Source organism: Saccostrea echinata, unplaced genomic scaffold (assembly GCF_033153115.1).
Source record: "Saccostrea echinata isolate AGI-Se365-2 ecotype Australia unplaced genomic scaffold, CSIRO_AGI_Sech_v1 ptg000009l, whole genome shotgun sequence".
NCBI lineage: Eukaryota > Metazoa > Mollusca > Bivalvia > Ostreida > Ostreidae > Saccostrea > Saccostrea echinata.
This window is the reverse complement of record NW_026889758.1, coordinates 32,827,019-32,971,197: the sequence shown is the minus strand read 5'-3', so window position 1 is coordinate 32,971,197 and position 144,179 is coordinate 32,827,019. Positions and strand designations below refer to the sequence as shown.

The 144,179-nt window shown below is 34.2% G+C and overlaps 2 protein-coding genes and 1 long non-coding RNA gene across 3 annotated transcripts; all 3 read left to right on the top strand.

The window, feature by feature from the left end:
* The first annotated feature begins 18,715 nt into the window (after nt 1–18,715).
* Nucleotides 18,716–22,906, top strand: LOC133183603 (uncharacterized). The gene is made up of 3 exons (XR_009720686.1): nt 18,716–18,879; nt 22,227–22,660; nt 22,821–22,906. It is a non-coding gene; the product is annotated as an uncharacterized LOC133183603 (long non-coding RNA).
* A 21,553-nt stretch (nt 22,907–44,459) lies between these two features.
* On the top strand, nt 44,460–99,663 carry LOC133182660 (hemicentin-1-like). Its single transcript, XM_061317514.1, has 14 exons — nt 44,460–44,545; nt 49,164–49,274; nt 61,682–61,990; nt 62,302–62,514; nt 68,435–68,524; nt 72,224–72,517; nt 84,934–85,066; nt 85,402–85,433; nt 89,031–89,324; nt 90,427–90,633; nt 96,364–96,456; nt 97,647–97,946; nt 98,297–98,438; nt 99,515–99,663. The coding sequence occupies exons 1-14, from the start codon at nt 44,482–44,484 to the stop codon at nt 99,570–99,572; spliced, it is 2,340 nt and encodes a 779-aa protein (XP_061173498.1). The 5' UTR covers nt 44,460–44,481; the 3' UTR covers nt 99,573–99,663.
* Nucleotides 99,664–108,238: 8,575 nt separating this feature from the next.
* LOC133182231 (protein lingerer-like) lies at nt 108,239–137,762 on the top strand. The gene is made up of 26 exons (XM_061316986.1): nt 108,239–108,346; nt 109,105–109,261; nt 110,545–110,625; nt 111,882–111,992; nt 112,252–112,538; nt 113,350–113,475; nt 116,660–116,757; nt 117,017–117,066; nt 117,834–117,931; nt 118,307–118,412; nt 118,547–118,936; nt 119,151–119,317; nt 119,479–119,665; nt 121,010–121,103; nt 121,248–122,311; nt 124,124–124,280; nt 124,493–124,590; nt 124,765–124,827; nt 125,246–125,336; nt 125,513–125,712; nt 127,368–127,455; nt 128,803–128,886; nt 129,542–129,600; nt 130,280–130,342; nt 130,671–130,841; nt 136,537–137,762. Exons 2-26 carry the CDS (start codon nt 109,145–109,147, stop codon nt 136,645–136,647), a joined length of 4,161 nt encoding a protein of 1,386 aa, XP_061172970.1. The 5' UTR covers nt 108,239–108,346; nt 109,105–109,144; the 3' UTR covers nt 136,648–137,762.
* Nucleotides 137,763–144,179: the final 6,417 nt, after the last annotated feature.

Sequence of the window (144,179 nt, the reverse complement as noted above, 5' to 3'; positions counted from 1 at the left end):
CTGCAAAGCGAGCCAAAAAAAACGGTCCATTAAGTATTTTTTTCTGCACCTGAAAACGATGCTGCAAATAAGCATAGAGAAATAAATAAAATTTTGAAGAAAGGAAAGTTTACAGAGCTTGGGCATCCCCCATATTCGCTAGATCTCAGCCATTGTGAGATCTTTTTCTTCCTAAAACGCATGAAAGCAATCAAAGGAAGATTTTACAATTTAAGGTATATCATGAAAAGTGCTATTTATCAGTGTCTTTAGGGCATCCCTTAAGATGAGTATGCTGAGGTTTTCTGGTCATCGGTACAAAGACTTGTGTAAATGCTAACAGGGAATGCTTTGAGGGATTGAAAGTATTAAGAATCTGCTTAACATGCTTTTCCTATTTTTAGATGACCTTTTGCATTATTTATTGAACGACCCTCGTATAAAAAAAAATCATAATCAATTTGTGAATTTATTTTTTAGGGTAAAGTTATTGTTTATGAAATTATGATAAACAAAGCTTTTTTGAGTAAAATTTTCTCTGCAAAAATTATTCTGTTATTAAAAAAATTAAGTGGTATTCGTGAGGTTCGAACCCCTTGCAATAAAAAATTCTGAGTATCATTTTCCTACGAGACTAACACTCTAACCACTACGCTACACAGCTATTGAAGAATTGTGGCATTTAAATCATGTTTGTGATATGACCCTTGACTTATTTCTCGAAAAGATGCGAATGTTGTATCATAAAAGTTTAGTTTTAAGGTATTGTGGGTCTTTGCTCCATGTTTTTGTTGACAAAAATATGTATATTTTTATGCAAACTTTGAGGATAAACTTTGAAAAATATGGAGCGAAGACCCACTCATATCGAAAAATTGTGTTATAATATGAGAAAATGATCCTTTTTGTCCTCTTTAGTGTGTGTGTGTGCTATTTCATAGGCAAATAATTTTAATCTTCGTGAGATTTTTGCAAATTGTGGAGATTTTTACATAAAGTACACTTTAATATTAATGAAATATCAAAGAAATTTTTGCTTTAATTGAGATTTAATTTTTCACATGATCTGAATTGTAGTTTTGTAAATATAGAGATAGTTCGCGAACTTCTGATCACTCCTCGTATAGTGCATATTAGAAAACGTGCACAGAAAAAAAATGTTTCGATCTTAGATTAAAAAAAAAATGGAAAGGGGATCGAGGGCCTACGTTCCAAAGTGTCAGTGATTAGAGATGCATGACGTAGTCTGAATTGTTCGCTCTTAATTATGTTTGAAATGACGAATAATCTTATTTTTCAAGATTGGCTGGGGTACTACATAGTTCAAGACAACTTCCTTTGTTTGATTAAAACATATAGTCCATGCACATGGTGAACTAGTGAAGGTACTTGCCTTGCTGAATTACGTAATCCATGACATGCCTATCAAACTGAAATTAAAGTGATGAGGACTAGTACATGTAGAAATTCATGTAAAGGAAAAGGATAAAGAACGTATCTTTACACGGAAGACAAAATATAAAAACTAAAACTCTATCTTTACATATCTAACATCCGTCCGGTAATGGAAGAAAATCAAGAGAAAAAAAAGGGGGTGGCAAAGGAGACGAATGATTATTTGTGATTTACTGGGCAACGATACAGAACAAGTTTTGCAAGGCACCTGGGAAGAGGGGTGTATGTGTTAATATCCCCAAAAAGATTCTTGTACAGTAGAAAAACTGCTAAATTAGTAGTCTTTCTATTCAAAACAATGCACAGTTAGATAATATCGCAGGCACGTAGTATCGTTTCTGAATGGGGGGGGGGGGGGGATTTGATAACTTTGACCAAAAAAAAAAATTCCAAAATTGTATTTCATGGAGGGAGGGGGATAGGTCAAACTTCTTTCACAACCAAATTTTAATCATACATAACCACATTACCCTACGAAAGCCGGATAGACTCATTTTTGACGAGACCAAAAAAAAAAAAATATTTAACTCGTTATAACGAGATAATTATCTCGTTATAACGAGTTAGTATCTCGTTATAACGAGTTACATAATTTTTTTTTTTTTGTCTTGTCAAAAATGAGCCTATCCGGCTTTCGTACATCGGGACTTTTGTCGCTGAAATCTAAAACACTGGCAGATTCTTGACAACATAATTGAAAGGTCACCAGGAAATGACCCTCAATGTTCCTTTGTGTAGCAGGCGCGGATCCAGGAATTTTTTCCAGGAGGGGGGGGGGGTCCCAGTCAAAAAAAAAAATCCAACCCAAAAACTCCTTGACAACCTACTTAAAAAAAACCTATATTCCCTTCCCAAACGTATTAAACCCAGAAAATTTCTTGACAAGCCAAAAACAAAATAAACAAAAAACAAAAACAAAAAAAAAACAAACAAAAAAAACACCCCCCCCCCCGTAAAATACATTTCTCAAACGTGAAAAATCCTATTTCGTGATTGTGATGATAGGATCCACGTTTTCTAGAGGGGGGGGGGGGTCCAAAGTCATATTTTTTTCCTTCAGTATATACTTTTAATAACTCTGCAAATTTCAGGGGGGGGGGTCCAGACCCCCGCGACCCCCCTCTCTAGATCCGCCGCGATTGTGTAGCGATCTTTGTGAGCGGTAAAAGGATCTGATTTCAATCAGATTTTGAAAGAAGATCTAAGAATCTGTCGAATCTTATAAAAAATTCATTTTCCCTACAGTTTTCGCAGATTACAATAAAACTTGGCATTCAAGCAGACTACGTCAAAGAACATTCCTTTTTAGTCTTTTTTTTTTTATCAATATTTGATTACGTCGAATGGTGTTGCCATGATCACTAAAATTTATTATTGTTTTTAAAGACTACGAAACATATTTGAGCAAGAGTAGATTTTCAGGCGCCATGTTTACTTCACTTTTGTCGTTATTTGTTCGTATTTTTAAATAATATGTTTAACCATAAATGCTGCAGAGATTAACTGTCTAAACAACATCGACATTTTTTTTTAAATTGAACAAATTTTATCGACAGTCAAAAGGATAAGACACGAGTTCTATAACTTAGGTGTAGTCTTCTTCTTCTACAGAAAATTTGATACAATTGCCAAAAGGGTTTTTAATTACTATTCTGAACTACAATGTTTCTTGATTAACATAAACTTGAATTCAAAATTAGCAAAATATAATATTTTTAAGGCTGAAAGAAAAATACAAACACATACATGATACCAGTAAGAATCACATACTAGTATACTTTACTCATCTGTATATTAAATAAATCTGGATATAGACCTTAAGGATGTATAACATACCCACCAAAATTCCTGTCGTTTAATTCTCATTGTTTTTCTATATTCTATACATGAATATATCTGTTTCATGTATGTGTATGCACATTTTGGACCAAATCGTTGAAAAAATACATTCTTCGAAAAACACGAGAAATAACTCGACAAAGGGAAGGGAAACATCTCCTACACTTTAGAGTTGTTCCTCTTTAATCGTGACTTGATGAAAATGGAATCGATAATTAAACATAGTTTTTATAAAAGACAAACAAAATTATATTTATCTGCATGATTATAAGAAAGACTAGTAATACGAACATGTTATATAGCTAGCAAATTTTAACTTGGAGAGCAGCTGTGTACCATAAAGATAAAAAAAGAAATATGCCGTGGTATGTTCACAAATTCAATTTATAGAATTACCGAAAGGACAAGGTATGGTAACGGTCGAATCTGGCCCGGCCCTTTTTTGATGTAAAAATCAGAACACAGTTATAATACTGATAGTTTGTAGTTAAGAACTTAAAATGTTGCTTGTTTTAAAACCAGCACTAATTTTGATTCAAAGCTTACACGGAGGCCACAAGATGGTGCCGTAGTAGGACATTTTCCCGAATTTCCTCAATTCTGGTGGAATTTCGTCAAAATTGAGATACTTTTCACTTCGGGAAACATAGAGCACAAGCTTGCCTTTCTGAGATTTTTATACACAAGATGCATCTGATGCTAGAGTATGAAATATATCAATTTGGTAGATAGGCAAGCTTGAGCTCTATATTTTCTGAAACAAAATGTGCTGTAAAATTGATGAAAATTTGCATAAAAATGAGAAAATTCGGAAATTGACATATTTTCTGACCTTCCTCTAACCTCTGTGTATCCCATAACTTAGAACCAATACTCATTTTGTAGCAGGGGTGACAACAGGTTTTTATTGATAAACTGTTGCATCATTCTAAAAGACACCCCAAACCAGGGGCCAAAAAGAGGTCTTAGCCTATCTTGTCCTTTAAGGGATAATCTTTCTTTTTTTTCATGTGTGTGTGTGTGTTGGAGGGGGAGGGGGTTAATGCAAGTAATCAAAGACCCCAATTCCATTTTCCTTTCAAATACATCGAGATCGCTTGTCATTTTGACGCTTAAACATTGACGTAAAATTTGACGTTATGTAAAATGCTGGACTGAAATCGCAAGGTTTATCTCCACCATTGTGTTGTACATCTTTAAATTAAAGTATTTAATGTATTTTTCAATTTAATTGATTAATAGATATGTTTAAAGTTATCAACCTGCATACAGTATGGAATTTTTTTGCATGGCAATGACATTTAAGTTTATTAGACCTTTACACTGCTTTCGTGGGAACACCCAATGCTAGATGTCTTGAATAAAACATACAGCATATGACAAAGACTAGACTGCATTATATTGCTGTAGTACCACTATGACAGTATACACTATTATCTACTGTTTTAGAAGGGACACTTTACAAATTATCAGGGGAAGGGTTGTCACCCGAGGGCGCAGAGGGTGACAACCCTACTCAGAGCTGATGTTGTGATGTCTTCCATAATAGTTTTTCCAACTTTGATAAAATAAAGTAAATAAATCTCGGGCAAACCTTGTGTTCTCCCGTATGTCTCAGTTGTCTTAAGGTACTTTGAAAATATGTTAAAAGACAAGGTTGATCATACCGTTGGGATTTATTGTTAACCGATTCCGCACGTGAATTAGATTTATTTTACCTCTACAGATTTTTCCTTATATAAAATTAGATCGTTAGATGTGAATGGACTCGTTTTACCGTGCGTTAGTCAAGTGAGCTAATTCCTGCTTCGTAAACTAATTCCCGGTTATTCTTAATCCTCTAGATTTTACTTTTGTATCGGTATAATATACAGTTATATTCCCTCAATAATAACGCCTGTGACCTTTTAAATTAGTTGTCAAGGGATATCTGTTGAGTTGTGCCGCCACCCCACCCACCAACCCCCCTAAAAAAAGGAAAATTGCTTCCTTGCGTAGGATCTACTGTTTTTACATAGCGTAAAGTGACTTTTATCTGGCGTTATATATTATACAGTTAAAGTGTATCATTTAGGGAGTTAGCAAGATTCCAGTTCCCAAAGGCCAGGACTATTTCCCGAGGCGAATCCAAGGGAAATAGTCCTGGTCGAGGGGAACTGGAATCTTGCTAACTCCCGCAATGATATACTTTTAACTGTTTTATTATACCGACACAAACGTAAAATGTAGAGGATTCAGATAGCCTGATTTCAAAGCAGGGATTAGCTTACTGAACTTACACACGGGGATTAGTCCATTCACATATCATATCAGTGTAAAAGTAAAATCTAGAGGATTACGGATAACCGGGAATTAGCTTTCGAAGCAGGGATTAGCTCACTGACTAACACACGGGGGTTAGTCCATTCTTAACGATTTCGAGGGAATTAGTCACATCTAACGATCTTATGTTATATAGGGAAAAAATCAGTAGAGGTATAATAAAGGCCTTTAAGCATTTTGCGCTGTGTGTGTCCTTTTTGTTGCTTTAGTATATATACATTTAACAACTCTGCAATTTCTGGGGGGGGGGGGGTTATCAAAATGACAATGAAAGCTCCGAAGAGAGAAAAAAATATGCACGAACTTGCCCCCCCCCCCTTCGAAATAGCTTTTGCGGGTTTTTGGAAAGGAGTTAACCTTGTTTTTTTCCCGCTTTGTTTTGTTTTTTGTTTTTTTTAATAACAAATTTCTGGATTGAATTTTTTTTAAGAAGTTAGCCCCCTCTGGAAAAATTCATGAGATCATTAATCTTAATTATATTTTAGTTTAGGTCACTGCTTACAAATGCTTTCTTTTTCCACGTTTATGTTATAAATAGAATATATAGGTTAGTGAACCTTGTTTTTCATTGGATGCACTCTGATCTTTGGTCACGTGTACATTTTGGTGGGAATTTTCTGCTGTTCTTTTGTTCATATTGCCGCCTTGAAAGTTGCCTGCTGAATGTGTGTGTGAGGTATGTCCGTTGAATCATTTGATGTGTTCTAAATAATACACGGATGTTTATTAATTCTTAACCCAGGTAAGTCGTCTCTATATGTATTTTATTCGATGTTAGAGCGCGTTTGACAGTTTTTTTTTATGTGGTTAGTTTGGTATACAGAGTTAACCAGTAATATTAATTAACACAAAACGTTTTTCACTGATTTTTCCTAGTTGAACAAATATACGCCCTGGATGATGTGGTGAAATGGGAAATACCCAGTGGACAGTCCTCAGTTTCAAGGTCTTCATTCGAATTGTTGTCTCTGGAGGAATGCTTCTCTGCATCCTAGTGTCTTCAACAAGTAACATTCCATGGAAGTGCAAGATAATTACAAAGTAATTAAAACGTTTGAACTATAGTAGTAATTCTGGAGCAGTTACCAGGTACGGCACAATCTCTTGATTTAGCTATATAGCTTGATTTAGCTATATAGCTTTATTAAGCTATTCAGAATAGCTTGATTTAGCTATTTCATCACAATTTTTTCTTAAATGTGTTATTTTCTCGGCATGCACAAAAAGTCGCACCTTGGTGCAGTGATAATATTCAACCTTAAACTCTTCTGAAAATAATGCATGTAAAAATCACTCATCAAATTGCGTCTCCTTAAGAGACTTTGTACTCAGAGTTCTAAAAGTTTTGGCGCTATATAAAGCAATTGATACAGTTACTTCTTCAATGAAATTATAAAGGAGGCCAATTAATTGATTGGTAATAATGCAGTACAATGAGAAGCAATCATACTTATCCATGCCTCAACGCACACGAGGTAGTGTACAGTTACTCAAACAATGGAATTTCATCTTTTGTTAAAAGTATTCAAATGCTGCAATGTTAGAACTATCTTTAATTTCGGTTGTTGTTTTGATAACCCATAGTACATATATGAATACTGAAATACCTGCGATTTTTTGTCTATTTCTTACAAAAAACATTTTTTTGAAAAACTGCACATAAATAGCTTTATCAAGCTATTTTGAATAGCTTAGTAAAACTATGTAGCTATTTCAAGCTATATAGCTAAATCAAGAGATTGTGCTGGACCTGGTTACTTACTGAAATATGAAGTCATCAAACAGTAATTGAGATAATAATACAACTGAACTCTGTTTAAGAGATCCATTACAATCATAAGATTTAGCTACATCAGGCTTGAATTTAGCTATATAGCTTTATTAAGCTATAGAAAAAGCTTCATTTAGCTATTTGAATGATCGAGTTTTTCCAAATTATACTTTTTGTAATGTATAAAAATTTGCAAGAATATGACTGCTATTTAATATTTTTAGTCAGGACTTTAAAAAAGCCCTGAACCAAAAGCAAAGATATTTTAAAACCATGTGTCTTTTAACACTTTAAGGAAAAGATGTAAATTTCCACTGAGTAGCTATTCACCTTTATGTAATGAGGCATGAATAAGTATGATCAATACTTAACATTGTTTATTCATCTTGTGAACCAAAAAAGGACACCTAATAATTTCATTAACCAACTCAATATAGCCCCCAAACTTATAGAACTTAGATTGCAAATGTTTTAAAGGTGTAGACAGGATGCAACAGAAGTACACCAAGAATATCTTATTTTCACATTACAATAACACCCAAGAGTGTTTTTTTTTTTAGCTCACCTGAGCTGAAATCTCAGGTAAGCTATTCTGATCACCAGTTGTCCGGTGTCTGTCCTATTAGTTCTATCTATCTGTCTGCTCTTCTGTCTGTAAACTTTTCACAATTCTGACTTTTTCTCTAGAACCACTGGGTCAGTTTAACCAAAGTTGACAGAAAACATTCTTGGGTAAAAGGGTTATAAATTGTTCAAATAAATGGCCAATCCCCCTTCCAAGGGGAGATAATTAAGGAAAATAGGATCATAGGAATACTATGGGAAAATCTTTAAAAATCTTCTTTTCCAGAACCACAAAGCCAAGAAAGATGAAACTTATATGGAAACATCCTCAGGTAGTGTAGATTGCAAGTTTGTTCAAATCATGACCCCTGGGGGTAGGATGGGACCACAATGGACAATCATAGTTTTACATAGGAATACATAGGAAAAATCTTTAAGGTTATTAACATAAATCCCGGCAATATTTACATTGAAGTAAATTGGAACAAAACAAAAATAATTATTTTTGACAAAATTGGTTGCCTAATTCAGGAATCTTTTTTTCTTGGTCAGTTGGAAGCACAGAAATTGAATGTGTCAACAGGTATAAATATCTAAGAATAGTACTAATTGCTCATCCAGCTTTAAGAAAGCCAAAGAAATATTATTTAAAAAAGCTTTGAACACCTCCTTCAATCTCCACAACTAGATATGAAATCATCAGATCCATCTATTAAAACTCAGCTACACCTATTTGACCATTAATCAAAGCAATATCACTATACAGTTGTGAATTTAAGTTTGGGGCATGTTATCTAAATGCAACCTTGAAAAAAATAAAGATGTTTATGATGTATATAAAGGTTAATTGTGATGTACAGAAATTAAAGCCGAACACTCTTCATAAAAAGAATCTGTCCGCCATATTCAATTGGACTCTCGCTATATCTGAGGGCCCCTATGTATAGAGCCACTCACTTGGTCACTGTTCAGTGTAATCTATGTTATACACCACTGTGTGCTTCTTCTAATGCAGGAGAGTAATATAAGATACCAAAGATATTTACAACAGTTGCACAGATAGATATTGATGAGAGCTTTTCAACTGCATCAACACTTTTTGACCTTGACCTTTCCTTTTACCTTGACCTCACTAATCTTAAATTAGTGTTAAGCTCAGGTTTAAACAAACCATTCAAGAGAGTGTAATCAAACTTCATATGCTAATACATACTGATGTAAGCTATTCATCTGCATCAACATTTTTTGACCTTGACCTTTTCTTTGACCTTGACCTCACTATTTTGCTCACCTCTATTTTTTGTACAGTTTTCTGATTAGGAATTTTCAAATTTATTGTAATTTTGACCTTATGACCTTGAAGTTTGACTTTTTTCCAAAAATTATATCATTGGCTATAACAGGGTGGCAATTGAATACAGAATTGCCAATTGGTTACCTGCAAGATGTTCCTGCAAAAGATGTTAGCATTATTCTGTTAATACTTGATCAGATACTATGTATATTTCATTTCAATAGACAAGATGTGATGCAAGTTTAGAGAAGGCCAATATATGTACTTTACTATAGTCGGCCATTGATTTCAGGTGGCCCCTAAGAAAGTTGTGATTGTATGTAACCTTTGAAATCACTTCCAAAAAGTACAGCCATTTTTATCCTCATGACCCTAAGGTTTGAAATACTTGTAAATTTTTTTTAAAGAAGATGGGCGATCAAGGAGAGCGAAATGCCTATAGTGCAACAAACATGGAGGTGAAAAATGACATCTCAATTATAACATTTTCTCTGAAATTTTATCAAAAATTAAAGTATACTTAATGTAAAATCTCCACAATTTGCAAAAATCTCACAAAGATTAAAATTATTTGCCCTTTAACATGTTTAAAAAGCACACACATCCTAAAGAGGACAAAAAGGATAATTTTCTCATACTATACCACAATTTTTCGATATGAATGGGTCTTCGCTCCATATTTTTGAATGTTTTTTGGAGCATGCAGATCTATTCCCAAGTAACTACAATCTCTATGGTGACTGAACTTGCAATTAGGAAGCAGGTTACCAGATTTGCTTCAGATGCTGGGTCTAACATACAAGACTTTGAACATTAGTTAAAAATTTTGGAGCAGGTCCATTCTTTAAATATTAATAAAAGGACATTGTATCCAAACTTGCAAGACTGAATATAGCTGATGCAATTCATAGGATACTCAATACAGGCTAGATCTGACCTACATTTCTAGATGAGTGACCAGGTTAAAGGTTTTGGAGTAGGTCCATTGCAAAATAACTATAAATAAACCCTACCTTAATCACACTTGTATGATGGATGCACTTACATTTGTAAGGAAGCACATTAACCAGACATGCATCAGATGCAGCTTCTGACTTATCTGGATGAACTGATCTACATTTTCCAGGTAACCAAAACAAAATGTTTTAGCAGGACCATTCCCAAGATACTATAAAACTTACAAAGACTTGCATGCGTGGATTTGCATCTATAGAATAACCCATGCACATATACCGGAACATTCTTGTAATTGGTGTGAGACTTTGATGGAAGTTAGATGACATTAATTGAGATGACATATTTAAATTGTTTATATTTAGAATTAGTTCATGAAATAATTGCATGCATGGTTTAAATATTTATAATTCAATCCTTGGCAGAAGTTGGGTTGGAGGTGGTTAGTATATATAGTGTTTATGGTGGTGAATAGTGGTGGTGGTGGTGAAATATGTTATATCATCAGTAAACCTAAATTCATACAAACACCTGTATTCTGTGAATGAAAAATTTAGTATGTCAACATCCATAAGTCAGTTCATAATTAAACTGAGTAAATCATCTACAACACACAATCAAATATTAGGCCTCTAATGAAGTATTGTTTATTTTCAGTTTCCTTCCTAACATTTGAAATCTTTTCTCCATTCTTTTTGCCGGGACCTCATCATTGGGAGTTGGTGGAATAAGGACTTGGAGGCGGCTGGGCATATTGGATTGGAACAGCATCCCAACAACGCTGGAATGGAGGTATTTCTTAGTCATTAAGAAATAGCAGAGGTATGATCATTTCATCATTATTTTGGCACCCCTACTTAGTACTAACATTTCCCTTCCCTCCCCCACTCTCAGCACATCTTTTGTACAGTAATAGTTTTTTGTTGTGTGTTGTTGTTTTTGATTTGTCTAATCTTCTCTATTTTCTCTTTGCCCGGACCTCATCGATGGAGATGGTGGAATAAGGACTTGGAGGCGGCTGGACATATTGGATTGGAACAGCATCCCAACAACGCTGGAATGGAGGTATTTCGTAGTCATTAGGAAATAGCAGAGGTATGATCATTTCATTATCATTTTGGCACCCCTACTAAGTACTAACATTTCCCTTTCCTCCCCCACTCTCAGCACATCTTTTGTAATAGTTTTTTTTTATTTGTTGTTTTGTGTTTGTCTAATCTTCTCTGTTTTCTCTTTGCCGGGACTTCATTGTTGGAGATGGTGGAATAAGGACTTGGAGGCGGCTGGGCATATTGGATTGGAACAGCATCCCAACAATGCTGGAATGGAGGTATTTCTTAGTCATTAAGAAATAACAGAGGTATGATTGTTTCATTATTATTTTGGCACCCCTACTAAGTACTAACATTTCTCTTCCCTCCCCACTCTCAGCACATCTTTTGTACAGTAAGAGATTTTTGTTGTGTGTTGTTGTTTTTGATTTGTCTAATCTTCTCTGTTTTCTCTTTGCCGGGACTTTATTGTTGGAGATGGTGGAATAAGGACTTGGAGGCGGCTGGGCATATTGGATTGGAACAGCATCCTAACAACGCTGGAATGGAGGTATTTCTTAGTCATTAAGAAATAACAGAGGTATGATCGTTTCATTATTATTTTGGCACCCCTACTAAGTACTAACATTTCCCTTCCCTCCCCACTCTCAGCACATCTTGTGTACAGTAAGAGTTTTTTGTTGTGTGTTGTTTTTGATTTGTCTAATCTTCTCTGTTTTCTCTTTGCCGGGACTTCATCGTTGGAGATGGTGGAATAAGGACTTGGAGGTGGCTGGGCATATTGGATTGGAACAGCATCCCAACAACGCTGGAATGGAGGTATTTCTTAGTCATTAAGAAATAGCAGAGGTATGATCGTTTCATTATTATTTTGGCACCCCTACTAAGTACTAACATTTCCCTTCCCTCCCCCACTCTCAGCACTTCTTTTGTACTGTAATAGTTTTTGTTGTGTGGTGTTGTTTTTGATTTGTCTAATCTTCTCTGTTTTCTCTTTGCCCGGACCTCATCGATGGAGATGGTGGAATAAGGACTTGGAGGCGGCTGGACATATTGGATTGGAACAGCATCCCAACAACGCTGGAATGGAGGTATTTCGTAGTCATTAGGAAATAGCAGAGGTATGATCATTTCATTATCATTTTGGCACCCCTACTAAGTACTAACATTTCCCTTCCCTCCCCCACTCTCAGCACATCTTTTGTACAGTAAGAGTTTTTTGTTGTGTGGTGTTGTTTTTGATTTGTCTAATATTCTCTGTTTTCTCTTTGCCGGGACTTCATCGTTGGAGATGGTGGAATAAGGACTTGGAGGTGGCTGGGCATATTGGATTGGAACAGCATCCCAACAACGCTGGAATGGAGGTATTTCTTAGTCATTAAGAAATAGCAGAGGTATGATCGTTTCATTATTATTTTGGCACCCCTACTAAGTACTAACATTTCCCTTCCCTCCCCCACTCTCAGCACTTCTTTTGTACTGTAATAGTTTTTGTTGTGTGGTGTTGTTTTTGATTTGTCTAATCTTCTCTGTTTTCTCTTTGCCCGGACCTCATCGATGGAGATGGTGGAATAAGGACTTGGAGGCGGCTGGACATATTGGATTGGAACAGCATCCCAACAACGCTGGAATGGAGGTATTTCGTAGTCATTAGGAAATAGCAGAGGTATGATCATTTCATTATCATTTTGGCACCCCTACTAAGTACTAACATTTCCCTTCCCTCCCCACTCTCAGCACATCTTTTGTACAGTAAGAGTTTTTTGTTGTGTGGTGTTGTTTTTGATTTGTCTAATATTCTCTGTTTTCTCTTTGCCGGGACTTCATCGTTGGAGATGGTGGAATAAGGACTTGGAGGTGGCTGGGCATATTGGATTGGAACAGCATCCCAACAACGCTGGAATGGAGGTATTTCTTAGTCATTAAGAAATAACAGAGGTATGATCATTTCATTATTATTTTGGCATCCCTACTAAGTACTAACATTTCCCTTTCCTCCCCCACTCTCAGCACATCTTTTGTAATAGTTTTTTTTTGATTAGTTGTTTTGTGTTTGTCTAATCTTCTCTGTTTTCTCTTTGCCGGGACTTCATCGTTGGAGATGGTGGAATAAGGACTTGGAGGCGGCTGGGCATATTGGATTGGAACAGCATCCCAACAACGCTGGAATGGAGGTATTTCTTAGTCATTAAGAAATAACAGAGGTATGATCGTTTCATTATTATTTTGGCACCCCTACTAAGTACTAACATTTCCCTTCCCTCCCCACTCTCAGCACATCTTTTGTACAGTAAGAGATTTTTGTTGTGTGTTGTTGTTTTTGATTTGTCTAATCTTCTCTGTTTTCTCTTTGCCGGGACTTCATTGTTGGAGATGGTGGAATAAGGACTTGGAGGCGGCTGGGCATATTGGATTGGAACAGCATCCCAACAATGCTGGAATGGAGGTATTTCTTAGTCATTAAGAAATAACAGAGGTATGATCGTTTCATTATTATTTTGGCACCCCTACTAAGTACTAACATTTCCCTTCCCTCCCCACTCTCAGCACATCTTTTGTACAGTAAGAGATTTTTGTTGTGTGTTGTTGTTTTTGATTTGTCTAATCTTCTCTGTTTTCTCTTTGCCGGGACCTCATCGTTGGAGATGGTGGAATAAGGACTTGGAGGTGGCTGGGCATATTGGATTGGAACAGCATCCCAACAACGCTGGAATGGAGGTATTTCTTAGTCATTAAGAAATAACAGAGGTATGATCATTTCATTATTATTTTGGCACCCCTACTAAGTACTAACATTTCCCTTTCCTCCCCCACTCTCAGCACATCTTTTGTACTGTAATAGTTTTTGTTGTGTGGTGTTGTTTTTGATTTGTCTAATCTTCTCTGTTTTCTCTTTGCCGGGACCTCATCGCTGGAGATGGTGAAATAAGGACTTGGAGGCGGCTGGGCATATTGGATTGGAACAGCATCCCAACAACGCTGGAATGGAGGTATTTCTTAGTCATTAAGAAATAACAGAGGTATGATCGTTTCATTATCATTTTGGCACCCCTACTAAGTACTAACATTTCCTTTCCCTCCCCACTCTCAGCACATCTTTTGTACAGTAAGAGTTTTTTGTTGTGTTGTTGTTTTTGATTTGTCTAATCTTCTCTGTTTTCTCTTTGCCGGGACTTCATCGTTGGAGATGGTGGAATAAGGACTTGGAGGCGGCTGGGCATATTGGATTGGAACAGCATCCCAACAACGCTGGAATGGAGGTATTTCTTAGTCATTAAGAAATAGCAGAGGTATGATCGTTTCATTATTATTTTGGCACCCCTACTAAGTACTAACATTTCCCTTTCCTCCCCCACTCTCAGCACATCTTTTGTAATAGTTTTTTTTTTGATTTGTTGTTTTTTGTTTGTCTAATCTTCTCTGTTTTCTCTTTGCCGGGACCTCATCGTTGGAGATGGTGGAATAAGGACTTGGAGGCGGCTGGGCATATTGGATTGGAACAGCATCCCAACAACGCTGGAATTGATGTTTTTGTTATGTTGTTTTGTTTTTATTATGTTAATGTTAGGTTGTTTTGTTATCTTAGTTATTTGTTATACTTCTTGCTTTGTTAGTGTTGTTAGTTGTAAGTTCTTTGTTTATTGTTAGATAATATTATTTATCTAATGTTTATTTTGTTAGTTTTGTTCATTATATTAGTTATTTGTTACATTAGGTTTTTTTTGTTAGACATTTGTTAATTCAAGTTTTGTTTGTACTTTGTTATGTTGATTTGGAAAGTAATTTAAATAATTTGTTATATTGCTGTAAGTATAATCTTTTCATTGTTGTTATAATTATTTTATTTGTTATTGTTATGAGTTTTAGTTATTTGTTATTGTTATGAGTGCTAGGTATTTGTTATTGGTATATCAGTATTAGGTATTTGTTATTGGTGTGTTGTTATGATTATGTTATTTGTTATTGAGTTTATGCTATTTGTTATTGTTATGAGTTTTAGTTATTTGTTATTGTTATGAGTTTTAGTTATTTGTTATTGTTATGAGTTTTAGTTATTTGTTATTGGTATGAGCTTTAGTTATTTGTTATTGTTATGAGTGTTAGCTATTTGTTATTGGTATATCAGTATTAGGTATTTGTTATTGGTGTTTCAATATTAGTTATTTGTTATTGATATGAGTTTTAGTTATTTGTATGAGTTTTAGTTATTGTTATATCAGTATAAGGTATTTGTTATTGGTATGTCAGTGTTAGGTATTTGTTATCGGTATGTCAGTATTAGGTATTTGTTATTGGTATGTCAGTATTAGTTATTTGTTATTGGTATGTATATTAGTATTAGTTATTTGTTGATGGTATCAGTATTAAGCATGTTTCTAATTTCTTTGTTGTATTTTGCATTGGTACCTACATTGGACATGTTGAATATAAGAGATTAGAATTGTTGAAACGTGTTTCAGTCAAAACTTCTGGCCCGATCGAGGGCCTAGCTAAATATCTAATTATATTTGTTCTTTTTACGACTTTATTTTATAGATGGGCAAAGCTTGAAAGTTGATGAGGAATAAGAAATATCCTTATAAGAGTGATAAGGTAAAATGTAATAGAAAATATTGAATTAATTAAAAATTCAGCTTACATTATGCATTATTGTTGGATTATTGGAAATGTTCTAGATGAAAGTAAAATAGTCCTAATTGACTTGATTCATCTTTCCAAAACAAAGAAAGTGATCCTTGATATTGTGTAGCTTTTCTCGGCAATGGCCAATGTGTAAGCTCTAGCTCTAGGTCAGAGACTAGAAGAGCTAGTGCATAAGAAGGTGTCCCTTGTCTGTCTGTCTAGCTGTCTGTCTATTTGTAAATAATTTTTCAAAAAAGCTACCTCTCTTTCAGTTTTAATTGAAAAGACAACAGGACATGGTGGAAATAGAATATGCATGTCTGATGGACAATCAATCTCCAAGATGTGGAAACAGCAGCTGCACTTAACAGAACTTGGTGAAACAACTGGAGGAGCAAGTTTGATGGAAGTTGATTTTCCAAGATTTAGAAACAGCAGCTGCCTCAACAGGACATTGTGGAAACAACTGCAGGAGGCATGGCTGTTAGATGTTGATCTTCCAAGATGTGGAAACTGCAACTGTAGCCAACAGAACTTAATTGGTGGAAACAACTGGAGGAGACGTGCATGATGGATGTTGACTTTCCAAGATGTGGAAACAGCAGTGCGGCAACAGGAATTGGTGGAAACAACTAGAGGAGACAAGCCTGATGGATGTTAACCCCCCCCCCCCCCCCCACAAGACATTTCACAGTAGATAACTGGCACTAATCAGGTATGTGACATAATCATGATCCAAGATCATCTTGTTAATAAAAATTAAGTTTCAAATTACAGTGGCTTCAATACAGAATAAATCAACACAGCTACAAACAAAGTGTTATATAAAATTGAATGATACTCAGTTCTATAGTAATTTTAAGAGCCATTTTGTTTCCAAGCTTAACAGTCTATTAAAATATACAGCCATATTTCATACACTGGTATCAGATACATCTCATGTTTGGAAATCTCAGAGATTTGACGAATTTTCATCAGAATTTAGGAATTTTCTAATTTTTCACATTCTTGTAGCCTCCAGTCACACTTTAAATCAATACAAAACAAGCATCACTTACAATTAGGGATTTCCAAATATTTATTTCCTTTAGTCGATTATTCGATTGCATTATTCGAACGATAGTCGAATATTCGGAATATTTCCTGGAAATAAAATTTTATTTCAAACTTCACTAATACATTGCGTATTTGTAACTCAAAACCCCTTTTACTTAAATCAGTTTAAAAAGTAACATCAAAATTAATGCAACGTAACGAGTGGATAGCAAGATTATATGAAATAAATTTAGACACCTAATTCTCCAAAATGTATAATTTTCCCGTCAATCGAATTCATAAATCCGTCTGTAAAGTCAGTTTATATTTTAGTAAGCCTTATTTAAAAATTGTCAGCAGATATTTTTAAAGCTTATTATGAAATAAATTGAGAGGGGGGTGGGGGGTAATCTCACACTATCCACACATCAGGTGCTCGTGATATTGTTATTTAAACAGTTAGATACTGTTTGTTCAATTATTGATTGCCCCTGCTATCAAGTCCTTAAAATGTAATCGAATTGTTTTAATATAATTATTAAAGTGTTAAAACATGTCATGGCTATCGTGTGTTCTGTAGATTTGAGCAATCCTAAAATAACAAAATATAATTGGTACACTGTATAAGATGAAGCCCAATTAATAATTTTACAAACAAAGCCCAATAATTTGCTGTGTAATTTATTGCAAAAACAACACAGACAATAACTGACATATAATTCTTGCGCCAGTGAAGCACTAACAATTACTGTACTTTCTATACGTACATGGAAAGGTAATCGTTTTTTCTTGAGGAAAATTATCTTATCGACTGCCTCGGAGGAAACACGGTTTCTCAATTCCATCTCGTTATCACTCTTTAACTGCATTTACTTAATAATAATAATACTCGAATGTCATTTCATTATTCGATTGTCGGTCCATTCGACTGATAGTCGAATAGTCGACTATTCGTTGACATCCCTACTTACAATTATTAATTGCAAATTTTAACTGCATTTTGATTTTTATATCAAACAAGGGCCATATGTTGTTCTTTATGTCTCTCATACCATCTTTTCATAAAAAATGTTTTCCCAACCAAAAAAAAAAAAAGATACACATCTTTAGTATTTTGTGTCCCAGTCTATTTTAAGCTCGATCCATAGCACTGCACGTGATCAGAGATCTCCTTTTTTGAGACAGCAGACCTGTAATACAGAATGATAAACTTTTTCCCCCTTATGTTGATTTTTTGTTAATATATGTCAGTATTCAGAACCCCTTTTTGCCCCTTCCAGGATAAGAGATTGAAAAAGGCACTTAAAGAACTATCTGGCAGCTTGAAAGGAGCCCTGGAAGCATGGAAGATATTTTCTACAGGATAATGGATATTGACTCTGAAAAAAGTGCAGATGCAGACAACAAGACATGGTGGAAACAACTGTAGGAGGCAAAACTGATGGGCAATGATCTTCCAAGATGTGGAAACAGCAGCCACACCCAAGAGGACTTGGTGGAAACAACTGCAGGAGGCAAGGCCGATGAGGAAAATTGATGGATGTTGAGGCAAACCTGATGGACAACGATCTTCCAAGATGTGGAAACGATAGCTGCTCCCAACAGGCCCCAAGACCATAAACTGAGAAAATTTCAAACTTAAATAACTTTTGAAATAATTTTGATTATGAAACAAAAATTTCCACCATATGTTTGAATTTAAATGCGATACAAAACTGTTAACGTTTAAGCAATACATTAGATAAAACTCAAGATATTGAAAATAAAAATTTTGACTCAAGTCCGTTCTCAGTTTATGGTCTTGGGGCAAGGACTTGCTGGAAACAACTGGACGAGCAATGAGCTGATGGATGTTGATCGTCCAAGATGTGGAAACAGCAGCTGGAACCAACAGGACTTGGTGGAAACAACTGGAGGAGACATGCCTGATGGATATGTTACCCCCCCCCCCCTTTCAAGACATTTCACAGTAGATAACGGACACTGATCAGGTATGTGACATAATCATGATCCAAGATTATCTTATTAATAAAAAGTTCCAAATTACAATGCCTACAATTCAGAATAAATTAACATATCTTAGCTACAAATAAAGTGTTATATAATTGATTTGAAATTTCCTGCATTTGACATGATATCATAGTGTCTGTACAGATGTTTAGTGATAAACTAAGTTAGTCTTTGTTTTTCACTAAAAAATAGCTCAAGTACTGATATTAACCACTGACATATGGCAGGTGGCTTAATTTTGCTATTACACATGCATCAGTATTTAATTCAAATTAGCTTCGCCAAGCATTCATACGGAGCGAATGCCAAATAATTTGATAGGCAGATAATTTGAATTACACTAATTCACATTAAATTCCTTAATTCGCAGTAACTTGCATTTAATTCGAATTAAACCATCTGTGTGAACAGGGCATAAATTGTGTAGCTTCTGTCAGACATGTAAGGAAACAATTATTTCATGTGGGATTCCCACAGTGGGAATGCCAGAAGGTCCAGGAACATATAGATAGTTGTACCAATTTCTGTGTAATCAGGTCGAGACTACACTATCTTTTATGGAAGGTATTTTTCATCACGTGATAATATTTTCATCAAACCCATTCTCCAATCAATTGAATGAGTTGCAAAGCATGATGGTCTACTATGTGTTTACTATTAAACAGCTACATGTGGTTTTTGTCGTTATAGTGCATAATATTTACTTGGTCACTGGAAAAACTGTACAACTTCTTTTTCATTTTATATGGCTGAAATTGAAAGACAATGTTCCATGCTCACATTGAATATGTATTGGATGATTAAACTAGTTACCTCAAATACTGTCTAAACTCTTTGACATATGCATACATTATATAGGTTTTAAAGATAATAAAAACAAAAATTGCACACTGGTGTATTGATGTTTAGATCTAAGAAAAATATCCTAAATACAAGATATTACTGGTGACATGCATGAATAGATATATGTAGATACACAAAAGCATTCAATGACGGAAAAATATGCTTCTCTTGTTTGTCAACAAAAAGCATCTAGATTTGTTCATTACGCTTAATACTCTTATGAAAATCAAAAAGAAATCATTTTTAGCTCACCTGAGCCGAAGGCTCAAGTGAGCTTTTCTGATCACATTTTGTCTGTAGTCCGTCTGTCCGTCTGTCCGTCTGTCTGTCCGTCTGTAAACTTTTCACATTTTCGACTTCTTCTCAAGAACCACTGGGCCAATTTCAACCAAACTTGCCACAAAGTATCCTTGGGTAAAGGGGATTCAAGTTTGTTCAAATGAAGGGCCACGCCCTCTTCCAAGGGGAGATAATTAAGAATTTGTGAAAAATTAATGGCATCATTAAAAAATCTTCTTCTCAAGAACCACTGTGCTTGAAAACATGAAACTTATGTGGAAGCATCCTCAGGTAGGGTAGATTCAAGTTTGTTCAAATCATGACCCCCGGGGGTAGGGTGGGGCCACAATGGGCGATCAAAGTTTTACATAGGAAATATACAGGAAAAATCTTTAAAAATCTTCTTCTCAAGAACAGCAAAGCCATACTTGGTCATATTTATATGGTAGCATCCTCATATAGTGTACATTCAAGTTTGTTCAAATCATGACCCCCGGGGGTCGGGTGGGGCCACAATGGGCGATCAAAGTTTTACATAGGAATATATAGGAAAAATCTTCAAAAATCTTCTTCTCAAGAACAGCAAAGCCATGATTGGTCATATTTATATGGAAGCATCCTCAGGTAGTGTAGATTCAAGTTTGTTCAAATCATGACCCCCGGTGGTAGGGTGGGGCCACAATGGGCGATCAAAGTTTTACATAGGAATATATAGGAAAAATCTTTAAAAATCTTCTTCTCAAGAACAGCAAAGCCATAATTGGTCATATTTACATGGAAGCATCCTCAGGTAGTGTAGATTCAAATTTGTTCAAATCATGACCCCCGGGGGTCGGGTGGGGCCACAATGGGCGATCAAAGTTTTGCATAGGAATATATAGGAAAAATCTTTAAAAATCTTCTTCTCAAGAACAACAAAGCCATCATTGGTCATATTTATATGGTAGCATCCTCAGGTAGTGTAGATTCAAGTTTGTTCAACTCATGACCCCCGGGGGTCGGGTGGGACCACAATGGGCGATCAAAGTTTTACATAGGAATATATAGGAAAAATCTTTAAAAATCTTCTTCTCAAGAACAGCAAAGCCATGATTGCTCATATTTACATGGAAGCATCCTCAGGTAGTGTACATTCAAATTTATTCAACTCATGACCCCCGGGGGTCGGGTGGGGCCACAATGGGCGATCAAAGTTTTACATAGGAACACATAGTAAAAATCTTCTTCTCAAGAACAGCAAAGCCATGATTGGTCATATTTATATGGTAGCATCCTCAGATAGTGTACATTCAAATTTTTTCAACTCATGACCCCCGGGGGTCGGGTGGGGCCACAATGGGCGATCAAAGTTTTACATAGGAACACATAGTAAAAATTCTAAAAAAAAAAAAACAATTTGTTAAGAATAGCAAAGCCATGATTGGTCATATTTATATGGTAGCATCCTCAGATAGTGTACATACAAATGTGTTCGAATCATGACCCCCGGGGGTCAGGTGGGGCCACAATGGGCCATCAAAGTTTTACATTGGAACACATAGTAAAAATCTTTAAAAAAAACTAATTGTTAAGAATAGCAAAGCCATGATTGGTCATATTTATATGGAAGCATTCTTAGATAGTGTACATTCAAGTTTGTTCAAACATGACCCCTGTGGGTCGGGTGGGGCCACAATGGGTGATCAAAGTTTTACATAGGAATACATAGGTTAAATCTTTAAAAATCTTCTACTCAAGAACAGCAAAGCCATGATTGGTCATATTTAAATGGAAGCATCCTCAGATAATGTAGATTCAAATTTGTTCAATTCCTGACCCCCCCCCCCCCCCAACCACTTTTATATTTAAACTTTTCAACCTTTCAAGATTGAAGTGATTTCTGCTTTTTCCTAGCCATAGTGCTCAGGTGAGCGATATGGCCCCTGGGCCTCTTGTTAGTCGCAAATGAGCACCATTTTTAAAATAGCATTGGAATATATGCTCATAATACTATTACAAAGAAAAAAGGCTTTGAAGTTTAAGCATCCTGTAAAAGTACTTAATAAGTAAGTCATCTGAACTAAAGATACTTGATATGTATGAAAGAAGAAGAAATCCCACATTCAAAACCATTTTCATTTTAGTGTTATCTTTGAAAGAAAAAGAATTATTTGATATGTGCATACCCTGACATTGGGAATTACCTTACTTTTACTTCCATTTTCAGATGTTTTAGCGAACATGTGCATTTTGCTGGAAAAAGAATCTGACATGCCATGTGGATTTTGAGATTTTAACCAGTTAGAGAAAATTTGATGAGCTTTCATTTGAGGGGTGTCCCATCCTTCAATGAAAATAAGGGGAGAAGCTGTGTGAGAAAACATTAACATTGTTACCTATGGGAAATTCATTAGTGGACTGTACCCAGACTGATGGATGTTGACCCTCTAAAATGTGGAAATGAGCTTCTACACCAGACAGGAATTGGTGGAAAAACCAGGAAAGGGCAAGACTGATGGATTTATTTGACCCTTCAAGATGTGGAAATGAACAGCAACAGTCAGACAGGAATTGGTGGAAGCAACTAGAAAAGATGGGACTGATGGATGATGACCTTCCCAACAGCAAGACTTATCCCTGTGGAGAACTGTCACTGATCAGGTATGTGACATAATCAATGATCCAACATCTTTTTTTGAAAAAGTACAGCAAAAAGATATCATCTTAGAGCTATATAATATTTCACTTAGACATGTTTGTTCCTTTATTAATTTCTGTTTATACTTACATAGATGCTGAAGTATTAACTTCTATTTTATAGTGTGCTTTAATGACTTAGTAGTACCCTGTAGAAGACTTAGATAAAGTCATGTGGATGTGCTTGACATTATGAATGATAAGGAGCCCTCAGGTATGGAAATAAGTCACCCAAGTATGCCATTCAGTATGACTCTGTTCTTCATTTTACCTCATTGATCCATATGGTCAATTACCTTTTTTTTCTCATTCATTGACAGAAAATAAAAGTATTGAAGAGGCATATCCTTGTGATCGCATGTGGAGAAAGACAAAGATAGATGACCATGTAGAATTAGCCAGATTTGCACACACAAGCACATCCAGTTTACAATGTTATTATCCAAAACAATTTTTTTGAGACATTTGTTTTGGAAATGGGTGTCTGAGTTGTAAGAGGGTATGGGGTCGCCCACTCAGACACGTGGGTTTTCTCCGGGTGCTCCGGCTTCCTCCCACACTGACCCCATTCTTTTTCTCTATGCCAATGTAAATATCTTTTATTATCTATTGTTTTGCTCTATTGATGTTATTTTATGTAGTTTGTTATATTTTATTTTATAAAATGTTTAGATGAAGTAGTTGAAAGCTAGTTGTAAGTAGACCTTGTCGATACCCTGGGGCATTACTGGTTGGAACTTCGTGGATCCTTGGCCGCTACGGTTGCCAGGCTGGCCTGGGGAGGAGGGGTTGAAAACGCAACTAGTTGTAGGCTGCTTTGTCTTTAATAATCTGTTTTCATTTTATCTAAAATCATATATGTTGCAGATATAATGATTGTTAAATATTAAATTAGTATTCCTGGAATGTACAAATTCTGTCAGCTACTGTAACAGTAATAATTTGTATAGTCAATTCTGATTATTAGCTTATTGTGAAATTGAATGCATTATATACTGACTAAATCTTCAGTAAAAGTAATTGATTATAAATTTTGATGTGAAATTATGATTTGTATTTAAAAATGTAAAGTAATGGGATTTGAACATGTTAAATTGTGATCTGTTAATGTTAAATTGTGATTTTTGAATGTCAAATTGTACGTGATTTGTTTATGTAAAATAGTGATTTGTGAATGTTTGTGAATTTAAGGACATACGCAACGTACCTTACCTACTGATAATTTTTCAAGATATTCTTAATTTAAGATTATAGTGCCATCAGATGTTCGTCGACAAAAAATCAGCATGCATTACCAGGGGTTTTGAAAAGATATCAATTGATGAAAATTCTTGTATAATTCAAAGAAAAATACACAAAAATTACTAAACACATATTCTAGATGTTTTGTTTATCCAGACTTGTTTAGAAGAAGTGTACAACAGCATATATAGACATACAAATGTAGCACACAATTCCTTTACGTATTGGAACTCTTCAACTCAAAGGAAAAAGACAATAAAGTTCAAACTACGTTGCGTATGTCCTTAATGTCTGATTTCATTGTGCAAAAAAAGAAAACAAAACAAACAAACAAAAAAAAAAGCCAGGAAAAAAAACAAGAAAAGACAAAAAAAAAAAAAAGAAAAGAAAGAAAAAACATAGTAACAAAAAAAAAACAAAACAAAAAAAACAAAACAAAAAAAACAAAACAAAAAAAAAAGAAAGAAAAAAAAAAGAAAAACAGATTTGAAAGAAAAAAATATATATAAAGGAGCAAAACAGAAAGGCACAAAACTTTTAATGCTGCCTGCTTGAATTAACATATTTGCATGTTTTTTCAAGCAGAAGGTTCCAAGCCCTTAAAAGCAGAGGAGAAGTTTTGGTATAATATGTATACTGACATTACTGAATGTATGCAAAAGAAGATGGGCAAACATGACAAGTGAAATGCCTATAGTGCAACAAACATGACCTTATAACAAAATTTTCTTTGATATTTCATCTAACATAGTATACTTTATGCAAAATCTCTCCAATTTGCAAAAATCCCACAAAGATTGAAATTATTTGCTTATAAAATAGCATACAAACACTAAAGAAGGCAGGATCATTATCTCATACTTGCATGGATGATACATCTAAGAATGCACACTACTGGACTGGCTTTTAGATGCTGAAACTGACCTAAATTTTCTGGTTAAGTAACACGATTAAAGTTTTTGGGGCAGGTTCACTCCAAGGTAACTATTTACCCGACCTGGACCAAACTTGCATGTATGATACATCTAAGGATGCACACTGTTGGACTTGCTTCGGATGCTGATTCTGGCTTATGAAGCAAATGGGTTTTTGGAGCGGATTCATTCTAAAGTGTTTATTTGCCCAATACTAAACAACTTTGCATTAAAGATACATTTATTGATGCACACCACCAGAGTTGCTTTAGATGAAGATTTGACCAACATTTTCCAGATCAGAGTGAGCAGGTAAAAGTTTTTGAAACACTTCTCAATGACCAAGAAACTATAAGGCCTATCTGAACTTAACTTGCATGGATTATAAACTACCAGAGTTGCTTTAGATGCAGGATTTGACCTACATTTTCCAGATGAGTGACCAGGTTAAAGTTCATTCCAGTCTTACTTCAACCCCTACCTAGACCAAACGAACACTCTCATACTTGTTTCAGATGCTGGATTTGACTGGATAAGTGACTAGTTTTAAGCTTTTAGTCAAGTCCATTCCCAAGTAACTGCATGCCCTACCTGGACCTAAATTGCATAAATTTTGCACCTAGTAATGAACACTAATATATTATTAGTTTAGTGTGGGACTTTTCTTTACTTAAAGACAACATTAGTTGAGGTGAGCTCTGTATCTCTTTTTTTCTATGTTTAAAAATTGTTTTCATATTTTTATGCCAATGCTATCAATATGGTCAGGCATAAAGTGTTTTTATGTCTGTCCTTCCTTTCGTCCCTCTGTTAGTCAAACTTTGTGTTTAGTACAGTTTCAAAGAAACTGTTCAAAATATTTTTATCAAATTTAATATCCTGATACATATTGATTACAGCTTTTCAACTGCATCAACATTTTTTACTTTCCCTTGAGCCTTGACCTCACTTTTCTTAAATAAGTGTTGGGCTCAGTTTCAAATTACTGATTCTTGAATAATCCTTGTCCTCAAAGAAATTGTGCTACATACCCGAGGTATAGTTCCATTTGCCTGTTTTTTAGTTACAATGGAATTCACGATTCTCTTTATTAGTCCCCTACCAGTGAAACCGAAAGGGACTATAGGTTTCCTCCACGTCTCTCCGTCCATCTGTCTGTCTAGCTGTCTGTCAGTCCCTCATCTGTCTGTCAGTCTGTCCCATGCGCGGCCACTTGGTTTTCCACACTTTTTTTTTCTAAAGGCTTGCAGATACTGAGCTGATTTTTGGTACATGTATGTGAGTGTATCTTGATCAGTTACAGATCAAGTTTGGATTTTATTCCACTTCAAAGATTTTTGAGGGAAATACGACCATTTTAATTTTTAAGGGTTTTCTGCACTTTTTTTTAAATGCTTGCAGATATTGAGCTGATTTTTGGTATGTGGGTCTACCTTGATGAGTTATAGATCAAGTTTGCATTATGTTCCAATACAATGATTTTTCGATGGAATTACGGCATTTTCATTTTTAATGGGAACACTTGACGGTAGGGGACTATATAGCTAATAATTTATTCTCAGAATGCTTGTTATCTTTTGTATCAAGAATAAAATGCAAATAAAATGCAAAAAAGATAGATGATTTAAGGAAAATACACACAAGTCCCTTTTAATTTTTTTTTTAGAAAGTCATTGAAAAGATGGGAATTTAAAAACTATAGAAGTGTGGCACCAGGTGGATGCGAACCACAACTCTTAAAAAATGTACACGAGGTGTTAATAATCAGTGAGTATACCAGTCGAGCTATTCTGGCTATAGATTGGATTTATATAAATCAAGTTGTCAGAAAAACAGGTTTCTTTAATTTTTAGCTCACCTGAGCCAAAGGCTCAAGTGAGCTTTTCTGATCAAAATTTGTCCGTTGTCTGTCGTCGTTGTCGTTGGCGTTGTTGTTGTTGTAAACTTTTCACATTTTCATCTTCTTCTCAAGAACCACTGGGCCAAATTCAACCAAACTTGCCACAAAGCATCCTTGGGTAAAGGGGATTCAAGTTTGTTCAAATAAAGGGCCACATCCTCTTTCAAGGGGAGATAATTAGGAATTAGTGAAAAAATAATGGCATCATTTAAAAATCTTCTTCTCAAGAACCACTGGGCCAGGAAAGATGAAACTTATGTGGAAACATCCTCAGGTAGTGTAGATTCAAGTTTGTTCAAATCATGACCCCCGGGGGTAGGGTGGGGCCACAATGGGGGATCCAAGTTTTACATAGAAATATATAGGAAAATATCTTTAAAAATCTTCTTAAGAACAGTGAAGCCAAGATTGGTCATATTTATATGGAAGCTTCCTCAGGTAGTGTAGATTCAAGTTTGTTCAAATCATGACCCCCGGGGGTAGGGTGGGGCCACAATGAGGGATCCAAGTTTTACATAGAAATATATAGGAAAATATCTTTAAAAATCTTCTTCTTAAGAACAGCAAAGGCATGATTGGTCATATTTATATGGAAGCATCCTCGGGTAGTGTAGATTCAAGTTTGTTCAAATCATGACCCCCGGGGGTAGGGTGGGGCCACAATGGGGGATCCAAGTTTTACATAGATATATATAGGAAAATATCTTTAAAAATCTTCTTCTTAAGAACAGCAAAGGCATGATTGGTCAGATTTATATGGAAGCATCCTCAGTTAGTGTAGATTCAAGTTTGTTCAAATCATGACCCCCGGGGGTAGGGTGGGGCCACAATGGGGGATCCAAATTTTACATAGAAATATATAGGAAAATATCTTTAAAAATCTTCTTCTTAAGAACAGTGAAGCCAAGATTGGTCATATTTATATGGAAGCTTCCTCAGGTAGTGTAGATTCAAGTTTGTTCAAATCATGACCCCCGGGGGTAGGGTGGGGCCACAATGAGGGATCCAAGTTTTACATAGAAATATATAGGAAAATATCTTTAAAAATCTTCTTCTTAAGAACAGCAAAGCCATGATTGGTCATATTTATATGGAAGCATCCTCAGGTAGTGAAGATTCAAGTTTGTTCAAATCATGACCCCCGGGGGTAGGGTGGGGCCACAATGGGGGATCAAAGTTTTACATAGATATATATAGGAAAATATCTCTAAAAATCTTCTTCTTAAAAACAGTAAAGCCTTGATTGGTCATATTTATATGGAAGCATCCTCAGATAGTGAAGATTCAAATTTGTTCAAATCATAACCCCCGGGGATAGGGTGGGGACACAATGAGGGATCAAAGTTTTACAGAAATATATAGGAAAATTTCTCTAAAATCTTCTTCTTAAAAACAGTAAAGCCATGATTGGTCATATTTATATGGAAGCATCCTCAGGTAGTGTAGATTCAAGTTTGTTCAAATCATGACCCCCGTGGGTAGGGTGGGGCCACAATGGGGGATCCAAGTTTTAAATAGAAATATATAGGAAAATATCGCTAAAAAATCTTCTTCTTAAAAACAGTAAAGCCATGATTGGTCATATTTATATGGAAGCACCCTCAGATAGTGAAGATTCAAGTTGTTCAAATCATTACCCCGGGGATAGGTTGGAGCCACAATGGGGGATCAAAGTTTTACATAGAAATATATAGGAAAAAGTCTTTTTCTCAAGAACAGAAAAGCCATGATTAGACAAATTGATATAGAGGCATCTTTGGGTAGTGTAGAATGAAATTTGTTCAAATGAGGGCCCCCGGGGGTAGGGTGGGGCCACAATGGGGGATCAAATTTTTACAAATGAATATATGGAAAAAAAATCTGCTGCTCAAGAACAACAAAGCCATTTGTTATATTGATATGAAAGCATCATCAGGTAGTTTAAAATTCAACACCCCCCTCCTTGTAAACTTTTCAATACTGTACTGATTTTTGCTCTTTTTCCTAACCAATGTGCTCAGGTGAGCGATGTGGCCCATGGGCCTCTTGTTGTAGGTTTTATGTGAATTTCAACCCTAGGGCAGGGGTGTCCCTAAAAAAATTCTGTCTTAATCCTTAGATCACCTCCTATCAAAATATAATTTTATTCGGGGCAGGCCTGCCCTGAAGGACTTCTAGGTCAGAATTAATTCAACAAGAGGCCCATGGGCCACATCGCTCACCTGAGCACATTGGCTAGACACAAATCAGTTCAGTATTGAAAAGATTACCGGGGGGGGGGGGGGGGGGGGGGGGAATTTTAAACTACCTATTGATGCTTCCATGTCAATATAACAAATGGCTTTGTTGTACTTGAGAAGATTTTAAAATTTTTTTCCCATATATTCCTTTGTAAAAAATTGATCCCCCATTGTGCCTCCTCCCTATCCCAGAGGTCATCATTTGAACAAACTTGAATCTACACTACCCGAGGATTCTTCCACATCAATATGACTAAACATAACTTTTCTGTTATTTTTTCTATCTTTTCTTATATAAAACTTTCGATCCCCATTGGGCCCCACCCTACCCTGGGGGTTATCATTTGAACAAAAATTGAATTTACACTACCTGAGGATTCTTCCATATCAAAATGACTAAACATGATTTTCATTTCATGAGAAGAAGATATTTTCCAATATGTACCTATGTAAAATTTTTGATCCCCCATTGTGGCCCATCCCTATCCCCCGGGGTCATCATTTTAACAAACTTGAATCTACACTACCTGAGGATGCTTCCATATCAAAATGACTAATCATGGCTTTGCAGTTCTTCATCAGAAGATACCTTCCTGTATATATTTCTATTTCAAACATTGATTCTCCATTGTGGCCCCACCCTACCCCAGGGGGTCATGATTTAAACAAACTCAAATCTACACTACCTGAGGATATTTCCAGATAAATATGAGCAAGCAGGGCTTTTCTGTTCCTGAGTAGAAGATTTTTAAAGATTTTTCCTATATATTTCTATGTACAAATTTGATCCTCCATTGTGGCCCCGCCCTACCCCCGGGGGTCATGATTTGAACAAACTTGACTCTACACTACATGAGGATGCTTCCATATAAATATGACTCATCATGGCTTTGCTGTTCTTGAGAAGAAGATTTTTAAAGGTAAATTTTCCTATTCTATGTAAAACTTTGATCCTCCATTGTGGCCCCGCCCTATCCCCGGGGGTCATGATTTGGACAAACTTGAATCTACACTACCTGAAGATGCTTCCATATAAATATGACCAATTAGGGCCTTGCTGTTCTTGAGAAGAAGATTTTTAAAGGTTTTTCTTATATATTTCTATGTAAAACTTTGATCCTCCATTGTGGCCCCGCCCTACCCCCGGGGGTCATGATTTGGACAAATTTGAATCTACACTACCTGAGGATGCTTCCACATGAGTTTCATCTTCCCTGGCTTTGTGGTTCTTGAGAAAAAGATTTTTAAAAGATGCTATTAATTTTTCACTTATTCTTTATTATCTCCCCTTGAAAGAGGGTGTGGCCCTTCATTTGAACAAACTTGAATCCCCTTCACCCAAGGATACTTTGTGGCAAGTTTGGTTGAAATTGGCCCAGTGGTTCTTGAGAAGAAGTTGAAAATGTGAAAAGTTTACAGACGGACGGACAGACGGACGGACAGACGGACTACAGACAAAATGTGATCAGAAAAGCTCACTTGAGCCTTCGGCTCAGGTGAGCTAAAAACCATTGCTTTATGGGAGAAAATGCTGTTTCAGTCAGTGTTAGAGGTTAATTTAATATTAGTCCAAAGTATGTAAATTATTTGGTCTGATATATTAAAGTATATTCCCAGATGAGTCTTAATTACATGGAATAATTTGCTTTCAAGTATCTTTTATATATGGACATTTATAAACTTTGAAATTGACAGAAAGTTAGGTGGGTGAAATGAAACAAAGTAAAAACTAACAGATATACAAATAACGCATTTAAGTGGTGGGTCAACTTGTATATAGACAAGTTCATTTGGCGGAATTAGGGGTTACCACAAATGAAGGATTTTCTTATGTCTGGCTCGTAAGTTCTATGATTGATACAACGACCTTGTCAGCAAATACAATCTATCATTAATTAAGTCACATGCTGACTGACGTTTTTCATACTAATTGTTAGGCCATTATTTACACACTGAATTGTCGATGGATTTTTCCGTTATTTACTGATCATGACAAGGAGCACACGGCAGGTGAGACCAGTTGGCAGGGGATGCTCACTCCTCCATGGCAGCTGATCCCACCTCTGTTTTTGGAGGTCCGTGTTTGCTCTGCTCCCAATTTGTATTGTTTTAATGGACTTTGAGCTTGAATACTGTTTGTTATCTCCATATTTCAAAACTCTGGTTAATCTATCCTCAGTACTGGAGACGGATTAATTTGGGGTTACCTCAGCAGTACCTGAGGGACCAGCTTGATCTTTATGGGTACCAAAGGCAAGCTTTGGGGTCTACCCCTGGAGGTATTATCCTCATGTAGTTGTATACCGGGGGAGGCAGGTATAGAGTTAGGGCCCATGTCAGAACTTGAATTCATTTGTTGGTACCAAGATGTCTGTTCCCACCAAAGTCACACATGGGGGCGCTATCACGCCAGGTTCTTAGGGTAGTCATTCCAGAAGGCAGGTAGTGTTTCCCAGGGTTCTGCTGGGGGTATTTACATCTATGTATAAATAGATTGTGACAAACAATTGCCACTAAATGTAATTATTGTTTCATCAATAAATGTGATTAAAATCAATTGTTGTTAATATTCATTGCATCTGGGATTAATTGAATCAAATCCATAAATTGTACTAATTTCTGAATTGTAAAAACCATCTGAATTGTACATTATTAAGATAGTTAATTAATTGTAATATAGCTTCTTAGTCCTACAAACATTAATTGTTTTAAAAATCAAATAAAACATTTTGATTTTTTTTACCAAGGACAAAAATGATAAATTTATGTTGTGCTAATTTTCTATGCCAGTGTTTTCTCTGTCTAATTGCTGTCCAGCATTACCCCATTGTCAGAAAAATCAGTAGGATAACTCCAGACAGTATTTTCTAACCAATTTATCCATTGTTTTAAATGTTCATCATTTGTTCATCTTGAATTCTCATTTTCAATTACTTTATTAATTTTTCCCAAGTACCATGAGATTTGGTACTGAGCAAAGGGAGGACTGAATCAACATGAGGGAAAAGTTAACAACATACAAAATATGACATGTTTTACATGAGAAATGAACTCAATTTTATAACACCTCTGTTTCTTGTATTTTAATTAAGATAATGCTCTGGACAAGTATTTTTTTATGTAAAGAGATTTGTTGACCACAACTTTCATCTAGAAAATTATTGGTTTAATGTCACTGCAGACCCTCTACCCAAGGGCACTCTATGGATAAAGTATGAGCTTAACAGAGCTCAGGGGAGAGAAAATATGCTCTGGACAGGACAAGGATTTTACATAAATAGGTATTTTTTACCTTGACCTTTGCTTGAAAAAAATGGTTCAAGATCCCTGAACACTCTCAACTCATTGCTACTCTGTGGGTAAAGTGTGAGCCAGGTAAGGCCAAGGGGAGGGAAGACATACTCTGAAAAAGAATTTCTTATGCAAAGAGATTTTTTAAACCTTGACCTTCAGCTAGATTCATCTAAAAACAGTTTAAGGTCAATGTATACCCTCTACCCAAGGACACTATTCATGAAGTTAAGCCCAACTGAGCAAAGGGGAGAGAAAATTTGCACAAAACAAGGAATTTTTTTTTAACTTGACCTTTGCTTGGAAAATTGTTTCAAGGTCCCTTCCTGCTCACCCCTCTACCCATGAGTGAAGTTTGGGCCAGGCTAAGGGTCAACAGGAGAAAAAATATAGTACACCAGACAAAGATTTTTATAATCTGAAGATTTTTAAAAAAAGGGTGAAGCTGACCTCAAAGCAATGCCTACATAACAACTAAATTGTTCCTGACAAAAATGCAAGAATATACATAATTTTAAGAACCATCTCTAGAATTTTAATTTCATGGTACTTTTTTGCAGTTAGCTATAGAGTGATCTGTCCTTTGATGTGAAAACTGCAATTCTACAGTGTATGAAAAATATTTGTTTATTAATTTAAGTACTAGGGTTATTCTAAATTAAAATAGTTGGAAACTTTATTTGAATGTATTTTCCCCATTTAAGTAAACAAAAGTACAGCTGGTAATTTATATAAATTAAGAAAATTGTGTCTGTGAGACTTGTCATTAAATATGTCAATATATTGACAAAATAAACATTACAAAAATATTGCAAGGATTGAATTTGAATACCAAAGTCATTGCTTTCAATCATTTTTGAGGTATTTTGACCATTTCCAGTTTTAGGGGGAATGGATGATCTCCATGGGTCATGACCTACATATACTAATTACTGGTAAATGTGTCCTGACACAGAGATGCAAACAAGATAATATGTGGTTTGGGGTAAAGTTTTCAACTGTTTTTGAGATTATAATTTGGCCATTTTCAGTTTCTTGAAAAGGGGGGAGCCTGACCAGTTTGGGGTCGTGGTAGGGGCCCACGGCCACACCCCAAAAAATTGATTTATTAAATGACACAAAGGGGGGGGGGGGCTGGCCCCTTTTAAATCCACCAGTGTGTGTTTTTTTTTTGGGGGGGGGGGGGCATGACCTGTATTATGTTTCATAAGATTATATGGTTAAAGGACTTATCGCATGTTTCTAAATTATTTGAAATTAAAAGCGTAAAACGTTCCTTATGACCACATTTTATAAATTTTGTGTTTCTACTGCGGATAAACCGCGGTAATTAACCAATTATTGACTCAAATGAAAACCCCTGAATTAAAAATCTAAGTTAATTAGATAGCGATCACGTGACCCTGTGACGTCAAAGGCGACAATGGCTGATCAGCTCTTCACGTAAATCTTACTAAAATATACGCGATACAACCTGAATTTTCTGCGTACTGGACGACCAAATCACTGATTTTATCGATACGAAATTTAATATCCAACCTTATATTTTAGAATTGTCAGCAAGAAATAATCTGAAAAATCCGTTAACATTGTAAAAATAGCAGCGGCGAAAGCTTAAATATTTTGAGATATAAGACCATTTCCAGTTTCAGCATGTGGGAATGACCCCCAGGAGTCATGACTTATGCTCCATTTTATGTATCATAACACAAGATTATATATCTGGTTTAATAGGGATGTCATTTGAGATACATAGCCTACCTGTATTCAGTCTCCCATGCAGAGTTATCGTTCCTACCTCCCTCAGTATGACCCGATGATAGGGCATGGCTTTCTGTTTTCAGCTAGTCAGTCCATAAATCCATTTAAATCCATTCAAAACATAATACAAGTTCCTAATCAACACCAGAAAATAGCTTGCCAATATGAAATAATTCCATCATAAACACCACGTGCAAATCAAAGAGCATATGGTAAAACTGTAGTACCGCTGCCGTAATCCAGGAAGGGTGAAAAGTGTATCTTTGGGAGGTTGCAAAAACATCACCTAGAACATCATCCATCATGTTTTTTTTTTGGGGGGGGGGGGGGCAAAGTCTATCTCTCTCTCTCTATCTATCTATCTAAATATATATATATATATATATATATATATATATATATATATATATATATCTATATCTATATCTTTATCTATCTCTATATATATATATATATATATATATATATCTATATCTATACCGTTATTCTTTGTGGAGCTATAATAATGTTGAATTAAAACTGTTGGATAATACATATCACACAAAGATACTTTCGTAGCATGACAGACTAACAAATGCATGACAGACTGACAGACAGTTTGGTACCTCCATAGCATGACAGACTGACAAATGCATGACAGACTGACAGACAGTTTGGAGTGGTTTATAGACCTACAGGTCACCAATGTTGATGCAGTTAAAAATTGTGCCCTGGCAAAGAGAAAAGTACAATGAATTTGTAAATTTATGTGATAATGAACAGTTATTCACACATAATGACCAGAAAATACTGATGCATTTCAAATATTTTTTTAATGCATAAAATAAATATTAAAACATAATAAAATTAAAAAATGCACACAGTAAACTAAACTGAAAACATTGAAGAGTTTATCAAAAAGGAAACTGAATTCCTCATATCCAGGTAGATAAAGAGTAGAAGAATGTTCTTCCTGTTAAATGAACTGAAGAGATCAAGGAAATTTGATCAGCAATAAAAATAAATACTAAACGTCATTTAACTTGTGTTTCCTGGTCAGTCTGCTTTCTTGTCATAAAACTGGGCTTCCTGTTTTGGATGAGAGGAACTTCCAAAAAACAGAGATAACCGAGAAATAATCAATCTGACACACTTGAGAAATATAGTCACTGCTCCCACCAAAAATATAAGCATTGCTGCCACAATCATCATTGTTGAGAACAAGGTCAGTTCATAGCTCTGGGATGGCATTTTGATATCCTTGAGGAAAAATTCAGCAAAAACTGAGCTCTTGCAGTTTGACAAAAATATCTTTCTCTATGTTTGACAGCAGAAATGTATTCATTGCCGCTTTGGAAGCTGCTAATATTCCTTGACTTGATGTTTGAAACATGGACATTTTTCCTGTATATTCGTTGTGGCATAGGACATCTTCACTGCATTACTCTGGCCAAATCTCATTATGTTTAAGCTGTAACTAAAAATTAAAAGAAAAATTAAAATTAAAATATAAAATCTCTCCTTATTAAATGTTACTTACAAGTAAAAGCATTTCAATCAGAGGAAATTTAAAGAATTTCTAATTCAGTTCATCATTGTAAGGATTTACATGTAATTAATCAGATGAAATAAATGTCTAGGGATTTACGCTGAAAAGCTGTTTGGATATTCAAAAACTCTAGAAAGCTCTAATTTTTAATATTAGTTCCATACATTTTGATGAGTTTTATCATTGATTTGTTTGATATCATGTGCTAAGATTTAGAAATGCAGACAGACCAGGTCTTTCTATTTATAAACAAATAAAATCTCGGATTGACCTGCACTTTCTAATACAATTGTAATATATTGGGGAACTGGTTGTCATGATTTGAACAAAACTGAACCTAAACTACCTGAGGATTCTTCCATATCAATACATGTATTACTAATCATGGCTTTGCTGTTTTTGAGCAAAACAATTTTTAAGATTTTTTCCTATGTATTCCTATGTAAAACTCTGCATGATCACTTATTGTGAACCCAACCTACCCACCCTAAATTTGAACAAATTTGAATCTACACTACCTGAGGATGCTTCTATGATAATATGACTAATCATGGCTTTGCTGTTCTTTAGCATTGAGCAGAAGATTTTTTCAAGATAATTCCTATATATTCTTTTGTAAAAACCTTAACCCCTTTCCAAGAATTCTTTCATTACCATCATTTCATAATATAATGTTACAGGACCTCAGTTATTGTGAAGATGTAGTTCTTCCAGAGAACTTAAAAAGAAACAAAACACAAGTGCATCTACTCTACAATGCCTTTCGTTAAAAAATTGCACTGTTTAGATTCTGTTATGGAAATGCAAGTAACATACAAAGTCATGTGACACCACAGTCTTTTTGAAGAGGCAGATCAAAGTTAAAAGTGAAAGCTGCATATGTTTTTGATGGTACAACTGCATTCATCCCAGTGGTCATACCATAAAACATATCAACAATTTTCAGTTCTGATTTCAATCATATTCATACAGAGAACAAACAATACATTAAGATAATGTGTTAAGGTGTGACCATTAGGGCAAGTGCAGTTGTACCGTCAAAAACCTTCACACAGCTTACACTGAATATACATGTATGTTCATTTGCCCTAAAACGTGTTTCTCCTTGATGCCCTTTCCCTAGTTCTTGTTCCCACAGAGTCCATTTGCTCTAAAACTTGTTCGCCAAAGGTGCGTTTGCCCTCTTTTATATTGAATATGTTAGTCAGTTACCGGTAATATTCTTAATGTATTGATTTCATTTATTGATTTCATTGAATTTCATGATTTTTTTTTCTACCTGAATTATAAATTAATTCATTAAATTCACATATAAAGTATAGATTTTTTAAAAAATGCACACATGCATTAAATGAATAATTTTAATAGTCAGGATGATTTTTAACTGTCAATGTCTGATAAAATAAGTAACGTTATATTCAAATATAGGATTAAAAAGATTCTTCAAAGATAAAAACCCCTACTAAGCCCCCAAAATGGCCTATTAACGTCTCAATTTTTTAAATATTTTTTTTCAAAACATAAAGCAATGCCAAATCATAAAAACAAAGAAAGATCGAATGTGTTCTTTCATTTACAGTACTTAATAAACAAATTACGTCTTTAATAAACATTAAAAATTGGAAATACAGTTGAACTTCGGTATCTCGAACATGGATATGTCATAGTGATTTTAAAGTCCCAACTGCTTATTCTTAAGCATTTTACCCTGGATATCTCAAATCCTCGGTTATCTCGAAGTATTTTCTTGGTCCCTTTGAGTTCAAGATAACGAGGTTTGACTGTAGTAAATTTATTAATCAAAGGGTAATAAAAAATCTATACTTAATCTATAAACAACTAAAAAATAATAAGAATTTAGCAGAAATATTAATATATCTAATAGAGCTAACGGATATAGGGAGAAAGGGGTACAGGGCAAACGAAAATTATGGCAAACACACTTTGGGAAAACAAACTCATGCAAACAAGTACAAAAGGGTAGATGGACCCAATATTGCTTACACTTGTAACAGTGTAACTTTGGTCTTCCTCTTCAAACTTTAAACTGCACTAGACACATGCAGTCTAGACTGTGACGTCACATGAGTTGCATTTCCTTAAAAGAGTCTAAATAGGCCTATTGCAGTTTTTTAATGAAAGGCATTGTAGAGTAGATGCAATATTTTCTATTTCTTTTAAGCTCTCTGCAAAAACTAACTGGTGGCCTGTTATATTCACCATTGTAGAATGGAATGCTGGAAGTGAAGGAATTCTGGAAAGGTTTCAAACAAAAATATACAGATTTCAATTTGAATTCCTCTATTCTTACACATTAGTCTATTGAGTTCGCTTCACGAGCAGCGCTTCACTGAGTTGCACTTAATTGCTATCATCCTGAGCCCCCGTGGCTCCAGTCCACCTACACTACACGTTGGATTTATTGGTTACTAAGGTATGTGAGCTTTTAATAAAACCTTTTTCAACAGGTCCAGTCCAAAGACTATTTCTACCTACAATCTTTAAAACAGGCAGTGATTCATTTTGGTGTGCATCCTGCGTAAATTACGCACAAATTTTGCTCAGGACACATTATTTCAATAAATGTGCATCCCAATGGACGCAATAAATTTATAGAAGGACATGTACTATTTTAAATTATTTCGGTATAATCTGATTCAAAACTTGACCGATTGCATCATATCCACATGCTAAATGATATGCATGAACGATTTTAACAGGTATAAGGTTGCCAACAACAGGTCAGATTTCACAACTGCAGTTAAAAGCAATTATCAGAAAATATTTGAAAGTTAGATGGCATAGTTCGATTATCACTGATTAAGTCTATACCGTGGAACGTTTCTGAAGCGAATACTATACCTTTGTATTTAAGCTGTAACCTGTATCATTGTTTTTTTTTCTTTTCGTTTTTTCATTACATGATAAGAAGTATAAAATTTAATCATTTTTATTTCTGACTATTTGTCATTTCTTCTTAAACTTTTTTTTACTTCATTCTGCTTCTGTGCATTTTATAACTGATACAATGTGTGAGATCGTATGTACGATCTAAAAATAGAACCAACGTGCACAGTGGACAATATATTATTTTTACGACACAAAATCATGTACTCTTACTTGGACAATTAATAGTAAAAGTATAAATCACTCACAGCTACAATAAAACATTTGCACTTTCGTGCAATACCCTTTTTTTCACCAGAATTTCCTCTGTAACATCTAATATACGGTACCCTTGGATTTGGACGCATTGATTTTGGCACGGGACTCATTGTTGTCATTAAGAGGGGTCCTTTGGACCCATGATAACCATTTTCAAAATGAATCACTGAACAGGTCAGACTTGTTGTTTATCATGTTGTGCATTTGCACATCAAATTTCAGGGTGTTAATTTGAAAACTTTAAGAGCGTTGGGAATAAAGAGGAATTGCATGAAAAATCATTCAAAAAATGTTTTATGTAAGAATACATGAACGTAAATTGCAAAATTTGTATAGATTACAGATTTGTAAGACATTTTAGGCTTCTAACCAGGTAGCTTTGATCTATATCTCCCAGAAAATGAAACTGCATGGGTGTAGTTATTGATCAAAATTTGTTAATTTTGAAAGTAATCGTTTTTAACCAAAATTTTTGTCGTACTCATTGTCAGTGTGACTGTATCAAGAAATATGGTACTCACCATAATGCGCCGTTCGTCCGATTGGCCACAAAATGCAAATAAAGCAAAAAGTATAAGGTAAAAATAGTTACTTGGAGTAGGTTTAAATACCTAGCTATATATAGCTAGTAGGTAGCTATAACTAGGCCTAGCTACTTAGGTAGAAATAGTCTTTGTACTGGACATGTTCAATTTAAAAAAGTATATATGAAAAGAATTAGGTTTTGTAAAACTATAAAGTTTGCATATCTAATTTAACTAGAGTTAGACCACAGGGTCTTGCTCCTGATGTGTAAAAAATATTTATTAAAGCAATATGAGCTGCAACTTTGATGTCAGAAATTTTTGTTGCAAAATTGTAATTAACTATTTTAATGACAGAAAAAAGAACGTTTATAAACTTCTGTTGTTCATATTTGTGATGGAAGAACTATTCATACATTGTAAGCTTTGATAGAAGCAAAATTACATTATGGTCGCCCTGTACAATATTGATTTCTTATACAATATGATAATTATATTTGATTGTACAGAATCCTTTATTCTGAAACAATTTGATTCTTTATTTCTGTCTAATTGATCAAAAACGTTTAAATTATATACAAATTAACCATAATAACACATTTTAAGAGCAAAATAAAATTCTCAAAAATGCAGCTCATATTGCTTTAAAAAAAATATACGATATACTAAAACAACAAGTTCCCCAGACCCTTAACCTGTTGTTTTTTTATGTTTAACATCAACAAATCACACAGGGGCTTCTTCCTGGTGTGTAAAAAACGTACACCAGGGAAGTATAACATGTAGAATTCACGACCCGATGTTTTGCTTGTCCACTAAACTTTAGTGGACAAGCAAAACATCGGTTCTTTAGTCTAAGGAGCAAAATGAATGTAGAACTTCAACTACCTTTGGCTAACTAACTGCTCAACACAAACAGGAATAAATCATAGCTGTGTAATTGAGAAGGTACTTCATGTAGGATACAGTTAATCCGGATTGTACTTGAAGATGTGAAACGGAGCACTTTTTTGTGCAAAATAAAATAAAATATGCACCTTTTCATTGGGTGGCACTGTAGCTCTCTGGTCGTCTATGGGTTGTCCATTCCAGCGAGCTACAGATCTGCAGCTAGGCTTAATATTTAACAAAATGCAGATTTTCTTTTTAAAAAAATGTTTTATGTTTTAAATGAATTAAGATAAGATTCAGTTTAGCGCCTATGAGATAGATAAGAACTACAGTGGCGAGGTTTGTAAATAATTAAGCATTGAATAATTATGTTTTGAAAGATATAGTCTCATAACTGCAAGGTGTGTGCAAACAAATTAACGCGCGTTACTTAATTTGTTTGCACACACCGTTACAGTTATCATATGAGACTATGTCTTTCAATAAATAATGATTCATTGCTCATATTTACATTTTTTAACTCCTTGCCTTGACTGCAAAGGTGTTTTTTATTTCAATTTTTTTTTTGTGTATTATTTAGAGAACGAGATAGGTACTGTATCGTAGATACAAATTTGGGGTGGACGAGTGCGTAGCACGAGTCTCCACCTCAAATTTGTATCTACGATACAGAACCTGTCGAGTTCTCTAAATGACTTGTGACACGATCAATCAAAAAAAAAAAAGCTCCGCCCACTTCATACCTGTGCAGCATCCAAACTTCCGCCAGAGTTCGTTTGTTCTTTCTGTAGATGAGACTTCGACGGGGAGTATACATCCGCAGTATATGTATATTTTCACGGACAATAAGATTTAGTCAGATTAGTTTTGACAACAGGGTAGACGTAACAGACTCGAAGTCAGTCTTAATTGATAAGGTGGACGAATTAACCTTGTTGTAAATGGAGATTGATCCGAATTTATTTCAGGGGTCTTAAAATCTCAGTTAACTATATAGATACACATACAGGCGATACAGACAGTTTTTCGATGGACTTTGATGTAACGGATTTTTATTTTCTTATTGAAATGCGACATTAAAAACGAAGTGAAAGAGATGTGCGCCAGTCGTCAGCGATAATGATTTAAGATGAAATTAAAAAAAAATAATCCTGAAAAATAAACTTGATTGAGTTTACACGAGAAGAGTGGAAAATGGGGGGAGGGGGAGTGCGAATTTCACGTATGTATGCTGCATCCGCGAACCCATTGGCTTTACTATTTTGAAGGGGACACAAAAAGCAGGGAAAGCAAACAGGTTTTCAGGAATTTCTCCAACATAGGATATTTTCCATAATTGCGACTTTTCCTTTTCGTTTGGATCGAAATAACGTGTAGATTCTGTGTGGAATATTTTTTTTAAAAGTGATTGAGAAATTTTGACATTTTACATTCCTATGGAAATATTTCTTCAAATTTATAATAGGAAAAAAATCAGCATTTACTATTTGTACGTGCTTTTGATAAATTGAATCAGATTTATTTTTAGACCGTGCTGTATTTTAGATACAGAACAGTTGGCTAATACAAGACAGTATACAGAGGTAATACAGAACGGAAAGTAGCTCCGCCCACTGTATTTCCGTTCTATATTGCTAATACAGAACAGCAAACTTCAAAGAAAAACACCGCAATCGTGTCACAATTCAAAATTATGGTGTCCGGATAGGGCCATTTGCAAAAGCTCAACAGCGCGTTCAGAAAAACACGCCGTCGCGCTAACACACAACACGCCGTCACGCCAACACACAACATGCCGTCGCGCTAACACACAACTCGCCGTCGCGCTACCACAAAGTTGTGTTAGCGAGTTGTGCGACAGCGTGTTGAGTAAAGTTGCGTTAGCGCGACGGCGTGTTGTGTGACAGCGCGACGGCGTGTTGTGTAAAGTTGTGTTATCGCAACAGCGTGTTGTTTGAAAGCGTGTTAGCGCGACGGCGTGTTGTGTATAAGCGCGATGACGTGTTTTGTATAATTGTGTTAGCGCGATGGCGTATTGTGTGTTAGCGCGATGGCGTGTTTTTCTGAACGCGCTGTTGAGCTTTTGCAAATGGCCCTATCCCAACCAATGAGAATATTTCTTTCAAATTCATTGTTATGAAGTGGCTCCACAGGCTTGTAGCAACGGTTTCAAAAGGAGGGTGCAACCTTCCAAAACAAAACTGACTAGCAAAAAAAAAAAACAAAAAAAAAAAAAAAAAACAAATAAAAAACAGAAAAAAATCCTAAACTGTCGAAATAGTGGGGGGGGGGGGCTTCTAAAAAAAAATCCTTAACTGACCAAATTCTGGAATTTGCCAATGCTCCATCTTACAGCAACAAAAAGTTGGGGCCAAACAGCATCTAAACGAAACTTTCCTTAGCAAAATACACAGAAAAAAGTTGCCCTCGGGTTCTACAGGCCTGCTCAAAGCCATAGCACATCTTTTGTGATTGAAAGAAGATGGATCTTCAAAAAATTAATCTCTGATATTTTATTTGAGGTAACAAGTCACAAATCCTACAATATTGACACTTTTCAATTTGAAGATAAGTCACATTTGTTTACAAAACTCACCACTATAAATGCCGTTTTCCGATTGGCTCCCAGTCCTTGACAGGAACAAATAAAATAGTAGCGTATACCGGCCAATCGTAACTACTTTGCTATTTCCGTGAACTACAGTTATTTCTCTCTTGAAAAATGGCCGAGTGACGTACCAGCCCGACTTTCAAATGTTTGTGTAGAGGAACGAAACTTATGACAAACCTTAAAATTTTTTGGTTCAGAAAAACTTGAATTAAAAAAAATATATACACGAGTTTATAAAAAAAAAATATACGCGAGAAAAAAAAATCCGTATGATGATTTACTCAGGATTTACTCAGGAAAAGGCCTGAGAGGTCCTCTCTTAGTAGAATTAGAAGTGGAAGATATAATTTCACACCAAAAAACAAAAGTTGCAATGTTAATACTGGTGTGACTGAGGATGAAATTTATTGTTCTTGTAAACAGTGATACATAGTCTTAAATATTATTGTAAAATCTATTAGAAACTGATTTGAACATAGAAGTCAAGTACTTAAGACAACATTGTGTAAACAATATCTAATGATATTCAAATGGCCTTTGCCAATTATTGTACCTGTGTTTTGCCAATAAATTCAAATTTGATTCAATAGATTCAAATTTGTTCAAACCATGGTTCTCGGAGACAGGGTAGGGCCGCAGTAAAGGTTTAAAAAAAAAAGGAACGAACAAGAAAACAACAAAAAAGCCCTTGATGAACAGCATACAGGGCCAAGGTGATTCAGGGAAGCGTTGTGGCCCATGGACCTCTTGTTTGGTTTTACAGACATAAAAGAGGTCAGAATTTAAATTCACTAAATACAACATACTGAAAGCAAATCCCTTTGATATTGTGTATTAATTACTTGTAAAAAATGCATTAAAATAAAGCAGAAGGTGCAAAGGCATAGACAAATCACAATATTTCGTAAATGTTCCAACACCACCACCCCCTCTAACAACCAACCCACCCCGAAGTGGCGATTTAGCAAAAAGCAATTTAACAATCATATATTAATCTTAGTGCATCATTGCACAATACCATTTGCATTTAAGTAAACAGCACCAGCACTTAAATTCAAAGTACAGAACATGATAAGTTTGGAGGATTTGATATTTTTTGTAAGAACCCATAGTAGACCCGTAGAACGCAGCTAGGGAGGGGGGCTTTTTTCTGAGTACAGTGTATAAAATTTTGCTATAGTAAATTTTCATTTAGATGCTGCCCCCCCCCCCCCCATTTTTGTTGCTTTAAGGTCGAGCACTGGCAATATATTCCAGGATTTGAAAAAAAAAATGTACCAATAAGTAGGAAAAATGTACAATCACCCCCCCCCCCCCCAACACACACACAAAATAGGATTTTCGAATTTGGACAGTTAATTTTTGTTTTGTTTTTTGTTTTTGTTTTGTTTTGTTTTGCTTGTCAGATTTTTTGGGGAGTAGTCCCCCCCCCCCCAGTTTTGAAATTGTTGCTACGGACCTGCATAGCATATACACACTGTACGCACAGCGCTTGCTTAAAATGAGATAGATATTGTAAGTATATCGTTTCTGTAAACTTAATTGGTTCACTATCCACTACAGAAGTCAAATCATAAAAAGTTTAGTCACATACTTTAAAATGATGCATATTAAGTTTTGTACATGTCGATTATTCACTGTGTAAAAGGCGGAAACTGCTGTTCCGGTGTTTTCTTTATACCGGCAGTGGGCGATCAGGGATTTCTCCTTGGTTTATACTTTTATGGTGAATTATTATCATGCATTCTAAGAAGTTAGAAACTTTCTTGGTATTATTGTATATTTTTCATTACGGACATGCAGGTATGTTGGTCTGCTAATAGTAAATGTTGTTTAAGTCTATATATATTTTATATATCATAAACTATTTGTATTACTGTACCAAATACTTGTCATTTTGAATATCATCTCAATCATGTAAGCTATAGAAACTGAAATTTAATTAAAGTTCGGTTCTGTTTCAAAACTTTGATATTGTTTTCAGTCAAATTCGTCTTAAAGCATAAAGGATTTGGGATTAATATGTTCACTTCCGATTGCTTGGTTGTAAATGAATAAATGTAGTGATCATGTCCATATACAAATTAGTAAATAACATCACAAAATCTTCATTGGGGGGGGGGGGGAGGGGGGCAAAAGCAGGATGAGAAAGGATGAGAACTTATTTTGTCAAGTCAAAAATTGCCCTACATAAAAAAGAGCCGTATTTGAATAGATATTTGCCTATTTTAAATAGATAAAGTGGGTTTGATTCCGTGTAGTATCGAAATTCTTTACGAGAGTAAAGGAATAACTTGATGTAATCTTGAGGTAATATCAAGCCACGTAAACAAAATCTTTTGATTCTCATTCTATTTCGCTTAAAGCATGAGGTGGTTGGATGGATGTTATTTGTTGCTTATTAAAACATGTATATAATATTTTTATGTATGAAATTGCTCAAATTTTTATCATTGTTAATGCTAATTTGTGTAAAATAACCTTTTTTCAGCTTTGATCGCACACATTTCGTTCCTGCAATGTAAACGCTCGTACACATGTATATATTCGGATTTTTTTCATACTGATCCCCCTTTCTTTCCCTCTTTTTATTTTGGACAATTTTCCTTGTCCTTTTTAAAATCAAAATTAAGGGTGTAACATTTGAAGGTGGGAAGACGGGGAAGAAATGTTGTGATTTAATTTCAGTATCTTGAGCCGGAAATCTCTGGAGAGAAAATCGCTTCTTTGTGGCAAATATGTTTTAATCTCAAATTTAATTTTGAATTAAGTCCACAATAAACCATAACAATACACTTTATTATATCCGCATGCAGAGTGAGCCACACACTTGCGATACATGTATACGTGCTACATGAATGGTAAGTTCAAAGGTCTTCTGTTACGTTTCATGTGCTTAGCAAAACCCGTGACTTATAAGTAAGCTATATCTCGTGCATGTATTTTAAGTGACGTCTCTGTGCGTTAAAAAAAGAGAGAAAAATCCTGCGAAAATTAATATAAGCCTATAGGTTGAGGAAGATCAAGTAATACGAAGCTTGTACAGTGTATACGAAAAAATTACATTAGCCGGAATAGATAGCATACTCTTTCATCAAAATAACATTTAATTTCAATATTTGAAAAAAGAAATGTTGAATCTCGTTTATGCATTGTTGATTGAGTCGAAAATATTTATTATTTTCCTTTGTTTAGAAAATCATTTAAATGCATAAACTTAATACACCGAAGCTTAAATGATCTTCGCATTTATGATCATTCTTTAAATCTATGTCATTTTCTCTAATTTTTTTTCGAGGGGGGTGGGGGCGACCCCCTTTCCTGGGCTCTGCCCTTGACCGATAGGATCTGCGACCCCCCAACTGCATTTTTTTTTAAATTCTCGAAACCGTGAATGATTTCAAATGTTAGTATGTTGTTGTCCTAAGTATATAAAGATCTTGATTCAAAACCAAATAAAAAAGTTCAAGATTACTGGGCCATAGAATTGTTCAATGATTTGAGGGGCTCAGCTCTTGAACACTTGATTGCATCGGATTCAAGCTTATTTTGCGGTGTTTGTTTAATAATATAATATAATGGGATGGGTAACTGCAAAGGATAGAAGATGTTTTAAAGGTACATATAATCAGTTCACTACGAAAGCCTATTAGGATCAAACTACGGTAAAAAAAAAATTAAAAGGCGTTATAACGCCTTTTCAAAAGGCGTTATAACGCGAAAAAAGGCGTAATAACGCCTTTTGAAAAGGCGTTATAACGCGGAAAAAGGCGTAATAACGCAAATAAAGGCGTAATTACGCCTTTCCAAAAGGCGTTATAACGCGAAAAAGGCGTGATTACGCCTTTCCAAAAGGCGTTATTACGCCTTTCCAAAAGGCGTTATTACGGCTTTCTAAAAGGCGTTATAACGCCTTTCTAAAAGGCATTATTACGCCTTTCCAAAAGGCGTTATAACGCGAAAAAAGGCGTTATTACGCCTTTCCAAAAGGCGTTATTACGGCTTTCTAAAAGGCGTTATAACGCCTTTCTAAAAGGCATTATTACGCCTTTCCAAAAGGCGTTATAACGCGAAAAAAGGCGTTATTACGCCTTTCCAAAAGGCGTTATTACGCCTTTCCAAAAGGCGTTATTACGCCTTTCCAAAAGGCGTTATTACGCCTTTCCAAAAGGCGTTATTACGCCTTTCCAAAAGGCGTTATAACGCCTTTCCAAAAGGCGTTATTACGCCTTTCCAAAAGGCGTTATAACGCCTTTCTAAAAGGCATTATTACGCCTTTCTAAAAGGCGTTATTACGCCTTTTCAAAAGGTATTATTACGCCTTTCCAAAAGGTTTTATTACGCCTTTCCAAAAGGCGTTATTACGCCTTTTAAAAAGGCGTTATTACGCCTTTTTTTCAATACATGACTTACTTAGCCACCCTGGGGGCTGATTATAATTAGATTTCTAGGAAAAAAGATTTTTAAATGTGTAAAATATTTTCAGTGTTAAACCAACTTAGTCCTTCTCTGATGCCAGACGCTTCTACCAAGGTGTATGGATTTCAGAAATTTTGTTGAAGGCTAACTGCTCATTATATATCTATGCAAATACTTTGCCAGTTTTTTACCAAGAGGAGAGAAAAATATTTCAAATTTGACATGAATTTTTAATACGTGGCTAGCAAAACCCAAAGCTGGTTCTGCCTATATCCTGGATTTTCAAAAGTAGAGTGTTGACTTCTCTTAATATGCATGCAAAATGCAAACAACTGTCTGCGAGATGTGCAGGAATATAGAAAATACTATTATAATTTATAAAATAATTTATAATATTAAAACTATAATCTAAATATTGCATAAATAAAGATGGCTTTGGTTCAATCTTTCATATATTTACTATTTTAAAATAACGCCTTTCCATTTTTGGATACAACTCCTTTTCAAACAGGCCGGTAGTACGAATGTGAGTTGGGGGGGGGGGGGGGTCCCCACCCCACTTTTTGGGAGAATAGTCTTGCTATAGTTTAAATATAAAAAATCATTAATTGATTGCTTGGTCCCTTAACATTTTGTTGCAGTATGGTTAACCTCGGGCAAGTCATTGCATTTAAAAAAGTTTTACCGAAAAATTAGAAAAAGTTTCCCCTCAAGTTTAGGCAGTTTATTTTTTTCGGGGGGGGGGGGGGGGGTTCTTGTTTTTTTGTTTGCTTGTCAATTTTATGGGACCCCCCCCCCCCCCACACACACACACACCTGTCAAAGACATAATAATGGCCCTTCAAAAGGCATAATAACGCCTTTTTGAAATGCGTATTAATGCCTTTTAAAAAGGCGTAATAACGCCTTTTGGAAAGGCGTAATAACGCCTTTTGAAAAGGCGTAATAACGCCTTTTAGAAAGGCGTAATAACGCCTTTTGGAAAGGCGTAATAACGCCTTTTAGAAAGGCGTAATAACGCCTTATAGAAAGGCGTTATAACGCCTTTTGGAAAGGCGTAATAACGCCTTTTGGAAAGGCGTAATTACGCCTTTTTTCGCGTTATAACGCCTTTTATTTTTTTTTTAACTGTAGTTTGATCCTAATAGGCTTTCGTAGTTCACGGTACTCAAGATCATTTAATTAAAATCATTCAGGCGCGGATCCAGGATGTTTTTTTCCAGCCGAAGGGGGGGGGGGGGGGGGAGTGGGGTCCAACCCAGTCAAAGAAATATTTCCATCCAAAAATTTCTTGATTTGCAAAAAAAATAAAAAAGCCTACATTCCCTTCCCAAACGTATTAAACCCAGAAAATTTCTTGACAAGCAAAATAAAAGAACCCCCCACACACAAACAAACAGTGCTAAAATCCATTTCCCAAACGTGAAAAACACTATATTTCGTGGTGGTGACGGTGGGGTCCATGTTTTCTGGGGGAGGGGGTCCAAAGTCTTTTTTTTTTTGCTTCAGTATATACTTTTAATATCTCTGCAAATAACAGGGGGGGGGGTCCAGACCCCCTCCCCCTCTAGATCCGCGCATGTTATTAAAGAAACACAGGACAGGCTGGGTAACGATACGGTGTTTAAACAGCAATTAACATCTCGAAAACTTACCATTTAACCCTGCGATGTCAATTCGGAGAGGCTTGATTATCTCCAAATTAGTGAAAATGCTAACATTTCAGAAATGTTTATTTGTATTTTTAACTGAAATTTTCAAGAAATTGCGTGGAAATTTATACATATTTTTTTCGTCGACTATCCTGTCCATGAAATTAAGGACACTTTTATTACTTCGAGATTCAAAGTCGGGTTGAAACCAAGGTTACGAGAAATAATGAGCTGACATTATGAGAGACATTTTCCTTCTGTTTATTTAAAGACACCCTCCTTTCTTTGGCCTTAGCGTAAATAAAGTTTGTAACAATACTGGTTCCAATAACATTTTTTATGTTTCTCAGATACAACAGTATTGTCATCTCCAAGTTATTCGAAGCCACCAGTTACAAACGACCAAAATGAAGCAACAACTGAAAATTTGTCAAATGTAACTGTAACTCCAACGAATTCAGGTAAAATTATATATATATATATATATATATATATATATATATATATATATATATATATATATATATATATATATATATATATATATATATATATATATATATATCCAAAAAATGAAAAGAAATATCACAGTGTCCGGTAATTAATATGAAAATTAAAAATAACAAGGCAACAATGTTAGTAAAACGTAAGCGCTTTCATTACTTCTTCAGACGTTTTACAATTCAAAACCAATGGTTTTTACATTTGAAGGTTTCCAGCTTGAAGGTTCCCAGCTTGATATAGTTGATAACTTTAAATATTTAGGTATTACATTTCAGGCGCGGATCCACGATTTTTTCCAGGGGGGAGGGGTCCACACCAGTCCATAGACGTAAAATGCACTTCCCAAACGTGAAAAACACCTATTTCGTGGTGGTGATGGGGTCCACGTTTTCTTGGGGGGGGGGGGGGTTTCCAAATTAAGTCATTTTTTATTTGCTTCAGTATATACTTTTAATAACTCTGCAAATTCTAGGGGGGGGGGGGCACCCCTCTAGATCTGCATTTTGTAATAGTAATTCTTTCAATAAAATTCCAAAGAATTATATGACAAAGCCACCAAAGCTATAAAGCTATGTATAGTGTTATTGGTAAGTGTAGAAAACATAATTTAGCAATTGATTGTAGATTAGACATGTTTGACAAAATTGTCAAACCAATACTCCTATATAGATGCGAAATGTGGGGTTTTCATAAAATTAAACTAATAGAGAAATTACACTTAAAATTTTACAAACATATTCTGAGCTTGAAAACATCAGCACCAAACTTTATGGGGTATGGAGAACTTGTATGGAGAACTTGTAGACATCCTTAATAATTAATATCAACGTTAGTATGATTTCATTTTGGGGTAAACTCATTAATGCCCAGAGCTCTAAATTGTCTGGAGAACTTTTATGTGCATTGAAAATATATAAGAATCCTTGGTCTGGTTTTGTTCAGAAAATTTTAAATGAATGTTGATTGACTTATATGTGGTATGAAAATTCAAATTAATACATCTTGGCTAAAAAATAAGGTATATACCACTCTTTAGATCAGTTTAAGCAAACATGGTTTAGTGATGTACAAACTTCCCCTAAAGGTTTTAATTAAAATTTTTTTTAAAAAATCATTAATATTTGAAGACTATTTGTTGAATTTGCCTCCTAAACAATCCACGAAATATTGTTTATTTAGAACTGGGAATACAAAATTACCTATTGAGACTGGTAGATACTTTAACAACAGAGAAAATAGAATTTGTAAACTATGTAACTGCAATGAAATCGGGGATGAATTTCATTAATACTTATTTCTATCTATAAAGAACTCAAGACTTATGTATTTGTCAAAATATTTTCAATCGAATCCAAATGTTTTGAAATTTGAAATGTTTTTTAATGTAATAAATATTAATCAACTTAGCAAAATTTGTAAATTGGTAGATATTATAATTTCAGAGAGTTGCCTCTCTTGGTTGATATTACACTCTTTTAGCCTTTATTCTTCGTGTAAAATTTTCTGTTTATTATATTGTACATATCTTCTCTTCACTGTCTTGTCAGTTAGAATAAAGTTCATTCATAAAAAGCCCGCAGGTTCACAGGTGTTTGAAAAAGTACCCCCACCCCCGGCGTTCCGTACCCCTAGGGTTCCTCGATCGGCTCTTTTTTTATAACAAATTTTTCTATGACACATTCACAAAATATTACAATTGAAAAATTCAAAATATAGTCTGAATCCAACTTTTTTTTAAATAAAAAATTCACACTCTCCGAGACATACATTAATATGTTTTGTGTTCAGATGTATATTGCATTTTAAATAATGACTATGCACATGTTTACACATTAAGATGTATCTTAAATTAATCATATCAACATGTCTACATATGAAACTTATATAAATACCACCAACTAACTATAAGAATTACTCTTCATTGTATATTGTCTACTATAGTCTGTTACTTTATCTGTAATTTTATATGTTATATCGGTTTATGCCCATTTGGATCCTGACTTCGAAATAAATGCTATTCTATTCTATTCTAGCTGCAGAACTGAAGCGTTATGGTTTTATATTTTAGTCTTTGACCGTAACTGTTCTGCAGGCTGCAGCTAATCAGTTTTACTCCATTGAAAAGAGAACACTCGTTCTCTTTCAGTATCAGCACAGGAGTACGTTGGCGATTTTATCAATTATTTATTTGAAATTTTTTAAAAAATAAAATACTGTAACTTCCAAGACAACTAAATTTTTTCATAGACGTACATGAAGTAAGGTTAGCTTTTTGACCAGACCTATTTTATGTATAAAATGACTATATTAAGTCTTGTTTATTCTCATAGTCACTTATTTAACAATATCCCAGCTTCCTCTGGCCTATGTTAATGCCCGTCTTTATTTTTATTTTATCTAATTATGCTTTTTCATCATGTATATTATTTTTTTTAAATTTTTCTCTCACCATGTTTTAATTCAATAGTTTTAAATATTTACCACGTCGGCATACAGTCATGAACGATCATTCCCCTAGCGGACAAGATTAGAGTCAAGGGGAGATAACGCGTAAAATTATTACGTGTGCGCATGTGTCAATAAGAGGCCATTTCTCCCAAGGTTGATTAGAAAGTATTCGAAGAAGAACATACGATTTCTGCGGCTGTGAAGAAAGATGAACTCGAACAAAGTATTTGCTTTCTGTGCTGTATTGTCCACAGCGTTAATTGGTATCGTTCAAGGTAAGAAAATTCGGTCTGAAATGTTTTTTTCGTACCATCGAAAAATAGGGTCACATACGTAAAAAAGCACCATCTATAATCAGCTGATCAACAACAGTAGTGTACATTGACATTTGTGAAGCCGACGCACTAACAGCTTTTGTTATGACAATTATCATGTGCCCTCAAAGTATTTTGTATGCCATGCTGTATAAAGTGTTACTGCCCTGATTGCATATGAGGAATCCGAATGGAAAAACATTTTTGACCTGGTTTGATGTGGTGATCGACTGGTGTCACAAAATTCAATACAAATTTTGAAATATTCATCATGATACCACACTAGATCAAATAGACCAATATTATGATGGATCCATTACTTCTTCAGAAAAGATAGGTAACTGTTTTTGTGATCTCTCAAAATAAAGTTAACTACCAAGACAATGTTATATTGCATCACATAGATGTTGTAGATAGATCAATGTCAATTTCATGCATTGATCTATTTCACTGTCTGGACTACAACATGACTTAATAACCTTTCGGTATTACATGTATAATATAACAGCAAACATCCAAACATAGCTCTAGAGCATCCAAAATTAAAGTTAGAAATTCTTTTCCAGTTGAGTTGTGTTAAAAGGATAAACCTAACACAAATGTAAAAGACTTTCTGAATTACAGAGTTTTGAAGTTTATATTCTCATGTCTAGGATTAGAAGGATCAACTTTTTACAAGGTTAAGTTCACAAAGGTGTGAAATTTTTCACCTATGAACATTCTTCATGAAACTCTTGTAGTGCTTCATGAAGAATAATGCAAGGGTGAAAAGTTTCAAGACATATATCATCATTAACTTTAAAACTTAATTCTTTTTACTTTCCAATGATTCATGTATTTCATTAAAACCACAGAGAGATTGACAAAATGTGTAGGGTTTATTTCCTTCATTTAAGTGTAGTGCTACATTATTACAATATTACTCCTCAGTGGTCTTGAAATTTCTTTGAATAGAATTTTACAGTTAAACCACATTTCAGATAGCCTGGAAAACTACCTTTTTGATGCTAAAAGTGGTTTGTCTTGCTTTTGGTTGTCCCTTACCAACACTGTTAGTGAAAAATAAAATTACAAAACTGTAGTTTATCAGCTGTAATGTACAATCAAACCTCGTTATCTTGAACTCCATGGGACCGAGAAAAAACTTTGAGATATCCCAGGATATCGAGGGTAAAATACTTTAAAAAGATAAGGGGTTGGGACTTGAAAATCAGTTCGACATATACCCATGGTATTCGAGATATCAGTGTTTGAGATGCTGAACTTCAACTGTATTAACTATTTTTGTGTGAAGAATGGTTAACATTAGTGCTTACTGTTTTTAAAATAATGGAAATATATAAAAATATATACAGTTCAGGGCTGTAGGAAACTGGGATGGGGAAAGGGGGTAGGGAGATGTCTGAGGTGATCCCCAATAAATTATAATATTGCCAATATATACTAGCTGTGCGATGAAACAGTAGATAACCAATGCTAATTTACCAGCTGGGCCCCCTCAGTACTGAAGTCTGATGACCTTTTTCTGGTTGTCGAGGAATTTTTTGTAGTGCACCCTCAAACTGATATTGCTTCATGCGGGCCTACAGTATGACCAAAATACTTATTAATGTTAGATAACAAGTGCCTCAAAGCTACACTTAAACTAGCATAATTACTTGGTAAAGATTTACTATTGTTGGGAGTATAATTATTCTCAATAGTTCCTTAGGGTAAAGGCTTATCTGAAGTAATGTGCTACCATGTTTATATTAATTTATTCATGGTCATACAGATATCTTGAATTAAGGGACAACTTACAAAATGGAAATTTTATTGATATCAGTTCTTTCCTACTTTGGATACAAGATAAAATTATTTTCTAATGCACAATCATAAATCATTCAAATGAATTATGAGAAGTTATTCATTTTCACAAACTTGCAGGGCTCAACATTAAGGGACGTCCCACCGACAGACTAGTAAAAGTTTGGTCTGGGCTAGTTTATTTTGCATCAAGGTAGCCCAACTGGTTGTGTACAGTGTTTCCGTTAATGCATATTTCTGTGTAATTTACATATAAAAATACTTTTTACCCCCTAAAACATCACCCAAAGGGTCATCATAGTGCAGAAAAAATATGAAAACAAATTTTAAAAATCGAGTTGAATATTGTTGCCTTGATGGAACCAGTTTATTAATTTATTTTCAAACTCACTTTGAATAAACCGTTGCTTTAATTTCAAAGTGGCAGTGATTGGAATCAGCATTTCAATGTCAACAGTCATTAAATTTTTTGAACAATCTATCTAATTCTGAACAAAACCAGAAGTCTGAATAGAAAAATATCACATCTGACATCAGCATATTTATTTCAGCTTAGCTTTGTCAAAATGGCTAATGATGGTAATAAAAAGGTGAGCAAAGCTAAAATCAATGATAAACAGTTTTACAAAACGTTCAAACAACTTTCAGGTGTTCTCTTTTGATTGACGTGTATTCCATATGAAACCCAAATGGCGGAATCTGTAAAATGTGTGAATAAAAGAGTACAATTATATTTTACTTTCATTTTTTAAACTTCAAATTATGATATAAGAAAGCATAGCTAATATAAGAACTGAAAGCAAAACCAGACTGAATATATTTTGACCCTCAAAAATTCTCTTTGACTCACAAAAGTTTATTTCAAAAGGTCATAATGACCCTTAAATTGATTTTCAAAGTTAGTGGAAACAGTGGTGTAAAATATCTGTAAGTTAAAATGAAGCAAAACTATTATTTAGGAGGTGTGCTTTCTTTAATTTTGTTTTATTGATGAATGTGGTTTCACTTGAAATCATTTTTTGATCCCGTTGAAAAATAATTATGAAAAGGTTTGTTTTGGAAAACCTAACATGTTTTATTGTACCACAGAGTTTGCTGATTGTAAAACAAAAAAAAATTACTTTATTATTATCTATACATATCAATATTTCACCAATATTGAATTGTTAAGGCGAAACTCTTCCCAAAATTATCCTTCCTGCTAGGTCATTTTCTTTATGACAACTGTTCGACAGTGTATATTTTCACATAAACCAATTTCTGAAAGATGTTTTTCTCCTTAATTTGAAAAAATAAAAGAAATTTATTTGATAAAATAAATTCCCCCCCCCCCTCCCCATATAATAACCATTAATTTGTTTACATTGATGATGTTGTTATTTGCCTATGATTTTTTTCATGTCAATTATTTTAGCAATATTTATTGAGTCATTCAGTGAAGCTGATGTAAAGTCTAGCAAATTTTTCATTTACTAGTAGTCCAGCTCCAACTGGTCTAGTCCGTTTTAAAGTTAATGTTGAGCCTGAATCTAGATATTATTATGTGTTACTTTTTCATTAAAAAGGGAGACCTTTAGAATTTAAAAAAGGTAATGACAAAATTTAAAAAAAATAAAAAATAAAAAAATTCTTTTTCTTTAAAGTTTTCTGTTGTTTATAATGATAAAGCTTATCACTAAATGCCATATTTGCTTGCATTTGATGAAATTATAAGACTAGACCTTTGAGATTTTAAATACTTTTTACCTGGCTTGTGGTGTGACATACATTTTTCTTATGCTGACTTTTGAAATTTGCATCATCCATTTAAAAGCCATACTTCATCAAATCTCTTTAGTTAAATGAATGTGGATTTAATATTATGATTTTGAGTACTGGTACAGAGTAAGACACACCTTTAAAATCCTTTAATCTGTAAGGGCATTTACTGTCTCTGTAACTACTAGGAAATAGTTCATGCAAATCAGTATTGCCGCACTGTACATGTACAGTAAGGCCATTCCAAGTTTTTTCTATGTTTAGCGTCCACGTGCGCCTTGGTTTTTGACACCCCATTTCAGAAAAAACAAACAAAATCAGGAGTCCTAAAATTGATTATTTTGGTCAAAATCTCGGAAATTTGTCAAGTTCTTTAAATATTTTTCTCTAGTATGTCATATTATGTATATTTTTAGTGTGTAATACCTTGATTTTACAAATCAAGAGATATTTCTATGAGAAAAGTAGATTCATGAAATAAAATTCTTTGAATGATGTCATTTTTATTATTGTAAAGTCTGTGTTTTATTTTTTGCCTTGTGTGTTTTTTGGGAATAGGTAGGTAGGTTTTCGAAAGATAGGTGGATGCTAAACAGAGAAAAAACTTGGAATGGCCTAATATGTTTTCAATTTAACATTAAGGTCTGGTATACAATTGATTGCTTGAATGATCAATTTACTTTGTAAATATTTATCTGAAAATGAATGTCGTGGAAACTATTAAAATAAACATGTCAATGTTTAAGAGCCTTGTTATCTTTAGAATAAATAATTCTCTTATCTGTTTGACACTGTTTTGTTTAAATGGATATCAAAAATTATCTACATTCATTGACTTATCATATACATATAAGATTGTGCAAAAGAATTATGTCTCACTTAAAACTGAATGTTTTTAATACATAGTACCCCATAACTTTAATTTTTACCTCACTGGAGCCATTGATGGAAGGGTATTTGTCCCACATCTCTGTCCATCTGTTGTGTGTTTTCTATTGTGTGTAAACTTTTCGTATTTTTAATTTCTGCTCCAGAACTACTGGACCAGTTTCAACCAAACTTACCACAAAGCAACCTTGGGTGAAGGGGAAAAAGTCTGTTTAAATGCAGAGCCACACCTTTTCTTTAAGGTATTCCATCCCTAACAGCCTCAGATTCAATAAATTTGAATACATACCAGAGATGTATGGGTGGAATACTCAGTATATTTACTAGACATAATTCCCATTTATTACAATTAGCATGTAAGAATGGAACGTGTCCTAATTTATTACCTTGACTTGTTGAAGAGTTATCTCCCTCTTTTTATGCCCCGCCATGAATATGGCCGGGGCATATAGTGTTTGTCATGTCTGTCTTCCGTCCTTCTGTCCTTCCGTCACACTTTGAGTTTAGCTCTGTTCAAAGCTCAGTTTCAAAGAAACTATCCAAGATATTTTTATCAAACTTCATATGCTGTTAGATATTGATGAGAGCTATGTAACTGCATCAACATTTTTTGACTTTGACCTCTCCTTTGACCTTGACCTCACTTTTCTTAAATAAGTGTTTAGCTCAGTTTTAAAGATACCATTCAAGATAGTGTAATCAAACTTCATATGTTGAAACATACTGATGACCTGGACCTCACTTTTCTTAAATTAGTGTTTAGCTCAGTTTTAAAGATACCATTCAAGATAGTGTAATCAAACTTCATATGTTGATACATACTGATGTAAGCTATTCAACTGGATCAACATTTTATGACCTTGACCATCCTTTTGACCTTGACCTCACTTTTCTTAAATTAGTGTTTAACTCAGTTTTAATGAAACAATTCAAGATATTTTTAATAAACTTCACATGCTGATACATACTGATGAGAGCTATTCAACTGCATCAATATTTTTGACCATGATCTTTCCTTTGACTTTGACCTCACTTTTCTTAAATTAGTGTTTAGCTCAGTTTTAAAGATACCATTCAAGATAGTGTTATCAAACTTCATATGCTGATACATATTGATGAGAGCTATTCAACTGCATCAATATTTTTTGACCTTGACCTTTCCTTTGACCTTGACCTCACTTTTCTTAAATAAGTGTCAAACTTCATATGCTGATACATACTGATGAGAGCTATTCAACTGCATCAATATTTTTTTGACCTTGACCTTTCCTTTGACCTTGACCTTACTTTTCTTAAATTAATGTTTAGCTCAGTTTTAAAGAAACCATTCATAATATTTTTATCAAACTTCATATGCTAATACATACTGATGTATCCTTTTCAACTGCATCAACAATTTTTGACCTTGACCTTTCTTTTGACCTTGACCTCACTTTTCTTAAATTAGTGTTTAACTCAGTTTTAATGAAACAGTTCAAGATATTTTTAATAAACTTCACATGCTGATACATACTGATGAGAGCTATTCAACTGCATCAATATTTTTGACCTTGACCTTTCCTTTGACTTTGACCTGACTTTTCTTAAATTAGTGTTTAGCTCAGTTTTAAAGATACCATTCAAGATAGTGTTATCAAACTTCATATGCTGATACATACTGATGAGAGCTATTCAACTGCATCAATATTTTTTGACCTTGACCTTTCCTTTGACCTTGACCTCACTTTAAATTAGTGTCAAACTTCATATGCTGATACATACTGATGAGAGCTATTCAACTGCATCAATATTTTTGACCTTGACCTTACTTTTCTTAAATTAGTGTTTAGCTCAGTTTTAAAGAAACCATTCATAATATTTTTATCAAACTTCATATGCTAATACATACTGATGTATCCTTTTCAACTGCATCAACAATTTTTTACCTTGACCTTTCCTTTGACCTAGACCTCACTTTTCTTAAATTAGTGTCAAACTTCATATTCTGATTCATACTGATGAGAGCTATTCAACTGCATTAATATTTTTTCACCTTGACCTTTCCTTTGACCTTGACCTCACTTTTCTCAATTTGTGTTAAAATGTTGCATTACTAATATACCCTCGGCGTGGCATTCATGTCCTATGGACATATTTCTAGTTTTTTTAAGTAATATAAATCAATTTTAAAAAATCTATATGGTAAAAAAAATTGTTTTCAATTGTCATTCTATTTCTAATGATTTAATGCATCTTTCCACCACAGTATTTATTGATATTATTTGAAGTTTTATTTAAAAAAAAAATCGCTTGTCTCCATAGACTTCAATGCAATTTCTGTTTATTAATTACTGCTTAGTAAATTATGTTTTTGAAACTTTCTCTTGGTAAATCCTTTTCTACTGTAAAATGCTTTCAATTAATATCAGAGTATTATAAACGTGATGGATATTTAAGTATAGAGAATTAGGTCCTATTAGGGATGGAAAACCTTAATTGTGAAAATGTGATAGGTCATTAAATACTCTTCTTTGGACTAGGAGAGAAAAAACAAAACTTATGTTTAAGCTTCCTTGTTTAGATATATTCAAGCTTGTTTGAATTGTGATCCCTGAGAGGTAGGGTTGTTTTACAAGGGAATGTACAACTTATGAAAAAAATCGAAGAACAGCTAGGACATGATTAATCATAGTACAACTGTACAAATAATATGCAAGTACATGTATCATCATGTAGCGCAGGTTCTCGTTTGTTAAAATCATGGCCCCGTGGGGGAAGGATGGGACAATAATAGAGAATCAAAGTTTTACATAGGAATAAGCTTACAGGAAACCCACTTAAAAGAACAGTGATTTTCATTCCCTCTAGTTTTCAATCATATTATGAACTTATTAATAAAACTAACAAATCAATACATTTTCAACAGTGAAAAACTGTAATTTATTTGAATAAAATATATATTTTGTCATAATGTGAAAGAATGTCAAAGTGTGACAATATATAACTTGAGATTTTCCTTCCCTTCACTAAAAGTGTTGTAAAAAAGTACTCCCTGGCCTGTCAAAAGATATAGTAAATAAATCATCCTGAAAGAGACCAAAACTACTAAAGTTTCTCCAAATATGTTGTTAAAATCCATGTTTAATACCATGTTTACAATCTCACAATTACTAAGCTATGACTTCTCAACCGCTCATCTATGATGTCATGTAATTTGTTGATGTTGATGCAGTCTATGACACTATGTTCCAAAAAATAAAGGTAAAGGGAAAATGAAAAAAATATAATAAACAGAAAATGTAATATTTTGTAGTTGGATATGGAATTATTTCACTTGAGACAGGATTTTTTTTTTAATATTTTCACTTGTGCTTCACACACCTGAAAAAATATATATGAATAAAAAAAAATCCTCCACTTGTGAAATCAACTCCATATCCAACTTAAAGACTTTGAATATCCTCTATTTACAACTACATGTATAACATATCACAATAGTTCTTCCCTGGCACTTCAGTGACTTCACTATAAGTATGTTCTCCTGTAAATAGGTAAAAGCTTTAAAAATACTTTCTTTAAAAGGGCCTGGACACAGATTTGAATTTAATATTTTCTCAAATTTTCTGTATAATATCATGACTTATATGTTACAATAGCATTTCACATGGAAATATAATAAAAAACTTATTTTATCTGGAAATTATTGAAACTACGAATTTCAGGACGCGTTTGATTGACACATCCTTGCACTTTCACAAAGCAAACTTTATCCTTAATAATAAGAAAAGTAGAAACTGAAAAATATTAAAGCTATAATCCAGAAAATTCAGAGTAGAAACGTGAGAAAGCAAAACAATTCACCTGTATTGTCAGACCCTGCTTAGTGATGTGTGCAGAGTTTAACAAATTGAACACACTCAATGAGATATAATATTAAGAATAACGGAGCTCGTGCCCTGTGTACAAAAACAGTTAATGTCTTACACAGGAAAACAGAGAAAAAAGTCTCAAAATGAAGCTTGAAATTGAGATCTTTTCATGCAACAATTTTCATTTTATGCATCTCAATATGGCTCAAGGTTCTTTGATGTCTTAAAGAGTGTCTTGTAAAAAGTTGACATTTGTACCCCATAATTAAAAGAAAAAAAATAAATTCATTTTTAGACAAATCAAATTTCCTTTAATCTAGCATTAGTTACCAATGCTAATTAGCAGGATATGAAATTTACATGATATGTAATGTCTAGCAATGATAGCACAAGCTTTTTACACTATGTATTACATAACAATTGAAGTAAATAGAAGAACTAAAATACTGTATAAGTAAAAAAAGATGCAATCTTCCCCAAATGCCGGGATACCTATATTTTTGTTTATCCTAAAATATATTTTTTGATCAATTTTCATTAGAAAGTGCATAGCTGGTGTTTTTATTCGCATTTCCTGAAAATATATTTGAGATTTGATGATTTCCCCTATATTTAAGGAATCACTATCTAGTTAGTAGAGTATGCCAGGGCATCAACGATGGTTGGAAATGTGGGATAATTTGCATAACGGGCAAAGCCCGTTATGCATAAATTATCCCCCGTTTCCAACTATCGTTGATGTCCCTGGCATACTCTACTAACTAGTCAGTGATTCCTTATATTTCCATTTCATTGTGAAATAAAATTGTAAATTTAGATTTTAAAAATGTAGACTAATAGATTTAAATTACACGAGGCCTCGCATGTCAATTTCAATAGTCCCCGCCCACTGACATCAAACACAAAGACAGCCGCGCGAGAATTACATGCATATTAGGCCTTCTTAGCTCCTGACCTTTCGCTTGGTGAAATTAACATTCCGGTAGAATGATCAAGAAATCAACTCAACTAACTTTCAAAGAGTTATCACAGAGAAAACAAATAGAAATGGAAATGTAATATGATTAACTAAAATGATGAACTTTGAAGAAATGCCATGGGTAAATTCACGTTACTCTTTGAAATCAGAGACATATTTGTGAGCATTTTCAATTACTTAAAAGCCGATTTTCAGAACCTGATGATCGAACTACCTTAAACTTGTGTATTTTACTTACATATACAGAACTCAAGTTGTTATTTTCAAATTTTTTGATAAAAGTTTGTATTATCTGTCTTTAATAGCAGTATTCTTTTCTTCAGCTGCTGGTAATATTACCATTGGGAAAGGAGTATATGTGTTTGCTTCTGGTTCAAACCTCTCAATCACCTGTACTTACAAGCGTCAGACTACCTTCAGCAATGCCGATATACAAAAATTGGCATTTTATGACAACTTTAACAACAAATTTGATACTAACAGAGGATTCACACAGGACCCCAAGATGAAGGATATGTATACTATAACTGTAACCTTGATGAAAGAAAAAGTTTCTCGCTCAGATGCTGGAAAATATGTTTGTAAATATGAAGGTGTACCTGATATTCATACAGAAGTTGTGGTAGTACACTGTAAGTAGTTTGTTATTATTTTAACTAAAAGAGTTTGGATTATGACAGTGTATCACATAAGTGTCATGCAGATTTCTTTGATTTTGTTGCCATTGAAACTTAGGTTTGGGGTCAGAAACTATGAAAAAAATCATATAAGCTTGCTTTTTTGTGAGACGTTGGCATTGCGTGCAGAAACTCCACTCAATCCTTAGGGCTAAATCTTAAGAAATATAAATTCCATAGTTGTAGCAATAATTTTTTTTTGTGGTATATTCTACACTTATAATTATTACATTTTTTCTCGATAATTTCTTTTTATTGTTTTTCAGTTACTACAACCCCTGATGAGTACAACACCACTCTTGGCAATAAACAAAACAACAAATTGGAATGCAAGTACACAATAAGTCAAGAAAATGTTACTGGAACAAGTCAAACATTTCAAATAGAACAGAAGTGGAAAATGGGAGATAACCTTGCAACCAGTGTTTCTGATAGACACAAACTCAATGGAAGCAGCATACTCACAATTGAAAAAGCAGGTAAAAATACTTGTCATATTAACCAGTGACTGACAGATCTCTTTGCCCAATTCCAGGGATTTATCTAGATTTTAGATACCTGAACCAAAGGCTCAAGTGAGCTTTTCTGACCACATTTTGTCCAAGGTCCATCTGTCAACTTTTCACATTTTTGACTTCTTCTGAAGAACAACTTGGCCAATTTCAACCAAAATTGCCACTAAGTATCCTTTGGTAACCCTTCTTCCAAGGAGAGATAATTATAAATATGTGAAAATTTGAATGCATTTTGCTATCTGTTTTCGCCTGTCATTGTGTGGGTGTGCGTCATGCGTAAACTTTTCAGATTTTCAACTTCTTCTCAAGAAAAACTTGGCCAATTTCAACCAAACTTGCCACAAAGTATCCTTGGGTAAAGGTTATTCAAATTTGTTCAAATGAAGGGCCACACCTTCTTCCAAGGGGATATAATTAAGATTTAGTGAAAAATTAATGTCATCTTCTTAAAATCTTCTTCTCAAGAACCACTGGACCAGGTAAGATGAAACTTATATAGAAACATCCTCAGGTAATGTAGACTTAAAGGACTTATCACATGTTTCTAAATTATTTGAAATTAAAAGCGTAAAGCGTTCCTTATGACCATAGTTTATAAATTTTGTGTTTTTACTGCGGATAAACCGCGGTAATTAACCAATTACTGACTCAAATGAAAACCCCCTGAATTAAAAATCTAAGTTAATTAGATAGTGATCACGTGACCCTATGATGTCAAAGGCGACAATGGCTGATCAGCTCTTCACAATAATCTTACTAAAATATACACAAAACAACCTGAATTTTCTGCATTGTGGAGGACCAAATCACTGATTTTATCGATATGAAATTGGATATCCAACCTTATATCTTAGAATTGTCAGCAAGAAAAAATCTGAAAAATCTGTTAGCATTGTAAAAATAGCAGCGACGATATTGAAGGAGACGCGGCGAAGACAAAGAAACTCACCATCACAATACAATTTGATTTGACATCTTATCACATGTATTAACTTATTTGATTCACAAATTTAATGTTGTATAACTTTGTTATTCTTTGTTTTAGCATAACATTAATTTACTTATGTTTTGTAAAGGATGGCGGTCCTGAAAAATAATTTTCCGATCACGAAACATTGCTGTAATCAGAGCTGTACAGATTCTAAATGTTTTGAATAAAAAACAAAAATATCACAAAAGCTTTATACATTAGAACTAGTTAATGTTTCTATAGTAATTAAAAAGCACGCTAGGAATTTTTTTTTCAGAATTTTTCGTAATTAAGCTGCAATTGTCGTTGATAACTCCATAAATAGTGTGCATATTCTCATCTCTCTATCACTGAATTGTCGCCTATGATGTCAGAGCAGTATTTCACCAAAATCCGACTGAAATATGCATATTGCCGTATTTGAATTTCAACTCTCAATATCTCTTAAAATAGGCTTTCAACGACATTTTTAGTATTCAGTATTTTAATAAACAAGGTTGTAGATAATATTTTTCATAAAATTACAATTTTTGAAAGATCATGTGATAAGTCCTTTAAGTTTGTTAAAATCATAACCTCCAAAAGTAGGGTGGGGCCACAATGGATGATCAAAGTTTTACATAGGAATACTTAGGAAAAATCTTTAAAAATCTTCTTCTCCGGAACAAATGGGCCAGGAAAAATGAAACTTATGTTGAAACATCTTCAGGTAGTGTAGATTAAAGTTTGTTCAAATCATGACGCCCAGGGGTAGGATGGGGCCACAATGGATGATCAAAGTTTTGCATGGGAATATGTTGGAAAAATCTTCTCCAGGACCACTGGTCCAAGAATGAAACTTATGTGAAAACATCTTCAGGTAGTGTAGATTCAAGTTTGTTCAAATCATGACCCCAGGGGATAGGGCAGGGCCACAATGGAAGATCAAATTTTTACAAAGGAATACATAGGAAAAATCTTGAAAAAAAAAATCTTTTCTCAAGAACAAGAAAGCCATGATTGGTTATATTTACATGGAAGCATCCTCAGGTAGTATAGATTCAAATTTGTTCAAATCATGACTCTGGGATAGGGTGGGGCCACAATGGATGATCAAAGATTTATATATGAATACATATTAGGAAAAATCTTTATCAATCTTCTTCCTAAGAATAGCAAAGCCATGATTTGTCTTATTTATATGGAAGCATCCTTGGGTAATGTTAAATCAGATTTGTTCAAATCATGCCCCCCTGGGTTAGGGAGGGGACACAAAAGGTGATCAAAGTTTTAGGAATATATAGGAAAGATCATTTAAATAGAAATATGTCCATAGGACATGAATGCCCCACCGAGGGTATATTAGTAATGCAACATGAAAATTTATATTAGCTAGTGTATGAAATTTGATGAGAATATCTTGAATAGCTTCTTTAAAATTGAAATCTAAAAAGTTGGATATAGATGATAAATTCTCACCAAATTATGTGCATAAAACTAAGCAAAATGCAAATTTAAGAAAAGTGAGGTCAAGGTCACAGGAAAGTTCAAGGTCAAACATTTTTGATGCATTTGAATAGTTCTCACAAATACATATCAGCATATTAAGTTTGCGAAAAATATTTTGAATGGTTTATTTAAAACTGAGCTAATCACTAATTTAAAATAAATGAAGTTAAGGTCAGAGGAAAGGTCAAGGTCAAAAAATGTTGATGCAGTTAAAAAGGTTACATCAGTATGTATTAGCATATGAAGTTTGATAACAATATTATGAATGATTTTTATGGTATCGAGCTCTTGAGCTCGAATGCCATTTAGCGGGCGACCAAACTTTACGTGACCGAATGTGTCAGTCCATGCATCCCCAAAAGAAATAGCAATAACAATGCATCGATTTCTTTGAAAATTTTCACAATGAATAATAGCTTGAAATAAAATTGCATCAATTATATCTACAAATAATTCTGTTGCATATCAAAGATACTATTTTTCATTTAAAAAAAAAACTTTTTTTACTTCATTCAACAGAACAACTGGTCTGCTTCTGTGCATTCAGTGTGTATGATCATAGCTATGGTCTAAAAATAGAACTAAAGTGCACAGGTGACAATATATTATTTTCATGCCACAAAATCGTGTATTCTTACTTCCAGTTGATAGTAATAGTATAACCACTCACAGGTAGGCCTACAATAAAACAATTGCACTTTTGTGCAATACCCTTTTATATTTCACCAGAATTTCCTCTGTCATATTTAATATACAGTACATGTACCATTGGATTTGGACGCATTGGTTTTGACATGGGACTCATTGTTGTCCTGAACAGGGGTCCTTTGGACCCATGATAACCATTTTCAAAATGAATCACTGACTTAATAGGTAGTAAAATAACCACAATATTAAATTAACCAATTTTATCATAAAAACTGAAGTTATTACTGTATTTCACCATTTCTTCCATATCACATTTTACCGTATAGGCCTACCAGGCCCAATTATATCTCGATCGTAGTCGTAACAGAGCCGTCAGCGAGTTACGGTTGTTGTTTAGATGCACTAAAACAATGCTTAGACATTGACAATTAGAATAATATTCATATAAATTCATTACATCCTTGATAGTTCTTTAATTGACTGAAAAAAAAATGAGTTAGATATCCAGCATGAACATGTTCGACGGTGTCTAGTCAGTTCAAACCCTGCTCTATTCAGACCATGGCATAATGCCAAAGACTGTAATTTTGACATTTTGTTTACAACTTTACAATTTTTATTAGTCACTTATTTGACCTACTGCTATCTTCAAATTTAAAAAAAAATGTTTTGAATTTGTTTTTCATGTTCGATGCCATTGAAGCCTTTCAGGCTTTTAATTTTAAAACTGAGTTAAACACAAATTGAGAAAAGTGAGGTCAAGGTCAAAGGAAAGGTCAAGATCAAGAGATATTGATGCAGTTGAGTAGCTTACATCAGTGTGTGTCAGCATATGAAGTTTGGCACTAATTAAAGAAAAGTGGGGTCAAGGTCAAATGAAAGGTCAAGGTCAAAAAATGTTGATGCAGTTGAATAGCTCTCATTAGTATGTATCAGCACATGGAGTTTGATAACACTATATTGAATGGTTTCTTTAAAATTGAGCTAAACACTAATTTAAGAAAAGTGAGGTCAAGGTCAAAAAATATTGATGCAATTGAAAAGCTCTCATCAGTATGTATCAGCATATCAGCATATGAAGTTGATAAAAATATCTTGAATGATTTCATTAAAACTGAGCTAAACACTTATTTAAGAAAAGTGTGGTCAAGGACAAAGGAAAGGTGAAGGTCAAAAATGTTGATGCAGTTGAATAGCTTACATCAATATGTATCAACATATGAAGTTTGATTACACTATCTTGAATGGTATCTTTTAAACCAAGCTAAACACTAATTTAAGAAAAGTGAGGTCAAGTTCAAAGGAAAGGTCAAGGTAAAAAAATATTGATGCAGTTGCATAGCTTTCATCAATATCTATCAGCATATGAAGTTTGATAAAAATATCTTGGATAGTTTCTTTGAAACTGAACTTTGAACAGAGCTAAAGGCAAAGGGCAGTGGAAAGACAGACAGAGGGACAGAAGACGGACACTATATGGCCCGGCCATATTCATGGCGGGGCATAAAAATCTTCTTCTCAAGAACAACAAAGCCATGATTAGTCATTTTAATACAGAAGCTTCTTCAGGATCTAGTAGTGAAGATTGAAGATTGTTCAAATCATAGCTTCTGGGGTAGGGTGGAGCCATAATAGAAATTAAAACTTACAGGAAAAAAAATCAAAATGGGGAACAGATAAGAACTTAATTTATGAGTTGTTACTGAACACTAGACTAATTATTTCTTAAGGTTTCGTCAAAGTCAAAATTTTGATAAGAAATCATTTCTGAAAATGTATAAATACTTTTGAGAGATATACAACATCTGCACATCAAAATCTTTGTTATGAATTACAGATTTTAGATTAAATGATATAAGCTAGTATAAAAAATATATTTCTTTTAGAAAATACTGACCTTTAAAATTGTTCCATCTTTGTAAAAATTTCTCTCTCTCCTTAGTCCTTTTATGCTCTTTAAATGATAAAAAATGGGCAAAGAAAGGTATGAACTATGGCCTATTGGGTGATATAAACACATTCAAAAAGTATAAAAGGAACAATTTATAAAAAATATGATGTAAGGGTCATTGGTAAAGGGAAAGACAGAATGAAAGTAGAACCACTTATGTATAAAGTATGGAAGCCCAACATAGAAATTAACATATGTACTCTTGCATCAAAAGAGAGAATCATACCCCTAGACCAACAAGCTGCTTGACATCGTATATATTTACGTTCGATATTGTCAAAATTTTACACAACACATGGTGTCTAATTAAACCTTTACTAAACAGTTGTAATAGATATAATCGAATAGTAATGGCAGGTGCCTAGAGATTTTAGATATTTTAAAAATATTTTCATTTGTATGACAGAATCAAATATTTGATAATAGATATGAAATCTTGACTAAGAGTATTCAATGGATAATATTGGACAACCCTGAAATACATGTAGTTCTTTCACGTTTGCATAAATAATTCCAGAATGTATTATCTTCCCAAAATATTTCTTTTCCCTTTTAGACTGAGTTTATCCTAAATTGAGATTTATTGCAGAATGTACCAAATACTCCTGAATTTCTAGGAGACATGCTGCATGTACTCACCTAACTGTAAAATTTTGTCACATGAGACCTAGTACCAATTCTAGGTAGGGGCTTAAGTGGTCAGAGCCTGAGAAACTTGTGATACTCAAGTGACCATCAAGGCCCATGGATTTCTTGTTTGATAGATTGGAAACAATGTCATTTATGGCTGATTTCTTCATATATCATAAAAAATTGATTTGTTTCAGAGTGGAGTGATGTTGGCCCATACACCTGTGAAGTGAAATTAATTTGGGGAAGTTCTTCGGCGATCGTCTCTACAATTGTTCCACTGAAAGGTTAGTAGTTAAGAATTCTATGAGAATGGCCATAGTTTAAATTCTTATTAATTTACTACCTCTAGAGTTATATTGTCCAAAAGCCATGCACTTGTTATACTCTTTTTTTTCTGTTCAGTGTTGGTGAAAAATATAAATCTCTGTACTGTTTGTCACATGAGCACAAACATTGGTATCTGGTGATTAGGGGTACTGGTGTACACAAGAAAATTGTACCCTATCCTGGTATACCTGTGTATCACAATATATAATATTTAAGCAATGTATGATATTCTTTTTAATTTAACCTAATACATGAGATTTTCATTATTTATTTATGCTGTTTAATTGTGTTCAGAGCTTATTAAATGTTACGTTATGTATTTGTGAACTGAAGAAATAATCTTCACCTTATTTCTTACACACTGTGATAATATTTCAGAACAGACACACACAGATTATGTAGAAAATTGTGAAAATTGAAATTTCCAGTCATGAATGGTGATACAGTTCCAGTGTATCATGATATACCACAATTTGCTTTAGCCTTATCATTACACCCATACTGGTAATAGATGGTGGTCTACCACTACATAACATGGATAACAATTAGGAATGCACTAACTAGCATATAGAGAATATTCAATATTTTGTAGTTTGATATGGAATTTATTTCACAAGTGGGGCAGGATTTTTTGATATTTTCACAAGTGTGAAGCACAAGTGAAAATATAAAAAAAAATCCTGTCTCAGGAGTGAAATAAATACCATATCCAACTACAAAACATTGAATTTTCTGTTTACTACATTTTCTTTGATTTTCCCTTTGCCTCTGTCTTTTCTTAACACAGTGTCATAGGCTGTGACGTCATAGTTGAGCGGTTGAGACATCTTAGCAGTTGTGAGATTGAAAACATTGTAACATGGATTTTAGTAACATATTTGGGAAGAAATTGACAGTTTTAGTATCTATTAAGATGGTTTAGTTACTTTCTTTATCTTATGGCAGGCCAGAAATTATTTTTTACTTACCAGTACTTTGATATCCTTTCACACTGTGAGAGAATATCACTTTTATTCAATAAATAAATCACCGTATTTCACTGTTGAAAATGTAATAATTACTTATTAGGTCACCTGAGTCACTCAGGTGACCTATTGCTATCCGTTCTCGTCCGTCGGCGTGCGTCGTGCGGTGTGCGTCGTGTGTTAACATTTGAACATTTTTAGCTTCTTCTCTGAAACCACTGAACCAATTTCAACCAAATTTGGCATATAGCATTTATGGGTGAAGGGGAACAAAAATTGTGAATTCCATGGTCCCTGCCCCCCTGGGGCCTGAGGGGTGGGGCTAAAACCACCAAAAATAATGCAATCTTTAAAAATCTTCTTCTTTGCTCCTGGACATCAAGCAGTCAAACTGTTGGCATCATTGTAATAAGCATTGAGTCCTCTACCAAAATTGTGAAATTCATGGCCCCAGGGTCAGGGGTTCTGGTGCTAGGGTGGGGCTATATAGATAATATAGTGAAAGTGCATTAATTCTTTGAAAATCTTCTTCTCTGCTCCTGGGTATTAAATAAATTAACTAAGTATATAGTTATGATGAGCAAGAGTGCCTCTTTCTAAATTGTGAATTTCATGGCCCCTGGGTCAGGGGTTCTGGTGTTAGGGCGGGGCTCTATTGATTATATGGTGAAAATGTATTAATTCTTTGAAAATCTTCTTCTCTGCTCCTGGGTATTAAATAAAATAACTTAGTACATAGTTATGATGAGCAAGAGTGCCTCTTCCAAAATTGTGAATTTCATGGCCCCAGGGTCAGGGGTTCTGGTGTTACAACAGGGCTTTATTGATTATATAGTGAAAATGTTATTAATTCTTTGAAAATCTTCTTCTCTGCTCCTGGATATAAAATGAACTAAGTTAGTACATAGTTATGATGAGCAAGAGTGCCTCTTCTGAAATTATGAATTTCATGGCCCCAGGGTCAAGGGTTCTGGTGTTAGGGCGGGGCTCTATTGGTTATATAGTGAAAATGCATTAATTCTTTGAAAATCTTCTTCTCTGCTCCTGGGTATTAGATAAACTAACTTAGTATATAGTTATGATTAGCAAGAGTACCTCTTTCAAAATTTTGAATTTCATGGCCCCAGGGTCAGGGGTTCTGGTGTTAGGGCGGGGCTCTATTGATTATGTAGTAGAATTGCAATAATTTTCTCTGCTCCTGGGTATTAAGTACATAGTTATGAAGAACAAGAGTGCCTTTTTCAAAATTGTGAATTTCATGGCCCCAGGGTCAGGGGTTCTGGTGTTAGGGTGGGGCTCTTTTGATTATATAGTTAAAATGCATTAATTCTTTGAAAATCTTCTCTGCTCCTGGGCATTAAATAAAGTAACTTAGTACATAGTTATGATGAGCAAGAGTGCCTCTTCCAAAATTGTGAATTTCATGGCCCCTGGGTCAGGGGTTCTGGTGTTAGGGCAGGGCTCTATTGATTATATAGTAGAATTGCATTAATTCTTTGAAAATCTTTTTCTCTGCTCCTGAGTATTAAATAAACTAACTAAGAACATAGTTATGGTGAGCATGACTGCCTTTTCAGAAATTGTTTCATGGCCCTTGGGTCAGGGGTTCTGGTGTTAGGGATGGGCTCCATTGATTATATAGTAAAATTGCATTAATTCTTTGAAAATCTTCTCTGCTACTGGATATTAAATAAACTAAGTACATAGTTATGATGAGCATGGCTGCCTCAGAAATTATGAATTTAATGGCCTCTGGGTCAGGGGTTCTGGTGTTAGGGCGGGGCTCTATTGATTATATAGGGAATAGGCATGAATTCTTTCAAAATCTTCTGTGCGCCTGGGTATTTTTCAAACAAAGGAAGTGCATGGTTATGATAAGGAAGAATGCCTCATGGCCCTTGGGTCAGGGGTTCTGGTGAGGGGGAAAGAGCTCTATTGATTATATAAAGTGAAAATGCATAATTTCTTTTAAAATATTTTTTCTACTACTGGTGATAAAGTAAAGAAACAAGTGTATAGTTATAATGAGAAAGGGTGCTTCTTCCAGAATTGTGAGTTCGTGGCCAATGGGTCAGATGTTCTGGGTAAGGATAGGGCTTTATTTATTTAATAATATGGTGAAAATGCATTTCTATGAAAATCTTCTATGCTTCTGGGGATGTTCAAGGCAAACAGAGTAAAAGTTTTAATATGCAAGGGTATTTTTACCAGAATTTTGAACACCTGGACCATTTAGTCAAGTGTTCTAGTCCTGGCCAGGGCTCTATTAACTTGTATTCTGCTGAGCAAAGTTATTCCCCTTTGCCATTCACCTTTGATAATTAATCATTGTAAATAATGTATTTGAAAGCTTAATAGAATAAGAGAATTATGCAAGATAATTTATTGTATAATGAAAAAATATTTTCATAGATTTAATGACTTGGAAAGTCAGATAGGCAGGTAGATACTAGACCAATTATTTTGTTGATGCTAATCATACTATTTTTCTTGCTTTTGGGCAACAAAGCTTCATTTTTCAGTTTATGGATCCTCTAAATTGTTGTATTGTACTCAGGTGACCGGTAAGGCCCTTGGGCCTCTTGTATTGATTAGTCTGAGTAGACAAACAGGAGTGTTACAATATATCAAACAAAACATAATATGGGAAGCATTTTATTCATGATAATCAGTTAATAATTATATTTTTAGGAGAACCAAAAATTGGGAAAATGGATACCTCAAAGAATGTAGTTCAGGAAGATGATGTAGAACTAAAATGTCCGGTCACAGGCTTTCCCTACCCAACTATTACTTGGAAAAAAGATGGTCAGCCCCTCCCTCAAGACAGAAGAATCTCACTGGCTGCTGCAGATAATAAATATGAAAATGCCATTCTGTACATCAACAATCTAGAGTTTGAAGATAAGGGAGAATATACTTGTAATGCAACCAATGAGGTGAACCCATCTGGAGTAGGGGCTACAATCACACTACGGGTTAAAGGTAAAGAAAACTAAGTAAAATTCTCCTAGCATGAACATGGATATGGTAAATTTAACAGATCTGGACCATTTCCAAATATGGAAGTCAAGAATGATAACTGTGAATTGCAATAAATACACAAAATATACAAGGTGCTAATCTTTTTGACCAATCAGATAACGACATTTAGACAAACCCATGAGAAAGTAAATAAAACACATGATTTTAAAGTTTTTTGCTCAAGAAGAGTTTTTTAGAACAACTTTTTGTAAACTTTATGCACAGTTAGGATTAGGAATGATATAGTATATATGACTATTCTACCATGAACAAACATGACTTGAAAACTTACAATAAATTCTAAGTGGGATTAAGATTTTGTTACTACAAGATAGCAATCCCAAAAGTTTTACTTGTGTTTAGAAATTTGATATAAATACGGCAGATTTTCAGTTTTTAGAGCCTGACATGAAAATGTTTTCATATGGGAATATAACAGTCTTAATTATTTCCCGAGTGTTTATTACAAAATCGTCCATGCAGTTTCTGGTTTGCGAAGTAAGATATGGTGATAAAAAGTATTCATGTACATTCCCTTTTCTCCATGTTTTTAGCTCACCTGAGCCAAAGGCTCAAGTGAGCTTTTCTGATCACAATTTGTCTGTAGTCCATCTGTCCGTCTGTCTGTCCATCCGTCCGTCTGTCTGTAAACTTTTCACATTTTCGACTTCTTCTCAAGAACCACTGGCCCAATTTCAACCAAACTTGCCACAAAGTATCCTTGGGTGAAGGGGATTCAAGTTTGTTCAAATGAAGGGCCACGCCCTCTTTCAAGGGGAGATAATAAAGAATTAGTGAAAAATTAATAGCATCTTTTAAAAATCTTCTTCTCAAGAACCACAAAGCCAGGGAAGATAAAACTCATGTGGAAGCATCCTCAGGTAGCGTAGATTTAAGTTTGTTCAAATCATGACCCCCCGGGAGTAGGGCGGGGCCACAGTGGAGGATCAAAGTTTTACATAGAAATATATCGGAAAAACCTTTAAAAATCTTCTTCTCAAGAACAGCAAAGCCATAATGAGTCATATTTATATGGAAGCATCCTCAGGTAGTGTAGATTCAAGTTTGTCCAAATCATGACCCCGGGGGTAGGGTGGGGCCACAGTGGAGGATCAAAGTTTTACATAGAAATATACGGGAAAAACCTTTAAAAATCTTCTTCTCAAGAACAGCAAAGCCGTGATGAGTCATATTTATATAGAAGCATCCTCAGGTAGTGTAGATTCAAATTTATTCAAATCATGACCCCCTGGGGGTAGGGTGGGGCCACAGTGGAGGATCAAAGTTTTACATAGAAATATATAGAAAAAATCTTTAAAAATCTTCTTCTCAGGAACAGCAAAGCCGTGATGAGTCATATTTATATGGAAGCATCCTCAGGTAGTGTAGATTCAAATTTATTCAAATCATGACCCCCTGGGGGTAGGGTGGGGACACAGTGGAGGATCAAAGTTTTACATAGAAATGTATAGAAAAAATCTTTAAAAATCTTCTTTTCAGGAACAGCAAAGCCCTGATTGATCATATTTATGTGGAAGTATCCTCAGGTAGTGTAGATTCAAATTTGTTCAACTGTTGACCCCCTGATGTAGGGTGGGGCCACAATGGAGGATCAAAGTCTGAAATAGAAATATATAGGAAGATTTCTTCTGATGAAGAACTGCAAAGCCATGATTAGTCATTTTGATATGGAAGCATCCTAAGGTAGTGTAAATTCAGTTTTGTTCAAATGATGACCCCTGGGGTTGGTGTGGGGCCCAATAGGGGGATCGAAAGTTTTACATAAGAACATATAGAAAAAATATTTCTTCTCAAGAACAGAAAAGCTATGTTTAGTCATATTGATATGGAAGCATCCTCAGCTAGTGTAGATTCAAGTTTGTTCAAATGATGACCCCTGGGCTAGGGAGGAGCCACAATGGGGGATCAAATTTTTACAAAGGAATATATGGGAAAATTTTTAAAAAATCTTCTCAAGTACAACAAAGCCATTTATTATTTTGACATGGAAGCATTATCAGGTAGTTAAAAATTCAAGCCCCCCCCCCCCCCCCCCCCCCCCCCCCCCCGGGTAATCTTTTCAATACTGAACTGATTTGTGCTTTTGCCCAGCCAATGTGCTCAGGTGAGCGATGTGGCCCATGGACCTCTTGTTTACCTTTCCTTATGTTCATTTAATAAAGTGTATATAACATTGAATTCGGCGCTCATGAAATCCATGTTATTTTAAAACTATATCTTGTGTGCAGTAGATCTACATACATGGAAAATCTGACGGCTAAGCAAAATTATATTTACCAACATAGAGTATGTTCTGTTAATTGTTACATTGATTTTTTTTTCTTTTCCGAGATGAAAATGTCAAGTTTGTTCACAGTAAATATGTGGGGAATATCTTATTCTTCTAAACTTTTCATCTTTCTTCTAAAGATTTTTTGTCAAAAAATTTTTTTGAGGAAAACAAAAACAAAAGCACACGTTTATTTCTGTTACATTTGAAATATGTTTTGGGGTGTGTAAAAATGCCATCTGATTGGGCAGAAAAATATTTATGTGACACCAATATCAGCTGGAGGGCCAAAGGCCGAGGGCTGATATTGGTCGAGGGCCGATACAGAATGTGATGTGGAAAAGGGTATGTTTTATTATGTTTATTACATACTTGGTACATGTAATAAAATACAGCACACATCAACTTGAGAAAAATAAATATATATAATCATGCACTGATCACTTATCAAAAGAACGGTAATTTAAAATTAGCAGAATGTGAAAAAAAATAGATGTATTTTCACAAGTAATGTTTTTAGCTTGAGCTTTTCTGATCACCTGTTGTCCATCCGTCCATCTGTAACTTTTCATATTTTCAACTTCTTCTCAAGAAGCACTGGGGCAATTTTAACCAAACATGGTACAAAGCATCCTTGGGTGAAGGGAAGTTTAAATTCTTAAAATGAAGGGCCAAGCTCTTTTCAAAGGGGAGATAATCAAGAAATGATAAAAATTGGGTGAGGTCATTAAAAAATCTTCTTCTCAAGAACCACTGGGCCAGAAAAGCTGAAACTTATGTGGAAGCATCCTGGGGTAGTGTAAATTCTAAATTGTTCAAATCATGACCCCTGGGGGTAGGGCGGGGCCACAATTGGGAATCCAAGTTTTACACTGAAATATGTAGTAAAAATCTTTAATAATCTTCTTCTCAAGAACCACTGAGCCAGAAAAGCTGAAACTTATGTGGAAGCATCCTGGGGTAGTGTAGATTCTAAAATGTTCATGACCCAGAGGGTAGGGTGGGGCCACAATAGGGAATCCAAGTTTTACATTGAAATATGTAGTAAAAATCTTTAATAATCTTCTTCTCAAGAACCACTAGGTCAGAAAGGCTGAAACTTAAGTGGCAGCATCTTGGGGTAGTGTAGATTCTAAATTGTTCGAATCGTGACCCCCAGAGGTAGGGCAGGGCCACAATAAGTACTACAAGTGGGGAAATCAGGTGAAAAACAGCAAGGCCAAAGTTGCTCAGGTGAGCGTTATGTCCCATGGGCCTCTTGTTTAAAGGTTTCACTTAACAAGGGTGTGATATTAATCTGTATCAGCCCTGCAGATCCATATCAACCTTGCAGGATTTTTGGGCTGATACGGCTATTGTGACGTCAGGCATATCACATTTGCAAAAAACCTGTATTTATTACTAAGTATGTAATAAATATTTATAACAACTTTCAGTTATAGCTCTTGACTTCCATATTTGGAAATCGTCCAGACCTGTTTAAGGTATAGCAAAGTTTTTGATAATATCTGGCAACATTTTTAAGTATTCTTTTTCAAAGTATATATTCATAAATGAATGCGTAATTTCATTACATGTTATCATTTATGTATATTTTGTAATGCTGACATAATTCCTAGAAAATTGGAAACAATAGCTTTGAGTAAGCTGAAAGTAAAAAAAATCTTTATTCATCGGGAAGTGTATGGTCCTTTCAGCATTATATGAATTGAAAAATACTGTTTAAAAGACAAATCCAGTAAAAATTCTATGCTTACACACTTTTTAGTTTCATGTAGAAAATTTCACTTAAGATTAATAATTTCCAGGGCCTTTAATTTAGTACTTCAATTTATTAATGCTCACATTACAGTTGAAAGTTTTCACACCTATTTCACGATTGAAATCAAGCCAATCTCCTCTTAATAAACTGGCTCAGTTTCCATTTAATTACAGTCAAACTTGTTATCTCAAACTCGAAGGTACCAAGAAAAAACTTCAAGATATCCAAAAATTCGAGATATCCAGGGTAAAATACTTAAAGAATAAGTGGTTGGGACTTAAAATCACTTCAACATATCCATGATATTTGAGATATCAGTATTTGAAATAACCAGAGTTCAACTGTATATTGTTTGACGATATCATAGCCAAATTGTTCCTGTCATTTATTACATACAACACCCTCAGTGTATTTCAAAAACATCGTGGATGCCATTTTGTTGCAATATGAAACAGAAAGTAAAACAAAAGTCTTGATTGATGCTGGACATTTGGTCTGGATTAATAAGTAGTAACCATTGCACCGAGCGAATTTTTATTGGATTTGTCTGACAGCTGGAAGATCCTTTGGCAAACACTGATAGACACAGATTTGAAGTTTTGATCCCTCAAAATTTTTAGGTCACCTGAGTCACTCAGGTGACCTATTGCTATCCGTTCTCGTCCGTCGGCGTGCGTCGTGCGTTAACATTTGAACATTTTTAGCTTCTTCTCTGAAACCCCTTAACCAATTTCAACCAAATTTGGCATATAGCATCTATGGGTGAAGGGGAACAAAAATTGTGAATTTCATGGTCCCTGCCCCACTGGGGCCTGAGAGGTGGGGCTAAAACCACCAAAAATAATGCAATCTTTAAAAATCTTCTTCTTTACTCCTGGACATCAAGCAGTCAAACTGTTGGCATCATTGTAATAAGCATTGAGCCCTCTACCAAAATTGTGAAATTCATGGCCCCAGGGTCAGGGGTTCTGGCCCCAGGGTGGGGCTATATAGATCATATAGTGAAAGTGCATTATTTCTTTGAAAATCTTCTTCTCTGCTCCTGGGTATTAAATAAGGTAATTAAGTACATAGTTATGAAGAGCAAGAGTGCATCTTCCAAAATTGTGAAATTCATGGCCCCAGGGTCAGGGATCCTGGTGTTATGGCGGGGCTCTATAGATTATATAGTGAAAATGCATTTATTCTTTGAAAATCTTCTCCTCTGCTCCTGGGTATGAAATAAAGTAACTAAGTACATGGTTATGATGAGCAAGAGTGCCTCTTCTAAAATTGTGAAATTCATGGCCCCAGGGTCAGGGGTTCTGGCCCCAGGGTGGGGCTATATAGATCATATAGTGAAAGTGCATTATTTCTTTGAAAATCTTCTTCTCTGCTCCTGGGTATTAAATAAGGTAACTTAGTACATAGTTATGATGAGCAAGAGTGCCTCTTCCAAAATTGTGAAATTCATGGCCCCAGGGTCAGGGGTTCTGGTGTTAGGGTGGGGCTCTATTGATTATATAGTGAAAATGCATTAATTCTTTGAAAATCTTCTTCTCTGCTCCTGAGTATTAAGTAAAGTAACTAAGTACATAGTTATGATGAGCAAGAGTGCCTCTTTCAAAATTGTGAAATTCATGGCCCCAGGGTCAGGGGTTCTGGCCCCAGGTTGGGGCTCTATTGATTATAAAGTGAAAAAGCATTAATTCTTTGAAAATCTTCTTCTCTGCCCCTGGGTATTAAGTAAAGTAACTAAGTACATAGTTATGATGAGCAAGAGTGCCTCTTCCAAATTTGTGAATGTCATGGCCCCAGGGTCAGGGGTTCTGTTGTTAGGGCGGGGCTCTATCAACTATCTAGTGAAAATGCATTAATTCTTTGAAAATCTTCACTGCTCCTGGGTATTAAATTAAGTAACTAAGTACATAGTTATGATGAGCAAGAGAGCCTCTTCCCACATTGTGAATTTCATGGCCCCAGGGTCAGGGGTTCTGGTGTTAGGGCGGGGCTCTATCGACTATATAGTGAAAATGCATTAATTCTTTGAAAATCTTCTCCTCTGCTCCTGGGCATTAAGGTGATAAACTAAGTACATGGTTATGATGAGGAGGTGGGCCCCTTCCAGAATTGTGAAAGCCATGGCCCCTGGGTCAGGTTTTCTGGTGTTAGGGCAGGGCTCTATTGATTGTATAGTGAAAATGCATTAATTCTTTGAAAATCTTCTTCTCTGCTCCTGGGTATTATTTAAACAAACTAAGTGCATGGTTATGATGCATAAGGATGCCTTTTCAAAAATTGTGAATTTCATAGCCCCAGGGTCAGGGGTTCTGGTGTTAGGATGGGGCTCTATTGATTATATAGTGAAAATGCATTGATTCTTTGAAAATCTTCTTCTCTGCTACTGGAGATTATTTAAACAAACTAAGTGCATGGTTATGATGCATAAGAATGCCTTTTTTGAAAATTGTGAATTTCATGGCCCCAGGGTCAGGGGTTCCAGTGTTAGGGCGGGGCTCTATTGATTATATAGTGAAAATGCATTGATTCTATGAAAATCTTCTTCTTTGATACTGGAGATTATTTAAACAAGCTAAGTGCATGATTATGATAGGCAAGGATGCCTCTTCCAAAATTTTTAAATACATGGCCTCAGTTTTTGGGGTTCTTGAAGGGGGGGGGGGGGCTCTATTGATTATATAGTGAAAATGCATTAATTCTATTAATTAATCATTAACTAATCCTGTCTGCTCCTTAGTGTTGAGCTGATAAATAAATTGCTTAGCTATGATGAAGATGGGAGCTTCGAACAGAATTTTTAAATCTTGTGGTCCTAGGGTCAGGGGTTCTGGCATAACGAGGAAGGGGGGGGGGGGGGCTTTTGATAAAATAGTGGAAAAGTGTTAATTCTTTGAAGTCCATAGTTATGATGATGAGGGTAACTCTTCCAAATTTGTAAATTTCTTGACCTTTGGTCTTGGGTTCTGGTGTTAGGGTAAGGCTTTGTTGAATCTGTAGTGAAAATGCATTGTACCTGTGAAATTCTTCTCTGCTTCTGGGCATATCGAAAGCAAACTGAGTAAAAGTTTAAATGATATAAGTAAGCGTATTTCTACCAGATTTTTGAACATCTGGACAATTTGTCTAAGCATTCTGGTCCTGGACAGGGCTCTATTAATTTGTATTCTACTGAGAGAAGTTATTCCCCTTTTCCATTCACCTTTGATAATTAATCACTGTAAATAATGTATTTGAAAGATTAATAGAATAAGATAATTATGCAAGAATGTTTATCGTATAATTCAAAAAGTACTTTCTTAGTTTTAATAATCAGGCAGACCTGTAAGTAATAGATAAATAAAAATGAGACAAAAATAACTTATCTTATTAAAAGTTCTTCAAAGACCATAAGAGAGGTCAATGCTAAAGGTCTTAATATGGGTTTAAAACTAGTACAGAAGCACTAATAGTTTGTTAATAGTCTGCATGGTGATAATATTAAGTGGGGGATAGATTAGAACTTAAGTTATGAGTTGATACTGAATACTAGACTAATTATTTTGTTGATCCTGATCTTCCTACTTCTCTTGCTTTAGGGCAACAAAGCTTCATCTGTCAGTGTATTTAACTTCTAAATTGTTGTATTATACTCAGGTGACCGTTAAGGACCTTGGGCCTCTTGTTTTAGAGAATTTACTGAGTTACATGTTGCAAGAAGGGGTTTAGCAATACAGTGATATATATACATTTATGGTATCTCTCTATTATATAAACATACAGAGAGCAAATATCTTCATACCTGTATGAAGTTTTTCGAAGGACATAGGTCATTACATGACTTAATCACACAGCACAGTAATATCTATATAAAAGACTTACTGTGGAATCATTTTAATTCGTGGGGGTCAATGTTCGTGGACAAGCAAAATTTTACTTGTTCGAGGGGATGTAATTTCGTGGGTTACCAGTTTATACAGTTGATTCAATTAATCAATATGTTTACACAATAAACGTTCATGGGGATGTAATTTCGTGGGTAAGGGTAACCCACGAAATCCACGAACAATGATGATTCCACAGTACTCTACTTAGCAATATAGCATGGTTTTCATGTATAAAAATGTACAAAATACGCAAGTAAAATAATAATCATTTTAGTTACAATGTAAACGAGTATTTAATACAGTTCTTGATCGATTTTACATAGAGAATAGAATACTATGTGTTATAAGTTTCATGTCAGAGCTGCATAGTTTCAACGTTTACCCTTATTTTTCTTGTAGACCTCTGAATGCTATAATTTTTTTTCATCAAATTTTACTCGCAATAAAGAATCTGGGGGGATAAGACGAGCCATGTGCCCATGCCCATTTTTCGGCTATGCAAGAACATTTATTGGAAGAAATCTCTCAATTGTTCGAATTTACTCAAGCATTTTAATGTTTACCGTAGTTTTCAAAATGATATTTATATTCTAAACAAGCTAAACAGTTGACTTTCATTTACTGTCACAAATGTCTAACATGGGTAAGGACTTCTATTAATTATTCTATTAATTAATCTGCATATTGAGTGTTTACACTTATTGTGGAGATATTATAAAAATGTTAACATCGTATATAATGATAATGGTGATCTAGAAGCGCTTTTATTTAAAATAAATAAAACGGGAATAAAAGTATTCAAATATCTATTTTAATTTTTATCCGGCATTTTAAATAATTTACTGTAAATAAGTTCATTACTACATGTATATATTTTATTTCCAGTGAAAAATATGTTATTCCTATAGACATTTTTTATAAAGTAAAACAAAATTAACCCCCCCCCCCAAAAAAAAAAATAAGAGCATGACTCGAACACTTTCCTCAATAAACGTCCCTCTAAAGAGCTCATCGCTAACCACTAGACCACGGAGTCACACTAACATTTCCATTTAAATAGCATACAGTTCTCTATATTTAGCAAGCATTTTTGGACTTAGAATTTTTTAAGACCACGGTGAAAATTTAAGTAAGTTAACTTAATTTTTTATGTAGAGTGGGTCTTCATACCAAATTTTTGCATGTGTAAAAAGCAACATCTTTCCATTGCCTTTCATTAATCGTTCTCAAAAAAATGGTACGATGACCCACTCTATTTAAAAAATGTAGTTATATCATCCAATTTATGTCAGTTTCTGTGAAAATTGAGCGTGATGCCATTTTGTTGTGTTAATCAGAATCATTTTCGCTGTTACAGTATTCAGGTTTTGTCAAATTTATATGCAAATGGTATAAGCATTACATTAATTCAACAAAAAGTGAAATTTTTGTAAAATGAATTTATTGATTTTTTATCGATCGTTATGTAGGCATATGGCTCGGCTTATCCCCCCAGTTTCTTTGAAAATCTGTCAGAAAATATCTATGTAATGCAATCATGCCACAAACAGCTGACAAACACTTTTGAAGTTTGGTAGGCACACCTCCATCATCGAGATCGTTGTCTTGCATGTAACAATTTAAGCTGTCGCCAGTGTCTCCATGACAACATCATAATAAATATGCCTTACTGAAATCGTAGATTTTATATTTCTGATCAGATTTTAAACTTGATTTCAAGTTAACTGGTCCGGACAAGTGTCTCCATCCATCCCTTTCCGACCGAAATTCCTGCGAAATTTTTTATTATCAAACATCGGACGTGTTTCTTGTATTTTTTAAACATCGAATATGGGTTCTCATGAATATCGTACAAAAATTCCCAGACGCCAATATGCTCACTATAATTGATCACAAGTAGCCTTTCACAGAATATTCCTTTCAAAAAGAATCCTTTGCCAGGTGAATTTGAAGCGTAACCGCTTTTCAAGCCAATTTACACCTTACGTAATTTGTCAAAATCTACGACGAACAGTTAGTGCAATATTTATATTCGATTATATTCGATTGTCCGTCTCAAATGTATATATATATAAGTAATAAATAACAAGTTTAAAAACTTCACTGGGAAATGAAGTGGGTTGGTATGTGATCAAAGGCCTTTGGCCTTCACAGGATTTGATCACGTGACCAACCCACATCATTTCCCAGAGAAGTTTTTTAAACTTGTTATTTATTTCTTAAAGGTGCTTAGTCACAGATTTGAAGTTAATATTTTCTCAAATTTTCTGTATAATATCATGACTTATATATTGCAATAGCATTTCACACGAAAATATAATTAAAAACTTATTTTATCTGGAAATTATTGGAACTACGAATTCCTAGACGCGTTTGATTAACACATCCTTGCACTTTCACAAATTTTATCTTTATCCTTAACATTTAAGAAAAGAAGCGATTTTGTTGTGTATTAATGAAAAACATTACATCTATAATCCAGAAAACTCAGAGTAGAAATGTGCGAAAGCAAACCCCTCACTAATATCGTCAGCCCGTGCTCAGTGTTGTGTACAGAGTTTAACAAATTGAATACACCCATGAAACTGTTTTTGTAAACAGGGCACAAGCTCTGTTATTGTTAATGTTTACGATTCACCGGGTGTGTTCAAATGTTAAAGTCTGCACACACCACTGAGCACGGACTGACAATACTGTGAGTAGGTTTTGCTTTCGATCATTTCTACTCTGAATTTTCTGGATTATAGTTTTAATATTTATTATTAATACACAACAAAATTGCCACTTTCCTTAAGTATTAAGAATAAAATTAAAATTTGTGAAAGTGCAAGGATGTGTCAATCAAACGCGTTCAGAAATTTGAAGTTTCAATAACTATGAGATGAAATAAGATTTTTATTATATTTTAGTATGAAATGCTATAGCAACATATATGTCATGAAATTATACAGAAAATTTGAGAAAATATTAACTTCAAATCTGTGTCCAAGCACCTTTAAGTATTGTGATGCAGATGGGCTTGATATGATGTACATCAATACATAAAATGAAGTACCAATGTTTTTTGATACTTTTCGGAAGTCACTTAGGTGACCCATTGCTTATCTCTTTTCATCTGTCAATATGCTACATGCATCGTGCTTGAAGATTTGAACATTTTCAGTTTCTTCTCTTGAACCACTGAGCCAGTTTCAAACAAGTTTGGTATCTACAGGTGAAAGGGGAACAAAAATTAAAACCATTCAACATCATCCAGGGGTAGAAACTCCCTTAAATTACAACTTGCAAATAATTGCGAATACAACAAAAATGAACTCGCAATTTCAAAAGACAACTCTCAATTTTAAAATGAAACCTTTTTTAAAAAATGCCAATGCGGCCATCTGTCCATCTTTTAAAAATTTTTCGACAAGATCATTGGACATGGCACGTGGTCGTTCATTTAAATGTGACGGATATAAACAGTAACTAAAGAGAGAAAGATTAAAACTGGATTGAAACGGATATTTTTTTCCCAGGCGAAAATTTACATTGAAAAAAAAAACAACTTGCATTTTTTTGCAAGTAACAAAATTTTTAACTTGCAATTTGGAATTTCTAACTCACATTTTGCCAGTTGTATATAGTGAATTTCAAACCCTGTCATCTCATTATTTATCCATTACTTTGTCACTTATAATTAAACAATGTAAATAATGTAAATGATAGGTAAATTAAGTAAAAAAAATTATACAAGAATTTTTAATATACATGTATTATATGAATAGGACTTCTATGGTTTTTAAAAGTTAGGTAGACTTGTAAATAATTAATGAAAAAAGAAAATGAGACAAAAGTACCATATTGATATTTATTATGTACATTAGATTTAATTCAAAGACCTGGAGAGGCCATTATGGTGTGGGTATTGTTTGGGTGAACTCTGTGAATATTGTGTAATGTCATCTTGTTATGTTTAGTAATACTGAGAGATGGTAAATAGCACTGGCCTAAACTGGCAAATTTCTGAGTTGTTTCTGATTATCAGACTTACTATTTTGTTGATCCCTGATCGTTTTTCAGTTTCAGTTTATTTTGTGTTAATATATCCATGGATCCTTTAGTGTTGTATTATACTCAGAGCGCCAGGGATGTGAATCAATTTAGATCTATGTAATGCATCTATCGATGCATGCTTACCATCCATTCTTTGGATGATTTATAAGACCTTTAGTTTGTGGATGAATAACTTCCCAATCAAATTGTATCCTTGAACTGTATGTAGGGTTAATTTATGTTTTGATTTTATTTATGGGAGTACCTGTATAAAGTATAAATTATTACTAAATTTCATGTCATATAAAAAAAATCCTAATACTTCATTTAAAAAGTTGTCAGTTATTTTTGCCTTTCTCATAGAAATCATGATAGAAGATTTAGGAAATACAACAGATACAAAAATAGATATATTTCCATTTGACAGACAAGTTTGCAGCTTTGTGGCCATTCCTGGGAATTGTAGCAGAGGTCATTGTACTGTGCATCATTATCTTTATATATGAGAAAAAGCGAAGCCGTGAAATGGAGGATGAAGCTGATGGCGGTGATGATATTGCGTAAGTAACTTGACAGCAAAAACATTTAAGGTTGCTGCCGATAATTATGGTAAATGTACTGAAGTTTGTAAGCTTAGTTCATAAGGTGTTTTAAAAGAAAAACATAATATACCGTATACAGGGTTATTTTCAGCCCGTGTTGATTTCGCCCTTTCACATTTGCAAAGAATTTTGCTACGTTTTAAATTCGCCCACTTCAGATGAGGGCGAAAGGGGCAAAAATAAAATGGGGGCGAAAATTTGCCTGTATACAGTATAATTAAAAAAAATATAGATTAAAAAAAAAAGTTTATAAGCAATGAGTTGTTAAATCTGATTTTCAATTTGTCTTGTAGAAATGCTGATGACCACAAAGGAAAAGATGTCCGTCAGAGAAATGTCAGGACTTAAAACCCAGGAAAGATAAGCTGATCTCTACAAATGGAAACATTCTAATGTCACTACACAAGGCCTGCTGTGTATTGTCACTGCAGGCTAACATATATGAAGTTTAGAATATTGAATCAAATGCATGCATAATACCTGCATATTTGTCTTCAGGATATAAAAATGGGGCATTATAGGTCAAAGTTTTCTTTAGAAATTAAAGTACATATATTGGGGGGAAAATAATTGTACAAGATTTCCTGAAAATAATATATATTTGTAAATTACTATCAGATCCTTCAGTATGTATGATGCAATGCCTTAAGTAGTAAATTTAAGTGGTTGACTGTATTAACAATTTTACTCTATCAAAAATACAAATCTAGCCCCAGTGTCTAATGAAAGGGTTATGATAATTCAAAATTTTATGGCTTGTTGAGTGAATGTAATTATGATGAATTGTGAGAAAATGTAAGCTTTAATGAGGATGAGTGCAGTGGTGAAGTGATAGCTAAATACTGAGAAGCTGATGTGTACTAAACTGTCCTTCATTGTTTTAAGTATAGCTTTTAAATATGGGATGTTTGATTTTTGATGAAAGCTTTTTAAATATGAAAAGAGGAGGTTTTATTAGTTGTGTAATTAGCTGTTTGTTGATATTATTCAATTGTAAATTTCCTGAATTATCCTCCTAGTGTAACATAGTTCAGTGTAGCACCTGCTGTAGGTTGATGCTGGTCTTGTGATTTTAGTGGTGTGTGTGCTGTGTAGAACTTTCTGTTTAGTTTCTGAAGTCTTAAACTTTTGAATGTTATACTGCAATATTTGCATCCATGTAAAATGTACATTTGTTATAGAATTTTCACATATTCCAGAATTTCTGACTCTAAATATCTTAAAGCAACCAATTAATAATGGTTTAATTATTGAACGTATGATTTCTTTTTGAAAGTAATTGTATGTAAAATTATTTTTTTAAATAATTTCAGTGCACATTGTTATATTAGTCGAATTGATATTTGTGATATGTGTAGGTAGTTTAAGTCTTAATATACAGATGTATTTTAATACAATTAGTTACTATTCATGTAACATCCTTTTTCAATTAACTGTAATGTAAATACATGTATTGTGCGTAACTAATGGCATGATTTATGATTTTTGTGTTTATATTCCATTTTTCCACAGAAACCTGTTTTTATGTTTCTGTATTATTTTCATTTTTTTTTTTTCAAAAAGGAAAGTCCCTTCAAAGTACATATTTCAAAAAATACAAGTTAAAACAAAGAAAATAGTAAGAGGATTTGATAAAAATAGTTCCAGTGTTGAACAGGAAAGTTATTCTTTTGGTCTTTTTATCATATTGTATGGATGTCCCCTGTTTATTATGTTTGTATCTGATTATTTAATAAAATGATAAGAAAATTTCATTTGTCGTCTATATCATGTAGGCCACTAAGATTTTTATTGCCAAGGATATTTGTGTATATACGAGCATAACAATGGAATCTTGTTATTCTTTTTAAAAAAAAAAAACTTTCAAAATTATATGACAGTGATCTAGTGTACAGTACGGCTCACATATTAAGGGGGATGTATGGAGGGTATCTCTCTTACCTCTTTCTATCCCAGTAACTTCCTTAGTTCTTTTATCCTTCCTTGTATCTCCTTCTTACCCGATTACTCCTACCCCTTTTACCCATATATTGATATAATATTATAAGTAAAGTTTCTTTGCTTATTGTAATAATCTCCCTAATAAAGAATTACAGTGGGAGAACTTGCAATGAAATTGTCACGTCAGGCTCAAGTTTTCTAAAAAAAAAAAAAAAGATTATAGTTAAACTACTGGTTCTTATCTACAAAGGCACTCTAAGTCTTCTCCTTGGAATTTAGTGGCTGTCCTTGAATGTAATCCCCCAATCACTTATTAGCTCACCTGAGCTGAAGGCTCAAGTGAGCTTTTCTGATCAAAATTTGTCTGTTGTTAGTCGTTGTGGTTGTCAGCATTGTCATAAACTTCGTACAATTTCATCTTCATCTCCAAAAACCATTGGCCACCTTCAACCAAAATTGGCACAGAATATCCATGGGTAAAGGTGATTCAAGTGTGTTCAAACTTCTTACAAGGGGAGTTAGTCAAGAAATAGTAAAAATTGAGAGGGGTCATTTAATAATCTTCATAAGAACCACTGGGACAGAAAAAATGAAACTTATGTGAAAGCTTCCTGACATAGCGAAGATTCAAGTTTGTTCAAATCATGATGCCAGGGGGTAGGGTGGGGCCACTTTGGGTGATCAAAATTTTACATGATTTTAAATGGGGAAAGTATTTAAAAAAATCTTAAGAACAGCAAAGCCATGATCAGTCATATTTATATAAAAGCATCCACAGGTATTGTATATTCAAATTTGTTCAAATCATAACCCCCAGGGGTAGGGTCGGGCCACAAAGAGAAATTAAAATTTTACATTGGAATGCATAGGAAAAATCTTCTTCTCAGGAACGGCAAAGCTTAGCGATAAATAAGTTTATTTGGAGGCATCTTCAAGTAGCGTAGATTCAGATTTGTTCAGATCATGACCCCCTGGGGTAGAGTTGGGCTACAATGGGAGATCAAAATTTTTATAAAAGTATATTTAGGAAAAATCAATTTCTATACAACAGCAAAGCTATAATTAGTCGTATTCATTTGGAAGCACTTTGTGTAGTGCATACTCAATTTTGTTAAACTCATGACCCTGGAAGTAGGGTGGTGCCACAATGGGCAATCAAAGTTTTACATAGCAAAATATAGGAAAAAGAATCTGCTGTTGAAGAACAGGAAGTCCATAGTTATTCAGGTGAGTGTTGTGAACCATGGGCCTCTTGTTAAAATCAGAGTCTGACCCAGCTAGGTGACAATTGTTAAAACACTTTCAGGCCATCTCTAATACAATTGTTTGCCCTCTCCCAACTGACTGCATAACCTCCAGGAAAGGATTTTTTTTTTAAATTCAATCTGGAATTTTCTCATTGTGTCAAAAACTGTTTTGATTAATACCTTCAATTTTAAAAGATTTTGAAAATTCAGCATTGATATTGAAAATTTTTTGGGGGAAAAATTTTGCCACCTATCAACCAACCCAGGTTTTTTTTTTTAATCCTGAATCATTAGATGGCAAACAAAGCATTATGTTAAAGATGGCCTTACTAATATGTACTGTATGTTTGCCTTAATTAGAAATTGTAACTGATGTATAGTATATCAAAAGATGTATGTAACAGGCTGTATAGTATTCCTTCCTGTTTTTGATTGCACTTTCACAAAGATCTTCCTACATGTACTTATATATTGAGGCATGTGTTTTGTTGGTGCTGTTGCATCCAGTCAAGAGAGATCAATGAAATCCAACCAAAATGGACTGATATACTTGTTTAGTACAAGGAAGGAGACTCTTTGTTTATTGCCTGATATCGTTTAAGAGACAACTTACAATAATTTTAGACCTACTTCTAATATGATATCTTTTGAATTTCTCTGTTCATGAGGATACATGTATTATGCATTATTATATACTTTAAGGAATTATAAGGATTGATCTTTTTTTTTTAAAGGAGAGATTTTAATTCAGGGAGAAGGGATAAAATGGTTCAAAGAAAACTCATCATTTGAGATCTTTTGTTCATACAGCAATGGGCCAATTTCTGATGATATGTTGAAATTTTTTGATGTATCTGGCAATGAATTGGCTGAGGACAGAGGTTTCTCGAGGACTGTCCTCAGCTCCACTCAGAATCAGGTCAATATCTCTCTGGCCAAAGACAGGATTCAAACCGATGACATTGGTAGATACATCTGTAGATATGGAAATGGTCCATCTATATATGTCCATGTTGCTGTTGTCCAAGGTAAGCATCACAATGTCAAGAAATTGACTTGCTTGAAGATTTTTTACTCCAATTGAGACACAAAGATGTCCTTTTTTAGCTCACCTGAGCCAAAGGCTCGAGAGCTTTTCTGATCACATTTTGTCCGATGTCCATCTGTCTGTCTGTCTGTAAATGTTTCACATTTTCGACTTCTCAAGAACCACTTGACCAATTTCAACCAAACTTGCCACAAAGTATCTTTGGGTGAAGAGGATTCAAGTTTGTTCAAATAAAGGACCACGCCCTCTTCAAGGGGAGATAATTAGGAATTACTGAAAAATTAATGACATCTTTTAAAAAATCTTCTTCTCAAGAACCATTGGCCAGGAAAGATAAACTTATGTGGAAACATTTTCAGGTAGAGTAGATTCAAGTTTGTTCAAATCATGACCCCTGGGGGTAGGATGGGGCTACAATTGGTGATTAGAGTTTTTCATAGGAATTCTTTCAAAGTCTTCTCAAGAACAGCAAAGCCATGATTAGTCATATTTATATAGAATCATCCTAAGGTAGTATAGATTCAAGTTTGTTCAAATCATGACCCCTGAGGGTAAGGTCTTTTCTGAAGAACAGCTAAGCCATGTGTGGAAGCATCCTCAGGTAGTGTAGATTCAAGTTTGTTCAAATCATGACCCCAGGGGTAGGGTGGGGCCACAATGTGCGATCAAAGTTTTACATAGGAATACATAGGAAAAAATCTTTTTCTCAAGAACAAAAAAACCATGTTTAGTCATATTGATATAGAGGCATTCTCAGGTAGTGTAGATTCAAATTTGTTCAAACAAGGACCCCCCGGGGGGCCACAATGGGGGCTCAAATTTTTACAAACAAATATATAGGGAAAAATCTTCTGCTCAAGAACTGCAAAGCTATTTGTTAATTATTGAAATGGAAGCATCATCACGTAGTTTAAAATTCACCCCCCCCCCTCCATGTATACTTTTCAATACTGAACTGATTTTTTGCTTTTTTCCCTAGCCAATGTGCTCTGGTGAGCGATGTGGCCCATGGGCCTCTTGTTAAATTGAAAAATGCAATTTACAGAACTGAACCACTTTTTATGATGAAAGCTTTTTTTCAGTAAACACAACACCACAGATGTTCAACCAAACATTAGAACCCCAACAGGACTACACCATTTCCTGTGTGTTCCGTGCTGTACTAGACAATGAGACTAAAGATATGGTTGGGTCTTCAAAAGTGAATTGGTTTAAAAACAACATTGCAGCTGAACAAATTTCAACCAGGCACATTGCTAATAAAAGCATGCTGACCATTAAAAATGCAGGTGAGTTTTATAATCTTCAGTAACATATCCTTCAAAATGACATGTAACACAGTTGATAAAAGTTGTACTTTTTAGCTGACATAAGCTTAAGTTTCAGCTGAACTTTCCTATTTGTTCACTTGTCAGCTTTAACTTTTCCTATACTACTACTTTTTCACCACAACCAGTGGGCTATCTGGAGTCAAACCAGGTACAAACCACTATAAATGTACTTGAATAGTTTAGTGGCTTTGGTGTAGACAGTTATGTGCTAATTCTTGAATACCTTTAAAAAATCATAAATGCAATGCACAGCATGGACATCTGTAGCTCTGATTCATGCTTATGCCAACCACTTCATACCAAGTCATTGTGCGAAAATTTGAATAGTTAATTTATGTATATGTACAATATCTAAAAACAAATGTTTTTTTTCAAATTAAAGAATAGGTTTTTTCCTAGGAATAAGAAATCACTCTCAAAATTAAAGATTTATTATTAGCTCTTCTGAGCCAAAGCCCCAAAGAGCTAATGCTATGGCCATGTGTGCGGTGTGCGTAAACTTTTTAGAATATGGGCCATAACTCAAGTACCCCTTGGCCAATTATTGTCAAATTTGTCACAGGGATCCTTGGCCCAAGGGCTCCCCTTTATACTAAAACTAGGGTTGTGACCCTAAAACAAGGGGAGATAATTAGGTAAATAAAATCAAAAGTACTGGTTGCTAAAAAATCTTCTTCTCAAGAACACCAAACATACAAGGATGAGGATATGTTGAAGAATAAAAACTGTTCAAGGCATCACCTTGGGGCAAAGGGCGTGGTCTCAAGGTCACTTCAAAGTTGACCAAAAATTACATTTTATTAAAATGTTGATATTTTGCTTACTATAAGGACTAGGATCATCAAATCTTGTCAGTTGATGCATCTAAGGACCTCATATCATGTTGACTCAAAAGTAGGTCAGGGTGACCTACTTTGTAAATTTTGTGGCCATTCTTTTTCAAAATGATTTAGAAGCATATTTTGAACAATTTAAGGCTTATGATCATCAAACTTTGTCAGTTGATGCATCTTGGATCCACGGAGTCATCAACTAAAAAAAAGAGGTCACCTTGACCTACTTTTTGAATTTCATGGCTAATCTTTTTCAAAACATTTAAGGTCATTAATTTGAATACTGAGAGGTATAGAATCATTAAATCTTGTAAGATGATGCATCTTGGGGCCATAAAACATACTGATTAAAAAGTAGATCACAGTGACCTACTTTTTGAACTTGCAGGCACTCAATTTCAAAGCATTTTAGAGCCATATTTTGGACATTTTAAGGTCTATGCTCATATAACTTTGTAAGTTGATGCATCTTAGGTCCTCAAAAAACATCAACTGAAAATAAGTTCACTGTGACCTTCTTTTAAAAATTTATGGCTATATTTAAATATTTTTGGTACTATTTGGCGTAGAATAATCAAACTTTGTCAGTTGATATATCTTGGGTCCTCAGAGTAGGTCGACTGAAAAGTAGGTCACTGTGACCTACTTTTCATTTTATATGGCTATAATTAAATATTTTGGGTACTAATTGGCTTAGAATCATCAAATTTTGTCAGTTGATGCATCTTGGGTCTTCAGAGTAAGTCAACTGAAAAGTAGGTCACCGTGACCTACTTTTGAAGTTTTATTGCTTTTTAAAAATATTTTTAGGTACTGATTGGCCTAGAATCACCAAACTTTGTCAGTTGATGCATTTTAGGTCCGTAGAATTAGTTGACTGAAAAGTAGGTCACTGTGACCTATTTTTGAAATTTTATGGCTTTGTTTGAATATATCAGGTATTAATTGGCTTAGAATTATCAAACTTTGTCAGCTGATGCATCTTTGTTCCTCGGAGTATGTTGATTAAAATGTAGGTCACTCTGAATACTTTTGGAATTTTATGGATAGATTTAAATATTTTTGAGTACTAATTTGCGTAGAGTCATCAAATTTTGTTGGTTGATGAATCTTGGGTGCTTGGAGTACATCTACTGAAAAGTAGGTCACTGTGACCTGATTAAATATTTTGTCAGGTACTAATTGGCTAAGAATCATCAAACTTTGTCAGTTCAAAGTATGTCAACTGAAAAGTAGGTCACTGTGACCCACTTTTGAAATTTTATGGTTATAACTAAATATTTTAGGTATTAATTGGCTTAGAATTATCAAACTTTGTCAGTTGTTGCATCTTGGGTCCTTGGAGTACATCAACTGAAAAGTAGGTCAACATGACCTACTTTTGAAATTTTATGGCTTTATATAAATATTCCAGGTACTATTTGGCTTAGAATCATCAAACTTAATTAGTTGATGCATCTTTGGTCCTCAGAGAATGACAAGTGATAAGTAGGTCACCATGACCTACTCTCCAATACTAACTGGCTGAGAATCATATTGGGCTCTCAGAGTGTTTTTTTTCTAAAATGTAGGTCATTATGACCTACCTTTGGAATTCAGGGCTTTATCTAAATATACAGGATACTTAGAGGCTTCAAATAGAAGTGATAGGTTGTACAATTTATCAGAAGAGCGATTCAAGGCCCTTGGGCCTCTTGTTAATGTTCCACTACTTCATGATTTCCAGTTATCACAGACATAGTGCACCCAAAATACTATCCTAAATTTTCATTATGATATTATACAATTATTGACTGTTTAGAAGGGAGACATCACAAATGATCAGGTCTGAATAGGGTTGTCACCCTCAAGTGCAAGTAGCCTTTGGTGACTACCTTACTCAGACCTGATAATTTGTGATGTCTCCTTTCTAAACAATCTGTAATAGTTTTATTATCCTGAAAAATCTAAACTAAATAAAATAGAATTGAAAATATTAGTCAATCGCATGTGTTCTCGTACCCACTTCATAATATGTCAACAGACAACTTTGACAACTCCTTTAGAATTTATTTGTCACCATCAATTATATGAGTTATTTTGTTTACAACATTTAATTTTCATCTAAATTGAGACGACACAGTTGTCACTCTGCATGCTCACTTGGGCTATTTTATTGTCCTCTGAAGGGAGACAACACATTTGTCACCCTGCACATGAGGAAGACATCACAAATTGTCTCCCTGCACATGACATGCTGTAGACCAATCAGATTGACTGTATTATTCTGAAGAATAACAATACTAATTGTCAATGATGATGATAATATATTCAGTCCTTTTATATTAATCATTCACTAAATATAATATTTATATCAAAGGATATATCCTAAGAAGTTGTAAGGTGATGGTTAAAGATATAATTTAAGAAGGCAGGGGAGGCAACATTTGCATACAGTTCATGACTGGGTATGCATGTATAATGTTTGTCAGTAAAAAATGCATACTTGGGTTCTTAACCCCTGGTATAAATAACCACTTTTTTAGCTCACCTGAGCCGAAGAATCAAGTGAGCTTTTCTAATCAAAATTTGTGCGTCGTCATTGTTGTCGGTGTCATAAAATTTTAACAGTTTTATCGTCTTCTCTAAAACCACTGGGCCAATTTCAACTAAATTTGACACAGGGTATGCCTGGGTAAAGGGGATTAATTTTGTTTAGTGAAGGGCCACATCCTCTTCCAAGGGGAGATAATCAAGAAATAGTAAAAACTAGGTGGGGGCATAATTAAGAATTAGTAAAAATTTAATGGTACCTTTAAAATTCTTCTTCTCAAGAACCAGTGGGCCAGAAAAGATGAAACTTATATGAAAGCTTCTTGACATAGTGTGGATGTGAGTTTCTTCAAATCATGACCTCCAGGGGTAGGATGGGGCAATTATGGGTGAAAAAAGTACATGGGTATATACATTGTATAGGAAAAATCTTCTTCTTAAGAATGGCAAAGCCATGATCAGTCATTTTTATATGGAAGCATCCTCAGGTGTATAGATTCAAGTTTATTCAAATCATGACCCCACTGGGGACAGGGTGGGACCAAAATGGGTATCAAAGTATTACATAGGAAAACTAAGGAAAAATCTTTTAAAAATCCTTTTCCGAGAAATTCATGATTGGTCGTATTTTTATGGAAGCATCCTCAGGAAGTGTAGATTCAAGTTTGTTCAATCATGTTCTTCCTGGGATAGGGTGGGGCCACTTAGGGCAAACAAAGTTTTACATGGGTAAATACAGGAAAAACAGCAAAGCCTTGATCAGTCACATTTAATTAGAAACATCTTCAGGTAGTGTAGATTCAAGTTGTTCAGATCATGGCCTGCTGCGGTAAGGTGTAGGATGAGTCCACAATAGACAATCAAAGTTTTACATAGGAACACATACAAAAAACTTACAAAAATCTTTTTACCAGTAACAGCAAGGTCATGGTTAGTCATCATATGGAAGCATCCTCAGGTAGTCTAGACTCAAGTTTGTTCAATCATGATCCTCAGGGGTAAGGTGTAAGGTGGGTCCACAATGGGCAATAGGAATGCATACAAAAAATCTTTTCAAGAACAGGAAAGCCTTGGTTAGTCATATTTATATGGAAGCATCTTCAGGTGGTATAGATTCATATTTTTTCAAATCATGACCCCCAGGGGTAGGGTGAAGCTTCAACTAGCAGTCAAAGTTTTATGAATGTATAGGAAGAAGAATCTACTGATGAAGAACAAGAAGGACCATATGTACTCAGGTGAACATTGTGGCCCATGGGCCTGTTGTTACAATGTGTAGTAAAACATAGTTACAGCAAAGGCATGTGTAATGAATTGTAATGAATGAACACAGTGACCCTATTTTTTTATGCCCCCATAATCAAAGATTCGGGGGCATATAGTTTTTGCCCTGTCCATCCGTCTGTCTGTCTGTTTTATCTGCAAAAAACTCTGCCCATAACTTTTGATTGATTGGAGCTATGGCTTTCATATTTCATGTGTGTATTCCTTGTGACAAGACCTTTCTTTTGGTACCATCATATTTGACCTTGACCTTGGAGTTTGACCTACTTTTGAAAAACTTTAACCTTGGCCATAACTTTTGAACAGTTGGTGTTAGGTCTTTCATACTTCACATCTGGATTTTTTGTGTCAAGACCTTTCTTTAGATACCAACAACTTTGACCCTTTGACCTTGAACTTGGAGTTTGACCTACTTTTGAAAAACTTTAACCTTGGCCATAACTTTTGAACAGTTGGTGTTAGGGCTTTCATACTTCACATGTATATTCCTTGTGACAAGACCTTCCTTAGGATACCAACAATTTTGGCATTGACCTTGACCCTGTAGTTTGACCTAATTTTAAAAAATTTAAACCTTGGCCATAACATTTGAACATTTGGTTCTACGGCTTTCACATTTCATGATCATGTGTATAACTTGTGACAAGACCTTCCCTTGGGCACCATTTGACCTTGACGTTGCCATTTTACTTAATTTGAAAAAACTTTAACCTTCGCCATAATTTTTCACCAGTTTGTACTAAGGCTTTCATTTTTCACAGGTATATTTCTCGAGACAAGACCTTTCTTTGGGTACCAACATTTTTGATTTCTTGACCTGGAGTTTTACTTGCATTTGAGAAACTTTAACCTTCACCATAAGCTGCCATACTGGGGCATCAGTGTTTCACAAACACATCTTGTTTTTAAAATGTATTATGAACTTGTTGTATATAATGAATTAGGTTTATAAAGAATCAAAGTTGTTCATCCTTCATCCCTGGCACTTCATTTTAAGAGATTTTACTGTATTATAATAATAATAATCATTATTTTACAGTCTGGTCAGATATTGGACTCTATAGCTGTGATTATACAGTTTCTTGGGGTACAAATAGTACGTCTGTAATACATAGTACAGTGGCTTTTAAAGGTCAGTATTTACTAAATTTAGCCAAACTTTTTAGCTCACCTGAGCAAAAGGCTCTGGTAAGCTTTTTTTGATCAAAGGGTATATTGGTCTGTTGTGTCTTGTCTGTAAACTTTTCACATTTTCAAATTCTTCTTTTAGAACAACTTGGTCAATTTCAACCTAAATTGCAACAAAGCATCCTTAGGTGAAGGAAACATATAGGAAAAATCTTTTAAAATCTTATTCTCAAGAATCACTGGGTCAGAAAAAATGAAACTAATGTAAAAGCTTCATTACAAAGCGTAGATTCAAGTTTGTTCAAATCATGACCTCAAGGGCTAGGGTGGGGCCACATTAGGAATCAAAGTTTTACATGGGAATTAATATATACTGGGGAAAAAAAATCTTTGAAAGTCTTCTTCTCAAGAACAGCAAAGCCATGATTACTGTCATGTTGGTATGGAATCTTCAGATAGTGTAGATTCAAGTTAGTTCAAATCATGACCCCAAAGGGTCAAAAGATCAAAGTTTTACATAATAGCATACAGGAAAAAATCTTCAAAAATCTTTTTCTCATGAACAACAAAGCCATGTTTAGTCATACTGATATGGAAGTATCCTCAGGTAGTGTAAACTCAAGTTTGTTCAAATCATGACTTCCTTGGGTAGGGTGGGGCCACAACGGGGGGATCAAGGTTTACATAGGAATATGTAGGAAAAAATCTTCGAAAATTTTCTTTACAAGAAGAGCATAGCCATGTTTTGTCATATTGATATGGAAGCATTTTCAAGTATTGTAGATTCTAGTTTGTTCAAATCATGACCCCTGGGGGGAGGTTGGGACCACAACTCACTACTAGAGATTAATATATTTATGTATTGGGAAAAAATTCTCTAAAATATATTTCTCTAGAACAGCAAAGCCATGTTTAGTCACATTGATATGGAAGTATCTTGAGATAGTGTAGATTCAAGTTTGTTCAAATCATGACCCTGAGGGGTCGGGTGGGGCAGAAGTTTTATGCAGTTTTGAGAAGCTTTAATCTTTTCTGTAACCTTTATAATTCAAAAATCTAAGACACCAAAAGCAGTAGACCAAAATTCTTTGAGTTTATGTGTTCTATTTTTTATTATTTTGAACTTATTTATTTATCACTTTTTGCACAAAATTGGTTCTTGAAATTGTAAGTCCATAATTTAAACACTTACAGGAGAGGTGAGGATCAATGAGAGGAGTCTCCCGAAGTCGGTTAACCTGATCCAGGATGAGGACCTGGAACTGACTTGTCCAGTGTCCGGATATCCCTATCCAGATGTGACTTGGCAGATTGATGGGATGAATATTAGCCCTGATAACAGAAGAACTGTATCAACAGACCCCACTCGAAAGTATCAGAATGCTGTATTAAAGGTGTTTAAAGTGCAGTTTGAAGACCGGGGAAAATATACTTGCACAGGAAGTTCAGATTTAAATACAGTGACATCATCACTCATCACTGTTAGAGTAAAGGGTTGGTAAAGTATAAGAACTAAATTAAAAATATCCTCTCAGAAACATCATGTTTGTCTTATTAATGTAACTTAATATTTTGCATGCATATTAATTACTTTTAAAAGTGATTTTTAATGATAATTTAAACAGTACCCCTTGTTCTTTTTTTTCTCCTGTTGAGGGTTCCAGAATTACAGTCCACAGATGGTTTTATTAAAGACAGAACCATTCTAAAACCAATATATAGTTAAAAAAAGGAGAAGTGCATCAAATCTTTAAAAAATTAACTTCTACAGAGTATTTGAGTATTCCCTAAATGTATAATGAGTTATTACATGTACCTGCATGGCTTAATTTTTATTTCTACAGACAAATATGCAGCTGTGTGGCCTTTTATTGGAATAGTTGTGGAAGTCATTGTGTTGGGTCTTGTTATTTTCTTATGTGAGAAGAGGAGGAAACACAGAGAAGAACAGGCAGAGGCAAATGCTGAACTAGATAATATTGCATCGTAAGTAACAGGGATAAATTACACATTATGAGTACCTCATCCACCTTATGCTTGGACCTATGCATGTTTTTAATGCCCCTCTTCGAAGAAGGGAGGGCATATTGCTTTGCTGCTGTCTGTCGGTCTGTCTGTCTGTCGGTCCACCAACAGTTTCCATTCATTTTCTTTGCAGAGGTTGCATATACTGAAATGAAATTTGGTATACAGATTTATCATAAGAATACCTAGGTCAAGCTGTGTTTTGGGTATGATCGAGCAATTTTTGACAGAGTTATGCCCCTTGGACTTAGAAAATTTCCAGTTATTTGTTTTCCGTTCATAATCTCTGCAAAGGTTGAACATGAGAAAGGTGTTTTTGCTAAAGATGTGATGTAGAAGTCTATTTCTGGTTGATGCATCTCAGATAGTACTGGTAGATGACCCCTATTGATTTTAAGTTCAAAAGGTCAATTTCATTTCCATGTACACTGCCCATAATGTATACTGCCCATAATAAAGGCTTGTGCACCCTATATTTATGTATGTCAAATGGGGAGGGCATAAGTGTTTCAAAAATGTCTCTTGTTTAAATAATTTTTACATACCTTAAGGAATTAAGTAGTAAATTTCAAATTCAAATTTTCACAGCCCTTCAAAAGTTCTCAGCATTACTTGAATGGAGTCAATTGAATTTGCAATCAATAATTATCCACTTAAAAAAGATCACTAACATTAAATATCAATTAAACAGAGATTTAACATTTTGAAAAGTATTTATCCAGTTCCATATAACTGGGTATTTTCGTGACCAGCAAATTTAGCAATTTTATCCTAAAGGGGCATTTATTATAAGGATGGTTGATTTTAAGCACTAAAAATTAGGATAAACTCTTTTTATCTTCTTGGCCAACATTTGTGATTTAATAATTAACTACACATATTTTTAACATTGCCATAACTAATAATGACAAAATTAGATGGTCACTAAAAATTTCCATTATACAATATTTTTATAAAATAATTAACTGCAAGTCTACAGTGTAAAGCAGATTCACCTTGCTGCAAAGTTTAAACTTGAGTATTCTTCTACTTCACAGAAAACGAACTAGTGAGAAGAGACGTTCAGATGTCCGACAAAGAAGCACCACGCAGTAAACATCACTAACAGCTGTGATAGACTTCAGCAATAAACATCACAATCAAATGTCATGGAGACATCATAATCATAATCAGCTGTGATCAACTGTTATGGAACATTTAAAATCATAGTCAGCTATGTTTAACTGTCATCAAGCAATTAACATATCAAAATCATCTGTGATCAATTGTCATTAGCATCATAAATTTGGAGCCAGGATGTGGAGGGGTAGGGGTTGGGGTTGGGGGTTGAGGTCAGTGACACTCTGTTTACTGGGTCATAGGGATATGTTCTGTTGGAATATGGAATATGTCACCATTTTTTTGCTTCTAAATACATGATTATGTATGAATGAATATGCATGTATGGAATAAGATGCTACTACATGTAGTAATTGTTTAAACATGGAGAAAATGAAAAAAAGCAACACAATTTTTGTAACAATTGAATTGTTGAATTGGTTACCTAATGTAAATAAGTGTATAATTAGAAGATTTAGAATGTGTGAAAAAAAAAATATGGTAAATGATCAATGACTCTGCAGTATGCCCCTAGCCCAAATTTGTTGTAATAGTAAGGTGTCAGTCTATTTGTCTGTCTGTAAACAATTTTCAAAAACACTGGTCCTCCTAAGTTCTGGTCCAATTTCAATATGACTTGGTACACAAATACATTGTGCTATGGTACATAATTCTTATTTCAGTTTTTAATTTCGACAAACAATTTTGCCATGATTACTAAAAATAGAAATTTCTTTGAAATTCTTTCAAAATGCTACTAGGTACTCCCCACAGTTTCAAATGGTCCAGTTTCCATAAGATTTGATACACAAATATACTGTACGACGATTCATAATTCTGTGTACCGTTGTTTCTTATTTCGACTAAAGCATTGCCATTGTTGCTAAAAATAGAAATTTCTTTGAAATTCTTTCAAACCACTACTCCTCCTACAGTTTTGTTCATTAAGATTTCGAACACAAGTAGATTATGTGAGGACACAATTCTATATACATGTATAGGTTTTTGATTTTGACAAACAAAAAAATCATAGGTAAATGTAAAATTGATGCCAGTGATGTTTTAGTAACATTACTATCAAAAATTATTTATTAAATGTATTTTTCGTATCAGATATGACAACTTTTAAAAACAGCTAGGGTCAGGAATAGGAATTGCATGGTGTCAGTTTCCTACAAGGATAATTTCAAACTAAAAGCAATGTATATATTTTATTGTCCAACATAAAATTTGATACTGTATTTGTAATTCTTGAAAAAAATCAGACTTTGTTTAAGTGTTGAATTCATTAAACAAATTCAATAATTATAACAATTTTTTAACAATTATTATAAAAATGAATTTAATCTAACACATTACAGTCTTTTACTGCGGTATATTTTTAAACATATTTTTTTGAATTTCATTTTCACAAATTACACTGTTATAACAAATTTGCTAAATTGAAATTTTTAAATTGTCTTATTTGTTCTCATCAAATTTGCAATTACTGTATACAATGTTAATTTTACCCCATGTTATTTTTGCCCTTTCACACTTGCAAATAATTTTGCTCCGTTTTAAAGTCCCTCAGTCACGGTTCTGTTTAAGAAATGATACTGTATTCTAGTATGAATAAATAATTGCCCTGTCTTGTGTCTAGGGAGAAAGGGGCAAAAATAGAATGGAGGTGAAAATTTCCCTGTGTACAGAATCAGAAATTGGATATTAAAGAGCCATTCTCTATAATGACTTGAACTTTTATATAGGAACTGTGGCACACATAGTCTCAGAATTTCTCCAAACTCTTTATGATAATAGTCTTTGATACCGTAAACTCAAATCAGATAAAAATTGGTTGCTACATGCCAAGGTTACCATGACAACATGTCCTTAAGTTTGAAAAATGTCATTTTTTAACATGTTCTGAGTCCCATAGTTAATGTTTTCAGCAAAGCAAACAAGTGGCAATGATTGTTTCAGAAAGTCGAAGGCCTGATGTCTTAAATGCATGATAAACATATTTGGGAAATCAACTATTACATATGTTATTATGGAAACAAAGTATTCAAAAGTAATAATTTGGTTCATTCAATTTATAAAGTCATACACTTAAAAAAAAAACAACTAATAGGTTGAAATGCAACCAAATAATAGACAAAAGATCCTTAATGTAACATATACCAAGGAAGAAATATGATATTTCTCATTGGGTGGCAATGGTTGCCATGGTTTTAATACCACGAAGGGATTTCAAATTTACTCTCTGTATGTTTTAATCTGATCCTATTTTTTTAAAAAAGCACTTTTCTGTATACATGTAACTGGTGATCAATCTTTAAAGGCATGGTGTGGTCATACTTTTCACATTTCAAAAAATTCAAATTAAATTCTTCAAATAGATCATTGATATGGAAATAAGCAGAAAAAAATATGCATAAAAATTTGAAAAATATTCTGTTTCATTGGATATGTACCCTTGTATGTAGATTCCCAAAACTTATATGATTAATATTCATGAACAACTAACCCCACTTTCAATTTTGACTACCACCCAATCTCTAACTGGATGCAAGAAGATGGCACATAGGGTTTAATATTGATATAAAGTTAACAAAATCGAACATTTTCTCTTCTTGGTAACCATAGCAACAGTGTTGTATTTTTCATCAAACTTTATCAGTATATGATAGTCAACTTGAGTACTACCAGATAGGTACTATTCAATGTGAGTCAAATAATTTGTTTCTTGATTAAAAGATAAGTAAATTCCTAAAGCAGCAAAAAAATGTCACTTTAAACAAGGGGAACATTGTTGCCATGGTAACACTGCAAAGTAGCAATATATCCCAATTTTTCTTATTATGTCGGTGTTGCAAGGTCCTAAGAATGTATATTTGCCAGTCTTGAATTTTCATGTTTTTCCTCAAGATAGTAGCACTAATCCAATCTTATTATGCAACAGATTTTTCATGGTTACACTGTGTTACCATGGCAACCATGAAAGTTATTCTTAGAATAATATTGCCAATACCTAATTAATTTAGGTAAAATATTTTTATACCCCCCGCAAACGAAGTTTAGGGGGGGTATATTGGAATCAGCATGTCCGTCTGTCTGTAGACGAGATTTTGTCTGGACCATTTCTTGGAAACTGTTGGAAGGATTTGCCTGAAAATTTGTACACTTATTATTCGCCATATGAAGGTGTGCACCTGGTATTTTCATTATGATTGGATAATTTTTTTGCATTTTACAGGTGTTTTTTTTCATTTTTATTATGTGGTTTTGTCTGGATCTGTTCCCAGAAACTATTGCATAGATTTGTATGAAAATTTGTACACTTATTATTTACCATATGAAGATGTGCACCTGGTACTTTCAACATTATTTGATAATTTTTCTGCATTTTACAGGTGTTTTTTTTTTTTTTTTTTAATTTTTATTGACTTAGTCATTTCGGGTTCATGTCTAAGGTTTGAGACATAGAATCTAGAACATCTGTACAAAAATGTGAACTACAGCTTAAAACTTCTCATTAGAACTAAAAAAAAACACAAAGTATTAAAAACAGTTTTTCCATTACACAGCAGATAGTGTACCGGTAAGTCCATTTGTCCCTTGGGAGTAATGAGTGGACATGCATCCAGTTAAAGATTAATTAATGAGTTCAGTGTGGGAAGCTGTTAGGGCATCTCTGATCAAGCAGGTCTTATCTATATCTCCGGGGAATTGGGCAGAAAGAAATGAAGATCTCTGTTGTCTAAGTCTCTTAATTGTTATTTATGTCTGTCAAAATACATAGTTACTAAAACCAGCCTTTTATTTTTAAAATGAGTTTGATATAAAGGTATTAAAATCAATTTGATTTTGTATAATTAATTATGATATTTTTTTTTCAAAAATCAATTTGCAGAGTGTCATGTCTCACAAAGATGACAGATAGTTGCAAACTATTTTTCAATGTAATAAAAAACACTGTAATTATTAGTATTGATGTTTTATTAGGCTGCACCTTAGTTTCATTCATTAAATAAAGTGCCCCACCACAGCATGATACGCCCATCAAATATTGTTAAATTATCATAAACAGTTTAGATTCAATTGTTCGAATGACATCTTAGCGAGACAAGGCAGTCTGCAATTTGTTGTAAAGATATAAAAATTCAAATAAAAAATGTACAATAAATAATTAGTTTAAATTATATTATACAATATCATATAAGTTTTAATTATTATATACAATATCAAATTACTTTTAATTACATCAAATTTATCTTGAAAGTAAGACTAGCCAACAAGAACAATTCAATACAACATAAGCAATTAATTAAGAGACTGATTCCTTTTGCCCATTTCCCAAGAGATGTAGATAACACCTGCTTGATCAGAGATGCTCTACCAGTTATCTCCTCACACTAAACTCATTAATTTATCTCTAATTTGACATGCAATTTTCTGCTATCAAAATTTTCCTTTACCAGTGCCTGATCATTACACCCATGGGAGAGGTGGAATTTTTCTTGTTACAGATTGCTGTAAAGAACATAATGAAAGAAATTTGAAAACTAGTATTTTCTTGATTGAACACTTTTTTAATAAAGATACTGCAATACTCTGACATCTTTTGGGATTGCGTAATTTAAAAGTTAAAAGACATAGTTTTTTGATTCTAAGTCTAATGGTTTTCTAGTTATGATTTTTCCATATTTGGCCATAGCGTCTTTATTAAAGGTCAGAGCGACCTGGTTTTAATGTGCGACACACCTTCTACCCTAGATGTATCAGCTGACAAAGTTTGATAATTCTAGGCCTAATAGTATTAAAGTTATGAGTCGGACATGAAAAAGCTAACATGCGGACGGACGGACGGACATGAACGCTATAACATAATACGTCTTATACGTCTTAAGACAGACATATAAAAAAAATATAATGACTAATTAAATTTTCACTGTAAATGTTTAAGGAAATTGTGAACACCTCTCACATCTAGAAAACATTAGTGATTTGGTACTTTCTCTGAAAAACCCAGCGGGGGGTATTTGTCCCTTTTGGACAGTTCTAGTTATTGTTTTCTTTAGTTGTTGATTGAGTTTGATCATGCAACACCTATCATTATTGAATATGAATTTTATTCAAATTTAGTTTGACATAACAAATTTTAGAATCTGTCAAAATGAATTTACAAATTTGTTATAGAATAATATAAAATTCATAAATTTGTTTAAACAAATTCAGCAATTTGTTATATTAAATTCAAAAATATTTTTTGATAGGTCGTAAATGAGCTTCTGTAATACTCTCCCTCCCACCTAGCCAACTCCTGTGTCCTGCAGATATTTCAATGCAAACACATCAAGACAAAGCACTGCACAATAATAGGCGCTCTTCCTTTGGCAACATATAGGTAGTAAATCTCTTGGAATGGTTGAACAATTATGTTAGGAAGAGAGAGACCCTTTGGTATGGCTGGGCTACTGTGTTAAGGAGTAGTGACACTCTTCGTATGGTTTATTATTGATTAAGGAGGAATGACACCCATTTGTGCAGTTATGTTTGTTGCCAATTAATGAGGAATTAATGGCACCCTTGTTATGGTTTGGTAGGAGGAATGACATCCCTTAGTATGGTTAGGTATGTTGCAAGTTAGGAGAATTGACACTGATACCCATGGAAACGGTTAGGTCCATTGCCAAGGAGTAATGGCACCCCTTTGTATGGTCAGGTATGTTGCCAATTCATGAAGAGTAACCCTTTGTAGGTTAGGTGGTTTGCAAATTAAGGAGGAGTGGCACCTCTTGCAATGGTTTGGAATGTTGCAAATTAGGAAGATGTCCACTGAGTAAACAATTGGTACCGTAGGTTATTTGTGTTGCCAATAAAGGAGTAGTGACACCTCTTGTCATTGGTATGTTGCCAAATAATGAGGAGTGGTACCCCTTAATTGGTATGGTTTAGTATATTGGCAATTCAGGATAACCTTCGTATGGTTATATTTGTTGTGGCACTGGTACCCATCTTTATTGCTATGTGCATTGCCAATTAAGGAGGAGTAGCATCTCTTGTACAGATAATGTTGCCAATTAAGGAAGACTGGCAGTTCTTGAACAGATAGGTTATGATGTTGCCAATAAATGAGAACCGACACTGTTTGGTTTGTTGCCAATTAAGGAGGAGTGGTAACCCTTAGTATGGTAAATTTTTTTGCTAATTAAGGAGGAGAGACCCCCTTCCCCTTGGTAAAATGTGATTAAATGTGTCGCCAATGAAGGAGTGGCATCCTTGGTGGTTCGATATTTGCCAATTAAGGATGTGGTACCCCTTGGTATGGTTTGGTATTTTCCAATTAAGAAGGAGAGGCACCTCTTGGTATGGCAAGGTATTATGTCAGTAAAAGAGGATAAGCACCCTTGGCATAGTTATGTATGTTGCCAATTAAGAAGGAGTTACACAGGTACACATTGATATGGTTAGGTGTGTTCCTCATTAGAGAGGGGTTGGTGGCACCACTGTCCCATTGCTATCATAGGCGTCGGAACCAGGGGGCTAGGGGGGGGGGGGGCTTAGCCTCCCCCTTTTTTGCAAAGATAGACAATTTGTTATATATAATTTTATAATATTATATTATGTATAAATGGGAGGGGGGGTCACCAAACTTCTTATAATAACCAAAATAAGTAAATTTCTTTTTTTTTACCGTATGTAAATTAAATTCGATGGGGGTTTTACAAACCCCTACGATACGAATTAAGTATGTTTATGAAACATTATATCGTAAAGAGTTTTAATCTTTGTAATATATAGAGAATATTACATACTAAAATCCATATCATATGTCATATCAGCCCGAGTGGACCCATATCAGCCCGAGGGCTGATATGGGGCCCGAGGGCTGATATAACATATGAAATGGATTTCAGTATGTAGTATTCTATTTATCATATATTTAAAATACTTAATATGCGAGTTCACATAAAATCATTGAAGAATGTTTCGTGCATGTTTATGACCTTTTTCTTTAAAATCTAATAAAGCAAATTTTAGGTCTTTGAAAAAAATTAAGTTCACAGATGTTAGTAAAGAATTAATTTACATGTATATTTAAATAAAATCAAGTTAATTAACTTTTAAACTTTAAACAAACGTTACCTACGGTTTGATATGGATTTTTGCCCGCCGGTCCGATACGTGATGTGGATTTTCGGACCGATCCTTGATATGGGGTATTGTGACGTCACCCGTATCGCACAGTGCAGAATCGGTGTATTTACTACTAAGTATATGATAAATGTTGTTATTATATGCTAGTTTTGTAAACTGATGGGCTGTATTGCCCAAAGTTATATTCTGAATAAACTTGTAATGCAATAAATCTCTCTCTCTCTCTCTCTCTCTATATATATATATAAACAGCCATATTTTCCGCTGTCTGTAAAGGGTAATTATCAATCAGTGGCGTAGCTAGCAAAAAAATTTCTGTATTCAAAAAAGGCAAGGGGTCTGGGGGCATTGAGGTCTTGAGGCCCCCAGCGGGTCCAGGGCAGGGCCCTGGTGGGGCCCAGGGGGCGAAGCCATCGAAAGCTCATGGAATTTCAGGGTTCTAAATCAGAGAATTACTTTGATATATTTCATTTTATTCCACCTCAGTTCTACTAAATATTGACCAAAAAATGCTGAGTTTTGACAATACTTTTAGCTCCACAAAATCCCTTTCTTTAAAATTTTAAAATTTTGTGAAATACTGCAATTCATATCGTCCATTGAATATAATTGATATTTTCACAAGATTTTTTTTTCACAAGGTAAAAATAATCAGAAATACAAATTACCACATGGTAGCACCTGTTCTCTCTAATGTGATTACTGAGTTCTTTATATTTTTAAATGTACCTATATATTTTCATTCATCGCAATATTGCTTTGAAGTTTAATAAAGAGACGGTTATCATGGACTAAAGATAACCCGAGGAAAATGTTAAAAACAGAAAATTCAATGTTTTGGCAGTTGTTATAGAATTTATTTTACAAGTTAAGCAGACTTTTTTTTTATTATAATAAGTGCGAAATAAGCAGTATATGTGGATTTTAGATCGAATTATTGAATTTACAATATCATAAAAATCGTCCTTGAATGCTGAAGAGAAATACACTGCATCAAAGATCTTATAAAAAAGCTGATAATATTATGGTTAATACGTATGGATAAAATGAATCAGAATTTTTTTTTTATTATTATATAACCTATTTTATTTTGATCTATTATTAAACTTTCAATTTCTTTTTTTAATTTTAATTTTTTGTAATTCTATGTCTTTTTTTTAACTACACATATGTATGACAATTAATCACGTAATTCCTTATAAATATATAATTATGTTAAAACTTCTCTTTTTAAACAAATCTTGAGACGGTGAAAAATTCGCAAAACGCTATTTTTGATTTTTGTCATTTTCAGACAAGTGTAAGCTTGTTGCCCAGGAGTTATTTCCCCATAGTATTTATTAACATTCGGGAAAATTCGGAAAATAAACCGGAAGTGCAATTTCTTAACACCATTCCTATCAAATCTGGAAGGTAACTGACTATCCTGTTGAAGTGTTACTGTCTAATAAATTTTCACACTAAAATATACTTTTCAATTTTACACAGCATTTCTCACATACGGATTCTTATAAATGAGGCAAAAGGGAAATCCAATGTGACGTCATTTTCCGAAAATTTTATATATGGCGGCGCGAATTCTAGGTTTCATCACGTGACCCGATGCCATTGTGAGCGAAGAGACCCAGGTAATGAATGACGGAATTAGATGGGAAAATCACATGAATAATAACACTTTTAAGTAAACTGTAAAGCTGAATGTAAGAAACTAGAACCTTTGGGTGATGATTTTAATGGATCTTGTAGTTGTATATCTGTTTTTCAACCAGAATCGAAAGTTGAAGCGTAAATGAATATCGAGCATGGCGTCACATGTTCATATCCCTTGTTTTGTTATTCATTAAATGCGGGATGTGTCAGAACGTGTAGTATATTTAAAGTCGTATTTTTACATTTTTCGACGAATCTGACTTGTTGGCTTATTTTGAAGATACTAAAAGTGAATATAAGAGCCGTTGCCATCCTAGAATTAACTTCCCGTTCTTTTTCGTCTTGCAACAATTTGACAAATTTTATCATCTTAACTATTAGCTTAGTATCCTAGTATTCTGTCAAAATTGCTGTATACTCACTGCTGATGCTTCGAGATTAAAAGAAAATTTTATGAGCATGTTTCCTTCATAATATTTTTGTGTTAAAAAATTACTTACAGTGCCCTGTGTCATAGTTACAGAATGCAGTGTTGGCTTAATGTACACATTACTTTCATTTTCTTTCTTTTGAACTTTCACCATTCCCATGACATTATGATGATACTATACAAGAAAATCAATTTTCTTCAAGTTTGTAGTTTGTAGTGAATCTCGGAGAACTAAGTGGATCAGACAAGTATATAATGAACTATATAATTAAAATGCACACTTTGAAACATTGTTTTATGTTTCAGATATATCTATTGTATATAGAGTGTGTAAATAAAGTATAGCATGAGTACCACACTGAGCACGAGTCGTGCCAGCAACCGGCCAAATAAGGAGAAGCATTTCAAAACTGCAAAAGACACAACACAGTCAAGAGCAGAGGGACCATCAGATAAGGCCAAGGTTTGTTGACTTAATGGATGAAAATATTCCACCAACTTTATTATGTGTAAAATTTATTTCTTTACATCATCATGAAAATTTTAAATGGTACCAAGGATAAAGCAAGGGCATGGCTTAGGAGGGGGAGAATAATAAAGAAGTTTAAAACTTTTTCTCAATTTTTGCAGAAAGACAAGTTCCAAGTCATCTTTCAAATTTCATTTACAGTCATAAAAATTGAAGTAATCAAAGAGAAAAATTGAAATAATTATAAATAGTAATGTAACACATAAATAATCACTAATGTTTATTATTATATTACTGTAACTTTATCACTGAACACAAGAGTATTGTAATTAATTATTACTTTCTTGCAACTTATAACATCTGAATGCTCCGTACTACAGTAATTTGGAAGGGCTTGTGCCATGCCCCATAGTCGCATTGAAGTGAAAATTGGCACTGTAAATCAACCATTGGTGGCGCCAGGGTGCACAGTCAATTTTTAGCCATGTTTGTTGAAAATATTTTGCGTAGAACTTTTTTACTTGTTTCACTTTTGTTTAAAATGCAGCCAATTTAGTACAACAAATCTTATTGGTAAAAATCTGTCAAAAACTGCTTCATGTTATATGAAGCACTGAATAGGACAAAAAAGGTACATTACCTCACTCATTTACAATATTCGGTACAAATGTTGACATTATTGATCCAAAAATATGGGTAAATCGAATTGTATGCAGATTCCTTCAAATGTGTTGCACTTCATGGGTGAAAAATTGGATTTGGTTAATAAACAATCGTGTTTTCTTTGAAAATTTTTCATCATTTTGTTATTTCTTAAAATGGCACTTCAGAATACATAGATGGCCCATTCATTTTCAAAATGGCTCATTAGAAATTTTGACAGTTGTGCCATAGTCCCATTGACCTTCATGGCCTTCACAATCACTGATACTACATAAAAATGCCCTTTTTCTCATAAACTAAAAGATATCAGATAATATTATTTGATATAAAATTTCATAAAGTGTTTCATCAATTAATGTGTACAGGTTCAAGGAAGGAAATCATGTGTTGAACATGTGAGACTGCTGACTGCAAAAAGCAAAATAAAATTGTAAAAGATTGTAGGACTGAGGGGTTATGATTTCTTACAGCGTTGTTACATGACACCACATAACTACAGATTAGAACTTCTGAGGCCATGTTTATCTCATTTTTCAAAATACCTATTGTTCTGATAATTGTAACCTATATGTTTATTATTTAGGCTTATTGTTTTTTTAAATTTTTTTTACCAGGCCACTCCAGAACAAATGAGACTAGCACAGCTTACATCTGTGACAAAAGAGGATGAAGAATTTGAAAAGAAAGTCAATCAGGTAATTAATTTACCTTGGCAGACTTTGTCAGTTTAAGTCAATTCTATAATTAAACCATGCATAATCTGATCTGTTTGTAGAATTTTTATTATATACATAAGGGCTTTCAAAAAGATAAGAAACAGTTGGTACCTTTACAAAAAAGAAGGTACCTGTGGAAGTAATTTAAATTGAATGTGTTATAAGATTTTTCTCCAACAAATATTTTGGCTGGAACAATCATGATTTCAGTCGGTAAAAGTACCGGGTACCGGCAGATTTTGAAAGGCCCGATACATCCTTTCCCCACTATGAAGTTTTGGGGATATATGGGATCATCTTGTCCATTGTCAGATCATCTGCTTGCAATCATGCTGGGACCATAACTTTCTAAGGGAGAATTATTAACAATTTATACTTTACACCAATATTGCTTATAACCTGAGGGTGTGTCATGATCTTGACCCAGGGTTATTAGGAATCAGTCTGCAGGTGCTCTATAGTGATTCATTTGTCAAAGGTCAAGGTCAAAAAGTCTCTGCATAAAAATTCTTATCCAGAGTATGTTTTTCTCCACTTGGACCAGTCAGGCTTAAACTTCACTGATAGAGTGCCCATGGATAGAGGGTGTGCATGTCCTTGATCCAAGGTTCTAGGTTAGTGGTCAAGGTTAAGGTTATAGCAAATCTCCATTAAGTTCTTTTTCTTGAGCACTTTTTTCTCCCATCAAACTTACTCAAATAGTGCCCTTGGATAAAGGCTCTTTTATCTTAATGTCCTTTGCTAAAAGTGGCGCCCTTTGAGATGGTCACCATCTCAATGATGGTTATTTTTTATAAGTTCACAAGGTCACTGGCAGAAAAGGTGTAAAATTTATGTCTGGCTGATAATGTCATAAGAGAGAAACATCAATAGATTTTGCTTTGGGGGGGTACCTATCTTTTTCTTAGCTTGCTCAAAGTACATCTTAGTTTGTTGTTTTATATTTACATGTATATCAAAGTGCTTCAGCTGTAGTAGACATATATGTATATTGAAATGTGTAAGTTCTCAAATTGATTTGCAGAGAAATGTATAGCTATTGCCAACCAAGTATACATCTTTTCTACTTTGTGTGACATATTATGATCAACCAGAATAATTGTTGGATTTTACAAACTTTTTTAGTGCTCACTTGTTAATAAAAATTGGAAGATTTTGAAGAAGTAATTTGTTAATGGAATGTTTTTTATCGATTCAGATGATATGATTAATAATGGATGTTGAAATTTTTTCAGGTTATGGAAATTACTGGAAGGGACAAAAATGTGTGTGAAATAGCTTTACAGGACTGCAAAAATGACACAGACAGAGCAGTTAACATGTTGCTGGAGAATGATTTTGAGGAGGTATAACTTATTTTCCTACAACTGTTAATATTAGATTTTTCATCCATAAAACTCGGATTCAATTAGTCAAGTGGCAATAATTTATTGACATCTTGAAGATTCAGAATAAAAATCATGAAAAATACACGTTCAGTACAAAAAAAATTGAACAGGCCTCCAATGATAAAAAGAAAGAACAGATTACATCTGTGGACATGTGTTCATGATTGCGAGTGATCTTGTACATAACTGTATCATTTTAACATCTTTTTTATTTCAGGGAATGGGTGAATGGAGGGAAACAACAAAGAAGAAGAAAAGACAAACCCCTTCTTCTAACTCAAACAACTCCAAATCAGAACCGACCAGTAATCACATTGAGGAGGAAGCTCCTAAACAAGAACAGAACACAGAATTAGAGAGACCTGACCGACGAGATCGACCAGAGAGTAGCAACCGACGGAACAAAAGACCTGATACCCGCCCTCCCCGACTGGCTAATAAGGGGAGGGGCCGAGACAGGCCAGACTACTTCCGTAATGACAAAATGAACGGTGATACTGAAAGGTATCTACATGTAGTGCTTGCAATTTTATGTTTCAATGGAAGATACATGTACTTATCCAGTAGCATACAATGTATTTAGTAACATGTAATTAGCACCATAAAAGTACAGATATAGGCAAATATAGCTGTATTTTGTGCAAATTTCCTTAGGCCTAAGAAAAATATAATATTTGTTTACTTTTTACATGATCATGAAAAAATAAAATGGGTCAGTATGTAGGATTTTGTTTAATTCTTAATTTTTTTTTTTTTTGCAACTTCTAAAAAATAATGAAAGACAGCTTGAAGCACTCTTCTACTGACAATAAAATATCTTTTTTAAACGATCTACTTGACAGCTCTAAAAATTGCTACTAAAATGTGACCTTATGACCTATAAACCATCATGTTTGAAAAAAAAAATTACAACAACAAAATATTTGGATCAGCACAAAAATTGAGGATCAGTTGAATAACCTTAAAATATTTTTTAGGCCTTATTGAAAGATATGAAAATAGAAAAATAGAGAATAACAACAAAAAACAAAAAATGTGAAAACTTCCCATTGATTATACTTTGTAGTGGGGATTTTTTTTTTTCATGTTTAAAACTGTTTCAGTTTTGTTCTTATTAGTGTGAACACATCCAAAAGTTCAGAAATAGGACATAAGCTTTTATAGAGTCATGATATTTAAGAAAAAAAATAAGGATGCTAGTTCCTTGAATCACTTGCATTAGGAAGTTGGTGAAGAATAAAGTATTTGTATAATACTGCATTGAGAATACATACTTGCAGAGTGTTTACTCATATTTTAATTTATCTATTTTTAGTGACAGTAATTTTGGAACATTCAGTAACAAAGAACGTGATGGAGAGGGAAGTCGTGGGCGAGGTCGAGGGAGGGGCAGAGGTAGAGGAGGTAGGGGTGCAGGAGGGGGTAGCAGTGGACGAGGAAGGTAAAAGTCAAACATTTCTGATAACTTGTAATTTTTCTTTTTTTAAAGAGACACCATGAGTCATAATTATGTATTTCTGTATTGTAAATGAAAAGATTTATCAAAAATATTAGACAAGCTCAACTGCATGGTAAAGTAAACAAAGAGTGCAAGATATAAGTGACAGAAAAACAAAGGTATTTACTGCACCGTCCATGTCAAGGTCACATAACTTTCACTTGGAGTGTAAAACCTGTTAACAATATTTATTGGAGCATGTTAGGTAAACAATATATTCTGATAAAGGTTTTTCCAAGATTTTATTGATATACTGACATGCCACTCACTTATTGGAACTTGGGGTCATGGAAAACTTGTTTATTTTTTCTGCACACATACAATCAGGAGGAAGGAGTATGGCAATTTTTTTTTTCTAGGCCAGACAATATTACTTTTTAGGTTTGATACTGACTGTACAGAAATATATTGGATGGATAAAATCATATAGATGGCTACTCTGATTTCAAAAATTAGAATAGAAATAAATTAGAGTAGTGGCTACTCTAGAAAACATTTTGGAAAATGGTTTCTGTATTAATTTCTAATACTGAAAAGTAAATACGACGCGTTGACCATATTGACAGATATTTATTCTCACCTTTCGGACATAAAATATAGCTGGCAGTCATATTTGTGACATTTCAATCCAAAATTTCAAAAAAGTAATAATTTGGTTTGCCACAGAAGTAAATATTTTAGGTTCTAAAACCCATAACTTTATAACACCTTGTACTTTCAAGAATGAACCAAAATTTGCTTGAGTTATGCAAAAATTCAATTTTGTGTAAATTTGTGTAAATTGGTGTCTCTTTAATATATATTCCAAAAAGGACAGGGCTAGACAAAAAGGATTGCCCGATGCCTGGGACAACCAACTTTGTTTGGCGGGCAAGTTATTTGATAAGGCCAAACAAAAAAATATGTTTGTTTACTGTTACATGCTGAAAAAAAATAGGGTCGGTGGGTAGGAATTTTTTTTATTTTATTGAATTTTTTTATTTACAAATTCACATGAATTGGTTGAAATACAAAACAGTTTTACCATTGTGTGAGACTTTACTTTTGTTTGGACTTGCCATGGGCAATAGACAATATCTTTCTTGCCAACTGCCTTACAGCTACCACACAATGGTAAAACTGTTTTGTATTTCCTCTTTAATTTCATGTTGCACTGACTAATAAATTTAGTGTTTTCCCCAGACAAATTTTAATGCATGGGGGGAATTTTGCTGAATTGACGGCGTGCAGCGTGTCTCAATTGAGTTACTTGACGTACATGTATCTGAATCTATATTTAAGTGAAAAATACAAATGCATTACCAGTATTCATTTACCGTACATATTTTTAAAAAAAATTTAAATGATAAATGCATTTTGAATAAATTGTCAATTTTAAATTTCAAAAAATAAACAATTGAATTCTTTTTTATAAAAATAGATCTAATCATCATTTTTTTTTTTTTTTGTATATTTATTCTCCTCTAATTAGCCACTGTCTTTTTATGTGCTGTGTTATTCTTGCTCTCTACAAACTGAATAGACCCTAGTGACCCCCCCCCCCTTTTTTGGTTTAATTTACTTCATTTTGTGGCTGTCCCTACTTTTACAGTCATCTTGAAACAAAAAAGGGTGCACACTATGTAGCACCAATTACAACATGTTTACATCGGTGTCTGAATTTTTTTTCAATGTAAGCTGTTGAATGCAGGTCTTTGTGTATTTAAAGCACGTGCGCTTGACCGAAGTACTAGCCCATAGTTCTTAGAATAAATAAACAATGATAATGTTTATAGGACATGTTTATTTTAAGTATATATTTATGCTAAAAATGGTTGAAGAATTATGTGTTTAACTAATGAACCCTTTTTGATGTCGGAACATAAATGCTATTTATAGAATGACCTGGAAATGTTGGAAAAACCCACATGTGCAATAACTTTCACGGTGTATACTATCTTACAGCAAATAATTTATTTTTTATGGTTATAAATATTTTTAATCAAATAAAAACTTAATGTTTAATAACACACCAATAAATTGCAATAAACATAAATTGACACCTATTGCATTATACCCCATACCGTGATTCGCATCGAGTTCACCACAGGTACGCAATGTGTGTAGGATTCTAGTGATTTGAATTGTTTTATTAATAGATTGATAACTGATAACATTCAAAGTAAATCATATTCTTAAAAAATTGCATACCAATAATAATTCATGCATAGCGGGAAGCATAGTGGCAATGTTTGATGCATGGCGGGAGATCTTGAATGCATGGCGGTATCGCCATGTAAAAACGGCCTGGGGAAAAAATTATAATAATTTAACCGAAAGTACTAGAAATAGTCTATTTCTAGTACTTTCGATTTCAAACCGTTGATCGATTAAGATGCATGTAAAAGTTAAACTGATCAGTTAGTGACTTCTGGATTTTTACGAGGATAAAAAATTTGGGTAGGCGATTAAATATAGGGTCGGTCGGGTAACCGTAAACAAACATATTTTTTTATTACGCCTAAGTGGTACCTGCCCACAGACGAGTGCTTTTCCAATATACAACAAATCAAATGTTTGTTTTACCGCTGTTGAAACATAATGAATCACAGAAGAGCACCTGTTTACATTAGTGTTTTTTAAAGATTGTTTTTATGTTTTTTATTTTAAGAAGTAAAGATATTTATGAAAATGTTAAGTTAACAATCTTTAATAAAACAATTATTTTGTTTCACTCAAAATTAGACAAGATACTTGTAAAATTTTGACTCATAGACAGACTTTTTGTGTAATGCAATGTGTTTATGAATTACAGTTGAACTTCAGTATCTCAAACACCGATATCTCAAATACCATGAATATGTTGAAGTGATCTGGAAGTCCCAACCACATATTCTTTAAGTATTTTATGCTCAATATCTCAAATCCTTTGATATCTGGAAGTTTTTTCTCAGTCCCATGGAGTTCGGGATAACGAGGTTTGACTGTATTTTCATTTTGAATTTCGGGCCATCCAGGTAAATAACACCTGCACTAATTAAGACCACTCCCCTCTCCTCAGGTAACCATACAGTGAAAAATATGGATCTTAAGAGAATGAAATTTTTGTTGAATAGGATTTAAAGTTGTGTTTTTTTTTCCTTTGCAGAAGTTATAACAGACCACAGAGATTTGAGGGTGGTCCTCAGATTGACACATGGACCAATGAGACGGCAGTGAATGCTGAGAAAGAGAATACTACCATTGGTACCTTTATTATGCAAATATAAGACTGGGAATATTTTATTCAGAGCATCTAGTGAATGACATTTTCTAGTCAGTGCCTTTAAATACTCAACGTAGGATTAAAATTATATATACCTGTTCATATACACATGTACATGCATTCAATCCAACTGTATATTTCAGAGGATTAATGAATTGTTCATCCCTTAAAGGGATTCCCTTAAGCCATTTCTATTTCTTAGGAACCTCTATATACCTATTTTACCTTTGATTTTTCTAGGTGGTTGGGGAGATGTGGAAGATTGGAATGAAGATCAATGGACAGGAAATGTATGAATGTTTAACTTTGATATTTAATAATATATATATCAGATGTTAACTTGCACATTTATTTGCATATATTTCAAAGAACAATATATGGTTTACCAATCTGACCCTATGCTTCTCCAAAATATGAAAGTAATGTAAGAATTTAAAACTCATGCTTTCTGAATTGTTGAAATTCCATGCAGTAAGATCATACAAATTGTTTTTCTCATATGACCTCCTAAATGCTAATATTGTGACGTCATGAACTAGTGCATTTTCCTGTATTTTCTTAAGAAGTTGCAGAAGACATCAATTTTTAGTGGAATTTTCTTTCACATGTAAACATTTTGAAAATTGTGATTTTTCAAAGAAAATTACACAACATATTCAAAAGTTGATGTGGGTGACGGCTGTGTACACTATTTTCTTTAGGAAAATGACCCCTGACATAAGTCTTTTTGAGGCTTTTTCTGTTTAAGACTTAGGAATGTAACATATTAATGACATTTATTTCCAGAATGGTCCACCTACATGCCATTTTCCCTTAGGATTTATCATATTCATATACTCACCTCATACATAAGCCAATTTCAAAACATTTTTAAAACATTAAATTTTTAGGGCGCAAGAAAGCCCAATCTGCATCTATTTCATTTGGTAAAGAACTTGTTTAACTATTCCAATACGAAAAATAACTAATACTTCATCTCTGAAATGAATGTCACCATTTACAGTAAATTTCAATAACGTCAAGGATTATTGTTAAAAGAATTTTGTTTTTGTTGCAGCTTACTGAAAGCAAGGTGTTTACAGCATCAACACAAAACACTCAGAAATCTGAAAATACCAGCAGTTTGAATGACTCTTCAAATGGAATTGGTCAGAGGTAAAATGAATTTCATTTTTTTAGCTCAATTCAATGAAGTGGAGTTGAGTTTATGCTAATACTCCAGCTTTGGCCTCCCATGTTAAGTTTTTTGAGCATGTCCATATCCTAAGTAATTAAAAGCCTGCTAGGACCAAACTTGTATGGATGATGATGATGCCCTACTTATAGATAACTTTTGTTTATCTTTAATTGCTTAGGTTTTATTGCTAAGAGTTACAACATTTTTCAGGATACATGCATAGATATATAAAAAATATATCAGAGCAAATGAATTAGAATTTAGAGAAAAAACCATGGCATATGCATGATTAACATACAATGCACATTTTTACAAAGTACAATTTGTTTAATCACCACAATACTGTTTAACAGATTAGATCTTGGATCTCTACTTCAAAAGTCCAACAATGACACAGAATCAGCTTTTATCTCCCAGTTCAACCAGGAAGCTACAGAGTCCATTAAAAACTCCATTGGCGTAAGTAAACTGATAATGGTAAATGTATATTCCCTTTATATCTTTTTGACAAAAAGTCTCAAATTTTATATGAAGGTTGTGATATATGAAGCTGTAGTGATTTATGATAATTTAACATCTGTTGTGTTCTACAGATTGGTTCTGGGAATCGAGCTCAGTATTCTAGTCAGGAGTCCAGTCGATCTACGTACAGTAACAGTACTCTGACAACTTCAGCATTGACCGATCACTTGCAGACCTCATCGCTGGCCTCTCAGCTTCCTAGCTCTCTAGCAGGTGACATGACCTCTTCACTCTCCAATTCTCAGGCAACAGCTGCTGTAGATGCCTTGGTGTCAACATTTACACAGCAGGGTCAGAACATTGCAGCTAATGCCAACTTGGACCAAATAAGTAGCAGTAATTTACTACCAGTTGTTTCACAGAATTCCAGTTCAGACAGTTCATCTACAGGGAATCTGCAGTCTGTGTTACAGCAACAACGACCTAAACCTCAAAGGTCAAAGTTACCTCCTCCTTCAAAGGTATTCATTTCTCATCATATTTTTTGTAACAAAGCAACAATTTATTCAATGCATGTGCTAGGCTTATTCATCTTATTGAAGATTCAATTGATTCAATTGATGGAATAATTCAATTTTGCTCAATATGGATCTAGCATATGTCTAAGTTAAGTGATACCACATGAATATTGAGGCAACATAGATAAGATTTGTAGCACACTAGCTTCTTCTCCAGATTCCTGCTTCAGCTGTAGAAATGCCTGGACACCAGAATCACCAGATGGGCAATCTAGATGTACAGTTTGGGAACTGGGAGTCATCTGCTGAGTCCTCTCTGTTTAGTTTTGGTTCCTCTAGTGACTCACCAGTTTCTAAGAGCATGGCTAGTAGCCTACCAAGCAGGTATATTGATTTAATTATTATTGTAGACCTTTTCAAATCTGAGTGGTAATAGTAGGCCTTCAAAAGACAGTAGAACTGTATAACTTAAATATTTTTGACTACTCATCCATCAAACAAGGATTTGATAGACTTTATTGGCATAAAGATGTTTTATATTTTAGCACAAATGCTTCAATGAACAATCACATATCTCAACAAAATGAATCTGTGATGGCCTCAGGGATTACCACCCCTCCCAATAGCAGCTCTTCATTGGCCAGTCAGGAATCTCCAAGAAACAGCATGTTTCATAATTCACCTTACACAACTCCTACCAAGAAAGAACCCCCAGCTCTTGGCCAAAACAAGGTAATTTAAACCTTATAGTCAAAAGTCACTTGTATTTTGATATTGGCAATTAAATTTTAACTTCTTTTTCAAGGAAAATATAAGACTAGTTTGTTGATTTATAGTATGTATGATTTTAGAAGAGAGGAAAGATACAGTATAAAGGAAAGTTTACCGTATAACGGGTATTTTCTGCCTTTGTCCAATTTTTGCGGAATTTTGCAGATAGGACAAATCCGCGAAAATTACAATTGCAAAATATTTTTTTCAATATTCATTCAGATATTTTGTACATGCAATTATGATAAGTGGTGCGTATGTCTGACAGGGTTCTCATTAACGCAAGAACCTGCCTACTGAACACAGCAAAATATGAACGCAAGGTTTTTAAAATCGATGCATCTGCAGACTCATGAGTGGCCACATCCTCGTTAGCGAGAAAATTCGGGTGTCATCGAAATTCGAAGATTTTAGATGTCAGGATTTGTCCAAAACATATTGAATCAAAACCTTCCTGTAAATAATATCAATTAAATAAGTTGATACAAAAACATCTTTACTTGTACCTATTTCGCAATTATTAGTCCATACTCTGATATTTGCAAACAACACATGGTAGCTTTTCTTTTTTAAACACTTTTTTTCAATCTTGTGTTTTATATTGAGACAATAATTAGTGCTTGTATACATATTGTGGCTCGATTGTCTCGTGAATTTCACCTAATGCATAAGACTGACAGTATTAGTTACGCCTCGATGCACGTGACACCTGTGATTGTTAACGGTCAACTTTGGGGTACTTGATTATGCAACTGTTGGTTTTAGCTTAAAATATAAACACCAAATTAATTTTGATGACAGTTAAGTAGAAATGTATTTTAGAATATGGCTTGGATGCATTTATTATCAATATCTACATACATTTAAATACTACTATTTTAATAGATCGCATAAAACATCTGTTAGAATAATGATTTGTATTGTTGTTTGGATGGACTGACACTGCATTAATTCATTTCAATTGTACTCAAATATTTTTACAAAAACTAACTAAAAGATAGTAGTTTAATTAAGCATAATAGCTTAATACCAGTTTTCATACACCTTTGATCAATATGTCTTAATGTATTTATAAACGTAAACATGACAGCTTTCTGATAATTCATAAAGTGCATGGTCATACCACGTAAATAAATTTTTGTGGTATAGTGCTACCACAGAAATTGAAAGCGCAGAAATTAATTTGCTACCTTTTAGGGGTTAAATCGCAAAAATTTCCAACCGCAGAAAATACCCGTTATACGGTATCTTTTTTTTCAAAAAATGTTTTTAACCAGTTTTAAAAAAGGTAACCCCTGTTTTCAGAGGAGTCCTCATGAGTCAATGCCATTCCCTCAATCTCAGACTGACAGGAAATCCAGTCCAATGATAGGATCAACAAGACCAGGATCAAATCAAAGTAAGTCCCTGATACTTACAGCATTGTTTTTGCTCTAGGTTGTATAATAAAATGTTTAAAAAACTTAGTGGAAACATCTTAATGGTAAGCCCCTAGATTTAGCAAGTTGTGAACTTAAATCTTTTTCACTCTTTTCTTTCACAGATTCCATGCAAACGAGCAAAACAGATTCCACATTGAGTTATTCTCAGGCTGGCCCAAGTGGTTACCAGTCTTCATACCAGTCTCAGTCTGTACTCAGCAATTCCTCTGGACTTTCAAACTCTTCAGGACTTGGAAGAGAGGCTCCAGGGCTCACTCGAGAGGCCCCGGGTCTAACTCGAGATCCGTCAGTCTTAGCATCAATAGATGCAGCAGGATTGTCAGTGTCAAGTCTTTCAAACTCAAGTGGATTAACAAACTCAACAGGAATGTCAACCACATCAGGATTAGTGAATTCCTCTGGATTGTCAAGTTCTCGAGATCCATCTTCACTAACAGGTGCTCCAGGCCTGAGTAATTCTTCTGGATTATCAAACACAGGGAATCTCCAAAGTTCAGGACTCTCTAATTCTACTGGTCTGTCAAACAGCAGTGGAATGGGTAGCACTGCCTTTAATACAACTCAGCAGAACTCCTACCAGAGCCAGTATCAGTCTGGGTCTAGCCAGTACCAAGCTAGTCAAAACCAGTATCAATCTGGTCAAAGTTCCTACAACTCCAGTGCTTCTCAGTATCAAAATCAGTATCACCAAAACTATGGACAGTCAGGCTCATCTTTCCCCAATCAAAATTCATATGGAAGTGGAGGTAGTTATAACACCTCTCAGTCCTCGCAGAACTCTCTGTATCAGTCTGTACCCACTACATACACAAATCAGAGCCCTGCCTCTCAAAACACCCAGAATTCTCTATATCATCAGTCATCGCCCTCATCTTACCAACAGAACAGTCAGTCCTACCACAGAGACTCGCAGGCCCCCGGTGCATACTCGGCCACTGTCAGCCAGTCCAATTCATACCAAAGAGACAGTAGTCAGTCGGGGCTGTCCACAACGGTGTCACAGAGCCAGAGTGGATACTCATCTCAGTCGTATGGGTCATCCCAGCATCAAAACAGCTTGCCATCTAACTTACAAACTTCACCCTTGAATCCCAACAAACTTGGAGATTCTTTGTCCAAGATGTCTGTGAAAGATTCTTCAATTGACACAAGGCAATCACCACAGGTACATGTACTGTATAATCTCATTGGCTTTAAAAAATATACTGTATAATCTCATTGGCTTTAAAAATGTAAATATGCATGTAATTTGCTATTTTATTGCTATTCTTACGAGTCATTATATAGACTGGGTAATAACATGAAAAGTTGAAAGAAGAGGCACAACAACTGGTGATGTAAAGATTGTCTCTGATTTTTAATTGATTTTAAAATGAAATGATGCGAAGAATCAGTTGTTGTTTTCATGATCAAAAATCATTGATGTCAGTAATTTTTCACCAACTAACCTTCCCTTTTTTACCGTGACCCAACAAAAAACAAAACAAAAAATAGTCCATACAAGATGGATAAAACAATAATAATTCCTTTTCCATTAAAAACCAGATTTAAAGCATGAGACTTTATAAGTTGTAACAAATGAGAAACCTTCAACTAAGCAGATGTTAGATATGACACAGCCATCTGTAGGTACACTATGCTACCAAGGTTCATTGTACATGTATACTTACAGTTTTGAAATCATTTGTTTATATTTAAAATATTTAAGTTTAAATAAAAATTTCAGTATAATTTAAATGTGATTTTACATTGATTTCAGTTTATAGTGAGGGATGATAGTGTCCAATTTCAGGGCAAAAAGCTACTGGAATTTTGCTGGCATAAGAAAAGCAAATGTATGGTTATGTCATAGACTCCTGGAATATACAACACATTTTTAATTTATTTTTTTTTAATTTAGAGTAAAATCACAGCTAATGTATGTTTATTTTCTCACTAAACGCTGCTAAATAAATTTCGATTTTCTTTTAATCAATAATGATCTCTGATTAATCCCATTATCAATTAATATTTCTGTTTGATTGCCCATTTCTATTCTGTTGCAATAATTGCATAGAATATATGCTGATGCGTTTGACATGAAGACATGAAACTTGAAACACAGATTAAGGAGATTGAGATAAACTGTATAAAATATTTTGACCTTGACCCATTCCTCAAGTTCAAATTTAAAAAAAAAATAATCTAGGTCTTATATTGAGAACCCTTTGACATTAGGATTTTAACAAAGAACATAGAAAAATGAGCTTAAGATTAGATGCACTCACAAAAATTTCTGACTATTTCTTAAGCTCAGTAACTTCAAATTATAGAAACAAAGTCCAGGCCATAACTTGAGAACCCTTCTACTTTGCAACTTCAAACATGGAACATTGAAAGATTAAAATGAGATGCCATGCCCTAAAATATTTGACCTTGATCTATTTGTTGAATTGAGGTTGGTTTAAAACAACATCCAGACAATAAATTGGGAACCTTTAGACATGAAAACTTGAACACAGATCAATGAGAAAAAGATGAAATGCACTTCGTTTAGATAGTTGACCTTGACCTAATTCTTCAAGGTCAAATAAAAAACAATTCTAGGCATATGTTGAGAACCATTTGACATTAGGACTACAAACTATAAATATGGAGAGATGAGATCAAGGTGAGATGAACTGTACCAGAATTTTAGACATCAAAAGCAGTATGGAGGGAACCAATGAGGCATTAAGTGTTGCCCTTGATATTGCCCACATTTTAGTCTTGCACACATTTATGTTGCCCATTATAGGAAAGCCAATCTTTGAAGGGGATCAAGACATGATACCCACTAGTTTTGTAACATTTTTTCGTAGATTAGTCATATGGTATAGTGCATTTTGCATGTCATAGATGTATTATTTTTTGTAATCAATATATATATTTGCTACATTTAATTTTGCACAGATATATAATAACCAAGGTCTTAAAAAAGAATTTTTCCTCTTTACAGTACGATTCCTCATCGACAACTGCTAATCTAACAAGTACAACAAGCACAACATCATTATCCACAGGAACAAGTACGCCCTCAACAACGTCAACGACCTTGCCGTCTACAGCCGGTAACAGTGTATCCAAAACTTACTCCATCACCAGTAATAGTAGTAGTAAGAGGAAATTTCAAACTCTTTAAAGCAGTGATATTAGCTTTTTTACTAGTCATTCTTGGCTCAAGTTCTGCAGCTTGCTTAGTTTAAAGTGCAGGTGTTTTGAAGCTGAATTTAGCTGCTGTTTTCTTTTAATGAGAGTGAAAATTTCATTGAATAGCTGATGTCTTTGAAAGTTTGCAAATAATCAGAAAATTAAATTTTTTAATCAGGTTCAGTTTCAAGCAGTAAAGCCCCTCCAAATCTTCCTCCAGGGGTTCTCCTAGGAAATCCACAGTATATTGTTGGACAAGGCACACTTCCATACTTTGTGAGTGTACATACGATATGTAATAAATCTAATCCGAGACTCTTAATGTATATGAATTGCCTTTTAAGTCAGGAAATTAGCAAACATCATCAGTGATAAATTATTTTCTTTCAGTTGCACATGAGATTTTGTGTGGTATTTTATGTTTGAGTTTAAACATCTTTGTTTTCCCAGGGTCTTCAACAACCTTTGTATGGATATGAGGATCTGCAATTGCTTCAACAAAGATTGCCCTTAGTAAGTGTAGTTTGTTTTGGTTTTAATTTTTGAATCAATTGGCAGAGTGGTTAATGTCCATTCCTGCATCTGTCAGTAAAAAGTTTTGAAAGACTGCTTCATTAGAATTGCATTTAATGCAAGCCTGAACTCCAGGAAAGCAGATCATGAAGAATATATATATATATATATATATATATATATATATATATATATATATATATATATATTACTTTCTGTTTGTTTGCAATTTAATTTTGATACTAACTTGTGAAATATGATTATAAGACATAGTGTTTGTATATCTTCATGGGAAATTTACTGGAGATCAAGGAGAAATATATATATACATTGTATTTGGAGATAAAAGAAGAATTTGCCAACATTTTTATCTGCAAGCAGTGGTTTGTTGTGTTAATTTTCTTTTTCTTTTATAAAGCCTGGTTACAATTATGATCTCAGTGGGTTTGGAGTTCCAACAACATTAGCAGGACGAGACCAACAAACACTTGGAAATGTGCCATATTCAGGTAGGGTCATTGGAATGGAAAAATAATTCCAAACTGAAAAATTATGACTCAATTAGATGGTTTTGAAAGAATATTGTAGACTGTTACGTATTTAAAAAAAAAAGGGGGGGGGGGGGACTGATACCATATTAACAAAATGCTATGCAGGGGCATATTTAAATGGAATTATTTTGCAGGAACAGACAATAAGCTGACCAGGGTAGATGCCCAGTCACCCATTCCCACGACCCAGACTTCTACTCAGTCCACACACCAGCAACAGCAACAACAGCAGCAACACTTCATCAACCTGCCGTACGGATACTACTACCCATCAGTACTTCCTAATGCTGCTGCAGCTGCAGGGTTCCAGTTCCCAGGAACTCCCATGTTTCCTGTAAGATTTACTTGCTATGATTTTTTACATATCTACAGGGTTGGGGGGGTTGGCATTATACTCTTGTAATATGTCTGTTCATAAAATATCCTCATCTGTCTCCTTGTATGTAAATCCAAAGTTAAGGTCAGTTTATAGGTTTGTATATTGAATATATAAAACCAAATCTGGTTAAAATCATGTGGGGATGTGACCTTAATTAAGTATACAGTGCTTATGTCTTCACTGTTTATCAAAATAGTGAAAACCAGTGTGCATACTGTATGTTGCATGTTAATTTTTAGCTCACCTGAGCCGAAGGCTCAAGTGAGCTTTTCTGATCACTTTTTGTCCGGCGTCCGTCTGTCTGTCCGTCCGTCTGTCTGTCCGTCTGTCTGTCCGTCCGTCTGTCTGTCCGTCTGTCTGTCTGTCCGTCTGTCTGTCTGTCTGTAAACTTTTAACATTTTCGACTTCTTCTCAAGAACCACTGGGCCAATTTCAACCAAACTTGCCGCAAAGTATCCTTGGGTGAAGGGGATTCAAGTTTGTCAAAATATAGGGCCACACCCTTTTTCAAGGGGAGATAATAAAGAATTAGTGAAAAATTAATAGCATCTTTTAAAAATCTTCTTCTCAAGTACCACAGGGCCAGGAAAGATGAAACTCATGTGGAAGCATCCTCAGGTAGTGTAAATTCAAGTTTGTTCAAATCATGACCCCCGGGGGTAGGGCGGGGCCACAATGGAGGATCAAAGTTTTATATAGAAATATATAGGAAAAACCTTTAAAAATCTTCTTCTCAAGAACAGCAAAGCCATGATGAGTCATATTTATATGGAAGCATCCTCAGGTAGTGTAGATTCAAGTTTGTTCAAATCATGACCCCCGGAGGTAGGGCGGGGCCAGAATGAAGGATCAAAGTTTTACATAGAAATATATAGGAAAAACCTTTAAAAATCTTCTTCTCAAGAACAGCAAAGACATGTTGAGTCATATTTATATGGAAGCATCCTCAGGTAGTGTAGATTCAAGTTTGTTCAAATCATGACCCCCGGGGGTAGGGCGGGGCCACAATGGAGGATCAAAGTTTTACATGGAAATATATAGGAAAAACCTTTAAAAATCTTCTTCTCAAGAACAGCAAAGACATGTTGAGTCATATTTATATAGAAGCATCCTCAGGTAGTGTAGATTCAAGTTTGTTCAAATCATGACCCCCGGGGGTAGGGCTGGGCCACAATGGAGGATCAACCCCCCCCCCCCCCCCCGCACGCAGTGGTAATCTTTTCAATACTGAACTCATTTGTGCTTTTGCCTAGCCAATGTGCTCAGGTGAGCGATGTGGCCCATGGGCCTCTTGTTTTTTTACAAGTTGCATGTTTACAATTCTGCATCTGATTTACAACTGAAACTTGTTATTGATAATTTTTATTAGTAACAGCATTTAAATTACGTGTTTCACAAGTGCTTTTCAAAATAAATTGCATCTGTGTTGCACACATGGGTATATAAATTGACTGCTGATTCAAATGCTGTAAGTGACCAACACAACTCTTTCAGCTGTTCAAAACTGCTTTCAGCAAATTATTGCACGAGCTTTGTAATATGTATTTTGAAACAAAGATGAAAAATTTACTAGGAAAACGTGTAATGTAAATAGACATACACAATTTTAGGTGCCCCCTGTAACAAACACAGCACATGCTGGAACAACAGCTTCGGCCCAGTTTCAGAAGTATGGATCACACTATGGAAGTAAACAAGGTACAGTAAAGCCATCTCAGCCAATTCTAGATTAAAAACCCATTATTTCTTTTTATGCCCCGCCATGAATATGGCCGGGGCATATAGTGTTTGTCATGTCCATCTTCTGTCCTTCCATCTTTCCTTTCCTTCCATCACACTTCGCGTTTAGCTCTGTTCAAAGCTCAGTTTCTCAGAAACTATACAAGATATTTTTGATCAAATTTCATATGCTGATAGATATTGAAGAGAGCTATTCAACTGCATCAACATTTTTTGACCTTGACCTTTCCTTTGACCTTGACCTCATTATTAAGCTCAGTTTTAAAGATACCATTCAAGATAGTGCAATCAAACTTCATATGTTGATACATACTGATGTAAGTGCAATCAAACTTCATATGTTGATACATACTGATGTAAGCTTTTCAACTGCATCAACATTTTTTGACCTTGACCTTTCCTTTGACCTTGACCTCACTTTTCTTAAATTAGTGTTTAGCTCAGTTTTAAAGAAACTTCAATATAGTGTTATCAAACTTCATATGCTGATACATACTGATGAGAGCTATTCAACAGCATCAACATTTTTTACCTTGATGTTTCCTTTGACCTTTATGTTTTATGACCTTTATGTTTTATGACCTTTATGACCCTTATGTTTGACCTTATGTTTCCTTTATGTATCAGCATATGACCTCACTTTTCTTTAATTAGTGTCAAATGTCATGTGCTAATACATACTGATGTAAGCTATTCAACTGCATCAGTATTTTTTGACCTTGACCTCACTTTTCATTCATAATATTTTTATCAAACTTCATATGCTAATACATACTGATGTAACCTTTTCAACTGCATCAGCATTTTTTTGACCTTAACTTCATTTATTTTAAATTAATGTTTAGCTCAGTTTTAAATAAACCATTCAAAATATTTTTATCAAACTTAATATGTTGATATGCATTTGAGAACTATTAAACTGCATCAAAAACGTTTGACCTTGAAGTTTCATGTGACTTTGACCTCACTTTTCTTAAATATGCATTTTGCTTAATTTTAAGGAAACCATTTAAGATATATTTATGTAAGCTTATGCACTCATACATAATTTGGTGAGAATTTATCATCTGTATCCAATTTTTTAGATTTCAGTTTCAATTTTAAAGAAACTATTCAAGATATTCTCATCAAATTTCATACACTAATACAAATTTTCATGTTGCATTACTAATATACCCTCGGTGGGGCATTCATGTCCTGTGGATATATTTCTAGTTCTTAAATTACGTTTAAAAAAATGATGAATGATGTGAACACTGGAGTTAGGTTTGACTGTATAATTACAGAATTGAATCTCCATTTCAGGCTATGAAGACTTGACCCAACCATCAGATTTCTCCAAATCCAGCTATTTGAATCAGTCCCAGAATAAAGTTTCCTCTGTTTCAGGTAATATTATCTACTGAATCTATAAGCAGTAGTATACTTCTTTTCTTCCATTGATAAGCTGCTAGGTTATTTTGACCATGGGTAGGCCTTTTATACTTGTCCCTTATCTGTTTGTTAGACAAACAGACAGGGCAATGATTTTAAATATACTAGTGTTGTTGAGGTTATGAACTTGAATTAAACTTTAAGCTACATTTTCTTTTGTTGCCTGATCTGGGGTTTTTTTTTTTATTTTTAAAGACACAGATTTTGTCCATTAGCTTTTATAAGAGCTGCATGTTTATATTAATTACATATATGCTAATGCACACTGCAACGGAAGCATCACAGTTGAAATAACTTTAGTCACTGACAGTTTAAAAGGATGTTTCAGCTAAATAAATGATTGAGATAAAGAATTTGTTTCATTGTCTGTGAATCAGGTTACCATACCTGTAATTTCTTCTCAGTTACATTCTTAATATTTATATCTTAAGACAAACCTGCATTCCTTGTAACCTCTTGGGTGATTGGTTTAATTGTTGAGGTTACAGTTTGGAAATACTTGTATCTATTTCTACTGATAGGGAAGTTTATATGTGTTTGTCATTAATTTAGGTGATATATGTCTTCTAGTAGAGAATATGTTAATGATTATCGTGTTTTTGTTTGATAGGAGGAACGGTAACAGCTGCAGATCTAACTGGCACAGGATATGGAAAATCTCATACACAGGTAAACAAAACACAAACTGCAAGAATAATGTGTAAATTACTTTCTGAATTACAAGATTACACATGTGAAGATGATTTGGAATGAAAATTTGTTTTGGTCAGCATAGGTTAAATTTGGTATATTCAGAAGGTGATTTACAAAAAGTAGTACTGTAGTTGTAGAAAGGTTATGGTTGACCCACCTTTAACATATATACACATATTAGAAACATGTATATATATTTCTTATTATATAACATAGATTTAGAATATCAATATACATGTACATGCATATTATTCAGACAAGTTCTGGCAATGCACATTGTGGGAAAACAGCATAGATATAATAAATTAGGGGGAAAAAAATTTTCAGGATATTTTCCCTTAAGTACCTGTATGTCAGTAGATTGATAGGTTAACAAATACTGCTTGTCAACACATGTAAATTGACATGGAAGAATTATTGCAGTATATTCAAAAGTACTTTTAATCTAGATTAAATGTAATTTAAACAGATTGATACCAGCATCAGGAAGAATAATATTGATAAGTAAATCAAATCTGCAGGAGTCCTTGATATTAAAATGGTGAAAATAGATTTTTTTACTAAGACATTTTAAAAACAATGTATTGTTCAAGTTGTACAGGTTATGGTAAGATAAATAACTAATGGGCATGAAAGTCAGTGTTTTGCTTTTCAGATGCTTAATTTGGGTGACCGAGTTACAAAATCCTATCCTCCCAGACACCAACGAACGCATGATGTAAATATATACCTTCCTTCTACTGTGCAGACACTAAAGCATGTTTTGATTTGGTGGTCATGGGAAAAATAATTAGTGTGGATAGTTGACTGAAATCTAATCTTTGTCTTGTTGAAGTTGTACAAATTATAGAAATATGATTTTGAGCCAGATTTTAAAATTAAGAAGGGGAAAAAGGCATAACTGGCAATTAGCATGTATTGTCACTTTTTTGTTTGTGTTAAAAAACAGGTATTATTGTTTCTAACCAAATCTACTAATTGAAATATACTGAACCCAGTTCATTTTCAGATTTTGAATAAGTAATGAATTTCTCTTTATGTTGTAGGCATTCGACAAGCAAGGATTTGCTGCAGGAACCCCTCCCCCATTTAGCCTGCCCTTAGCAGCGGGAACACAAGCTGGCCCCATGGGAGCCCCAACAAACCCATATGGAACTCCAGCTCCTTTTGTCCCTATGATGCCCCACTCTCAAATGCTGCACCCTGGACTTCACCAGGTGAAAACACTTCAGTATTGGAAATGTATCTCTCCCTTGAGTTATCATATCATTGAACAATTGAAATGTATCTTTTGTGGGACTAGTGGGCATAGTACCACTCAAACATAACATTAAGTATTCATTGGTAAAAATAAACAAGTTTATTTAAATGAAGGTTGATTCCCTTTTCCAATGGGAGATTATAAGTAGTAAAAATAGGATAGATCAATAGGAAAAATCTCAAGAACCACTAAAGAAGAAGAGACAAAATTTACATGAAAGCTTCCTTTAACATGTATAGTGTAAATCAGATTTGTCCAAATCATGGCCCGCTAACATATATATGTAGTACAGTGCGGTCTCGTTATTACGGTGACGGTTTTATAAGATAGAACGCTTATTACGTTGTAAATTCAAAGCACAAAACCATTTCTTAACAAATCTATACAAAATAGGACTGTTTATTACGATGTCCTAAAATGCTTGGACTCGGTATTATGATGTAAAAATTCTGTCCAAAAATTTTTCACTTCATGTTTATTCAGTGCTGATCGACGGTAGACACTTAAGGAGACGCTAAATAAACATTGAAACACCTGTGCTCTGACAGAGTGTTTACCTACAGACCCATTAGGTGATTAGTGGCGCTTGAATGCACACACATCGACTGTTCTAGCGAGGTCAGCAGAACTGGAGACATCGTGTCAAAGCCATTGTTAAACAATTAAACTCTTTATTTATAAATGTAGTCTCTAGTTTATATTTCTCAGTAAAGTTTATTTTATCTTTTATACTTTGGTTAATAAACAAAATTAATTTATTAAATAAAAGGTTACATTTAATCATGTGCATGTATGTTAAACAGGTATTGTGTAATTTCGTTTGCAATTAAACTGCGGTAATGGACAGCTTGGGTATCAAACATAATTTGGGCCAAATTTGAACTTCACTTACATTTTAACAGCTTGGACTGTGGCTTGGACTACCTCACAGGTGTCAGCAGAAATTCAAATCGATAATTGCTGAACTGCTAATTGAACTCTGTTCAGTAATTTAAAAAATCAAATTTATTTTGATATATAGCTTGTATGTTGTCAAATTCCGTCTTAAATATGCCAGTCACACTCTTTTATCAGTTGTTCACTGCTGCTCTAAGCTCATTGAACACCCAAAAGCTCACTAAAAATTGTTGTTGTTACATGTATGTAGTAACGACTGAATACGAAGACGGCTTATTGAATTTTACAAACGCATTATCTAGCGAGTCAGAAACGAAAGTAAAAGGAAATGGCGGTAGATAAATGAAGATCGCCGAAGTTTTTATAAGAAATATGCATATTTCTTTTAAAATGAAGGAAATAGAAGAAATATCACCATGAAGATACCTATTCAAGATAAGTTGTTAATAAATTATATATGTATTAGCGTTTTAATTAAGAATTGGAACAGAAGAAGGGAACAAAAGGGCAAAAATACACCTTCCACAAAAATAACAAGTTTTCAAAACGATGTTTTAATGGATTTTATTGGGAACCTTTATTACGTTGCCCTCGGTATTACGATATTTTCCCGTGACAAAATGAACATCGTAATAACGAGATTGCACTGTACCACAATAAGTATTCAAGATAAGAGACATATTTAGTCAAAGGCTAGTGAAGCGTGATAAAATCCTGTGTTGCATATTCAAAATTGTTCAAATCCACACTTTCTAGTGTAGGATGGGCTCACAATAAGAGTCAAATTTTTAAATAGAATATAATGAAAGAAAGGGCATACAATTTTTTGTAGTTGGATATGGAATTTATTTTGTGAGTTGGAAAGGATTTTTTTTTATACCGTATTTGGCTGAATATAATACGCATTGGTGTAAAATACGAACCCCCCTTTTTTGGCTTGAAAATTTGGGAATACAGTTCAGTTGTATTATACGCTGTCAAAAAATTGACCAAGCAGTAATGTTGTCTTTTTTACATCGCAATAATTTTAACTTAAAGTCTGTGGAAATAATGTATTGAAAATTTAAGCACAGTTATTTTTCATATGCGGACTTTTGAGCTTACGGTACTCCTGATTTTAAGCATGGCGGTATTGTTCATAGAAATAATTAAATTTTGCATTATAAATCATTTTTAAAGCTAATGGCAATGTTGTCTTTAAAAATCGTGGTATAATTGTATTAATTTAAACAAAGCATAAAATGTCGTCCTATTAAATTTATATCAGGCAAAATATATAAATCTTGCACTTACACATTGCTGTTCAAATCTTCGCGTGGTAATGATTTTATTCAAGAAAGCACAGAATATTATTTTATTGCATTTTATTTTATTTTAAGCTAACGGCAATCGTTACATTTCAAGTTTTCTTTATCCTTGCAGAAATAATTTTATTTCAACAAAGCACGAAATACTGTTGAATTTTAGTTTGAACAAATCGACACAGTATAAATCATGTCTTTATACATCGAGGTAATCTTCGCAGATATCTTATTTTCTACAGAGCACGAGTAATTATAACACTTCAGTTTTAACAGACTTCCTATTTCCTTTTTAAACTCTTAATTAATTTAACAAGAGGCTGATAAATATAAGGTAATTAAAGTAAAATTACATTTAACAAGCGTTGAACTGTTTAATGTGTCGTAATCAACACAAGTTCATACGAAAGATAACGTACGAAGGCTAAAAATTGACCCCCGAATTTTAACAAAGAAAACAATCAAAGCCATTAATAAGGGCGGTAAATAAGCAGTGCTCTAACTGTAAAAACAATGCTTAGGAGTTGGTAGACAATTTATTTGCCTGGAGGGTTGTTGAGATCAAGTGACAAGCGCACGTGTTCATAACATTGGCTTCTATTGGGACATATAGTATACAGTAGTATATTGGGGTGTTTATCTTGAATTGAATTTTCACCGCGTTATTTAAAACCCCAAATAAATGATTATTTATCGTATTTCATTATAAAATTTCTCAATTATTTTTTTTCCAACCGAGTGTCTGATTAGGTACATGTGTACTATGATTACGCAAGCACGTGGCAAAGGAATACGTGAACGTCTATAAATAACATCGTCAATGGCGGCCTACTCGAAGTCGACGAATATGCAGCTCAAATTAATTGTAACTTGTTTTTAATATCATTAAACAACAGATTATCATTATCAACAGGTTATAAATGTAACATTTTCCACAAGCTTACATTCAAACAATAATTTTCCGAAGTTTTAAATACAGCAATAAACAACAAGAAATTGCCCATGTCTCTAGGTGATAGTATGATATGTCCGTATGATAGCTGTGTTTCATCTGAAAGAAAAAAACTACTGTAGATTCCTAAATATACATGTACGTGAGGAAATAATTATCATGTAATTACGCGAGAAGCACCACTCGTGAAATAAAATTACTCGCTTTTATTTTTGTGGTGCTGAAATCAATGTAAATTCCCTTGGTCAATCGTCCACTCGCGAGTTATTGTTCTCGCGATTTGACGTTGAAGAGCCATTTCGCGATAATAAGTACTCGCAAAAAATAAGGAATCTACAGTATCAAAATCCCATTGTAGTGTAAAATACACACTCCTTTCTCACAAAAACATTTTCTAGGAAAAAAGTGCGTATTCAGCCAAATACGGTATATATTTTCACGAGTGCAAAATCCTGTCTCACAAGTGAAATAAATTCCATATCCAACTCTAAAGCATTGAATTTCCTGTTTATTATATTTTCTTTGAGTGTTTTAAAAAATTATATAAAGGCTTTTAGGCAAACTGAACTTGACTTTCTCAAAAAATGAAAATACCATCTCATTGTCTTTGAAAATGATTCAAAAGTATGTTATAAGATCAATATTTTAAGTTTAATTGTATACAAGTTTTCAAAATGTATATAGGAACTATTTTTATCAAGCCATTTTTCCAAAAGCAATGACCATTACTCAAGAACTTGATAAAAAAAAACTAATCTTTTAAAACTTAGACAAAAGAACAATAAACAAAGGATTCATTCTTAATATTTAATACCAAACTGTTAATTATTACGCAAGATTGTAAAAGTGGCAAGGTCTGATCCACTGATTCTGTAATAAAATAGAATATTCAAATTAAAATTCAAGATCTCGGACATGAAATCTTTTGACATGAAAAGAGCATCTTTGATGGATTATCTCATTCATTTAAATTTTGATTTTCAGCTGTAATGTATCACAGCATTAATTTCTATAAATTTTTATCAAAAATGTCATCCCACTGTTTATTCAACATAATGACTTTTTCAATCCTTTTCTAGCAGAAATATCTTTCATTATTGTCTTGTTTCTGCCATTTTGCACTTTAAACAATTGAGATCAGGATCAAATTATTTTTATCAATTCATGGTTTGTGAAGTTGTTATCAGCGACTTATCTGTGGATGTTCCCTTTTTTTTTTTAAACTTTGATATTGGTAACTGGCATTTAGTAATTGAAGTGGTCAATTTGGTCAGTGGCCGGTTCTTAGGAAAAACACTTGATGAATTACAGTACATGTATTTCAATGTTGAAAATGTAAGAAATTAACCAGCAGGGTCAAAGTGCTGTAAACATGGAAGCATCATGTGGTATTGATTTAATTTTCTTCAGATCATGGCATGCAGGAATATGTTGGAGTCTCAGTAGGGTCAGAGATTTACATAGGAATACTTAAGCATTGAATTCTTGTTTTTGGATGTCATCTGTCCTATAACACACCTGGCTGTACCGCATGTTAGCACGGTATGATAATTTGTCGGCACGGCCAGGTGTGTTATAGGACCGATGACATCCAAAAATAAGAATTCAATGCTTATATTTACATTTTCTAATTTTCTCTCCTCATAATTGTTAATTTTGTTAATCTTTATTATGAATTTAGCGCCTTTCAGAACTGGTGTGCTTAATAGACGTAAGAGCCATTTGTGATGTGGAAAGTTAAATAATGCAAATGAACATGACATATGACATATCAATTTTAAACGCACAGTTGTATTTTTAGGTTAATTTAACAGGGTAATTGTTTTTCATTAAATTGAGTCGAAACAATATACATTTTGATGTTTCTAGAGTATTAAAAACGCATATAGTTCCTACCATGTATTCTACCACGCAGTGACAAGGTTTCGTGTGTGTTATAGAGATTTGAATGTTGTAGATTTCTAATGGATTTCATAAAGAAAGTCGCACTGAATGTAAATGTTATATATTGGACAAATCTTACAACATTCTTTTCAAGAACAGTAGAGAACTATAATTGTCAAAATCAATATGCAAGCATTTCCATACAGTCTTAGATCCATATTGTCCAAATATGGCCTTGAAGTTGGATGGGACAACTAGAGGGGGAAATGTTTTTCATATTTTAATAGACAGTTTGTAAACATGACAACAAGCTTCAATAGATACTGTAAAATGAAATTGCTGAAGTCAACAACTTTAAATTGATGTTCCTAATAAGAGGGTATACAAGTATTTATTTACTCATTAGTCAGGAAGAGAAGGGAGACTGATTTAGCCAAGGTATTTTGGCCTGTGATCCTCTTGTAATTTTATGTCAGAAAATGTATTACATCTTTCAGATAAAAAGTTTCGCCTATTCATGCGTTATAGGTCATGGAAGAAATTTTTATTGTTAAATATTGATTTGTATTAAAAAAAAATCAAATCATAGTAATGTGATACATCTATGTATTTTGTAGGACTCTAGCCCTGGTGCAAGCAGAGGTAACCAAGCTCAGAATACATCCCAGTCCAAGGCCAACGCAGCGAAGCCTTACAGTGTGGGGGGAGGAGGATACTGGAATAACTAGACAAGAATATCCAAAAAATCAAACCAAAAAAATAGAAAAACTAAAAAAAATGTGTGGAACTGGAGTTACTGATGTAATCTCATTTTTTAATGAAGATGTATAGTCTTATTTACCAGTGTGAAATCATGCAGATAAATAATTGGGTGTTAAGAGAATCGCTCACAATGGCATAGGTGAAAGGCATTACGCAGAACTTGTTTGTGATAGGAAGATAGTATATCCATCGTATAATCTGTGTTATTCTAAATATCAAGAAGGCCTCTGGAAAGAGATTGTATATAGTTCTTTTCTTTTCCTTGTATTCATTTTGTATTGGTCATAGCTGTACATTCACTAGTTGTGTTGCTGTGTGTTAAAATAGTCTTTGTGCTATTTGGGGAAATCATCCAAGGTTTATGATTCAGAAGTTATGAGGATATATCTGTAAGAAATGGCAGTAAAGGTATTTTTATATATAGAAGATGTAAATCCATTGTATTTATTGTGGCTTGGTGTTTGTTTTCACTGAATGGATTTGATATTTGTGCCTTAGTAGTCAGCACAAAAAAAAATTTGATTGGTGCAGGAGATCATGCGCTCCTCATTATGTAAAAGATCCTTAGAACCATCTATTATATTAATTCTTGTTCTTTCTCTTCCTTTCTCAAGGACACCACGTTTTATGTGGTACGCTTTTGTCATTTTTACAAACAAATCCCCAAAATGTTGCTTACATAATTTTTTTGTATCATTATTTTGTACATAAGTCATAGATGTTATAATGGCAGGCATCTTGTCCTGAAAAAATGATCAACTGTTTGAATTGGTTGTATTGATTGTTTTATAAAACCAAATCACTGAGCAAGACATCTTGCCTTCACTCAAAAAAAATTATCACCAAATGTTTGGTGTTAAAACAAATGAAGCTACTTTTATGTGTGTGTATTCAAAGATAAATTATATGTATGCATGTGTAAATTTTTTTAACACTCTCACATGTAAATCCTTGTAAATAACATTCTTGTACATTTCTCATTCAGTATGGTACAGATGTATTTTGCTTTTTTTTTTTTTATTAATGGAGACTTGCGTAATGTAAATTTCTATTGTGCTCATAATAAATTGACAAAATGACATGATACCATCTTCTTTATCTTCAGTATGACAAGGAGGCTAATTTCTAATGTACACACTAAAGTGAAAGTAAAGATCTGTCTTTCTGTATGTCGACAAAGCTATGAAATGACAAAGCAAATATGCATGATTAAAAGAAACATTTTTCTGAAAGATTAGGATGGATTAATGAAAGTCAGATCCTTTCATTACTGTATGCTATGAAATGACAGAACTTGCAATAGACTGGGCTTGCTGGCTTATAGTAAATAACATTCCTGTGATGTAGACATGCATCAGTCTAAACTTGGAAAACTGCACCTTCTCCCGATCTATAGTAAGATCCAATAAAACACATCTTTGACAAGAATGGTAATTGATTCAGTAATACAAGAACACAAAGTCAACAACACCCGCCCAAGTCACCTTGGCCCTGCTGTTCTTAAGATTGATTGTAAAAGATTTTTATGCCCTACCATGAATATGGCAGGGGCATATAGTGTTTGTCATGTCCGTCTTTCTGTCCTTCCGTCACACTGCATTTAGCTCTGTTCAAAGCTCAGTTTCAAAGAAACTGTCCAAGATATTTTTATCAAACTTCATATACTGATAGATATTGATGAGAGCTATGCAACTGCATCAACATTTTTTGACCTTGACCTTTCCTTTGACCTTGACCTCACTTTTCTTATATTAGTGTTTAGCTCAGTTTTAAAGATACCATTCAAGATAGTGTAATCAAACTTCATATGTTGATACAAACTGATGTAAGCTATTCAACTGCGTCAACATTTTTTGATCTTGACACTTCTTTTGACCTTGACCTCACTTTTCTTAAATAAGTGTTTAGCTCAGTTTTAAAGATACCATTCAAGATAGTGTAATCAAACTTCATATGTTGATACCTACTGATGTGAGCTATTTGACTGCATGAACATTTTTTTTACCTTGACCTTTCCTTTGACCTTGACCTCACTTTTCTTAAATTAGTGTCAAACTTCATTTGCTGATACATACTGATGAGAGCTACTCAACTGCATCAATTTTTTTTACCTTGACTTTTCCTTTGACCTTGACCTCACTTTTCTTAAATTAGTGTCAAACTTCATATTCTGATACATACTGATGTACGCTATTCAACTGCATCAATATTTTATCACCTTGACCTTTCCTTTGACCTTGACCTCACTTTTCTCAATTTGTGTTAAAATGTTGCATTACATATATACCCTCAATAGGATATTCATGTCCTATGGACATATTTTTAGTTTTTCTTTATAACTATCTATTACCATTATTTGTATTTAATTTATTGTGTATATATAGACACCAGACAGAGCAAATTCCCTGATTATTGGAGAGCTTGGTGAGATACAGGGACCAATGGTAATTATAGGAGGAAACTGCTCTCAGCAAGGATATGATCTTGAGGGAAATGAAAATTTTTGGACTGTAATATATTTTTTAATTAGACAAGTTATGAAGATATATACATGTACATATACAGATTCATACTTGTGTGTACAGCCTGAATGAGAAAATTGTTTTTAGCTCACCTGAGCTGAAAGCTCAAGTGAGCTTTTCTGGTCACATTTTGTCTAGTCCGTCTGTCTGTAAACTTTTCACATTTTCGACTTCTTCTTCAGAACCACTTGGCCAATTTCAACCAAACTTGCCACAAAGCATCCTTGGGTGAAGGGGATTCAAGTTTGTTCAAATGAAGGGCCATGCCCTCATCAAGGGGAGATAATTTAGAAATGGTGAAAATTTGGTGGCATATTTTAAAAATCTTCTTCTCAAGAACCACAGGCCCAAAAAAGTTGAAAATTATAGGAAATTTTTATTATATAGTGAAGATTCAAGTTTGTTCAAATCATGACCCCTGGTGGTAGGGTGGGGCCACAATGGGGGATCAAAGTTTTACATAGAAATATATAGGAAAAAATCTTTAAAAATCTTCTTCTCAGGAACAGCAAAGCCATGTTTGGTCATATTAATATGGAAGCATCCTCAGGTAGTGTAGATTCCAATTTGTTCAAATCATGATCCGCCAGGGTAAGGTGGGGTCACAATGGGGGATCAAAGTTTTACATAGAAATATATAGGAAAAAAATCTTTAAAAATCTTCTTCTCAAGAACAGCAAAGCCTTGTTAAGTCATATTGAAATGTAAGCATCCTTAGGTAGTATAGATTCGAATTTGTTCAAATCATGACCCCCTGAGCTAAGGTGGGGCCACAAGGGGGGATCAAGGTTTTACATAGGAATATAAAGGGAAAAACTTTAGAAATCTTCTTCTCAAGAACAGCAAAGCCATGTTTGGTCATATTGATATGGAAGCATTCTCAGGTATTGTAGATTCAAGTTTGTTCAAATCATGACTCCAGGGGGTAGGGTGGGGTCACAATGGGGGATCAAAGTTTTACATAGAAATATATAGGAAAAAATCTTTAAAAATCTTCTTCTCAAGAACAGCAAAACCTTTTTATACCATATACATATGTAAGCATCCTCAGGTAGTGTAGATTCAAGTTTGTTCAAATCATGACCCCTGGGTTAGGATGGTGTCACAATGGGGGATCTCAGTTTTACATAGAAATATATTGGAAAAAACTTTAAAAATCTTCTCAAAAACAGCAAAGCCTTGTTTAATCATATTGATATGTAAGCATCCTCAGGTAGTATAGATTCAAATTTGTTCAAATCATGACCCCTGGTGGTATAGTGGGGCCACAATGGGGGATCAAATATTTTTACACAGGAATACATGTATAAAGGAATCTTTAATTTGTCTCAAGAACAGCAAAGCCATGTTTTAGTCTTATTGATATGGAAGCATCCTCGGGTAGTGTAGATTAAAGTTTGTTCAAATGATTACCCCTGGGGGTAGGGAGGGGCCACAATGGGGTATCAAATTTTTCCAAAGGAATATATAGGAAAAATCTTTAAAAATCTTCTGCTCAAGAACAGAAAAGCCATTTGTTATATTGATATGGAAGCATCCTCAGGAAGTTTAAAATCCCCCCCCCCCCTTATGTAAACTTTTCAATACTGAATTGATTTGTGCTTTTTCCTAGCCATTATGTGTTCAGGTGGGCCTCTTGTTTAATAGAAAACTTTCTTATTTGAGCTTTTTTCGATCAGAATATTGTCTTCATCTGTCTCTGTATTCTAGTGTCATACTACAACTTTTATAGATTGATCAATAAAAAGTCAATTTCCAGAAGCTTCCTGACCAAATTTGTTCAAATGATTGCATGGCTGTGCCCTAACTGCTAAAGGGAGAAAATAAAGACAAATAATCAAACCATATAGTGAAACCGATGGGACTGAAAAAAAAACCCTCAAGATATCCAATGAGATATTGAGGTTATCGATGTTAAAATACATATAGAAAAAGGGGTTGGGACTTTTAACTCATGATATTCAAAGATCACCAAAGATAACAAAGTTCCACTGTTTTAAAATTAAAGTGAGTTATATAAAGATCCCTTCCATAGACCTTCCTTGTCTTATAAGACAATTGTTCTGTTAACATACACTCAAGTACCTGGAAGTGAAGATTCAAGATTATTCAAAAATCTTATCAAAGAGATCCAGAAGTAAGTTTTACATTGGAGTTATAAAAAAATTCTCAAAAATAATACATAGAAACTTAATTTGTCAATTTTTAAATTAAGCAAGTGTGGCAGTCAGACAGTTTCGATCACCGGTGGCCAGATAGCTCTGTTGGTAGAGCACCTGACAATTGATTCAGGGGGCCAACACTTTAATCCTAGTCTGGTCCGTCACATTTTCCTCCATTGTGTCATGATGACCATGCCTTGGAAGTGAAAGGTGAAAGACATGCCAGGCAAGAGCTTAGGTTGGTGTCTTTTTGGACCAAGACCATTCAGGATGGAGGAAAGTGGTGGTCATATGGATTCAATTGGCAGTGGCAAGATAGCTAATAGTTGGTAGAGCACCTGACTAGTTATTCAAGGGGCCCTGGTCTGGTCTGTTGCATTTTTCTGGTTAGACAAGCATCCTCATATAGTTAAAAAAAAAATTTATGAGTCTTGACCCAAGGATAAATCCACAATGGGTGTCAAATATTTTATATTAGAATAAGTAAACTTATTGAAGAAAAACATCAATATCTTGCAAAAATAAAAGTAAAGCTACATGCACCATTATTACCGTAGATTATGTTGTAAAAATCATGCCGATAGATAGACTTTGTTTACGATTACAGTTAAAGTAGTTTCTTTTTAGCTCACCTGAGCCGGGGCTCAAGTGAGCTTTTCTGTTGTCGTCGTTGTTGTTGTCGTAAACTTTTCACATTTTCATCTTCTTCTCAAGAACCACTGGGCCAATTTCAACCAAACTTGCCACAAAGTATCCTTTGGTAAGGGGGATTCAAGTTTGTGCAAATGAAGGGCCACGCCGTCTTCCAAGGGGAGATAATCATGAATTTGTGAAAAATTAATGGCATCATTTAAAAATCTTCTCAAGAACCACTGTGCTTGAAAATATGAAACTTATATGGAAGCATCCTCAGTTAGTGTAGATTCAAGTTTGTTCAAATCATGACCCCCGGGGGTAGGGTGGGGCCACAATGGGTGATCAAAGTTTTACACAGGAATATATAGGAAAACTCTTTAAAAATCTTCTTCTCAAGAACAACAAAGCCATGATTGATCATATTTATATGGTAGCATTCTCAGGTAGTGTAGATTCAAGTTTGTTCAAATCATGACCCCCGGGGGTAGGGTGGGGCCACAATGGGCGATGAAAAATTTACATAGGAATACATAGGAAAAAGCAAGCATTTTAAAATCTTCTTCTCAAAAACAGCAAAGCCATTAAATTAGTCATATTTAAATGCAAGCATCCTCAGGTAATGTAGATTCAAATTTTGTTCAAATCATGACCCCCCAGGAGAACAGAGGGGCCATAACAGGAGATCATAGTTATACAAAGGATGACAAATGATATATCAATAAAAATTGTCTTCTTAAGAACAGCATAGCCATTATTTGTCATATTAATTCTAAAGCATCCCTTTGAAGTGTAGATTCAAGTTCAAATCAACCCCCCCTCCCCCCCGAACCACTTTTATATCAAAACTTTTCAAGACTGAACTGATTTCTGCTTTTTCCTAGCCATAGTGCTCAGGTGAGTGATGTGGCCCCTGGGCCTCTTGTTAAATTCTTTAATTGAAAGTAAGAACTATGTGAATCAGGTGAGATTTTTTTTCAGGTGACTGGTGATAATGTACATGTATGTTCTTTGACTTTATTGGACTTTACTGGAAATGGACAGAATGAGGTGAATACATTCAAATTAATGCTTTTTACAAATCTATATTCTTTATAAAAGTATTTGGTGCAGTACATTTATCATGCCCCGCCATGAATATGGCCGGGGCATATAGTGTTTGTCATGTCAGTCTTCCGTCCTTCCGTCTGTCCTGTCACACTTTGCGTTTAGCTCTTTTCAAAGCTCAGTTTCAAAGAAACTGTCCAAGATATTTTTATCAAACTTCATATGCTGATACATACTGATGAGAGCTATTCAACTGCATTAATATTTTTGACCTTGACCTTTCCTTTGACCTTGACCTCACTTTTCTTTTATTAGTGTTTAGCTCAGTTTTAAAGCTACCGTTCAAGAGAGTGTAATCAAACTTCATATGTTGATACATACTGATGTAAGCTATTCAACTGCATCAACATTTTTTGACCTTGACCTTTCTTTTGACTTTGACCTCACTTTTCTTAAATTAGTGTTTAGCTCAGTTTAAATAAAACCACTTAAGATAATTTTAACAAACTTCATATGCTGATACATACTGATGAGAGCTATTCAACTGCATCAACATTTTTTGACCTTGACCTTTCCTCTGACCTTGACCTCACTTTTCTTAAATTAGTGTCAAACTTCATATGCTGATACATACTGATGAGAGCTATTCAACTGCATTAATATTTTTTTCCTTGACCTTTCTTTTGACCTTGACCTCACTTTTCTTAAATTAGTGTTAAGCTCAGTTTTAAAGAAACCATTCATAATATTTTTATCATACTTCATATGCTAATATATACTGATGTAACCTTTTCAACTGCATCAACATTTTTTTTTGACCTTGACCTTTCCTTTCACCTTGACCTCACTTTTCTTAAATTAGTGTCAAACTTCATATGCTGATCCATACTGAGGTAACCTTTTCAACTGCATCAACATTTTTTGACCTTGACCCTTCCTTTGACCTTAACTTCATTTATTTTAAATTAGTGTTTAGCTCAGTTTTAAATAAACCATTTAAAATATTTTTATCAAACTTAATATGCTGATACGTATTTATGAGAACTATTCAACTGCATCAAAAATGTTTGACCTTGAACTTTTCTGGGACCTTGACCTCACTTTTCGTAAATTTGCATTTTGCTTAATTTTAAA

Bases quoted from the DNA above. Each gene is read 5' to 3' on its own strand.
- LOC133182660 (XM_061317514.1), top strand. From the start codon at position 44,482: ATGCATTCTAAGAAGTTAGAAACTTTCTTGGTATTATTGTATATTTTT. The intron at 62,515-68,434 runs GTAAAAATACTT...GATTTGTTTCAG, and splicing joins ACTCACAATTGAAAAAGCAG to AGTGGAGTGATGTTGGCCCA. The intron at 85,067-85,401 runs GTAAGTAACTTG...TTTGTCTTGTAG, and splicing joins GATGGCGGTGATGATATTGC to AAATGCTGATGACCACAAAG.
- LOC133182231 (XM_061316986.1), top strand. From the start codon at position 109,145: ATGAGTACCACACTGAGCACGAGTCGTGCCAGCAACCGGCCAAATAAG. The intron at 117,932-118,306 runs GTAAAATGAATT...ACTGTTTAACAG, and splicing joins TCAAATGGAATTGGTCAGAG to ATTAGATCTTGGATCTCTAC. The intron at 129,601-130,279 runs GTAAACAAAACA...TTTGCTTTTCAG, and splicing joins ATGGAAAATCTCATACACAG to ATGCTTAATTTGGGTGACCG.